This window comes from Equus asinus, chromosome 6, assembly GCF_041296235.1.
Source record: "Equus asinus isolate D_3611 breed Donkey chromosome 6, EquAss-T2T_v2, whole genome shotgun sequence".
Classification (NCBI taxonomy): Eukaryota; Metazoa; Chordata; class Mammalia; order Perissodactyla; family Equidae; genus Equus; species Equus asinus.
Window position 1 is genome coordinate 785677 of NC_091795.1, and position 144179 is coordinate 929855.

A 144179-nucleotide genomic window follows, 5' to 3' on the forward strand; every position below is an offset into this window, starting at 1 on the left:
ACACCAAAATCACCTGCGGGCTACGCCAGAACCACTTGGAGGACTCTCCGGGAAAACCTGCCGGGCATGCTGGAACCACCTCTCAGACGTGCCTGAACCACGTGGCGGACACTCCGGAAACGCATGTCGGGCCGGCCGGAACCACCTCTCAGACGTGCCAGAACCTCATGCCGGACACCCCAGAACCACCTGCTGGACAGACCGGAAACACCTGCCGGACACGCCGGAACCACATGTTCGACTCGCTGGAACCACATTCTGGACATGGCAAAATCACCTGCCGCCTATGCCAGAACCGCTTGGCGAACACTCCGGAATCACCTGTCAGGCATGCCGGAACCACCTCTCAGACATGCCAGAACCACATGCCAATGACACCGGAAGCACCTGCCGAGCATGGGGGAAGCACCTGCTCGACTCGCCAGAACCACCTGTCGGACACGCCAAAATCACCTGCCGGCTACGCCACAGCCAGTTGGTGAACACTCCGGAAACACCTGCCGGGCTGGCTGGAGCCACCTGCCAGTCACGCCAACATCACCTGCCAGCTACGCCAGAACCACTTGGCGGAGACTCCAGAAACACCTGTTGGGCCAGCCGGAACCACCTCTCAGACGTGCCAAAACCATGTGCCTGAGATGCTGGAACCACACCCCGAACAGACCGAAACCACCTGCCAGACCCAACTGAACCACCTGCCGAGCACGCAGGAACAACCTGCTCGACTCGCCGGAACCACCTGCCGGGCGCAGCGGAAGCACCTGCCGGGCGCGCCGGAGCCACCTGCTCGGCTCGCCGGAACAACCTGCCGGGCCCTAACCCTAACCCTAACCCTAACCCTATCCCCAAACCCTAACCCTAACCCTAACCCCTAACCCTAAGCCTAACCCTAAACCCTAACCCAACCGTAACCCTAACCCTAACCCTACCCCTAACCCTAACCCCTAACCCCAAACCCTAAACCCTAACCCTAACCGTAACCCTAACCCTATCCCTAACCCTAACCTGACGGACAGGCTGGAACCAGCTGCTCAACTCGCCGGAACCACCTGCCAGACATGCCAGAACCACCTGCCGAGCACGCCGGAGCCACCTGCTGGACTCACCAGAACCACCTGCCTGACAGGCCAAAATCAACAGCTGGCTATGAGAGAACCACCTGGCAGACAATCCGCAATAACCTGCCAGGCATGCAGGAACCACCTCTCAGACGTAAGAGAACCACGTGCCGGACACGCTGGAACCACGTCCTGGACAGACTGGAACCACCTGCCGGACATGCCTGGACCACCTGCCGAGCACGCCGGAACCACCTGCTCGACTCGCAGGACCCATGTGCCAGACACGCCAAAACGAACTGCCGGCTACACCAGAACCACTTACCGGACACTCCGGAATAACCTGCCCGGCATGCCAGAACCACCTCTCAGAAGTGCCAGAAGCACGTGCTGGACATGCCGGAACAACCTATCGGACAGAACGGAACAACCTGCCGGACACACCAAAATCACCTGCGGGCTACGCCAGAACCACTTGGAGGACTCTCCGGGAAAACCTGCCGGGCATGCTGGAACCACCTCTCAGACGTGCCTGAACCACGTGGCGGACACTCCGGAAACGCATGTCGGGCCGGCCGGAACCACCTCTCAGACGTGCCAGAACCTCATGCCGGACACCCCAGAACCACCTGCTGGACAGACCGGAAACACCTGCCGGACACGCCGGAACCACATGTTCGACTCGCTGGAACCACATTCTGGACATGGCAAAATCACCTGCCGCCTATGCCAGAACCGCTTGGCGAACACTCCGGAATCACCTGTCAGGCATGCCGGAACCACCTCTCAGACATGCCAGAACCACATGCCAATGACACCGGAAGCACCTGCCGAGCATGGGGGAAGCACCTGCTCGACTCGCCAGAACCACCTGTCGGACACGCCAAAATCACCTGCCGGCTACGCCACAGCCAGTTGGTGAACACTCCGGAAACACCTGCCGGGCTGGCTGGAGCCACCTGCCAGTCACGCCAACATCACCTGCCAGCTACGCCAGAACCACTTGGCGGAGACTCCAGAAACACCTGTTGGGCCAGCCGGAACCACCTCTCAGACGTGCCAAAACCATGTGCCTGAGATGCTGGAACCACACCCCGAACAGACCGAAACCACCTGCCAGACCCAACTGAACCACCTGCCGAGCACGCAGGAACAACCTGCTCGACTCGCCGGAACCACCTGCCGGGCGCAGCGGAAGCACCTGCCGGGCGCGCCGGAGCCACCTGCTCGGCTCGCCGGAACAACCTGCCGGGCCCTAACCCTAACCCTAACCCTAACCCTATCCCCAAACCCTAACCCTAACCCTAACCCCTAACCCTAAGCCTAACCCTAAACCCTAACCCAACCGTAACCCTAACCCTAACCCTACCCCTAACCCTAACCCCTAACCCCAAACCCTAAACCCTAACCCTAACCGTAACCCTAACCCTATCCCTAACCCTAACCTGACGGACAGGCTGGAACCAGCTGCTCAACTCGCCGGAACCACCTGCCAGACATGCCAGAACCACCTGCCGAGCACGCCGGAGCCACCTGCTGGACTCACCAGAACCACCTGCCTGACAGGCCAAAATCAACAGCTGGCTATGAGAGAACCACCTGGCAGACAATCCGCAATAACCTGCCAGGCATGCAGGAACCACCTCTCAGACGTAAGAGAACCACGTGCCGGACACGCTGGAACCACGTCCTGGACAGACTGGAACCACCTGCCGGACATGCCTGGACCACCTGCCGAGCACGCCGGAACCACCTGCTCGACTCGCAGGACCCATGTGCCAGACACGCCAAAACGAACTGCCGGCTACACCAGAACCACTTACCGGACACTCCGGAATAACCTGCCCGGCATGCCAGAACCACCTCTCAGAAGTGCCAGAAGCACGTGCTGGACATGCCGGAACAACCTATCGGACAGAACGGAACAACCTGCCGGACACACCAAAATCACCTGCGGGCTACGCCAGAACCACTTGGAGGACTCTCCGGGAAAACCTGCCGGGCATGCTGGAACCACCTCTCAGACGTGCCTGAACCACGTGGCGGACACTCCGGAAACGCATGTCGGGCCGGCCGGAACCACCTCTCAGACGTGCCAGAACCTCATGCCGGACACCCCAGAACCACCTGCTGGACAGACCGGAAACACCTGCCGGACACGCCGGAACCACATGTTCGACTCGCTGGAACCACATTCTGGACATGGCAAAATCACCTGCCGCCTATGCCAGAACCGCTTGGCGAACACTCCGGAATCACCTGTCAGGCATGCCGGAACCACCTCTCAGACATGCCAGAACCACATGCCAATGACACCGGAAGCACCTGCCGAGCATGAGGGAAGCACCTGCTCGACTCGCCAGAACCACCTCTCGGACACGCCAAAATCACCTGCCGGCTACGCCACAGCCAGTTGGTGAACACTCCGGAAACACCTGCCGGGCTGGCTGGAGCCACCTGCCAGTCACGCCAACATCACCTGCCAGCTACGCCAGAACCACTTGGCGGAGACTCCAGAAACACCTGTTGGGCCAGCCGGAACCACCTCTCAGACGTGCCAAAACCATGTGCCTGAGATGCTGGAACCACACCCCGAACAGACCGAAACCACCTGCCAGACCCAACTGAACCACCTACCGAGCACGCAGGAACAACCTGCTCGACTCGCCGGAACCACCTGCCGGGCGCAGCGGAAGCACCTGCCGAGCGCGCCGGAGCCACCTGCTCGGCTCGCCGGAACCACCTGCCGGGCGCAGCGGAAGCACCTGCCGGGCGCGCCGGAGCCACCTGCTCGGCTCGCCGGAACCACCTGCCGGGCCCTAACCCTAACCCTAACCCTAACCCTATCCCCAAACCCTAACCCTAACCCTAACCCCTAACCCTAAGCCTAACCCTAAACCCTAACCCAACCGTAACCCTAACCCTAACCCTACCCCTAACCCTAACCCCTAACCCCAAACCCTAAACCCTAACCCTAACCGTAACCCTAACCCTATCCCTAACCCTAACCTGACGGACAGGCTGGAACCAGCTGCTCAACTCGCCGGAACCACCTGCCAGACATGCCAGAACCACCTGCCGAGCACGCCGGAGCCACCTGCTGGACTCACCAGAACCACCTGCCTGACAGGCCAAAATCAACAGCTGGCTATGAGAGAACCACCTGGCAGACAATCCGCAATAACCTGCCAGGCATGCAGGAACCACCTCTCAGACGTAAGAGAACCACGTGCCGGACACGCTGGAACCACGTCCTGGACAGACTGGAACCACCTGCCGGACATGCCTGGACCACCTGCCGAGCACGCCGGAACCACCTGCTCGACTCGCAGGACCCATGTGCCAGACACGCCAAAACGAACTGCCGGCTACACCAGAACCACTTACCGGACACTCCGGAATAACCTGCCCGGCATGCCAGAACCACCTCTCAGAAGTGCCAGAAGCACGTGCTGGACATGCCGGAACAACCTATCGGACAGAACGGAACAACCTGCCGGACACACCAAAATCACCTGCGGGCTACGCCAGAACCACTTGGAGGACTCTCCGGGAAAACCTGCCGGGCATGCTGGAACCACCTCTCAGACGTGCCTGAACCACGTGGCGGACACTCCGGAAACGCATGTCGGGCCGGCCGGAACCACCTCTCAGACGTGCCAGAACCTCATGCCGGACACCCCAGAACCACCTGCTGGACAGACCGGAAACACCTGCCGGACACGCCGGAACCACATGTTCGACTCGCTGGAACCACATTCTGGACATGGCAAAATCACCTGCCGCCTATGCCAGAACCGCTTGGCGAACACTCCGGAATCACCTGTCAGGCATGCCGGAACCACCTCTCAGACATGCCAGAACCACATGCCAATGACACCGGAAGCACCTGCCGAGCATGAGGGAAGCACCTGCTCGACTCGCCAGAACCACCTGTCGGACACGCCAAAATCACCTGCCGGCTACGCCACAGCCAGTTGGTGAACACTCCGGAAACACCTGCCGGGCTGGCTGGAGCCACCTGCCAGTCACGCCAACATCACCTGCCAGCTACGCCAGAAGCACTTGGCGGAGACTCCAGAAACACCTGTTGGGCCAGCCGGAACCACCTCTCAGACGTGCCAAAACCATGTGCCTGAGATGCTGGAACCACACCCCGAACAGACCGAAACCACCTGCCAGACCCAACTGAACCACCTGCCGAGCACGCAGGAACAACCTGCTCGACTCGCCGGAACCACCTGCCGGGCGCAGCGGAAGCACCTGCCGAGCGCGCCGGAGCCACCTGCTCGCCTCGCCGGAACCACCTTCCGGGCGCAGCGGAAGCACCTGCCGGGCGCGCCGGAGCCACCTGCTCGGCTCGCCGGAACCACCTGCCGGGCCCTAACCCTAACCCTAACCCTAACCCTATCCCCAAACCCTAACCCTAACCCTAACCCCTAACCCTAAGCCTAACCCTAAACCCTAACCCAACCGTAACCCTAACCCTAACCCTACCCCTAACCCTAACCCCTAACCCCAAACCCTAAACCCTAACCCTAACCGTAACCCTAACCCTATCCCTAACCCTAACCTGACGGACAGGCTGGAACCAGCTGCTCAACTCGCCGGAACCACCTGCCAGACATGCCAGAACCACCTGCCGAGCACGCCGGAGCCACCTGCTGGACTCACCAGAACCACCTGCCTGACAGGCCAAAATCAACAGCTGGCTATGAGAGAACCACCTGGCAGACAATCCGCAATAACCTGCCAGGCATGCAGGAACCACCTCTCAGACGTAAGAGAACCACGTGCCGGACACGCTGGAACCACGTCCTGGACAGACTGGAACCACCTGCCGGACATGCCTGGACCACCTGCCGAGCACGCCGGAACCACCTGCTCGACTCGCAGGACCCATGTGCCAGACACGCCAAAACGAACTGCCGGCTACACCAGAACCACTTACCGGACACTCCGGAATAACCTGCCCGGCATGCCAGAACCACCTCTCAGAAGTGCCAGAAGCACGTGCTGGACATGCCGGAACAACCTATCGGACAGAACGGAACAACCTGCCGGACACACCAAAATCACCTGCGGGCTACGCCAGAACCACTTGGAGGACTCTCCGGGAAAACCTGCCGGGCATGCTGGAACCACCTCTCAGACGTGCCTGAACCACGTGGCGGACACTCCGGAAACGCATGTCGGGCCGGCCGGAACCACCTCTCAGACGTGCCAGAACCTCATGCCGGACACCCCAGAACCACCTGCTGGACAGACCGGAAACACCTGCCGGACACGCCGGAACCACATGTTCGACTCGCTGGAACCACATTCTGGACATGGCAAAATCACCTGCCGCCTATGCCAGAACCGCTTGGCGAACACTCCGGAATCACCTGTCAGGCATGCCGGAACCACCTCTCAGACATGCCAGAACCACATGCCAATGACACCGGAAGCACCTGCCGAGCATGGGGGAAGCACCTGCTCGACTCGCCAGAACCACCTGTCGGACACGCCAAAATCACCTGCCGGCTACGCCACAGCCAGTTGGTGAACACTCCGGAAACACCTGCCGGGCTGGCTGGAGCCACCTGCCAGTCACGCCAACATCACCTGCCAGCTACGCCAGAACCACTTGGCGGAGACTCCAGAAACACCTGTTGGGCCAGCCGGAACCACCTCTCAGACGTGCCAAAACCATGTGCCTGAGATGCTGGAACCACACCCCGAACAGACCGAAACCACCTGCCAGACCCAACTGAACCACCTGCCGAGCACGCAGGAACAACCTGCTCGACTCGCCGGAACCACCTGCCGGGCGCAGCGGAAGCACCTGCCGGGCGCGCCGGAGCCACCTGCTCGGCTCGCCGGAACCACCTGCCGGGCCCTAACCCTAACCCTAACCCTAACCCTATCCCCAAACCCTAACCCTAACCCTAACCCCTAACCCTAAGCCTAACCCTAAACCCTAACCCAACCGTAACCCTAACCCTAACCCTACCCCTAACCCTAACCCCTAACCCCAAACCCTAAACCCTAACCCTAACCGTAACCCTAACCCTATCCCTAACCCTAACCTGACGGACAGGCTGGAACCAGCTGCTCAACTCGCCGGAACCACCTGCCAGACATGCCAGAACCACCTGCCGAGCACGCCGGAGCCACCTGCTGGACTCACCAGAACCACCTGCCTGACAGGCCAAAATCAACAGCTGGCTATGAGAGAACCACCTGGCAGACAATCCGCAATAACCTGCCAGGCATGCAGGAACCACCTCTCAGACGTAAGAGAACCACGTGCCGGACACGCTGGAACCACGTCCTGGACAGACTGGAACCACCTGCCGGACATGCCTGGACCACCTGCCGAGCACGCCGGAACCACCTGCTCGACTCGCAGGACCCATGTGCCAGACACGCCAAAACGAACTGCCGGCTACACCAGAACCACTTACCGGACACTCCGGAATAACCTGCCCGGCATGCCAGAACCACCTCTCAGAAGTGCCAGAAGCACGTGCTGGACATGCCGGAACAACCTATCGGACAGAACGGAACAACCTGCCGGACACACCAAAATCACCTGCGGGCTACGCCAGAACCACTTGGAGGACTCTCCGGGAAAACCTGCCGGGCATGCTGGAACCACCTCTCAGACGTGCCTGAACCACGTGGCGGACACTCCGGAAACGCATGTCGGGCCGGCCGGAACCACCTCTCAGACGTGCCAGAACCTCATGCCGGACACCCCAGAACCACCTGCTGGACAGACCGGAAACACCTGCCGGACACGCCGGAACCACATGTTCGACTCGCTGGAACCACATTCTGGACATGGCAAAATCACCTGCCGCCTATGCCAGAACCGCTTGGCGAACACTCCGGAATCACCTGTCAGGCATGCCGGAACCACCTCTCAGACATGCCAGAACCACATGCCAATGACACCGGAAGCACCTGCCGAGCATGAGGGAAGCACCTGCTCGACTCGCCAGAACCACCTCTCGGACACGCCAAAATCACCTGCCGGCTACGCCACAGCCAGTTGGTGAACACTCCGGAAACACCTGCCGGGCTGGCTGGAGCCACCTGCCAGTCACGCCAACATCACCTGCCAGCTACGCCAGAACCACTTGGCGGAGACTCCAGAAACACCTGTTGGGCCAGCCGGAACCACCTCTCAGACGTGCCAAAACCATGTGCCTGAGATGCTGGAACCACACCCCGAACAGACCGAAACCACCTGCCAGACCCAACTGAACCACCTGCCGAGCACGCAGGAACAACCTGCTCGACTCGCCGGAACCACCTGCCGGGCGCAGCGGAAGCACCTGCCGAGCGCGCCGGAGCCACCTGCTCGCCTCGCCGGAACCACCTGCCGGGCGCAGCGGAAGCACCTGCCGGGCGCGCCGGAGCCACCTGCTCGGCTCGCCGGAACCACCTGCCGGGCCCTAACCCTAACCCTAACCCTAACCCTATCCCCAAACCCTAACCCTAACCCTAACCCCTAACCCTAAGCCTAACCCTAAACCCTAACCCAACCGTAACCCTAACCCTAACCCTACCCCTAACCCTAACCCCTAACCCCAAACCCTAAACCCTAACCCTAACCGTAACCCTAACCCTATCCCTAACCCTAACCTGACGGACAGGCTGGAACCAGCTGCTCAACTCGCCGGAACCACCTGCCAGACATGCCAGAACCACCTGCCGAGCACGCCGGAGCCACCTGCTGGACTCACCAGAACCACCTGCCTGACAGGCCAAAATCAACAGCTGGCTATGAGAGAACCACCTGGCAGACAATCCGCAATAACCTGCCAGGCATGCAGGAACCACCTCTCAGACGTAAGAGAACCACGTGCCGGACACGCTGGAACCACGTCCTGGACAGACTGGAACCACCTGCCGGACATGCCTGGACCACCTGCCGAGCACGCCGGAACCACCTGCTCGACTCGCAGGACCCATGTGCCAGACACGCCAAAACGAACTGCCGGCTACACCAGAACCACTTACCGGACACTCCGGAATAACCTGCCCGGCATGCCAGAACCACCTCTCAGAAGTGCCAGAAGCACGTGCTGGACATGCCGGAACAACCTATCGGACAGAACGGAACAACCTGCCGGACACACCAAAATCACCTGCGGGCTACGCCAGAACCACTTGGAGGACTCTCCGGGAAAACCTGCCGGGCATGCTGGAACCACCTCTCAGACGTGCCTGAACCACGTGGCGGACACTCCGGAAACGCATGTCGGGCCGGCCGGAACCACCTCTCAGACGTGCCAGAACCTCATGCCGGACACCCCAGAACCACCTGCTGGACAGACCGGAAACACCTGCCGGACACGCCGGAACCACATGTTCGACTCGCTGGAACCACATTCTGGACATGGCAAAATCACCTGCCGCCTATGCCAGAACCGCTTGGCGAACACTCCGGAATCACCTGTCAGGCATGCCGGAACCACCTCTCAGACATGCCAGAACCACATGCCAATGACACCGGAAGCACCTGCCGAGCATGAGGGAAGCACCTGCTCGACTCGCCAGAACCACCTGTCGGACACGCCAAAATCACCTGCCGGCTACGCCACAGCCAGTTGGTGAACACTCCGGAAACACCTGCCGGGCTGGCTGGAGCCACCTGCCAGTCACGCCAACATCACCTGCCAGCTACGCCAGAACCACTTGGCGGAGACTCCAGAAACACCTGTTGGGCCAGCCGGAACCACCTCTCAGACGTGCCAAAACCATGTGCCTGAGATGCTGGAACCACACCCCGAACAGACCGAAACCACCTGCCAGACCCAACTGAACCACCTGCCGAGCACGCAGGAACAACCTGCTCGACTCGCCGGAACCACCTGCCGGGCGCAGCGGAAGCACCTGCCGAGCGCGCCGGAGCCACCTGCTCGCCTCGCCGGAACCACCTGCCGGGCGCAGCGGAAGCACCTGCCGGGCGCGCCGGAGCCACCTGCTCGGCTCGCCGGAACCACCTGCCGGGCCCTAACCCTAACCCTAACCCTAACCCTATCCCCAAACCCTAACCCTAACCCTAACCCCTAACCCTAAGCCTAACCCTAAACCCTAACCCAACCGTAACCCTAACCCTAACCCTACCCCTAACCCTAACCCCTAACCCCAAACCCTAAACCCTAACCCTAACCGTAACCCTAACCCTATCCCTAACCCTAACCTGACGGACAGGCTGGAACCAGCTGCTCAACTCGCCGGAACCACCTGCCAGACATGCCAGAACCACCTGCCGAGCACGCCGGAGCCACCTGCTGGACTCACCAGAACCACCTGCCTGACAGGCCAAAATCAACAGCTGGCTATGAGAGAACCACCTGGCAGACAATCCGCAATAACCTGCCAGGCATGCAGGAACCACCTCTCAGACGTAAGAGAACCACGTGCCGGACACGCTGGAACCACGTCCTGGACAGACTGGAACCACCTGCCGGACATGCCTGGACCACCTGCCGAGCACGCCGGAACCACCTGCTCGACTCGCAGGACCCATGTGCCAGACACGCCAAAACGAACTGCCGGCTACACCAGAACCACTTACCGGACACTCCGGAATAACCTGCCCGGCATGCCAGAACCACCTCTCAGAAGTGCCAGAAGCACGTGCTGGACATGCCGGAACAACCTATCGGACAGAACGGAACAACCTGCCGGACACACCAAAATCACCTGCGGGCTACGCCAGAACCACTTGGAGGACTCTCCGGGAAAACCTGCCGGGCATGCTGGAACCACCTCTCAGACGTGCCTGAACCACGTGGCGGACACTCCGGAAACGCATGTCGGGCCGGCCGGAACCACCTCTCAGACGTGCCAGAACCTCATGCCGGACACCCCAGAACCACCTGCTGGACAGACCGGAAACACCTGCCGGACACGCCGGAACCACATGTTCGACTCGCTGGAACCACATTCTGGACATGGCAAAATCACCTGCCGCCTATGCCAGAACCGCTTGGCGAACACTCCGGAATCACCTGTCAGGCATGCCGGAACCACCTCTCAGACATGCCAGAACCACATGCCAATGACACCGGAAGCACCTGCCGAGCATGGGGGAAGCACCTGCTCGACTCGCCAGAACCACCTGTCGGACACGCCAAAATCACCTGCCGGCTACGCCACAGCCAGTTGGTGAACACTCCGGAAACACCTGCCGGGCTGGCTGGAGCCACCTGCCAGTCACGCCAACATCACCTGCCAGCTACGCCAGAACCACTTGGCGGAGACTCCAGAAACACCTGTTGGGCCAGCCGGAACCACCTCTCAGACGTGCCAAAACCATGTGCCTGAGATGCTGGAACCACACCCCGAACAGACCGAAACCACCTGCCAGACCCAACTGAACCACCTGCCGAGCACGCAGGAACAACCTGCTCGACTCGCCGGAACCACCTGCCGGGCGCAGCGGAAGCACCTGCCGAGCGCGCCGGAGCCACCTGCTCGCCTCGCCGGAACCACCTGCCGGGCGCAGCGGAAGCACCTGCCGGGCGCGCCGGAGCCACCTGCTCGGCTCGCCGGAACCACCTGCCGGGCCCTAACCCTAACCCTAACCCTAACCCTATCCCCAAACCCTAACCCTAACCCTAACCCCTAACCCTAAGCCTAACCCTAAACCCTAACCCAACCGTAACCCTAACCCTAACCCTACCCCTAACCCTAACCCCTAACCCCAAACCCTAAACCCTAACCCTAACCGTAACCCTAACCCTATCCCTAACCCTAACCTGACGGACAGGCTGGAACCAGCTGCTCAACTCGCCGGAACCACCTGCCAGACATGCCAGAACCACCTGCCGAGCACGCCGGAGCCACCTGCTGGACTCACCAGAACCACCTGCCTGACAGGCCAAAATCAACAGCTGGCTATGAGAGAACCACCTGGCAGACAATCCGCAATAACCTGCCAGGCATGCAGGAACCACCTCTCAGACGTAAGAGAACCACGTGCCGGACACGCTGGAACCACGTCCTGGACAGACTGGAACCACCTGCCGGACATGCCTGGACCACCTGCCGAGCACGCCGGAACCACCTGCTCGACTCGCAGGACCCATGTGCCAGACACGCCAAAACGAACTGCCGGCTACACCAGAACCACTTACCGGACACTCCGGAATAACCTGCCCGGCATGCCAGAACCACCTCTCAGAAGTGCCAGAAGCACGTGCTGGACATGCCGGAACAACCTATCGGACAGAACGGAACAACCTGCCGGACACACCAAAATCACCTGCGGGCTACGCCAGAACCACTTGGAGGACTCTCCGGGAAAACCTGCCGGGCATGCTGGAACCACCTCTCAGACGTGCCTGAACCACGTGGCGGACACTCCGGAAACGCATGTCGGGCCGGCCGGAACCACCTCTCAGACGTGCCAGAACCTCATGCCGGACACCCCAGAACCACCTGCTGGACAGACCGGAAACACCTGCCGGACACGCCGGAACCACATGTTCGACTCGCTGGAACCACATTCTGGACATGGCAAAATCACCTGCCGCCTATGCCAGAACCGCTTGGCGAACACTCCGGAATCACCTGTCAGGCATGCCGGAACCACCTCTCAGACATGCCAGAACCACATGCCAATGACACCGGAAGCACCTGCCGAGCATGGGGGAAGCACCTGCTCGACTCGCCAGAACCACCTGTCGGACACGCCAAAATCACCTGCCGGCTACGCCACAGCCAGTTGGTGAACACTCCGGAAACACCTGCCGGGCTGGCTGGAGCCACCTGCCAGTCACGCCAACATCACCTGCCAGCTACGCCAGAACCACTTGGCGGAGACTCCAGAAACACCTGTTGGGCCAGCCGGAACCACCTCTCAGACGTGCCAAAACCATGTGCCTGAGATGCTGGAACCACACCCCGAACAGACCGAAACCACCTGCCAGACCCAACTGAACCACCTGCCGAGCACGCAGGAACAACCTGCTCGACTCGCCGGAACCACCTGCCGGGCGCAGCGGAAGCACCTGCCGGGCGCGCCGGAGCCACCTGCTCGGCTCGCCGGAACCACCTGCCGGGCCCTAACCCTAACCCTAACCCTAACCCTATCCCCAAACCCTAACCCTAACCCTAACCCCTAACCCTAAGCCTAACCCTAAACCCTAACCCAACCGTAACCCTAACCCTAACCCTACCCCTAACCCTAACCCCTAACCCCAAACCCTAAACCCTAACCCTAACCGTAACCCTAACCCTATCCCTAACCCTAACCTGACGGACAGGCTGGAACCAGCTGCTCAACTCGCCGGAACCACCTGCCAGACATGCCAGAACCACCTGCCGAGCACGCCGGAGCCACCTGCTGGACTCACCAGAACCACCTGCCTGACAGGCCAAAATCAACAGCTGGCTATGAGAGAACCACCTGGCAGACAATCCGCAATAACCTGCCAGGCATGCAGGAACCACCTCTCAGACGTAAGAGAACCACGTGCCGGACACGCTGGAACCACGTCCTGGACAGACTGGAACCACCTGCCGGACATGCCTGGACCACCTGCCGAGCACGCCGGAACCACCTGCTCGACTCGCAGGACCCATGTGCCAGACACGCCAAAACGAACTGCCGGCTACACCAGAACCACTTACCGGACACTCCGGAATAACCTGCCCGGCATGCCAGAACCACCTCTCAGAAGTGCCAGAAGCACGTGCTGGACATGCCGGAACAACCTATCGGACAGAACGGAACAACCTGCCGGACACACCAAAATCACCTGCGGGCTACGCCAGAACCACTTGGAGGACTCTCCGGGAAAACCTGCCGGGCATGCTGGAACCACCTCTCAGACGTGCCTGAACCACGTGGCGGACACTCCGGAAACGCATGTCGGGCCGGCCGGAACCACCTCTCAGACGTGCCAGAACCTCATGCCGGACACCCCAGAACCACCTGCTGGACAGACCGGAAACACCTGCCGGACACGCCGGAACCACATGTTCGACTCGCTGGAACCACATTCTGGACATGGCAAAATCACCTGCCGCCTATGCCAGAACCGCTTGGCGAACACTCCGGAATCACCTGTCAGGCATGCCGGAACCACCTCTCAGACATGCCAGAACCACATGCCAATGACACCGGAAGCACCTGCCGAGCATGAGGGAAGCACCTGCTCGACTCGCCAGAACCACCTGTCGGACACGCCAAAATCACCTGCCGGCTACGCCACAGCCAGTTGGTGAACACTCCGGAAACACCTGCCGGGCTGGCTGGAGCCACCTGCCAGTCACGCCAACATCACCTGCCAGCTACGCCAGAACCACTTGGCGGAGACTCCAGAAACACCTGTTGGGCCAGCCGGAACCACCTCTCAGACGTGCCAAAACCATGTGCCTGAGATGCTGGAACCACACCCCGAACAGACCGAAACCACCTGCCAGACCCAACTGAACCACCTGCCGAGCACGCAGGAACAACCTGCTCGACTCGCCGGAACCACCTGCCGGGCGCAGCGGAAGCACCTGCCGAGCGCGCCGGAGCCACCTGCTCGCCTCGCCGGAACCACCTGCCGGGCGCAGCGGAAGCACCTGCCGGGCGCGCCGGAGCCACCTGCTCGGCTCGCCGGAACCACCTGCCGGGCCCTAACCCTAACCCTAACCCTAACCCTATCCCCAAACCCTAACCCTAACCCTAACCCCTAACCCTAAGCCTAACCCTAAACCCTAACCCAACCGTAACCCTAACCCTAACCCTACCCCTAACCCTAACCCCTAACCCCAAACCCTAAACCCTAACCCTAACCGTAACCCTAACCCTATCCCTAACCCTAACCTGACGGACAGGCTGGAACCAGCTGCTCAACTCGCCGGAACCACCTGCCAGACATGCCAGAACCACCTGCCGAGCACGCCGGAGCCACCTGCTGGACTCACCAGAACCACCTGCCTGACAGGCCAAAATCAACAGCTGGCTATGAGAGAACCACCTGGCAGACAATCCGCAATAACCTGCCAGGCATGCAGGAACCACCTCTCAGACGTAAGAGAACCACGTGCCGGACACGCTGGAACCACGTCCTGGACAGACTGGAACCACCTGCCGGACATGCCTGGACCACCTGCCGAGCACGCCGGAACCACCTGCTCGACTCGCAGGACCCATGTGCCAGACACGCCAAAACGAACTGCCGGCTACACCAGAACCACTTACCGGACACTCCGGAATAACCTGCCCGGCATGCCAGAACCACCTCTCAGAAGTGCCAGAAGCACGTGCTGGACATGCCGGAACAACCTATCGGACAGAACGGAACAACCTGCCGGACACACCAAAATCACCTGCGGGCTACGCCAGAACCACTTGGAGGACTCTCCGGGAAAACCTGCCGGGCATGCTGGAACCACCTCTCAGACGTGCCTGAACCACGTGGCGGACACTCCGGAAACGCATGTCGGGCCGGCCGGAACCACCTCTCAGACGTGCCAGAACCTCATGCCGGACACCCCAGAACCACCTGCTGGACAGACCGGAAACACCTGCCGGACACGCCGGAACCACATGTTCGACTCGCTGGAACCACATTCTGGACATGGCAAAATCACCTGCCGCCTATGCCAGAACCGCTTGGCGAACACTCCGGAATCACCTGTCAGGCATGCCGGAACCACCTCTCAGACATGCCAGAACCACATGCCAATGACACCGGAAGCACCTGCCGAGCATGAGGGAAGCACCTGCTCGACTCGCCAGAACCACCTCTCGGACACGCCAAAATCACCTGCCGGCTACGCCACAGCCAGTTGGTGAACACTCCGGAAACACCTGCCGGGCTGGCTGGAGCCACCTGCCAGTCACGCCAACATCACCTGCCAGCTACGCCAGAACCACTTGGCGGAGACTCCAGAAACACCTGTTGGGCCAGCCGGAACCACCTCTCAGACGTGCCAAAACCATGTGCCTGAGATGCTGGAACCACACCCCGAACAGACCGAAACCACCTGCCAGACCCAACTGAACCACCTGCCGAGCACGCAGGAACAACCTGCTCGACTCGCCGGAACCACCTGCCGGGCGCAGCGGAAGCACCTGCCGAGCGCGCCGGAGCCACCTGCTCGCCTCGCCGGAACCACCTGCCGGGCGCAGCGGAAGCACCTGCCGGGCGCGCCGGAGCCACCTGCTCGGCTCGCCGGAACCACCTGCCGGGCCCTAACCCTAACCCTAACCCTAACCCTATCCCCAAACCCTAACCCTAACCCTAACCCCTAACCCTAAGCCTAACCCTAAACCCTAACCCAACCGTAACCCTAACCCTAACCCTACCCCTAACCCTAACCCCTAACCCCAAACCCTAAACCCTAACCCTAACCGTAACCCTAACCCTATCCCTAACCCTAACCTGACGGACAGGCTGGAACCAGCTGCTCAACTCGCCGGAACCACCTGCCAGACATGCCAGAACCACCTGCCGAGCACGCCGGAGCCACCTGCTGGACTCACCAGAACCACCTGCCTGACAGGCCAAAATCAACAGCTGGCTATGAGAGAACCACCTGGCAGACAATCCGCAATAACCTGCCAGGCATGCAGGAACCACCTCTCAGACGTAAGAGAACCACGTGCCGGACACGCTGGAACCACGTCCTGGACAGACTGGAACCACCTGCCGGACATGCCTGGACCACCTGCCGAGCACGCCGGAACCACCTGCTCGACTCGCAGGACCCATGTGCCAGACACGCCAAAACGAACTGCCGGCTACACCAGAACCACTTACCGGACACTCCGGAATAACCTGCCCGGCATGCCAGAACCACCTCTCAGAAGTGCCAGAAGCACGTGCTGGACATGCCGGAACAACCTATCGGACAGAACGGAACAACCTGCCGGACACACCAAAATCACCTGCGGGCTACGCCAGAACCACTTGGAGGACTCTCCGGGAAAACCTGCCGGGCATGCTGGAACCACCTCTCAGACGTGCCTGAACCACGTGGCGGACACTCCGGAAACGCATGTCGGGCCGGCCGGAACCACCTCTCAGACGTGCCAGAACCTCATGCCGGACACCCCAGAACCACCTGCTGGACAGACCGGAAACACCTGCCGGACACGCCGGAACCACATGTTCGACTCGCTGGAACCACATTCTGGACATGGCAAAATCACCTGCCGCCTATGCCAGAACCGCTTGGCGAACACTCCGGAATCACCTGTCAGGCATGCCGGAACCACCTCTCAGACATGCCAGAACCACATGCCAATGACACCGGAAGCACCTGCCGAGCATGAGGGAAGCACCTGCTCGACTCGCCAGAACCACCTCTCGGACACGCCAAAATCACCTGCCGGCTACGCCACAGCCAGTTGGTGAACACTCCGGAAACACCTGCCGGGCTGGCTGGAGCCACCTGCCAGTCACGCCAACATCACCTGCCAGCTACGCCAGAACCACTTGGCGGAGACTCCAGAAACACCTGTTGGGCCAGCCGGAACCACCTCTCAGACGTGCCAAAACCATGTGCCTGAGATGCTGGAACCACACCCCGAACAGACCGAAACCACCTGCCAGACCCAACTGAACCACCTGCCGAGCACGCAGGAACAACCTGCTCGACTCGCCGGAACCACCTGCCGGGCGCAGCGGAAGCACCTGCCGGGCGCGCCGGAGCCACCTGCTCGGCTCGCCGGAACCACCTGCCGGGCCCTAACCCTAACCCTAACCCTAACCCTATCCCCAAACCCTAACCCTAACCCTAACCCCTAACCCTAAGCCTAACCCTAAACCCTAACCCAACCGTAACCCTAACCCTAACCCTACCCCTAACCCTAACCCCTAACCCCAAACCCTAAACCCTAACCCTAACCGTAACCCTAACCCTATCCCTAACCCTAACCTGACGGACAGGCTGGAACCAGCTGCTCAACTCGCCGGAACCACCTGCCAGACATGCCAGAACCACCTGCCGAGCACGCCGGAGCCACCTGCTGGACTCACCAGAACCACCTGCCTGACAGGCCAAAATCAACAGCTGGCTATGAGAGAACCACCTGGCAGACAATCCGCAATAACCTGCCAGGCATGCAGGAACCACCTCTCAGACGTAAGAGAACCACGTGCCGGACACGCTGGAACCACGTCCTGGACAGACTGGAACCACCTGCCGGACATGCCTGGACCACCTGCCGAGCACGCCGGAACCACCTGCTCGACTCGCAGGACCCATGTGCCAGACACGCCAAAACGAACTGCCGGCTACACCAGAACCACTTACCGGACACTCCGGAATAACCTGCCCGGCATGCCAGAACCACCTCTCAGAAGTGCCAGAAGCACGTGCTGGACATGCCGGAACAACCTATCGGACAGAACGGAACAACCTGCCGGACACACCAAAATCACCTGCGGGCTACGCCAGAACCACTTGGAGGACTCTCCGGGAAAACCTGCCGGGCATGCTGGAACCACCTCTCAGACGTGCCTGAACCACGTGGCGGACACTCCGGAAACGCATGTCGGGCCGGCCGGAACCACCTCTCAGACGTGCCAGAACCTCATGCCGGACACCCCAGAACCACCTGCTGGACAGACCGGAAACACCTGCCGGACACGCCGGAACCACATGTTCGACTCGCTGGAACCACATTCTGGACATGGCAAAATCACCTGCCGCCTATGCCAGAACCGCTTGGCGAACACTCCGGAATCACCTGTCAGGCATGCCGGAACCACCTCTCAGACATGCCAGAACCACATGCCAATGACACCGGAAGCACCTGCCGAGCATGAGGGAAGCACCTGCTCGACTCGCCAGAACCACCTCTCGGACACGCCAAAATCACCTGCCGGCTACGCCACAGCCAGTTGGTGAACACTCCGGAAACACCTGCCGGGCTGGCTGGAGCCACCTGCCAGTCACGCCAACATCACCTGCCAGCTACGCCAGAACCACTTGGCGGAGACTCCAGAAACACCTGTTGGGCCAGCCGGAACCACCTCTCAGACGTGCCAAAACCATGTGCCTGAGATGCTGGAACCACACCCCGAACAGACCGAAACCACCTGCCAGACCCAACTGAACCACCTGCCGAGCACGCAGGAACAACCTGCTCGACTCGCCGGAACCACCTGCCGGGCGCAGCGGAAGCACCTGCCGAGCGCGCCGGAGCCACCTGCTCGCCTCGCCGGAACCACCTGCCGGGCGCAGCGGAAGCACCTGCCGGGCGCGCCGGAGCCACCTGCTCGGCTCGCCGGAACCACCTGCCGGGCCCTAACCCTAACCCTAACCCTAACCCTATCCCCAAACCCTAACCCTAACCCTAACCCCTAACCCTAAGCCTAACCCTAAACCCTAACCCAACCGTAACCCTAACCCTAACCCTACCCCTAACCCTAACCCCTAACCCCAAACCCTAAACCCTAACCCTAACCGTAACCCTAACCCTATCCCTAACCCTAACCTGACGGACAGGCTGGAACCAGCTGCTCAACTCGCCGGAACCACCTGCCAGACATGCCAGAACCACCTGCCGAGCACGCCGGAGCCACCTGCTGGACTCACCAGAACCACCTGCCTGACAGGCCAAAATCAACAGCTGGCTATGAGAGAACCACCTGGCAGACAATCCGTAATAACCTGCCAGGCATGCAGGAGCCACCTCTCAGACGTAAGAGAACCACGTGCCGGACACGCTGGAACCACGTCCTGGACAGACTGGAACCACCTGCCGGACATGCCTGGACCACCTGCCGAGCACGCCGGAACCACCTGCTCGACTCGCAGGACCCATGTGCCAGACACGCCAAAACGAACTGCCGGCTACACCAGAACCACTTACCGGACACTCCGGAAGAACCTGCCCGGCATGCCAGAACCACCTCTCAGAAGTGCCAGAAGCACGTGCTGGACATGCCGGAACAACCTATCGGACAGAACGGAACAACCTGCCGGACACACCAAAATCACCTGCGGGCTACGCCAGAACCACTTGGAGGACTCTCCGGGAAAACCTGCCGGGCATGCTGGAACCACCTCTCAGACGTGCCTGAACCACGTGGCGGACACTCCGGAAACGCATGTCGGGCCGGCCGGAACCACCTCTCAGACGTGCCAGAACCTCATGCCGGACACCCCAGAACCACCTGCTGGACAGACCGGAAACACCTGCCGGACACGCCGGAACCACATGTTCGACTCGCTGGAACCACATTCTGGACATGGCAAAATCACCTGCCGCCTATGCCAGAACCGCTTGGCGAACACTCCGGAATCACCTGTCAGGCATGCCGGAACCACCTCTCAGACATGCCAGAACCACATGCCAATGACACCGGAAGCACCTGCCGAGCATGAGGGAAGCACCTGCTCGACTCGCCAGAACCACCTCTCGGACACGCCAAAATCACCTGCCGGCTACGCCACAGCCAGTTGGTGAACACTCCGGAAACACCTGCCGGGCTGGCTGGAGCCACCTGCCAGTCACGCCAACATCACCTGCCAGCTACGCCAGAACCACTTGGCGGAGACTCCAGAAACACCTGTTGGGCCAGCCGGAACCACCTCTCAGACGTGCCAAAACCATGTGCCTGAGATGCTGGAACCACACCCCGAACAGACCGAAACCACCTGCCAGACCCAACTGAACCACCTGCCGAGCACGCAGGAACAACCTGCTCGACTCGCCGGAACCACCTGCCGGGCGCAGCGGAAGCACCTGCCGGGCGCGCCGGAGCCACCTGCTCGGCTCGCCGGAACCACCTGCCGGGCCCTAACCCTAACCCTAACCCTAACCCTATCCCCAAACCCTAACCCTAACCCTAACCCCTAACCCTAAGCCTAACCCTAAACCCTAACCCAACCGTAACCCTAACCCTAACCCTACCCCTAACCCTAACCCCTAACCCCAAACCCTAAACCCTAACCCTAACCGTAACCCTAACCCTATCCCTAACCCTAACCTGACGGACAGGCTGGAACCAGCTGCTCAACTCGCCGGAACCACCTGCCAGACATGCCAGAACCACCTGCCGAGCACGCCGGAGCCACCTGCTGGACTCACCAGAACCACCTGCCTGACAGGCCAAAATCAACAGCTGGCTATGAGAGAACCACCTGGCAGACAATCCGCAATAACCTGCCAGGCATGCAGGAACCACCTCTCAGACGTAAGAGAACCACGTGCCGGACACGCTGGAACCACGTCCTGGACAGACTGGAACCACCTGCCGGACATGCCTGGACCACCTGCCGAGCACGCCGGAACCACCTGCTCGACTCGCAGGACCCATGTGCCAGACACGCCAAAACGAACTGCCGGCTACACCAGAACCACTTACCGGACACTCCGGAATAACCTGCCCGGCATGCCAGAACCACCTCTCAGAAGTGCCAGAAGCACGTGCTGGACATGCCGGAACAACCTATCGGACAGAACGGAACAACCTGCCGGACACACCAAAATCACCTGCGGGCTACGCCAGAACCACTTGGAGGACTCTCCGGGAAAACCTGCCGGGCATGCTGGAACCACCTCTCAGACGTGCCTGAACCACGTGGCGGACACTCCGGAAACGCATGTCGGGCCGGCCGGAACCACCTCTCAGACGTGCCAGAACCTCATGCCGGACACCCCAGAACCACCTGCTGGACAGACCGGAAACACCTGCCGGACACGCCGGAACCACATGTTCGACTCGCTGGAACCACATTCTGGACATGGCAAAATCACCTGCCGCCTATGCCAGAACCGCTTGGCGAACACTCCGGAATCACCTGTCAGGCATGCCGGAACCACCTCTCAGACATGCCAGAACCACATGCCAATGACACCGGAAGCACCTGCCGAGCATGGGGGAAGCACCTGCTCGACTCGCCAGAACCACCTGTCGGACACGCCAAAATCACCTGCCGGCTACGCCACAGCCAGTTGGTGAACACTCCGGAAACACCTGCCGGGCTGGCTGGAGCCACCTGCCAGTCACGCCAACATCACCTGCCAGCTACGCCAGAACCACTTGGCGGAGACTCCAGAAACACCTGTTGGGCCAGCCGGAACCACCTCTCAGACGTGCCAAAACCATGTGCCTGAGATGCTGGAACCACACCCCGAACAGACCGAAACCACCTGCCAGACCCAACTGAACCACCTGCCGAGCACGCAGGAACAACCTGCTCGACTCGCCGGAACCACCTGCCGGGCGCAGCGGAAGCACCTGCCGAGCGCGCCGGAGCCACCTGCTCGCCTCGCCGGAACCACCTGCCGGGCGCAGCGGAAGCACCTGCCGGGCGCGCCGGAGCCACCTGCTCGGCTCGCCGGAACCACCTGCCGGGCCCTAACCCTAACCCTAACCCTAACCCTATCCCCAAACCCTAACCCTAACCCTAACCCCTAACCCTAAGCCTAACCCTAAACCCTAACCCAACCGTAACCCTAACCCTAACCCTACCCCTAACCCTAACCCCTAACCCCAAACCCTAAACCCTAACCCTAACCGTAACCCTAACCCTATCCCTAACCCTAACCTGACGGACAGGCTGGAACCAGCTGCTCAACTCGCCGGAACCACCTGCCAGACATGCCAGAACCACCTGCCGAGCACGCCGGAGCCACCTGCTGGACTCACCAGAACCACCTGCCTGACAGGCCAAAATCAACAGCTGGCTATGAGAGAACCACCTGGCAGACAATCCGTAATAACCTGCCAGGCATGCAGGAGCCACCTCTCAGACGTAAGAGAACCACGTGCCGGACACGCTGGAACCACGTCCTGGACAGACTGGAACCACCTGCCGGACATGCCTGGACCACCTGCCGAGCACGCCGGAACCACCTGCTCGACTCGCAGGACCCATGTGCCAGACACGCCAAAACGAACTGCCGGCTACACCAGAACCACTTACCGGACACTCCGGAATAACCTGCCCGGCATGCCAGAACCACCTCTCAGAAGTGCCAGAAGCACGTGCTGGACATGCCGGAACAACCTATCGGACAGAACGGAACAACCTGCCGGACACACCAAAATCACCTGCGGGCTACGCCAGAACCACTTGGAGGACTCTCCGGGAAAACCTGCCGGGCATGCTGGAACCACCTCTCAGACGTGCCTGAACCACGTGGCGGACACTCCGGAAACGCATGTCGGGCCGGCCGGAACCACCTCTCAGACGTGCCAGAACCTCATGCCGGACACCCCAGAACCACCTGCTGGACAGACCGGAAACACCTGCCGGACACGCCGGAACCACATGTTCGACTCGCTGGAACCACATTCTGGACATGGCAAAATCACCTGCCGCCTATGCCAGAACCGCTTGGCGAACACTCCGGAATCACCTGTCAGGCATGCCGGAACCACCTCTCAGACATGCCAGAACCACATGCCAATGACACCGGAAGCACCTGCCGAGCATGAGGGAAGCACCTGCTCGACTCGCCAGAACCACCTCTCGGACACGCCAAAATCACCTGCCGGCTACGCCACAGCCAGTTGGTGAACACTCCGGAAACACCTGCCGGGCTGGCTGGAGCCACCTGCCAGTCACGCCAACATCACCTGCCAGCTACGCCAGAACCACTTGGCGGAGACTCCAGAAACACCTGTTGGGCCAGCCGGAACCACCTCTCAGACGTGCCAAAACCATGTGCCTGAGATGCTGGAACCACACCCCGAACAGACCGAAACCACCTGCCAGACCCAACTGAACCACCTGCCGAGCACGCAGGAACAACCTGCTCGACTCGCCGGAACCACCTGCCGGGCGCAGCGGAAGCACCTGCCGGGCGCGCCGGAGCCACCTGCTCGGCTCGCCGGAACCACCTGCCGGGCCCTAACCCTAACCCTAACCCTAACCCTATCCCCAAACCCTAACCCTAACCCTAACCCCTAACCCTAAGCCTAACCCTAAACCCTAACCCAACCGTAACCCTAACCCTAACCCTACCCCTAACCCTAACCCCTAACCCCAAACCCTAAACCCTAACCCTAACCGTAACCCTAACCCTATCCCTAACCCTAACCTGACGGACAGGCTGGAACCAGCTGCTCAACTCGCCGGAACCACCTGCCAGACATGCCAGAACCACCTGCCGAGCACGCCGGAGCCACCTGCTGGACTCACCAGAACCACCTGCCTGACAGGCCAAAATCAACAGCTGGCTATGAGAGAACCACCTGGCAGACAATCCGCAATAACCTGCCAGGCATGCAGGAACCACCTCTCAGACGTAAGAGAACCACGTGCCGGACACGCTGGAACCACGTCCTGGACAGACTGGAACCACCTGCCGGACATGCCTGGACCACCTGCCGAGCACGCCGGAACCACCTGCTCGACTCGCAGGACCCATGTGCCAGACACGCCAAAACGAACTGCCGGCTACACCAGAACCACTTACCGGACACTCCGGAATAACCTGCCCGGCATGCCAGAACCACCTCTCAGAAGTGCCAGAAGCACGTGCTGGACATGCCGGAACAACCTATCGGACAGAACGGAACAACCTGCCGGACACACCAAAATCACCTGCGGGCTACGCCAGAACCACTTGGAGGACTCTCCGGGAAAACCTGCCGGGCATGCTGGAACCACCTCTCAGACGTGCCTGAACCACGTGGCGGACACTCCGGAAACGCATGTCGGGCCGGCCGGAACCACCTCTCAGACGTGCCAGAACCTCATGCCGGACACCCCAGAACCACCTGCTGGACAGACCGGAAACACCTGCCGGACACGCCGGAACCACATGTTCGACTCGCTGGAACCACATTCTGGACATGGCAAAATCACCTGCCGCCTATGCCAGAACCGCTTGGCGAACACTCCGGAATCACCTGTCAGGCATGCCGGAACCACCTCTCAGACATGCCAGAACCACATGCCAATGACACCGGAAGCACCTGCCGAGCATGGGGGAAGCACCTGCTCGACTCGCCAGAACCACCTGTCGGACACGCCAAAATCACCTGCCGGCTACGCCACAGCCAGTTGGTGAACACTCCGGAAACACCTGCCGGGCTGGCTGGAGCCACCTGCCAGTCACGCCAACATCACCTGCCAGCTACGCCAGAACCACTTGGCGGAGACTCCAGAAACACCTGTTGGGCCAGCCGGAACCACCTCTCAGACGTGCCAAAACCATGTGCCTGAGATGCTGGAACCACACCCCGAACAGACCGAAACCACCTGCCAGACCCAACTGAACCACCTGCCGAGCACGCAGGAACAACCTGCTCGACTCGCCGGAACCACCTGCCGGGCGCAGCGGAAGCACCTGCCGGGCGCGCCGGAGCCACCTGCTCGGCTCGCCGGAACCACCTGCCGGGCCCTAACCCTAACCCTAACCCTAACCCTATCCCCAAACCCTAACCCTAACCCTAACCCCTAACCCTAAGCCTAACCCTAAACCCTAACCCAACCGTAACCCTAACCCTAACCCTACCCCTAACCCTAACCCCTAACCCCAAACCCTAAACCCTAACCCTAACCGTAACCCTAACCCTATCCCTAACCCTAACCTGACGGACAGGCTGGAACCAGCTGCTCAACTCGCCGGAACCACCTGCCAGACATGCCAGAACCACCTGCCGAGCACGCCGGAGCCACCTGCTGGACTCACCAGAACCACCTGCCTGACAGGCCAAAATCAACAGCTGGCTATGAGAGAACCACCTGGCAGACAATCCGCAATAACCTGCCAGGCATGCAGGAACCACCTCTCAGACGTAAGAGAACCACGTGCCGGACACGCTGGAACCACGTCCTGGACAGACTGGAACCACCTGCCGGACATGCCTGGACCACCTGCCGAGCACGCCGGAACCACCTGCTCGACTCGCAGGACCCATGTGCCAGACACGCCAAAACGAACTGCCGGCTACACCAGAACCACTTACCGGACACTCCGGAATAACCTGCCCGGCATGCCAGAACCACCTCTCAGAAGTGCCAGAAGCACGTGCTGGACATGCCGGAACAACCTATCGGACAGAACGGAACAACCTGCCGGACACACCAAAATCACCTGCGGGCTACGCCAGAACCACTTGGAGGACTCTCCGGGAAAACCTGCCGGGCATGCTGGAACCACCTCTCAGACGTGCCTGAACCACGTGGCGGACACTCCGGAAACGCATGTCGGGCCGGCCGGAACCACCTCTCAGACGTGCCAGAACCTCATGCCGGACACCCCAGAACCACCTGCTGGACAGACCGGAAACACCTGCCGGACACGCCGGAACCACATGTTCGACTCGCTGGAACCACATTCTGGACATGGCAAAATCACCTGCCGCCTATGCCAGAACCGCTTGGCGAACACTCCGGAATCACCTGTCAGGCATGCCGGAACCACCTCTCAGACATGCCAGAACCACATGCCAATGACACCGGAAGCACCTGCCGAGCATGGGGGAAGCACCTGCTCGACTCGCCAGAACCACCTGTCGGACACGCCAAAATCACCTGCCGGCTACGCCACAGCCAGTTGGTGAACACTCCGGAAACACCTGCCGGGCTGGCTGGAGCCACCTGCCAGTCACGCCAACATCACCTGCCAGCTACGCCAGAACCACTTGGCGGAGACTCCAGAAACACCTGTTGGGCCAGCCGGAACCACCTCTCAGACGTGCCAAAACCATGTGCCTGAGATGCTGGAACCACACCCCGAACAGACCGAAACCACCTGCCAGACCCAACTGAACCACCTGCCGAGCACGCAGGAACAACCTGCTCGACTCGCCGGAACCACCTGCCGGGCGCAGCGGAAGCACCTGCCGGGCGCGCCGGAGCCACCTGCTCGGCTCGCCGGAACCACCTGCCGGGCCCTAACCCTAACCCTAACCCTAACCCTATCCCCAAACCCTAACCCTAACCCTAACCCCTAACCCTAAGCCTAACCCTAAACCCTAACCCAACCGTAACCCTAACCCTAACCCTACCCCTAACCCTAACCCCTAACCCCAAACCCTAAACCCTAACCCTAACCGTAACCCTAACCCTATCCCTAACCCTAACCTGACGGACAGGCTGGAACCAGCTGCTCAACTCGCCGGAACCACCTGCCAGACATGCCAGAACCACCTGCCGAGCACGCCGGAGCCACCTGCTGGACTCACCAGAACCACCTGCCTGACAGGCCAAAATCAACAGCTGGCTATGAGAGAACCACCTGGCAGACAATCCGCAATAACCTGCCAGGCATGCAGGAACCACCTCTCAGACGTAAGAGAACCACGTGCCGGACACGCTGGAACCACGTCCTGGACAGACTGGAACCACCTGCCGGACATGCCTGGACCACCTGCCGAGCACGCCGGAACCACCTGCTCGACTCGCAGGACCCATGTGCCAGACACGCCAAAACGAACTGCCGGCTACACCAGAACCACTTACCGGACACTCCGGAATAACCTGCCCGGCATGCCAGAACCACCTCTCAGAAGTGCCAGAAGCACGTGCTGGACATGCCGGAACAACCTATCGGACAGAACGGAACAACCTGCCGGACACACCAAAATCACCTGCGGGCTACGCCAGAACCACTTGGAGGACTCTCCGGGAAAACCTGCCGGGCATGCTGGAACCACCTCTCAGACGTGCCTGAACCACGTGGCGGACACTCCGGAAACGCATGTCGGGCCGGCCGGAACCACCTCTCAGACGTGCCAGAACCTCATGCCGGACACCCCAGAACCACCTGCTGGACAGACCGGAAACACCTGCCGGACACGCCGGAACCACATGTTCGACTCGCTGGAACCACATTCTGGACATGGCAAAATCACCTGCCGCCTATGCCAGAACCGCTTGGCGAACACTCCGGAATCACCTGTCAGGCATGCCGGAACCACCTCTCAGACATGCCAGAACCACATGCCAATGACACCGGAAGCACCTGCCGAGCATGAGGGAAGCACCTGCTCGACTCGCCAGAACCACCTCTCGGACACGCCAAAATCACCTGCCGGCTACGCCACAGCCAGTTGGTGAACACTCCGGAAACACCTGCCGGGCTGGCTGGAGCCACCTGCCAGTCACGCCAACATCACCTGCCAGCTACGCCAGAACCACTTGGCGGAGACTCCAGAAACACCTGTTGGGCCAGCCGGAACCACCTCTCAGACGTGCCAAAACCATGTGCCTGAGATGCTGGAACCACACCCCGAACAGACCGAAACCACCTGCCAGACCCAACTGAACCACCTGCCGAGCACGCAGGAACAACCTGCTCGACTCGCCGGAACCACCTGCCGGGCGCAGCGGAAGCACCTGCCGAGCGCGCCGGAGCCACCTGCTCGCCTCGCCGGAACCACCTGCCGGGCGCAGCGGAAGCACCTGCCGGGCGCGCCGGAGCCACCTGCTCGGCTCGCCGGAACCACCTGCCGGGCCCTAACCCTAACCCTAACCCTAACCCTATCCCCAAACCCTAACCCTAACCCTAACCCCTAACCCTAAGCCTAACCCTAAACCCTAACCCAACCGTAACCCTAACCCTAACCCTACCCCTAACCCTAACCCCTAACCCCAAACCCTAAACCCTAACCCTAACCGTAACCCTAACCCTATCCCTAACCCTAACCTGACGGACAGGCTGGAACCAGCTGCTCAACTCGCCGGAACCACCTGCCAGACATGCCAGAACCACCTGCCGAGCACGCCGGAGCCACCTGCTGGACTCACCAGAACCACCTGCCTGACAGGCCAAAATCAACAGCTGGCTATGAGAGAACCACCTGGCAGACAATCCGCAATAACCTGCCAGGCATGCAGGAACCACCTCTCAGACGTAAGAGAACCACGTGCCGGACACGCTGGAACCACGTCCTGGACAGACTGGAACCACCTGCCGGACATGCCTGGACCACCTGCCGAGCACGCCGGAACCACCTGCTCGACTCGCAGGACCCATGTGCCAGACACGCCAAAACGAACTGCCGGCTACACCAGAACCACTTACCGGACACTCCGGAATAACCTGCCCGGCATGCCAGAACCACCTCTCAGAAGTGCCAGAAGCACGTGCTGGACATGCCGGAACAACCTATCGGACAGAACGGAACAACCTGCCGGACACACCAAAATCACCTGCGGGCTACGCCAGAACCACTTGGAGGACTCTCCGGGAAAACCTGCCGGGCATGCTGGAACCACCTCTCAGACGTGCCTGAACCACGTGGCGGACACTCCGGAAACGCATGTCGGGCCGGCCGGAACCACCTCTCAGACGTGCCAGAACCTCATGCCGGACACCCCAGAACCACCTGCTGGACAGACCGGAAACACCTGCCGGACACGCCGGAACCACATGTTCGACTCGCTGGAACCACATTCTGGACATGGCAAAATCACCTGCCGCCTATGCCAGAACCGCTTGGCGAACACTCCGGAATCACCTGTCAGGCATGCCGGAACCACCTCTCAGACATGCCAGAACCACATGCCAATGACACCGGAAGCACCTGCCGAGCATGAGGGAAGCACCTGCTCGACTCGCCAGAACCACCTCTCGGACACGCCAAAATCACCTGCCGGCTACGCCACAGCCAGTTGGTGAACACTCCGGAAACACCTGCCGGGCTGGCTGGAGCCACCTGCCAGTCACGCCAACATCACCTGCCAGCTACGCCAGAACCACTTGGCGGAGACTCCAGAAACACCTGTTGGGCCAGCCGGAACCACCTCTCAGACGTGCCAAAACCATGTGCCTGAGATGCTGGAACCACACCCCGAACAGACCGAAACCACCTGCCAGACCCAACTGAACCACCTGCCGAGCACGCAGGAACAACCTGCTCGACTCGCCGGAACCACCTGCCGGGCGCAGCGGAAGCACCTGCCGAGCGCGCCGGAGCCACCTGCTCGCCTCGCCGGAACCACCTGCCGGGCGCAGCGGAAGCACCTGCCGGGCGCGCCGGAGCCACCTGCTCGGCTCGCCGGAACCACCTGCCGGGCCCTAACCCTAACCCTAACCCTAACCCTATCCCCAAACCCTAACCCTAACCCTAACCCCTAACCCTAAGCCTAACCCTAAACCCTAACCCAACCGTAACCCTAACCCTAACCCTACCCCTAACCCTAACCCCTAACCCCAAACCCTAAACCCTAACCCTAACCGTAACCCTAACCCTATCCCTAACCCTAACCTGACGGACAGGCTGGAACCAGCTGCTCAACTCGCCGGAACCACCTGCCAGACATGCCAGAACCACCTGCCGAGCACGCCGGAGCCACCTGCTGGACTCACCAGAACCACCTGCCTGACAGGCCAAAATCAACAGCTGGCTATGAGAGAACCACCTGGCAGACAATCCGCAATAACCTGCCAGGCATGCAGGAACCACCTCTCAGACGTAAGAGAACCACGTGCCGGACACGCTGGAACCACGTCCTGGACAGACTGGAACCACCTGCCGGACATGCCTGGACCACCTGCCGAGCACGCCGGAACCACCTGCTCGACTCGCAGGACCCATGTGCCAGACACGCCAAAACGAACTGCCGGCTACACCAGAACCACTTACCGGACACTCCGGAATAACCTGCCCGGCATGCCAGAACCACCTCTCAGAAGTGCCAGAAGCACGTGCTGGACATGCCGGAACAACCTATCGGACAGAACGGAACAACCTGCCGGACACACCAAAATCACCTGCGGGCTACGCCAGAACCACTTGGAGGACTCTCCGGGAAAACCTGCCGGGCATGCTGGAACCACCTCTCAGACGTGCCTGAACCACGTGGCGGACACTCCGGAAACGCATGTCGGGCCGGCCGGAACCACCTCTCAGACGTGCCAGAACCTCATGCCGGACACCCCAGAACCACCTGCTGGACAGACCGGAAACACCTGCCGGACACGCCGGAACCACATGTTCGACTCGCTGGAACCACATTCTGGACATGGCAAAATCACCTGCCGCCTATGCCAGAACCGCTTGGCGAACACTCCGGAATCACCTGTCAGGCATGCCGGAACCACCTCTCAGACATGCCAGAACCACATGCCAATGACACCGGAAGCACCTGCCGAGCATGAGGGAAGCACCTGCTCGACTCGCCAGAACCACCTCTCGGACACGCCAAAATCACCTGCCGGCTACGCCACAGCCAGTTGGTGAACACTCCGGAAACACCTGCCGGGCTGGCTGGAGCCACCTGCCAGTCACGCCAACATCACCTGCCAGCTACGCCAGAACCACTTGGCGGAGACTCCAGAAACACCTGTTGGGCCAGCCGGAACCACCTCTCAGACGTGCCAAAACCATGTGCCTGAGATGCTGGAACCACACCCCGAACAGACCGAAACCACCTGCCAGACCCAACTGAACCACCTGCCGAGCACGCAGGAACAACCTGCTCGACTCGCCGGAACCACCTGCCGGGCGCAGCGGAAGCACCTGCCGAGCGCGCCGGAGCCACCTGCTCGCCTCGCCGGAACCACCTGCCGGGCGCAGCGGAAGCACCTGCCGGGCGCGCCGGAGCCACCTGCTCGGCTCGCCGGAACCACCTGCCGGGCCCTAACCCTAACCCTAACCCTAACCCTATCCCCAAACCCTAACCCTAACCCTAACCCCTAACCCTAAGCCTAACCCTAAACCCTAACCCAACCGTAACCCTAACCCTAACCCTACCCCTAACCCTAACCCCTAACCCCAAACCCTAAACCCTAACCCTAACCGTAACCCTAACCCTATCCCTAACCCTAACCTGACGGACAGGCTGGAACCAGCTGCTCAACTCGCCGGAACCACCTGCCAGACATGCCAGAACCACCTGCCGAGCACGCCGGAGCCACCTGCTGGACTCACCAGAACCACCTGCCTGACAGGCCAAAATCAACAGCTGGCTATGAGAGAACCACCTGGCAGACAATCCGCAATAACCTGCCAGGCATGCAGGAACCACCTCTCAGACGTAAGAGAACCACGTGCCGGACACGCTGGAACCACGTCCTGGACAGACTGGAACCACCTGCCGGACATGCCTGGACCACCTGCCGAGCACGCCGGAACCACCTGCTCGACTCGCAGGACCCATGTGCCAGACACGCCAAAACGAACTGCCGGCTACACCAGAACCACTTACCGGACACTCCGGAATAACCTGCCCGGCATGCCAGAACCACCTCTCAGAAGTGCCAGAAGCACGTGCTGGACATGCCGGAACAACCTATCGGACAGAACGGAACAACCTGCCGGACACACCAAAATCACCTGCGGGCTACGCCAGAACCACTTGGAGGACTCTCCGGGAAAACCTGCCGGGCATGCTGGAACCACCTCTCAGACGTGCCTGAACCACGTGGCGGACACTCCGGAAACGCATGTCGGGCCGGCCGGAACCACCTCTCAGACGTGCCAGAACCTCATGCCGGACACCCCAGAACCACCTGCTGGACAGACCGGAAACACCTGCCGGACACGCCGGAACCACATGTTCGACTCGCTGGAACCACATTCTGGACATGGCAAAATCACCTGCCGCCTATGCCAGAACCGCTTGGCGAACACTCCGGAATCACCTGTCAGGCATGCCGGAACCACCTCTCAGACATGCCAGAACCACATGCCAATGACACCGGAAGCACCTGCCGAGCATGAGGGAAGCACCTGCTCGACTCGCCAGAACCACCTCTCGGACACGCCAAAATCACCTGCCGGCTACGCCACAGCCAGTTGGTGAACACTCCGGAAACACCTGCCGGGCTGGCTGGAGCCACCTGCCAGTCACGCCAACATCACCTGCCAGCTACGCCAGAACCACTTGGCGGAGACTCCAGAAACACCTGTTGGGCCAGCCGGAACCACCTCTCAGACGTGCCAAAACCATGTGCCTGAGATGCTGGAACCACACCCCGAACAGACCGAAACCACCTGCCAGACCCAACTGAACCACCTGCCGAGCACGCAGGAACAACCTGCTCGACTCGCCGGAACCACCTGCCGGGCGCAGCGGAAGCACCTGCCGAGCGCGCCGGAGCCACCTGCTCGCCTCGCCGGAACCACCTGCCGGGCGCAGCGGAAGCACCTGCCGGGCGCGCCGGAGCCACCTGCTCGGCTCGCCGGAACCACCTGCCGGGCCCTAACCCTAACCCTAACCCTAACCCTATCCCCAAACCCTAACCCTAACCCTAACCCCTAACCCTAAGCCTAACCCTAAACCCTAACCCAACCGTAACCCTAACCCTAACCCTACCCCTAACCCTAACCCCTAACCCCAAACCCTAAACCCTAACCCTAACCGTAACCCTAACCCTATCCCTAACCCTAACCTGACGGACAGGCTGGAACCAGCTGCTCAACTCGCCGGAACCACCTGCCAGACATGCCAGAACCACCTGCCGAGCACGCCGGAGCCACCTGCTGGACTCACCAGAACCACCTGCCTGACAGGCCAAAATCAACAGCTGGCTATGAGAGAACCACCTGGCAGACAATCCGCAATAACCTGCCAGGCATGCAGGAACCACCTCTCAGACGTAAGAGAACCACGTGCCGGACACGCTGGAACCACGTCCTGGACAGACTGGAACCACCTGCCGGACATGCCTGGACCACCTGCCGAGCACGCCGGAACCACCTGCTCGACTCGCAGGACCCATGTGCCAGACACGCCAAAACGAACTGCCGGCTACACCAGAACCACTTACCGGACACTCCGGAATAACCTGCCCGGCATGCCAGAACCACCTCTCAGAAGTGCCAGAAGCACGTGCTGGACATGCCGGAACAACCTATCGGACAGAACGGAACAACCTGCCGGACACACCAAAATCACCTGCGGGCTACGCCAGAACCACTTGGAGGACTCTCCGGGAAAACCTGCCGGGCATGCTGGAACCACCTCTCAGACGTGCCTGAACCACGTGGCGGACACTCCGGAAACGCATGTCGGGCCGGCCGGAACCACCTCTCAGACGTGCCAGAACCTCATGCCGGACACCCCAGAACCACCTGCTGGACAGACCGGAAACACCTGCCGGACACGCCGGAACCACATGTTCGACTCGCTGGAACCACATTCTGGACATGGCAAAATCACCTGCCGCCTATGCCAGAACCGCTTGGCGAACACTCCGGAATCACCTGTCAGGCATGCCGGAACCACCTCTCAGACATGCCAGAACCACATGCCAATGACACCGGAAGCACCTGCCGAGCATGAGGGAAGCACCTGCTCGACTCGCCAGAACCACCTCTCGGACACGCCAAAATCACCTGCCGGCTACGCCACAGCCAGTTGGTGAACACTCCGGAAACACCTGCCGGGCTGGCTGGAGCCACCTGCCAGTCACGCCAACATCACCTGCCAGCTACGCCAGAACCACTTGGCGGAGACTCCAGAAACACCTGTTGGGCCAGCCGGAACCACCTCTCAGACGTGCCAAAACCATGTGCCTGAGATGCTGGAACCACACCCCGAACAGACCGAAACCACCTGCCAGACCCAACTGAACCACCTGCCGAGCACGCAGGAACAACCTGCTCGACTCGCCGGAACCACCTGCCGGGCGCAGCGGAAGCACCTGCCGAGCGCGCCGGAGCCACCTGCTCGCCTCGCCGGAACCACCTGCCGGGCGCAGCGGAAGCACCTGCCGGGCGCGCCGGAGCCACCTGCTCGGCTCGCCGGAACCACCTGCCGGGCCCTAACCCTAACCCTAACCCTAACCCTATCCCCAAACCCTAACCCTAACCCTAACCCCTAACCCTAAGCCTAACCCTAAACCCTAACCCAACCGTAACCCTAACCCTAACCCTACCCCTAACCCTAACCCCTAACCCCAAACCCTAAACCCTAACCCTAACCGTAACCCTAACCCTATCCCTAACCCTAACCTGACGGACAGGCTGGAACCAGCTGCTCAACTCGCCGGAACCACCTGCCAGACATGCCAGAACCACCTGCCGAGCACGCCGGAGCCACCTGCTGGACTCACCAGAACCACCTGCCTGACAGGCCAAAATCAACAGCTGGCTATGAGAGAACCACCTGGCAGACAATCCGTAATAACCTGCCAGGCATGCAGGAGCCACCTCTCAGACGTAAGAGAACCACGTGCCGGACACGCTGGAACCACGTCCTGGACAGACTGGAACCACCTGCCGGACATGCCTGGACCACCTGCCGAGCACGCCGGAACCACCTGCTCGACTCGCAGGACCCATGTGCCAGACACGCCAAAACGAACTGCCGGCTACACCAGAACCACTTACCGGACACTCCGGAATAACCTGCCCGGCATGCCAGAACCACCTCTCAGAAGTGCCAGAAGCACGTGCTGGACATGCCGGAACAACCTATCGGACAGAACGGAACAACCTGCCGGACACACCAAAATCACCTGCGGGCTACGCCAGAACCACTTGGAGGACTCTCCGGGAAAACCTGCCGGGCATGCTGGAACCACCTCTCAGACGTGCCTGAACCACGTGGCGGACACTCCGGAAACGCATGTCGGGCCGGCCGGAACCACCTCTCAGACGTGCCAGAACCTCATGCCGGACACCCCAGAACCACCTGCTGGACAGACCGGAAACACCTGCCGGACACGCCGGAACCACATGTTCGACTCGCTGGAACCACATTCTGGACATGGCAAAATCACCTGCCGCCTATGCCAGAACCGCTTGGCGAACACTCCGGAATCACCTGTCAGGCATGCCGGAACCACCTCTCAGACATGCCAGAACCACATGCCAATGACACCGGAAGCACCTGCCGAGCATGAGGGAAGCACCTGCTCGACTCGCCAGAACCACCTCTCGGACACGCCAAAATCACCTGCCGGCTACGCCACAGCCAGTTGGTGAACACTCCGGAAACACCTGCCGGGCTGGCTGGAGCCACCTGCCAGTCACGCCAACATCACCTGCCAGCTACGCCAGAACCACTTGGCGGAGACTCCAGAAACACCTGTTGGGCCAGCCGGAACCACCTCTCAGACGTGCCAAAACCATGTGCCTGAGATGCTGGAACCACACCCCGAACAGACCGAAACCACCTGCCAGACCCAACTGAACCACCTGCCGAGCACGCAGGAACAACCTGCTCGACTCGCCGGAACCACCTGCCGGGCGCAGCGGAAGCACCTGCCGAGCGCGCCGGAGCCACCTGCTCGCCTCGCCGGAACCACCTGCCGGGCGCAGCGGAAGCACCTGCCGGGCGCGCCGGAGCCACCTGCTCGGCTCGCCGGAACCACCTGCCGGGCCCTAACCCTAACCCTAACCCTAACCCTATCCCCAAACCCTAACCCTAACCCTAACCCCTAACCCTAAGCCTAACCCTAAACCCTAACCCAACCGTAACCCTAACCCTAACCCTACCCCTAACCCTAACCCCTAACCCCAAACCCTAAACCCTAACCCTAACCGTAACCCTAACCCTATCCCTAACCCTAACCTGACGGACAGGCTGGAACCCAGCTGCTCAACTCGCCGGAACCACCTGCCAGACATGCCAGAACCACCTGCCGAGCACGCCGGAGCCACCTGCTGGACTCACCAGAACCACCTGCCTGACAGGCCAAAATCAACAGCTGGCTATGAGAGAACCACCTGGCAGACAATCCGCAATAACCTGCCAGGCATGCAGGAACCACCTCTCAGACGTAAGAGAACCACGTGCCGGACACGCTGGAACCACGTCCTGGACAGACTGGAACCACCTGCCGGACATGCCTGGACCACCTGCCGAGCACGCCGGAACCACCTGCTCGACTCGCAGGACCCATGTGCCAGACACGCCAAAACGAACTGCCGGCTACACCAGAACCACTTACCGGACACTCCGGAATAACCTGCCCGGCATGCCAGAACCACCTCTCAGAAGTGCCAGAAGCACGTGCTGGACATGCCGGAACAACCTATCGGACAGAACGGAACAACCTGCCGGACACACCAAAATCACCTGCGGGCTACGCCAGAACCACTTGGAGGACTCTCCGGGAAAACCTGCCGGGCATGCTGGAACCACCTCTCAGACGTGCCTGAACCACGTGGCGGACACTCCGGAAACGCATGTCGGGCCGGCCGGAACCACCTCTCAGACGTGCCAGAACCTCATGCCGGACACCCCAGAACCACCTGCTGGACAGACCGGAAACACCTGCCGGACACGCCGGAACCACATGTTCGACTCGCTGGAACCACATTCTGGACATGGCAAAATCACCTGCCGCCTATGCCAGAACCGCTTGGCGAACACTCCGGAATCACCTGTCAGGCATGCCGGAACCACCTCTCAGACATGCCAGAACCACATGCCAATGACACCGGAAGCACCTGCCGAGCATGAGGGAAGCACCTGCTCGACTCGCCAGAACCACCTCTCGGACACGCCAAAATCACCTGCCGGCTACGCCACAGCCAGTTGGTGAACACTCCGGAAACACCTGCCGGGCTGGCTGGAGCCACCTGCCAGTCACGCCAACATCACCTGCCAGCTACGCCAGAACCACTTGGCGGAGACTCCAGAAACACCTGTTGGGCCAGCCGGAACCACCTCTCAGACGTGCCAAAACCATGTGCCTGAGATGCTGGAACCACACCCCGAACAGACCGAAACCACCTGCCAGACCCAACTGAACCACCTGCCGAGCACGCAGGAACAACCTGCTCGACTCGCCGGAACCACCTGCCGGGCGCAGCGGAAGCACCTGCCGGGCGCGCCGGAGCCACCTGCTCGGCTCGCCGGAACCACCTGCCGGGCCCTAACCCTAACCCTAACCCTAACCCTATCCCCAAACCCTAACCCTAACCCTAACCCCTAACCCTAAGCCTAACCCTAAACCCTAACCCAACCGTAACCCTAACCCTAACCCTACCCCTAACCCTAACCCCTAACCCCAAACCCTAAACCCTAACCCTAACCGTAACCCTAACCCTATCCCTAACCCTAACCTGACGGACAGGCTGGAACCAGCTGCTCAACTCGCCGGAACCACCTGCCAGACATGCCAGAACCACCTGCCGAGCACGCCGGAGCCACCTGCTGGACTCACCAGAACCACCTGCCTGACAGGCCAAAATCAACAGCTGGCTATGAGAGAACCACCTGGCAGACAATCCGCAATAACCTGCCAGGCATGCAGGAACCACCTCTCAGACGTAAGAGAACCACGTGCCGGACACGCTGGAACCACGTCCTGGACAGACTGGAACCACCTGCCGGACATGCCTGGACCACCTGCCGAGCACGCCGGAACCACCTGCTCGACTCGCAGGACCCATGTGCCAGACACGCCAAAACGAACTGCCGGCTACACCAGAACCACTTACCGGACACTCCGGAATAACCTGCCCGGCATGCCAGAACCACCTCTCAGAAGTGCCAGAAGCACGTGCTGGACATGCCGGAACAACCTATCGGACAGAACGGAACAACCTGCCGGACACACCAAAATCACCTGCGGGCTACGCCAGAACCACTTGGAGGACTCTCCGGGAAAACCTGCCGGGCATGCTGGAACCACCTCTCAGACGTGCCTGAACCACGTGGCGGACACTCCGGAAACGCATGTCGGGCCGGCCGGAACCACCTCTCAGACGTGCCAGAACCTCATGCCGGACACCCCAGAACCACCTGCTGGACAGACCGGAAACACCTGCCGGACACGCCGGAACCACATGTTCGACTCGCTGGAACCACATTCTGGACATGGCAAAATCACCTGCCGCCTATGCCAGAACCGCTTGGCGAACACTCCGGAATCACCTGTCAGGCATGCCGGAACCACCTCTCAGACATGCCAGAACCACATGCCAATGACACCGGAAGCACCTGCCGAGCATGAGGGAAGCACCTGCTCGACTCGCCAGAACCACCTGTCGGACACGCCAAAATCACCTGCCGGCTACGCCACAGCCAGTTGGTGAACACTCCGGAAACACCTGCCGGGCTGGCTGGAGCCACCTGCCAGTCACGCCAACATCACCTGCCAGCTACGCCAGAACCACTTGGCGGAGACTCCAGAAACACCTGTTGGGCCAGCCGGAACCACCTCTCAGACGTGCCAAAACCATGTGCCTGAGATGCTGGAACCACACCCCGAACAGACCGAAACCACCTGCCAGACCCAACTGAACCACCTGCCGAGCACGCAGGAACAACCTGCTCGACTCGCCGGAACCACCTGCCGGGCGCAGCGGAAGCACCTGCCGAGCGCGCCGGAGCCACCTGCTCGCCTCGCCGGAACCACCTGCCGGGCGCAGCGGAAGCACCTGCCGGGCGCGCCGGAGCCACCTGCTCGGCTCGCCGGAACCACCTGCCGGGCCCTAACCCTAACCCTAACCCTAACCCTATCCCCAAACCCTAACCCTAACCCTAACCCCTAACCCTAAGCCTAACCCTAAACCCTAACCCAACCGTAACCCTAACCCTAACCCTACCCCTAACCCTAACCCCTAACCCCAAACCCTAAACCCTAACCCTAACCGTAACCCTAACCCTATCCCTAACCCTAACCTGACGGACAGGCTGGAACCAGCTGCTCAACTCGCCGGAACCACCTGCCAGACATGCCAGAACCACCTGCCGAGCACGCCGGAGCCACCTGCTGGACTCACCAGAACCACCTGCCTGACAGGCCAAAATCAACAGCTGGCTATGAGAGAACCACCTGGCAGACAATCCGTAATAACCTGCCAGGCATGCAGGAACCACCTCTCAGACGTAAGAGAACCACGTGCCGGACACGCTGGAACCACGTCCTGGACAGACTGGAACCACCTGCCGGACATGCCTGGACCACCTGCCGAGCACGCCGGAACCACCTGCTCGACTCGCAGGACCCATGTGCCAGACACGCCAAAACGAACTGCCGGCTACACCAGAACCACTTACCGGACACTCCGGAATAACCTGCCCGGCATGCCAGAACCACCTCTCAGAAGTGCCAGAAGCACGTGCTGGACATGCCGGAACAACCTATCGGACAGAACGGAACAACCTGCCGGACACACCAAAATCACCTGCGGGCTACGCCAGAACCACTTGGAGGACTCTCCGGGAAAACCTGCCGGGCATGCTGGAACCACCTCTCAGACGTGCCTGAACCACGTGGCGGACACTCCGGAAACGCATGTCGGGCCGGCCGGAACCACCTCTCAGACGTGCCAGAACCTCATGCCGGACACCCCAGAACCATCTGCTGGACAGACCGGAAACACCTGCCGGACACGCCGGAACCACATGTTCGACTCGCTGGAACCACATTCTGGACATGGCAAAATCACCTGCCGCCTATGCCAGAACCGCTTGGCGAACACTCCGGAATCACCTGTCAGGCATGCCGGAACCACCTCTCAGACATGCCAGAACCACATGCCAATGACACCGGAAGCACCTGCCGAGCATGAGGGAAGCACCTGCTCGACTCGCCAGAACCACCTCTCGGACACGCCAAAATCACCTGCCGGCTACGCCACAGCCAGTTGGTGAACACTCCGGAAACACCTGCCGGGCTGGCTGGAGCCACCTGCCAGTCACGCCAACATCACCTGCCAGCTACGCCAGAACCACTTGGCGGAGACTCCAGAAACACCTGTTGGGCCAGCCGGAACCACCTCTCAGACGTGCCAAAACCATGTGCCTGAGATGCTGGAACCACACCCCGAACAGACCGAAACCACCTGCCAGACCCAACTGAACCACCTGCCGAGCACGCAGGAACAACCTGCTCGACTCGCCGGAACCACCTGCCGGGCGCAGCGGAAGCACCTGCCGGGCGCGCCGGAGCCACCTGCTCGGCTCGCCGGAACCACCTGCCGGGCCCTAACCCTAACCCTAACCCTAACCCTATCCCCAAACCCTAACCCTAACCCTAACCCCTAACCCTAAGCCTAACCCTAAACCCTAACCCAACCGTAACCCTAACCCTAACCCTACCCCTAACCCTAACCCCTAACCCCAAACCCTAAACCCTAACCCTAACCGTAACCCTAACCCTATCCCTAACCCTAACCTGACGGACAGGCTGGAACCAGCTGCTCAACTCGCCGGAACCACCTGCCAGACATGCCAGAACCACCTGCCGAGCACGCCGGAGCCACCTGCTGGACTCACCAGAACCACCTGCCTGACAGGCCAAAATCAACAGCTGGCTATGAGAGAACCACCTGGCAGACAATCCGCAATAACCTGCCAGGCATGCAGGAACCACCTCTCAGACGTAAGAGAACCACGTGCCGGACACGCTGGAACCACGTCCTGGACAGACTGGAACCACCTGCCGGACATGCCTGGACCACCTGCCGAGCACGCCGGAACCACCTGCTCGACTCGCAGGACCCATGTGCCAGACACGCCAAAACGAACTGCCGGCTACACCAGAACCACTTACCGGACACTCCGGAATAACCTGCCCGGCATGCCAGAACCACCTCTCAGAAGTGCCAGAAGCACGTGCTGGACATGCCGGAACAACCTATCGGACAGAACGGAACAACCTGCCGGACACACCAAAATCACCTGCGGGCTACGCCAGAACCACTTGGAGGACTCTCCGGGAAAACCTGCCGGGCATGCTGGAACCACCTCTCAGACGTGCCTGAACCACGTGGCGGACACTCCGGAAACGCATGTCGGGCCGGCCGGAACCACCTCTCAGACGTGCCAGAACCTCATGCCGGACACCCCAGAACCACCTGCTGGACAGACCGGAAACACCTGCCGGACACGCCGGAACCACATGTTCGACTCGCTGGAACCACATTCTGGACATGGCAAAATCACCTGCCGCCTATGCCAGAACCGCTTGGCGAACACTCCGGAATCACCTGTCAGGCATGCCGGAACCACCTCTCAGACATGCCAGAACCACATGCCAATGACACCGGAAGCACCTGCCGAGCATGAGGGAAGCACCTGCTCGACTCGCCAGAACCACCTCTCGGACACGCCAAAATCACCTGCCGGCTAGGCCACAGCCAGTTGGTGAACACTCCGGAAACACCTGCCGGGCTGGCTGGAGCCACCTGCCAGTCACGCCAACATCACCTGCCAGCTACGCCAGAACCACTTGGCGGAGACTCCAGAAACACCTGTTGGGCCAGCCGGAACCACCTCTCAGACGTGCCAAAACCATGTGCCTGAGATGCTGGAACCACACCCCGAACAGACCGAAACCACCTGCCAGACCCAACTGAACCACCTGCCGAGCACGCAGGAACAACCTGCTCGACTCGCCGGAACCACCTGCCGGGCGCAGCGGAAGCACCTGCCGGGCGCGCCGGAGCCACCTGCTCGGCTCGCCGGAACCACCTGCCGGGCCCTAACCCTAACCCTAACCCTAACCCTATCCCCAAACCCTAACCCTAACCCTAACCCCTAACCCTAAGCCTAACCCTAAACCCTAACCCAACCGTAACCCTAACCCTAACCCTACCCCTAACCCTAACCCCTAACCCCAAACCCTAAACCCTAACCCTAACCGTAACCCTAACCCTATCCCTAACCCTAACCTGACGGACAGGCTGGAACCAGCTGCTCAACTCGCCGGAACCACCTGCCAGACATGCCAGAACCACCTGCCGAGCACGCCGGAGCCACCTGCTGGACTCACCAGAACCACCTGCCTGACAGGCCAAAATCAACAGCTGGCTATGAGAGAACCACCTGGCAGACAATCCGCAATAACCTGCCAGGCATGCAGGAACCACCTCTCAGACGTAAGAGAACCACGTGCCGGACACGCTGGAACCACGTCCTGGACAGACTGGAACCACCTGCCGGACATGCCTGGACCACCTGCCGAGCACGCCGGAACCACCTGCTCGACTCGCAGGACCCATGTGCCAGACACGCCAAAACGAACTGCCGGCTACACCAGAACCACTTACCGGACACTCCGGAATAACCTGCCCGGCATGCCAGAACCACCTCTCAGAAGTGCCAGAAGCACGTGCTGGACATGCCGGAACAACCTATCGGACAGAACGGAACAACCTGCCGGACACACCAAAATCACCTGCGGGCTACGCCAGAACCACTTGGAGGACTCTCCGGGAAAACCTGCCGGGCATGCTGGAACCACCTCTCAGACGTGCCTGAACCACGTGGCGGACACTCCGGAAACGCATGTCGGGCCGGCCGGAACCACCTCTCAGACGTGCCAGAACCTCATGCCGGACACCCCAGAACCACCTGCTGGACAGACCGGAAACACCTGCCGGACACGCCGGAACCACATGTTCGACTCGCTGGAACCACATTCTGGACATGGCAAAATCACCTGCCGCCTATGCCAGAACCGCTTGGCGAACACTCCGGAATCACCTGTCAGGCATGCCGGAACCACCTCTCAGACATGCCAGAACCACATGCCAATGACACCGGAAGCACCTGCCGAGCATGAGGGAAGCACCTGCTCGACTCGCCAGAACCACCTGTCGGACACGCCAAAATCACCTGCCGGCTACGCCACAGCCAGTTGGTGAACACTCCGGAAACACCTGCCGGGCTGGCTGGAGCCACCTGCCAGTCACGCCAACATCACCTGCCAGCTACGCCAGAACCACTTGGCGGAGACTCCAGAAACACCTGTTGGGCCAGCCGGAACCACCTCTCAGACGTGCCAAAACCATGTGCCTGAGATGCTGGAACCACACCCCGAACAGACCGAAACCACCTGCCAGACCCAACTGAACCACCTGCCGAGCACGCAGGAACAACCTGCTCGACTCGCCGGAACCACCTGCCGGGCGCAGCAGAAGCACCTGCCGAGCGCGCCGGAGCCACCTGCTCGCCTCGCCGGAACCACCTGCCGGGCGCAGCGGAAGCGCCTGCCGGGCGCGCCGGAGCCACCTGCTCGGCTCGCCGGAACCACCTGCCGGGCCCTAACCCTAACCCTAACCCTAACCCTATCCCCAAACCCTAACCCTAACCCTAACCCCTAACCCTAAGCCTAACCCTAAACCCTAACCCAACCGTAACCCTAACCCTAACCCTACCCCTAACCCTAACCCCTAACCCCAAACCCTAAACCCTAACCCTAACCGTAACCCTAACCCTATCCCTAACCCTAACCTGACGGACAGGCTGGAACCAGCTGCTCAACTCGCCGGAACCACCTGCCAGACATGCCAGAACCACCTGCCGAGCACGCCGGAGCCACCTGCTGGACTCACCAGAACCACCTGCCTGACAGGCCAAAATCAACAGCTGGCTATGAGAGAACCACCTGGCAGACAATCCGCAATAACCTGCCAGGCATGCAGGAACCACCTCTCAGACGTAAGAGAACCACGTGCCGGACACGCTGGAACCACGTCCTGGACAGACTGGAACCACCTGCCGGACATGCCTGGACCACCTGCCGAGCACGCCGGAACCACCTGCTCGACTCGCAGGACCCATGTGCCAGACACGCCAAAACGAACTGCCGGCTACACCAGAACCACTTACCGGACACTCCGGAATAACCTGCCCGGCATGCCAGAACCACCTCTCAGAAGTGCCAGAAGCACGTGCTGGACATGCCGGAACAACCTATCGGACAGAACGGAACAACCTGCCGGACACACCAAAATCACCTGCGGGCTACGCCAGAACCACTTGGAGGACTCTCCGGGAAAACCTGCCGGGCATGCTGGAACCACCTCTCAGACGTGCCTGAACCACGTGGCGGACACTCCGGAAATGCATGTCGGGCCGGCCGGAACCACCTCTCAGACGTGCCAGAACCTCATGCCGGACACCCCAGAACCACCTGCTGGACAGACCGGAAACACCTGCCGGACACGCCGGAACCACATGTTCGACTCGCTGGAACCACATTCTGGACATGGCAAAATCACCTGCCGCCTATGCCAGAACCGCTTGGCGAACACTCCGGAATCACCTGTCAGGCATGCCGGAACCACCTCTCAGACATGCCAGAACCACATGCCAATGACACCGGAAGCACCTGCCGAGCATGAGGGAAGCACCTGCTCGACTCGCCAGAACCACCTGTCGGACACGCCAAAATCACCTGCCGGCTACGCCACAGCCAGTTGGTGAACACTCCGGAAACACCTGCCGGGCTGGCTGGAGCCACCTGCCAGTCACGCCAACATCACCTGCCAGCTACGCCAGAACCACTTGGCGGAGACTCCAGAAACACCTGTTGGGCCAGCCGGAACCACCTCTCAGACGTGCCAAAACCATGTGCCTGAGATGCTGGAACCACACCCCGAACAGACCGAAACCACCTGCCAGACCCAACTGAACCACCTGCCGAGCACGCAGGAACAACCTGCTCGACTCGCCGGAACCACCTGCCGGGCGCAGCGGAAGCACCTGCCGAGCGCGCCGGAGCCACCTGCTCGCCTCGCCGGAACCACCTGCCGGGCGCAGCGGAAGCACCTGCCGGGCGCGCCGGAGCCACCTGCTCGGCTCGCCGGAACCACCTGCCGGGCCCTAACCCTAACCCTAACCCTAACCCTATCCCCAAACCCTAACCCTAACCCTAACCCCTAACCCTAAGCCTAACCCTAAACCCTAACCCAACCGTAACCCTAACCCTAACCCTACCCCTAACCCTAACCCCTAACCCCAAACCCTAAACCCTAACCCTAACCGTAACCCTAACCCTATCCCTAACCCTAACCTGACGGACAGGCTGGAACCAGCTGCTCAACTCGCCGGAACCACCTGCCAGACATGCCAGAACCACCTGCCGAGCACGCCGGAGCCACCTGCTGGACTCACCAGAACCACCTGCCTGACAGGCCAAAATCAACAGCTGGCTATGAGAGAACCACCTGGCAGACAATCCGCAATAACCTGCCAGGCATGCAGGAACCACCTCTCAGACGTAAGAGAACCACGTGCCGGACACGCTGGAACCACGTCCTGGACAGACTGGAACCACCTGCCGGACATGCCTGGACCACCTGCCGAGCACGCCGGAACCACCTGCTCGACTCGCAGGACCCATGTGCCAGACACGCCAAAACGAACTGCCGGCTACACCAGAACCACTTACCGGACACTCCGGAATAACCTGCCCGGCATGCCAGAACCACCTCTCAGAAGTGCCAGAAGCACGTGCTGGACATGCCGGAACAACCTATCGGACAGAACGGAACAACCTGCCGGACACACCAAAATCACCTGCGGGCTACGCCAGAACCACTTGGAGGACTCTCCGGGAAAACCTGCCGGGCATGCTGGAACCACCTCTCAGACGTGCCTGAACCACGTGGCGGACACTCCGGAAACGCATGTCGGGCCGGCCGGAACCACCTCTCAGACGTGCCAGAACCTCATGCCGGACACCCCAGAACCACCTGCTGGACAGACCGGAAACACCTGCCGGACACGCCGGAACCACATGTTCGACTCGCTGGAACCACATTCTGGACATGGCAAAATCACCTGCCGCCTATGCCAGAACCGCTTGGCGAACACTCCGGAATCACCTGTCAGGCATGCCGGAACCACCTCTCAGACATGCCAGAACCACATGCCAATGACACCGGAAGCACCTGCCGAGCATGAGGGAAGCACCTGCTCGACTCGCCAGAACCACCTCTCGGACACGCCAAAATCACCTGCCGGCTACGCCACAGCCAGTTGGTGAACACTCCGGAAACACCTGCCGGGCTGGCTGGAGCCACCTGCCAGTCACGCCAACATCACCTGCCAGCTACGCCACTTGGCGGAGACTCCAGAAACACCTGTTGGGCCAGCCGGAACCACCTCTCAGACGTGCCAAAACCATGTGCCTGAGATGCTGGAACCACACCCCGAACAGACCGAAACCACCTGCCAGACCCAACTGAACCACCTGCCGAGCACGCAGGAACAACCTGCTCGACTCGCCGGAACCACCTGCCGGGCGCAGCGGAAGCACCTGCCGAGCGCGCCGGAGCCACCTGCTCGCCTCGCCGGAACCACCTGCCGGGCGCAGCGGAAGCACCTGCCGGGCGCGCCGGAGCCACCTGCTCGGCTCGCCGGAACCACCTGCCGGGCCCTAACCCTAACCCTAACCCTAACCCTATCCCCAAACCCTAACCCTAACCCTAACCCCTAACCCTAAGCCTAACCCTAAACCCTAACCCAACCGTAACCCTAACCCTAACCCTACCCCTAACCCTAACCCCTAACCCCAAACCCTAAACCCTAACCCTAACCGTAACCCTAACCCTATCCCTAACCCTAACCTGACGGACAGGCTGGAACCAGCTGCTCAACTCGCCGGAACCACCTGCCAGACATGCCAGAACCACCTGCCGAGCACGCCGGAGCCACCTGCTGGACTCACCAGAACCACCTGCCTGACAGGCCAAAATCAACAGCTGGCTATGAGAGAACCACCTGGCAGACAATCCGCAATAACCTGCCAGGCATGCAGGAACCACCTCTCAGACGTAAGAGAACCACGTGCCGGACACGCTGGAACCACGTCCTGGACAGACTGGAACCACCTGCCGGACATGCCTGGACCACCTGCCGAGCACGCCGGAACCACCTGCTCGACTCGCAGGACCCATGTGCCAGACACGCCAAAACGAACTGCCGGCTACACCAGAACCACTTACCGGACACTCCGGAATAACCTGCCCGGCATGCCAGAACCACCTCTCAGAAGTGCCAGAAGCACGTGCTGGACATGCCGGAACAACCTATCGGACAGAACGGAACAACCTGCCGGACACACCAAAATCACCTGCGGGCTACGCCAGAACCACTTGGAGGACTCTCCGGGAAAACCTGCCGGGCATGCTGGAACCACCTCTCAGACGTGCCTGAACCACGTGGCGGACACTCCGGAAACGCATGTCGGGCCGGCCGGAACCACCTCTCAGACGTGCCAGAACCTCATGCCGGACACCCCAGAACCACCTGCTGGACAGACCGGAAACACCTGCCGGACACGCCGGAACCACATGTTCGACTCGCTGGAACCACATTCTGGACATGGCAAAATCACCTGCCGCCTATGCCAGAACCGCTTGGCGAACACTCCGGAATCACCTGTCAGGCATGCCGGAACCACCTCTCAGACATGCCAGAACCACATGCCAATGACACCGGAAGCACCTGCCGAGCATGAGGGAAGCACCTGCTCGACTCGCCAGAACCACCTGTCGGACACGCCAAAATCACCTGCCGGCTACGCCACAGCCAGTTGGTGAACACTCCGGAAACACCTGCCGGGCTGGCTGGAGCCACCTGCCAGTCACGCCAACATCACCTGCCAGCTACGCCACTTGGCGGAGACTCCAGAAACACCTGTTGGGCCAGCCGGAACCACCTCTCAGACGTGCCAAAACCATGTGCCTGAGATGCTGGAACCACACCCCGAACAGACCGAAACCACCTGCCAGACCCAACTGAACCACCTGCCGAGCACGCAGGAACAACCTGCTCGACTCGCCGGAACCACCTGCCGGGCGCAGCGGAAGCACCTGCCGAGCGCGCCGGAGCCACCTGCTCGCCTCGCCGGAACCACCTGCCGGGCGCAGCGGAAGCACCTGCCGGGCGCGCCGGAGCCACCTGCTCGGCTCGCCGGAACCACCTGCCGGGCCCTAACCCTAACCCTAACCCTAACCCTATCCCCAAACCCTAACCCTAACCCTAACCCCTAACCCTAAGCCTAACCCTAAACCCTAACCCAACCGTAACCCTAACCCTAACCCTACCCCTAACCCTAACCCCTAACCCCAAACCCTAAACCCTAACCCTAACCGTAACCCTAACCCTATCCCTAACCCTAACCTGACGGACAGGCTGGAACCAGCTGCTCAACTCGCCGGAACCACCTGCCAGACATGCCAGAACCACCTGCCGAGCACGCCGGAGCCACCTGCTGGACTCACCAGAACCACCTGCCTGACAGGCCAAAATCAACAGCTGGCTATGAGAGAACCACCTGGCAGACAATCCGCAATAACCTGCCAGGCATGCAGGAACCACCTCTCAGACGTAAGAGAACCACGTGCCGGACACGCTGGAACCACGTCCTGGACAGACTGGAACCACCTGCCGGACATGCCTGGACCACCTGCCGAGCACGCCGGAACCACCTGCTCGACTCGCAGGACCCATGTGCCAGACACGCCAAAACGAACTGCCGGCTACACCAGAACCACTTACCGGACACTCCGGAATAACCTGCCCGGCATGCCAGAACCACCTCTCAGAAGTGCCAGAAGCACGTGCTGGACATGCCGGAACAACCTATCGGACAGAACGGAACAACCTGCCGGACACACCAAAATCACCTGCGGGCTACGCCAGAACCACTTGGAGGACTCTCCGGGAAAACCTGCCGGGCATGCTGGAACCACCTCTCAGACGTGCCTGAACCACGTGGCGGACACTCCGGAAACGCATGTCGGGCCGGCCGGAACCACCTCTCAGACGTGCCAGAACCTCATGCCGGACACCCCAGAACCACCTGCTGGACAGACCGGAAACACCTGCCGGACACGCCGGAACCACATGTTCGACTCGCTGGAACCACATTCTGGACATGGCAAAATCACCTGCCGCCTATGCCAGAACCGCTTGGCGAACACTCCGGAATCACCTGTCAGGCATGCCGGAACCACCTCTCAGACATGCCAGAACCACATGCCAATGACACCGGAAGCACCTGCCGAGCATGAGGGAAGCACCTGCTCGACTCGCCAGAACCACCTGTCGGACACGCCAAAATCACCTGCCGGCTACGCCACAGCCAGTTGGTGAACACTCCGGAAACACCTGCCGGGCTGGCTGGAGCCACCTGCCAGTCACGCCAACATCACCTGCCAGCTACGCCAGAACCACTTGGCGGAGACTCCAGAAACACCTGTTGGGCCAGCCGGAACCACCTCTCAGACGTGCCAAAACCATGTGCCTGAGATGCTGGAACCACACCCCGAACAGACCGAAACCACCTGCCAGACCCAACTGAACCACCTGCCGAGCACGCAGGAACAACCTGCTCGACTCGCCGGAACCACCTGCCGGGCGCAGCGGAAGCACCTGCCGAGCGCGCCGGAGCCACCTGCTCGCCTCGCCGGAACCACCTGCCGGGCGCAGCGGAAGCACCTGCCGGGCGCGCCGGAGCCACCTGCTCGGCTCGCCGGAACCACCTGCCGGGCCCTAACCCTAACCCTAACCCTAACCCTATCCCCAAACCCTAACCCTAACCCTAACCCCTAACCCTAAGCCTAACCCTAAACCCTAACCCAACCGTAACCCTAACCCTAACCCTACCCCTAACCCTAACCCCTAACCCCAAACCCTAAACCCTAACCCTAACCGTAACCCTAACCCTATCCCTAACCCTAACCTGACGGACAGGCTGGAACCCAGCTGCTCAACTCGCCGGAACCACCTGCCAGACATGCCAGAACCACCTGCCGAGCACGCCGGAGCCACCTGCTGGACTCACCAGAACCACCTGCCTGACAGGCCAAAATCAACAGCTGGCTATGAGAGAACCACCTGGCAGACAATCCGCAATAACCTGCCAGGCATGCAGGAACCACCTCTCAGACGTAAGAGAACCACGTGCCGGACACGCTGGAACCACGTCCTGGACAGACTGGAACCACCTGCCGGACATGCCTGGACCACCTGCCGAGCACGCCGGAACCACCTGCTCGACTCGCAGGACCCATGTGCCAGACACGCCAAAACGAACTGCCGGCTACACCAGAACCACTTACCGGACACTCCGGAATAACCTGCCCGGCATGCCAGAACCACCTCTCAGAAGTGCCAGAAGCACGTGCTGGACATGCCGGAACAACCTATCGGACAGAACGGAACAACCTGCCGGACACACCAAAATCACCTGCGGGCTACGCCAGAACCACTTGGAGGACTCTCCGGGAAAACCTGCCGGGCATGCTGGAACCACCTCTCAGACGTGCCTGAACCACGTGGCGGACACTCCGGAAACGCATGTCGGGCCGGCCGGAACCACCTCTCAGACGTGCCAGAACCTCATGCCGGACACCCCAGAACCACCTGCTGGACAGACCGGAAACACCTGCCGGACACGCCGGAACCACATGTTCGACTCGCTGGAACCACATTCTGGACATGGCAAAATCACCTGCCGCCTATGCCAGAACCGCTTGGCGAACACTCCGGAATCACCTGTCAGGCATGCCGGAACCACCTCTCAGACATGCCAGAACCACATGCCAATGACACCGGAAGCACCTGCCGAGCATGAGGGAAGCACCTGCTCGACTCGCCAGAACCACCTCTCGGACACGCCAAAATCACCTGCCGGCTACGCCACAGCCAGTTGGTGAACACTCCGGAAACACCTGCCGGGCTGGCTGGAGCCACCTGCCAGTCACGCCAACATCACCTGCCAGCTACGCCAGAACCACTTGGCGGAGACTCCAGAAACACCTGTTGGGCCAGCCGGAACCACCTCTCAGACGTGCCAAAACCATGTGCCTGAGATGCTGGAACCACACCCCGAACAGACCGAAACCACCTGCCAGACCCAACTGAACCACCTGCCGAGCACGCAGGAACAACCTGCTCGACTCGCCGGAACCACCTGCCGGGCGCAGCGGAAGCACCTGCCGAGCGCGCCGGAGCCACCTGCTCGCCTCGCCGGAACCACCTGCCGGGCGCAGCGGAAGCACCTGCCGGGCGCGCCGGAGCCACCTGCTCGGCTCGCCGGAACCACCTGCCGGGCCCTAACCCTAACCCTAACCCTAACCCTATCCCCAAACCCTAACCCTAACCCTAACCCCTAACCCTAAGCCTAACCCTAAACCCTAACCCAACCGTAACCCTAACCCTAACCCTACCCCTAACCCTAACCCCTAACCCCAAACCCTAAACCCTAACCCTAACCGTAACCCTAACCCTATCCCTAACCCTAACCTGACGGACAGGCTGGAACCCAGCTGCTCAACTCGCCGGAACCACCTGCCAGACATGCCAGAACCACCTGCCGAGCACGCCGGAGCCACCTGCTGGACTCACCAGAACCACCTGCCTGACAGGCCAAAATCAACAGCTGGCTATGAGAGAACCACCTGGCAGACAATCCGCAATAACCTGCCAGGCATGCAGGAACCACCTCTCAGACGTAAGAGAACCACGTGCCGGACACGCTGGAACCACGTCCTGGACAGACTGGAACCACCTGCCGGACATGCCTGGACCACCTGCCGAGCACGCCGGAACCACCTGCTCGACTCGCAGGACCCATGTGCCAGACACGCCAAAACGAACTGCCGGCTACACCAGAACCACTTACCGGACACTCCGGAATAACCTGCCCGGCATGCCAGAACCACCTCTCAGAAGTGCCAGAAGCACGTGCTGGACATGCCGGAACAACCTATCGGACAGAACGGAACAACCTGCCGGACACACCAAAATCACCTGCGGGCTACGCCAGAACCACTTGGAGGACTCTCCGGGAAAACCTGCCGGGCATGCTGGAACCACCTCTCAGACGTGCCTGAACCACGTGGCGGACACTCCGGAAACGCATGTCGGGCCGGCCGGAACCACCTCTCAGACGTGCCAGAACCTCATGCCGGACACGCCAGAACCACCTGCTGGACAGACCGGAAACACCTGCCGGACACGCCGGAACCACATGTTCGACTCGCTGGAACCACATTCTGGACATGGCAAAATCACCTGCCGCCTATGCCAGAACCGCTTGGCGAACACTCCGGAATCACCTGTCAGGCATGCCGGAACCACCTCTCAGACATGCCAGAACCACATGCCAATGACACCGGAAGCACCTGCCGAGCATGAGGGAAGCACCTGCTCGACTCGCCAGAACCACCTGTCGGACACGCCAAAATCACCTGCCGGCTACGCCACAGCCAGTTGGTGAACACTCCGGAAACACCTGCCGGGCTGGCTGGAGCCACCTGCCAGTCACGCCAACATCACCTGCCAGCTACGCCAGAACCACTTGGCGGAGACTCCAGAAACACCTGTTGGGCCAGCCGGAACCACCTCTCAGACGTGCCAAAACCATGTGCCTGAGATGCTGGAACCACACCCCGAACAGACCGAAACCACCTGCCAGACCCAACTGAACCACCTGCCGAGCACGCAGGAACAACCTGCTCGACTCGCCGGAACCACCTGCCGGGCGCAGCGGAAGCACCTGCCGAGCGCGCCGGAGCCACCTGCTCGCCTCGCCGGAACCACCTGCCGGGCGCAGCGGAAGCACCTGCCGGGCGCGCCGGAGCCACCTGCTCGGCTCGCCGGAACCACCTGCCGGGCCCTAACCCTAACCCTAACCCTAACCCTATCCCCAAACCCTAACCCTAACCCTAACCCCTAACCCTAAGCCTAACCCTAAACCCTAACCCAACCGTAACCCTAACCCTAACCCTACCCCTAACCCTAACCCCTAACCCCAAACCCTAAACCCTAACCCTAACCGTAACCCTAACCCTATCCCTAACCCTAACCTGACGGACAGGCTGGAACCAGCTGCTCAACTCGCCGGAACCACCTGCCAGACATGCCAGAACCACCTGCCGAGCACGCCGGAGCCACCTGCTGGACTCACCAGAACCACCTGCCTGACAGGCCAAAATCAACAGCTGGCTATGAGAGAACCACCTGGCAGACAATCCGCAATAACCTGCCAGGCATGCAGGAACCACCTCTCAGACGTAAGAGAACCACGTGCCGGACACGCTGGAACCACGTCCTGGACAGACTGGAACCACCTGCCGGACATGCCTGGACCACCTGCCGAGCACGCCGGGACCACCTGCTCGACTCGCAGGACCCATGTGCCAGACACGCCAAAACGAACTGCCGGCTACACCAGAACCACTTACCGGACACTCCGGAATAACCTGCCCGGCATGCCAGAACCACCTCTCAGAAGTGCCAGAAGCACGTGCTGGACATGCCGGAACAACCTATCGGACAGAACGGAACAACCTGCCGGACACACCAAAATCACCTGCGGGCTACGCCAGAACCACTTGGAGGACTCTCCGGGAAAACCTGCCGGGCATGCTGGAACCACCTCTCAGACGTGCCTGAACCACGTGGCGGACACTCCGGAAACGCATGTCGGGCCGGCCGGAACCACCTCTCAGACGTGCCAGAACCTCATGCCGGACACCCCAGAACCACCTGCTGGACAGACCGGAAACACCTGCCGGACACGCCGGAACCACATGTTCGACTCGCTGGAACCACATTCTGGACATGGCAAAATCACCTGCCGCCTATGCCAGAACCGCTTGGCGAACACTCCGGAATCACCTGTCAGGCATGCCGGAACCACCTCTCAGACATGCCAGAACCACATGCCAATGACACCGGAAGCACCTGCCGAGCATGAGGGAAGCACCTGCTCGACTCGCCAGAACCACCTCTCGGACACGCCAAAATCACCTGCCGGCTACGCCACAGCCAGTTGGTGAACACTCCGGAAACACCTGCCGGGCTGGCTGGAGCCACCTGCCAGTCACGCCAACATCACCTGCCAGCTACGCCAGAACCACTTGGCGGAGACTCCAGAAACACCTGTTGGGCCAGCCGGAACCACCTCTCAGACGTGCCAAAACCATGTGCCTGAGATGCTGGAACCACACCCCGAACAGACCGAAACCACCTGCCAGACCCAACTGAACCACCTGCCGAGCACGCAGGAACAACCTGCTCGACTCGCCGGAACCACCTGCCGGGCGCAGCGGAAGCACCTGCCGAGCGCGCCGGAGCCACCTGCTCGCCTCGCCGGAACCACCTGCCGGGCGCAGCGGAAGCACCTGCCGGGCGCGCCGGAGCCACCTGCTCGGCTCGCCGGAACCACCTGCCGGGCCCTAACCCTAACCCTAACCCTAACCCTATCCCCAAACCCTAACCCTAACCCTAACCCCTAACCCTAAGCCTAACCCTAAACCCTAACCCAACCGTAACCCTAACCCTAACCCTACCCCTAACCCTAACCCCTAACCCCAAACCCTAAACCCTAACCCTAACCGTAACCCTAACCCTATCCCTAACCCTAACCTGACGGACAGGCTGGAACCAGCTGCTCAACTCGCCGGAACCACCTGCCAGACATGCCAGAACCACCTGCCGAGCACGCCGGAGCCACCTGCTGGACTCACCAGAACCACCTGCCTGACAGGCCAAAATCAACAGCTGGCTATGAGAGAACCACCTGGCAGACAATCCGCAATAACCTGCCAGGCATGCAGGAACCACCTCTCAGACGTAAGAGAACCACGTGCCGGACACGCTGGAACCACGTCCTGGACAGACTGGAACCACCTGCCGGACATGCCTGGACCACCTGCCGAGCACGCCGGAACCACCTGCTCGACTCGCAGGACCCATGTGCCAGACACGCCAAAACGAACTGCCGGCTACACCAGAACCACTTACCGGACACTCCGGAATAACCTGCCCGGCATGCCAGAACCACCTCTCAGAAGTGCCAGAAGCACGTGCTGGACATGCCGGAACAACCTATCGGACAGAACGGAACAACCTGCCGGACACACCAAAATCACCTGCGGGCTACGCCAGAACCACTTGGAGGACTCTCCGGGAAAACCTGCCGGGCATGCTGGAACCACCTCTCAGACGTGCCTGAACCACGTGGCGGACACTCCGGAAACGCATGTCGGGCCGGCCGGAACCACCTCTCAGACGTGCCAGAACCTCATGCCGGACACCCCAGAACCACCTGCTGGACAGACCGGAAACACCTGCCGGACACGCCGGAACCACATGTTCGACTCGCTGGAACCACATTCTGGACATGGCAAAATCACCTGCCGCCTATGCCAGAACCGCTTGGCGAACACTCCGGAATCACCTGTCAGGCATGCCGGAACCACCTCTCAGACATGCCAGAACCACATGCCAATGACACCGGAAGCACCTGCCGAGCATGCGGGAAGCACCTGCTCGACTCGCCAGAACCACCTGTCGGACACGCCAAAATCACCTGCCGGCTACGCCACAGCCAGTTGGTGAACACTCCGGAAACACCTGCCGGGCTGGCTGGAGCCACCTGCCAGTCACGCCAACATCACCTGCCAGCTACGCCAGAACCACTTGGCGGAGACTCCAGAAACACCTGTTGGGCCAGCCGGAACCACCTCTCAGACGTGCCAAAACCATGTGCCTGAGATGCTGGAACCACACCCCGAACAGACCGAAACCACCTGCCAGGCCCAACTGAACCACCTGCCGAGCACGCAGGAGCAACCTGCTCGACTCGCCGGAACCACCTGCCGGGCGCAGCGGAAGCACCTGCCGAGCGCGCCGGAGCCACCTGCTCGCCTCGCCGGAACCACCTGCCGGGCGCAGCGGAAGCACCTGCCGGGCGCGCCGGAGCCACCTGCTCGGCTCGCCGGAACCACCTGCCGGGCCCTAACCCTAACCCTAACCCTAACCCTATCCCCAAACCCTAACCCTAACCCTAACCCCTAACCCTAAGCCTAACCCTAAACCCTAACCCAACCGTAACCCTAACCCTAACCCTACCCCTAACCCTAACCCCTAACCCCAAACCCTAAACCCTAACCCTAACCGTAACCCTAACCCTATCCCTAACCCTAACCTGACGGACAGGCTGGAACCAGCTGCTCAACTCGCCGGAACCACCTGCCAGACATGCCAGAACCACCTGCCGAGCACGCCGGAGCCACCTGCTGGACTCACCAGAACCACCTGCCTGACAGGCCAAAATCAACAGCTGGCTATGAGAGAACCACCTGGCAGACAATCCGCAATAACCTGCCAGGCATGCAGGAACCACCTCTCAGACGTAAGAGAACCACGTGCCGGACACGCTGGAACCACGTCCTGGACAGACTGGAACCACCTGCCGGACATGCCTGGACCACCTGCCGAGCACGCCGGAACCACCTGCTCGACTCGCAGGACCCATGTGCCAGACACGCCAAAACGAACTGCCGGCTACACCAGAACCACTTACCGGACACTCCGGAATAACCTGCCCGGCATGCCAGAACCACCTCTCAGAAGTGCCAGAAGCACGTGCTGGACATGCCGGAACAACCTATCGGACAGAACGGAACAACCTGCCGGACACACCAAAATCACCTGCGGGCTACGCCAGAACCACTTGGAGGACTCTCCGGGAAAACCTGCCGGGCATGCTGGAACCACCTCTCAGACGTGCCTGAACCACGTGGCGGACACTCCGGAAACGCATGTCGGGCCGGCCGGAACCACCTCTCAGACGTGCCAGAACCTCATGCCGGACACCCCAGAACCACCTGCTGGACAGACCGGAAACACCTGCCGGACACGCCGGAACCACATGTTCGACTCGCTGGAACCACATTCTGGACATGGCAAAATCACCTGCCGCCTATGCCAGAACCGCTTGGCGAACACTCCGGAATCACCTGTCAGGCATGCCGGAACCACCTCTCAGACATGCCAGAACCACATGCCAATGACACCGGAAGCACCTGCCGAGCATGAGGGAAGCACCTGCTCGACTCGCCAGAACCACCTCTCGGACACGCCAAAATCACCTGCCGGCTACGCCACAGCCAGTTGGTGAACACTCCGGAAACACCTGCCGGGCTGGCTGGAGCCACCTGCCAGTCACGCCAACATCACCTGCCAGCTACGGCAGAACCACTTGGCGGAGACTCCAGAAACACCTGTTGGGCCAGCCGGAACCACCTCTCAGACGTGCCAAAACCATGTGCCTGAGATGCTGGAACCACACCCCGAACAGACCGAAACCACCTGCCAGACCCAACTGAACCACCTGCCGAGCACGCAGGAACAACCTGCTCGACTCGCCGGAACCACCTGCCGGGCGCAGCGGAAGCACCTGCCGAGCGCGCCGGAGCCACCTGCTCGCCTCGCCGGAACCACCTGCCGGGCGCAGCGGAAGCACCTGCCGGGCGCGCCGGAGCCACCTGCTCGGCTCGCCGGAACCACCTGCCGGGCCCTAACCCTAACCCTAACCCTAACCCTATCCCCAAACCCTAACCCTAACCCTAACCCCTAACCCTAAGCCTAACCCTAAACCCTAACCCAACCGTAACCCTAACCCTAACCCTACCCCTAACCCTAACCCCTAACCCCAAACCCTAAACCCTAACCCTAACCGTAACCCTAACCCTATCCCTAACCCTAACCTGACGGACAGGCTGGAACCAGCTGCTCAACTCGCCGGAACCACCTGCCAGACATGCCAGAACCACCTGCCGAGCACGCCGGAGCCACCTGCTGGACTCACCAGAACCACCTGCCTGACAGGCCAAAATCAACAGCTGGCTATGAGAGAACCACCTGGCAGACAATCCGCAATAACCTGCCAGGCATGCAGGAACCACCTCTCAGACGTAAGAGAACCACGTGCCGGACACGCTGGAACCACGTCCTGGACAGACTGGAACCACCTGCCGGACATGCCTGGACCACCTGCCGAGCACGCCGGAACCACCTGCTCGACTCGCAGGACCCATGTGCCAGACACGCCAAAACGAACTGCCGGCTACACCAGAACCACTTACCGGACACTCCGGAATAACCTGCCCGGCATGCCAGAACCACCTCTCAGAAGTGCCAGAAGCACGTGCTGGACATGCCGGAACAACCTATCGGACAGAACGGAACAACCTGCCGGACACACCAAAATCACCTGCGGGCTACGCCAGAACCACTTGGAGGACTCTCCGGGAAAACCTGCCGGGCATGCTGGAACCACCTCTCAGACGTGCCTGAACCACGTGGCGGACACTCCGGAAACGCATGTCGGGCCGGCCGGAACCACCTCTCAGACGTGCCAGAACCTCATGCCGGACACCCCAGAACCACCTGCTGGACAGACCGGAAACACCTGCCGGACACGCCGGAACCACATGTTCGACTCGCTGGAACCACATTCTGGACATGGCAAAATCACCTGCCGCCTATGCCAGAACCGCTTGGCGAACACTCCGGAATCACCTGTCAGGCATGCCGGAACCACCTCTCAGACATGCCAGAACCACATGCCAATGACACCGGAAGCACCTGCCGAGCATGAGGGAAGCACCTGCTCGACTCGCCAGAACCACCTCTCGGACACGCCAAAATCACCTGCCGGCTACGCCACAGCCAGTTGGTGAACACTCCGGAAACACCTGCCGGGCTGGCTGGAGCCACCTGCCAGTCACGCCAACATCACCTGCCAGCTACGCCAGAACCACTTGGCGGAGACTCCAGAAACACCTGTTGGGCCAGCCGGAACCACCTCTCAGACGTGCCAAAACCATGTGCCTGAGATGCTGGAACCACACCCCGAACAGACCGAAACCACCTGCCAGACCCAACTGAACCACCTGCCGAGCACGCAGGAACAACCTGCTCGACTCGCCGGAACCACCTGCCGGGCGCAGCGGAAGCACCTGCCGAGCGCGCCGGAGCCACCTGCTCGCCTCGCCGGAACCACCTGCCGGGCGCAGCGGAAGCACCTGCCGGGCGCGCCGGAGCCACCTGCTCGGCTCGCCGGAACCACCTGCCGGGCCCTAACCCTAACCCTAACCCTAACCCTATCCCCAAACCCTAACCCTAACCCTAACCCCTAACCCTAAGCCTAACCCTAAACCCTAACCCAACCGTAACCCTAACCCTAACCCTACCCCTAACCCTAACCCCTAACCCCAAACCCTAAACCCTAACCCTAACCGTAACCCTAACCCTATCCCTAACCCTAACCTGACGGACAGGCTGGAACCCAGCTGCTCAACTCGCCGGAACCACCTGCCAGACATGCCAGAACCACCTGCCGAGCACGCCGGAGCCACCTGCTGGACTCACCAGAACCACCTGCCTGACAGGCCAAAATCAACAGCTGGCTATGAGAGAACCACCTGGCAGACAATCCGCAATAACCTGCCAGGCATGCAGGAACCACCTCTCAGACGTAAGAGAACCACGTGCCGGACACGCTGGAACCACGTCCTGGACAGACTGGAACCACCTGCCGGACATGCCTGGACCACCTGCCGAGCACGCCGGAACCACCTGCTCGACTCGCAGGACCCATGTGCCAGACACGCCAAAACGAACTGCCGGCTACACCAGAACCACTTACCGGACACTCCAGAATAACCTGCCCGGCATGCCAGAACCACCTCTCAGAAGTGCCAGAAGCACGTGCTGGACATGCCGGAACAACCTATCGGACAGAACGGAACAACCTGCCGGACACACCAAAATCACCTGCGGGCTACGCCAGAACCACTTGGAGGACTCTCCGGGAAAACCTGCCGGGCATGCTGGAACCACCTCTCAGACGTGCCTGAACCACGTGGCGGACACTCCGGAAACGCATGTCGGGCCGGCCGGAACCACCTCTCAGACGTGCCAGAACCTCATGCTGGACACGCCAGAACCACCTGCTGGACAGACCGGAAACACCTGCCGGACACGCCGGAACCACATGTTCGACTCGCTGGAACCACATTCTGGACATGGCAAAATCACCTGCCGCCTATGCCAGAACCGCTTGGCGAACACTCCGGAATCACCTGTCAGGCATGCCGGAACCACCTCTCAGACATGCCAGAACCACATGCCAATGACACCGGAAGCACCTGCCGAGCATGAGGGAAGCACCTGCTCGACTCGCCAGAACCACCTCTCGGACACGCCAAAATCACCTGCCGGCTACGCCACAGCCAGTTGGTGAACACTCCGGAAACACCTGCCGGGCTGGCTGGAGCCACCTGCCAGTCACGCCAACATCACCTGCCAGCTACGCCAGAACCACTTGGCGGAGACTCCAGAAACACCTGTTGGGCCAGCCGGAACCACCTCTCAGACGTGCCAAAACCATGTGCCTGAGATGCTGGAACCACACCCCGAACAGACCGAAACCACCTGCCAGACCCAACTGAACCACCTGCCGAGCACGCAGGAACAACCTGCTCGACTCGCCGGAACCACCTGCCGGGCGCAGCGGAAGCACCTGCCGAGCGCGCCGGAGCCACCTGCTCGCCTCGCCGGAACCACCTGCCGGGCGCAGCGGAAGCACCTGCCGGGCGCGCCGGAGCCACCTGCTCGGCTCGCCGGAACCACCTGCCGGGCCCTAACCCTAACCCTAACCCTAACCCTATCCCCAAACCCTAACCCTAACCCTAACCCCTAACCCTAAGCCTAACCCTAAACCCTAACCCAACCGTAACCCTAACCCTAACCCTACCCCTAACCCTAACCCCTAACCCCAAACCCTAAACCCTAACCCTAACCGTAACCCTAACCCTATCCCTAACCCTAACCTGACGGACAGGCTGGAACCCAGCTGCTCAACTCGCCGGAACCACCTGCCAGACATGCCAGAACCACCTGCCGAGCACGCCGGAGCCACCTGCTGGACTCACCAGAACCACCTGCCTGACAGGCCAAAATCAACAGCTGGCTATGAGAGAACCACCTGGCAGACAATCCGCAATAACCTGCCAGGCATGCAGGAACCACCTCTCAGACGTAAGAGAACCACGTGCCGGACACGCTGGAACCACGTCCTGGACAGACTGGAACCACCTGCCGGACATGCCTGGACCACCTGCCGAGCACGCCGGAACCACCTGCTCGACTCGCAGGACCCATGTGCCAGACACGCCAAAACGAACTGCCGGCTACACCAGAACCACTTACCGGACACTCCGGAATAACCTGCCCGGCATGCCAGAACCACCTCTCAGAAGTGCCAGAAGCACGTGCTGGACATGCCGGAACAACCTATCGGACAGAACGGAACAACCTGCCGGACACACCAAAATCACCTGCGGGCTACGCCAGAACCACTTGGAGGACTCTCCGGGAAAACCTGCCGGGCATGCTGGAACCACCTCTCAGACGTGCCTGAACCACGTGGCGGACACTCCGGAAACGCATGTCGGGCCGGCCGGAACCACCTCTCAGACGTGCCAGAACCTCATGCCGGACACGCCAGAACCACCTGCTGGACAGACCGGAAACACCTGCCGGACACGCCGGAACCACATGTTCGACTCGCTGGAACCACATTCTGGACATGGCAAAATCACCTGCCGCCTATGCCAGAACCGCTTGGCGAACACTCCGGAATCACCTGTCAGGCATGCCGGAACCACCTCTCAGACATGCCAGAACCACATGCCAATGACACCGGAAGCACCTGCCGAGCATGAGGGAAGCACCTGCTCGACTCGCCAGAACCACCTGTCGGACACGCCAAAATCACCTGCCGGCTACGCCACAGCCAGTTGGTGAACACTCCGGAAACACCTGCCGGGCTGGCTGGAGCCACCTGCCAGTCACGCCAACATCACCTGCCAGCTACGCCAGAACCACTTGGCGGAGACTCCAGAAACACCTGTTGGGCCAGCCGGAACCACCTCTCAGACGTGCCAAAACCATGTGCCTGAGATGCTGGAACCACACCCCGAACAGACCGAAACCACCTGCCAGACCCAACTGAACCACCTGCCGAGCACGCAGGAACAACCTGCTCGACTCGCCGGAACCACCTGCCGGGCGCAGCGGAAGCACCTGCCGAGCGCGCCGGAGCCACCTGCTCGCCTCGCCGGAACCACCTGCCGGGCGCAGCGGAAGCACCTGCCGGGCGCGCCGGAGCCACCTGCTCGGCTCGCCGGAACCACCTGCCGGGCCCTAACCCTAACCCTAACCCTAACCCTATCCCCAAACCCTAACCCTAACCCTAACCCCTAACCCTAAGCCTAACCCTAAACCCTAACCCAACCGTAACCCTAACCCTAACCCTACCCCTAACCCTAACCCCTAACCCCAAACCCTAAACCCTAACCCTAACCGTAACCCTAACCCTATCCCTAACCCTAACCTGACGGACAGGCTGGAACCAGCTGCTCAACTCGCCGGAACCACCTGCCAGACATGCCAGAACCACCTGCCGAGCACGCCGGAGCCACCTGTTGGACTCACCAGAACCACCTGCCTGACAGGCCAAAATCAACAGCTGGCTATGAGAGAACCACCTGGCAGACAATCCGCAATAACCTGCCAGGCATGCAGGAACCACCTCTCAGACGTAAGAGAACCACGTGCCGGACACGCTGGAACCACGTCCTGGACAGACTGGAACCACCTGCCGGACATGCCTGGACCACCTGCCGAGCACGCCGGGACCACCTGCTCGACTCGCAGGACCCATGTGCCAGACACGCCAAAACGAACTGCCGGCTACACCAGAACCACTTACCGGACACTCCGGAATAACCTGCCCGGCATGCCAGAACCACCTCTCAGAAGTGCCAGAAGCACGTGCTGGACATGCCGGAACAACCTATCGGACAGAACGGAACAACCTGCCGGACACACCAAAATCACCTGCGGGCTACGCCAGAACCACTTGGAGGACTCTCCGGGAAAACCTGCCGGGCATGCTGGAACCACCTCTCAGACGTGCCTGAACCACGTGGCGGACACTCCGGAAACGCATGTCGGGCCGGCCGGAACCACCTCTCAGACGTGCCAGAACCTCATGCCGGACACCCCAGAACCACCTGCTGGACAGACCGGAAACACCTGCCGGACACGCCGGAACCACATGTTCGACTCGCTGGAACCACATTCTGGACATGGCAAAATCACCTGCCGCCTATGCCAGAACCGCTTGGCGAACACTCCGGAATCACCTGTCAGGCATGCCGGAACCACCTCTCAGACATGCCAGAACCACATGCCAATGACACCGGAAGCACCTGCCGAGCATGAGGGAAGCACCTGCTCGACTCGCCAGAACCACCTCTCGGACACGCCAAAATCACCTGCCGGCTACGCCACAGCCAGTTGGTGAACACTCCGGAAACACCTGCCGGGCTGGCTGGAGCCACCTGCCAGTCACGCCAACATCACCTGCCAGCTACGCCAGAACCACTTGGCGGAGACTCCAGAAACACCTGTTGGGCCAGCCGGAACCACCTCTCAGACGTGCCAAAACCATGTGCCTGAGATGCTGGAACCACACCCCGAACAGACCGAAACCACCTGCCAGACCCAACTGAACCACCTGCCGAGCACGCAGGAACAACCTGCTCGACTCGCCGGAACCACCTGCCGGGCGCAGCGGAAGCACCTGCCGAGCGCGCCGGAGCCACCTGCTCGCCTCGCCGGAACCACCTGCCGGGCGCAGCGGAAGCACCTGCCGGGCGCGCCGGAGCCACCTGCTCGGCTCGCCGGAACCACCTGCCGGGCCCTAACCCTAACCCTAACCCTAACCCTATCCCCAAACCCTAACCCTAACCCTAACCCCTAACCCTAAGCCTAACCCTAAACCCTAACCCAACCGTAACCCTAACCCTAACCCTACCCCTAACCCTAACCCCTAACCCCAAACCCTAAACCCTAACCCTAACCGTAACCCTAACCCTATCCCTAACCCTAACCTGACGGACAGGCTGGAACCAGCTGCTCAACTCGCCGGAACCACCTGCCAGACATGCCAGAACCACCTGCCGAGCACGCCGGAGCCACCTGCTGGACTCACCAGAACCACCTGCCTGACAGGCCAAAATCAACAGCTGGCTATGAGAGAACCACCTGGCAGACAATCCGCAATAACCTGCCAGGCATGCAGGAACCACCTCTCAGACGTAAGAGAACCACGTGCCGGACACGCTGGAACCACGTCCTGGACAGACTGGAACCACCTGCCGGACATGCCTGGACCACCTGCCGAGCACGCCGGAACCACCTGCTCGACTCGCAGGACCCATGTGCCAGACACGCCAAAACGAACTGCCGGCTACACCAGAACCACTTACCGGACACTCCGGAATAACCTGCCCGGCATGCCAGAACCACCTCTCAGAAGTGCCAGAAGCACGTGCTGGACATGCCGGAACAACCTATCGGACAGAACGGAACAACCTGCCGGACACACCAAAATCACCTGCGGGCTACGCCAGAACCACTTGGAGGACTCTCCGGGAAAACCTGCCGGGCATGCTGGAACCACCTCTCAGACGTGCCTGAACCACGTGGCGGACACTCCGGAAACGCATGTCGGGCCGGCCGGAACCACCTCTCAGACGTGCCAGAACCTCATGCCGGACACGCCAGAACCACCTGCTGGACAGACCGGAAACACCTGCCGGACACGCCGGAACCACATGTTCGACTCGCTGGAACCACATTCTGGACATGGCAAAATCACCTGCCGCCTATGCCAGAACCGCTTGGCGAACACTCCGGAATCACCTGTCAGGCATGCCGGAACCACCTCTCAGACATGCCAGAACCACATGCCAATGACACCGGAAGCACCTGCCGAGCATGCCGGAAGCACCTGCTCGACTCGCCAGAACCACCTGTCGGACACGCCAAAATCACCTGCCGGCTACGCCACAGCCAGTTGGTGAACACTCCGGAAACACCTGCCGGGCTGGCTGGAGCCACCTGCCAGTCACGCCAACATCACCTGCCAGCTACGCCAGAACCACTTGGCGGAGACTCCAGAAACACCTGTTGGGCCAGCCGGAACCACCTCTCAGACGTGCCAAAACCATGTGCCTGAGATGCTGGAACCACACCCCGAACAGACCGAAACCACCTGCCAGGCCCAACTGAACCACCTGCCGAGCACGCAGGAACAACCTGCTCGACTCGCCGGAACCACCTGCCGGGCGCAGCGGAAGCACCTGCCGAGCGCGCCGGAGCCACCTGCTCGCCTCGCCGGAACCACCTGCCGGGCGCAGCGGAAGCACCTGCCGGGCGCGCCGGAGCCACCTGCTCGGCTCGCCGGAACCACCTGCCGGGCCCTAACCCTAACCCTAACCCTAACCCTATCCCCAAACCCTAACCCTAACCCTAACCCCTAACCCTAAGCCTAACCCTAAACCCTAACCCAACCGTAACCCTAACCCTAACCCTACCCCTAACCCTAACCCCTAACCCCAAACCCTAAACCCTAACCCTAACCGTAACCCTAACCCTATCCCTAACCCTAACCTGACGGACAGGCTGGAACCAGCTGCTCAACTCGCCGGAACCACCTGCCAGACATGCCAGAACCACCTGCCGAGCACGCCGGAGCCACCTGTTGGACTCACCAGAACCACCTGCCTGACAGGCCAAAATCAACAGCTGGCTATGAGAGAACCACCTGGCAGACAATCCGCAATAACCTGCCAGGCATGCAGGAACCACCTCTCAGACGTAAGAGAACCACGTGCCGGACACGCTGGAACCACGTCCTGGACAGACTGGAACCACCTGCCGGACATGCCTGGACCACCTGCCGAGCACGCCGGGACCACCTGCTCGACTCGCAGGACCCATGTGCCAGACACGCCAAAACGAACTGCCGGCTACACCAGAACCACTTACCGGACACTCCGGAATAACCTGCCCGGCATGCCAGAACCACCTCTCAGAAGTGCCAGAAGCACGTGCTGGACATGCCGGAACAACCTATCGGACAGAACGGAACAACCTGCCGGACACACCAAAATCACCTGCGGGCTACGCCAGAACCACTTGGAGGACTCTCCGGGAAAACCTGCCGGGCATGCTGGAACCACCTCTCAGACGTGCCTGAACCACGTGGCGGACACTCCGGAAACGCATGTCGGGCCGGCCGGAACCACCTCTCAGACGTGCCAGAACCTCATGCCGGACACCCCAGAACCACCTGCTGGACAGACCGGAAACACCTGCCGGACACGCCGGAACCACATGTTCGACTCGCTGGAACCACATTCTGGACATGGCAAAATCACCTGCCGCCTATGCCAGAACCGCTTGGCGAACACTCCGGAATCACCTGTCAGGCATGCCGGAACCACCTCTCAGACATGCCAGAACCACATGCCAATGACACCGGAAGCACCTGCCGAGCATGAGGGAAGCACCTGCTCGACTCGCCAGAACCACCTCTCGGACACGCCAAAATCACCTGCCGGCTACGCCACAGCCAGTTGGTGAACACTCCGGAAACACCTGCCGGGCTGGCTGGAGCCACCTGCCAGTCACGCCAACATCACCTGCCAGCTACGCCAGAACCACTTGGCGGAGACTCCAGAAACACCTGTTGGGCCAGCCGGAACCACCTCTCAGACGTGCCAAAACCATGTGCCTGAGATGCTGGAACCACACCCCGAACAGACCGAAACCACCTGCCAGACCCAACTGAACCACCTGCCGAGCACGCAGGAACAACCTGCTCGACTCGCCGGAACCACCTGCCGGGCGCAGCGGAAGCACCTGCCGAGCGCGCCGGAGCCACCTGCTCGCCTCGCCGGAACCACCTGCCGGGCGCAGCGGAAGCACCTGCCGGGCGCGCCGGAGCCACCTGCTCGGCTCGCCGGAACCACCTGCCGGGCCCTAACCCTAACCCTAACCCTAACCCTATCCCCAAACCCTAACCCTAACCCTAACCCCTAACCCTAAGCCTAACCCTAAACCCTAACCCAACCGTAACCCTAACCCTAACCCTACCCCTAACCCTAACCCCTAACCCCAAACCCTAAACCCTAACCCTAACCGTAACCCTAACCCTATCCCTAACCCTAACCTGACGGACAGGCTGGAACCAGCTGCTCAACTCGCCGGAACCACCTGCCAGACATGCCAGAACCACCTGCCGAGCACGCCGGAGCCACCTGCTGGACTCACCAGAACCACCTGCCTGACAGGCCAAAATCAACAGCTGGCTATGAGAGAACCACCTGGCAGACAATCCGCAATAACCTGCCAGGCATGCAGGAACCACCTCTCAGACGTAAGAGAACCACGTGCCGGACACGCTGGAACCACGTCCTGGACAGACTGGAACCACCTGCCGGACATGCCTGGACCACCTGCCGAGCACGCCGGAACCACCTGCTCGACTCGCAGGACCCATGTGCCAGACACGCCAAAACGAACTGCCGGCTACACCAGAACCACTTACCGGACACTCCGGAATAACCTGCCCGGCATGCCAGAACCACCTCTCAGAAGTGCCAGAAGCACGTGCTGGACATGCCGGAACAACCTATGGGACAGAACGGAACAACCTGCCGGACACACCAAAATCACCTGCGGGCTACGCCAGAACCACTTGGAGGACTCTCCGGGAAAACCTGCCGGGCATGCTGGAACCACCTCTCAGACGTGCCTGAACCACGTGGCGGACACTCCGGAAACGCATGTCGGGCCGGCCGGAACCACCTCTCAGACGTGCCAGAACCTCATGCCGGACACGCCAGAACCACCTGCTGGACAGACCGGAAACACCTGCCGGACACGCCGGAACCACATGTTCGACTCGCTGGAACCACATTCTGGACATGGCAAAATCACCTGCCGCCTATGCCAGAACCGCTTGGCGAACACTCCGGAATCACCTGTCAGGCATGCCGGAACCACCTCTCAGACATGCCAGAACCACATGCCAATGACACCGGAAGCACCTGCCGAGCATGCCGGAAGCACCTGCTCGACTCGCCAGAACCACCTGTCGGACACGCCAAAATCACCTGCCGGCTACGCCACAGCCAGTTGGTGAACACTCCGGAAACACCTGCCGGGCTGGCTGGAGCCACCTGCCAGTCACGCCAACATCACCTGCCAGCTACGCCAGAACCACTTGGCGGAGACTCCAGAAACACCTGTTGGGCCAGCCGGAACCACCTCTCAGACGTGCCAAAACCATGTGCCTGAGATGCTGGAACCACACCCCGAACAGACCGAAACCACCTGCCAGGCCCAACTGAACCACCTGCCGAGCACGCAGGAACAACCTGCTCGACTCGCCGGAACCACCTGCCGGGCGCAGCGGAAGCACCTGCCGAGCGCGCCGGAGCCACCTGCTCGCCTCGCCGGAACCACCTGCCGGGCGCAGCGGAAGCACCTGCCGGGCGCGCCGGAGCCACCTGCTCGGCTCGCCGGAACCACCTGCCGGGCCCTAACCCTAACCCTAACCCTAACCCTATCCCCAAACCCTAACCCTAACCCTAACCCCTAACCCTAAGCCTAACCCTAAACCCTAACCCAACCGTAACCCTAACCCTAACCCTACCCCTAACCCTAACCCCTAACCCCAAACCCTAAACCCTAACCCTAACCGTAACCCTAACCCTATCCCTAACCCTAACCTGACGGACAGGCTGGAACCAGCTGCTCAACTCGCCGGAACCACCTGCCAGACATGCCAGAACCACCTGCCGAGCACGCCGGAGCCACCTGCTGGACTCACCAGAACCACCTGCCTGACAGGCCAAAATCAACAGCTGGCTATGAGAGAACCACCTGGCAGACAATCCGCAATAACCTGCCAGGCATGCAGGAACCACCTCTCAGACGTAAGAGAACCACGTGCCGGACACGCTGGAACCACGTCCTGGACAGACTGGAACCACCTGCCGGACATGCCTGGACCACCTGCCGAGCACGCCGGAACCACCTGCTCGACTCGCAGGACCCATGTGCCAGACACGCCAAAACGAACTGCCGGCTACACCAGAACCACTTACCGGACACTCCGGAATAACCTGCCCGGCATGCCAGAACCACCTCTCAGAAGTGCCAGAAGCACGTGCTGGACATGCCGGAACAACCTATCGGACAGAACGGAACAACCTGCCGGACACACCAAAATCACCTGCGGGCTACGCCAGAACCACTTGGAGGACTCTCCGGGAAAACCTGCCGGGCATGCTGGAACCACCTCTCAGACGTGCCTGAACCACGTGGCGGACACTCCGGAAACGCATGTCGGGCCGGCCGGAACCACCTCTCAGACGTGCCAGAACCTCATGCCGGACACCCCAGAACCACCTGCTGGACAGACCGGAAACACCTGCCGGACACGCCGGAACCACATGTTCGACTCGCTGGAACCACATTCTGGACATGGCAAAATCACCTGCCGCCTATGCCAGAACCGCTTGGCGAACACTCCGGAATCACCTGTCAGGCATGCCGGAACCACCTCTCAGACATGCCAGAACCACATGCCAATGACACCGGAAGCACCTGCCGAGCATGCCGGAAGCACCTGCTCGACTCGCCAGAACCACCTGTCGGACACGCCAAAATCACCTGCCGGCTACGCCACAGCCAGTTGGTGAACACTCCGGAAACACCTGCCGGGCTGGCTGGAGCCACCTGCCAGTCACGCCAACATCACCTGCCAGCTACGCCAGAACCACTTGGCGGAGACTCCAGAAACACCTGTTGGGCCAGCCGGAACCACCTCTCAGACGTGCCAAAACCATGTGCCTGAGATGCTGGAACCACACCCCGAACAGACCGAAACCACCTGCCAGACCCAACTGAACCACCTGCCGAGCACGCAGGAACAACCTGCTCGACTCGCCGGAACCACCTGCCGGGCGCAGCGGAAGCACCTGCCGAGCGCGCCGGAGCCACCTGCTCGCCTCGCCGGAACCACCTGCCGGGCGCAGCGGAAGCACCTGCCGGGCGCGCCGGAGCCACCTGCTCGGCTCGCCGGAACCACCTGCCGGGCCCTAACCCTAACCCTAACCCTAACCCTATCCCCAAACCCTAACCCTAACCCTAACCCCTAACCCTAAGCCTAACCCTAAACCCTAACCCAACCGTAACCCTAACCCTAACCCTACCCCTAACCCTAACCCCTAACCCCAAACCCTAAACCCTAACCCTAACCGTAACCCTAACCCTATCCCTAACCCTAACCTGACGGACAGGCTGGAACCAGCTGCTCAACTCGCCGGAACCACCTGCCAGACATGCCAGAACCACCTGCCGAGCACGCCGGAGCCACCTGCTGGACTCACCAGAACCACCTGCCTGACAGGCCAAAATCAACAGCTGGCTATGAGAGAACCACCTGGCAGACAATCCGCAATAACCTGCCAGGCATGCAGGAACCACCTCTCAGACGTAAGAGAACCACGTGCCGGACACGCTGGAACCACGTCCTGGACAGACTGGAACCACCTGCCGGACATGCCTGGACCACCTGCCGAGCACGCCGGAACCACCTGCTCGACTCGCAGGACCCATGTGCCAGACACGCCAAAACGAACTGCCGGCTACACCAGAACCACTTACCGGACACTCCGGAATAACCTGCCCGGCATGCCAGAACCACCTCTCAGAAGTGCCAGAAGCACGTGCTGGACATGCCGGAACAACCTATCGGACAGAACGGAACAACCTGCCGGACACACCAAAATCACCTGCGGGCTACGCCAGAACCACTTGGAGGACTCTCCGGGAAAACCTGCCGGGCATGCTGGAACCACCTCTCAGACGTGCCTGAACCACGTGGCGGACACTCCGGAAACGCATGTCGGGCCGGCCGGAACCACCTCTCAGACGTGCCAGAACCTCATGCCGGACACGCCAGAACCACCTGCTGGACAGACCGGAAACACCTGCCGGACACGCCGGAACCACATGTTCGACTCGCTGGAACCACATTCTGGACATGGCAAAATCACCTGCCGCCTATGCCAGAACCGCTTGGCGAACACTCCGGAATCACCTGTCAGGCATGCCGGAACCACCTCTCAGACATGCCAGAACCACATGCCAATGACACCGGAAGCACCTGCCGAGCATGAGGGAAGCACCTGCTCGACTCGCCAGAACCACCTGTCGGACACGCCAAAATCACCTGCCGGCTACGCCACAGCCAGTTGGTGAACACTCCGGAAACACCTGCCGGGCTGGCTGGAGCCACCTGCCAGTCACGCCAACATCACCTGCCAGCTACGCCAGAACCACTTGGCGGAGACTCCAGAAACACCTGTTGGGCCAGCCGGAACCACCTCTCAGACGTGCCAAAACCATGTGCCTGAGATGCTGGAACCACACCCCGAACAGACCGAAACCACCTGCCAGACCCAACTGAACCACCTGCCGAGCACGCAGGAACAACCTGCTCGACTCGCCGGAACCACCTGCCGGGCGCAGCGGAAGCACCTGCCGAGCGCGCCGGAGCCACCTGCTCGCCTCGCCGGAACCACCTGCCGGGCGCAGCGGAAGCACCTGCCGGGCGCGCCGGAGCCACCTGCTCGGCTCGCCGGAACCACCTGCCGGGCCCTAACCCTAACCCTAACCCTAACCCTATCCCCAAACCCTAACCCTAACCCTAACCCCTAACCCTAAGCCTAACCCTAAACCCTAACCCAACCGTAACCCTAACCCTAACCCTACCCCTAACCCTAACCCCTAACCCCAAACCCTAAACCCTAACCCTAACCGTAACCCTAACCCTATCCCTAACCCTAACCTGACGGACAGGCTGGAACCAGCTGCTCAACTCGCCGGAACCACCTGCCAGACATGCCAGAACCACCTGCCGAGCACGCCGGAGCCACCTGCTGGACTCACCAGAACCACCTGCCTGACAGGCCAAAATCAACAGCTGGCTATGAGAGAACCACCTGGCAGACAATCCGCAATAACCTGCCAGGCATGCAGGAACCACCTCTCAGACGTAAGAGAACCACGTGCCGGACACGCTGGAACCACGTCCTGGACAGACTGGAACCACCTGCCGGACATGCCTGGACCACCTGCCGAGCACGCCGGGACCACCTGCTCGACTCGCAGGACCCATGTGCCAGACACGCCAAAACGAACTGCCGGCTACACCAGAACCACTTACCGGACACTCCGGAATAACCTGCCCGGCATGCCAGAACCACCTCTCAGAAGTGCCAGAAGCACGTGCTGGACATGCCGGAACAACCTATCGGACAGAACGGAACAACCTGCCGGACACACCAAAATCACCTGCGGGCTACGCCAGAACCACTTGGAGGACTCTCCGGGAAAACCTGCCGGGCATGCTGGAACCACCTCTCAGACGTGCCTGAACCACGTGGCGGACACTCCGGAAACGCATGTCGGGCCGGCCGGAACCACCTCTCAGACGTGCCAGAACCTCATGCCGGACACCCCAGAACCACCTGCTGGACAGACCGGAAACACCTGCCGGACACGCCGGAACCACATGTTCGACTCGCTGGAACCACATTCTGGACATGGCAAAATCACCTGCCGCCTATGCCAGAACCGCTTGGCGAACACTCCGGAATCACCTGTCAGGCATGCCGGAACCACCTCTCAGACATGCCAGAACCACATGCCAATGACACGGGAAGCACCTGCCGAGCATGAGGGAAGCACCTGCTCGACTCGCCAGAACCACCTCTCGGACACGCCAAAATCACCTGCCGGCTACGCCACAGCCAGTTGGTGAACACTCCGGAAACACCTGCCGGGCTGGCTGGAGCCACCTGCCAGTCACGCCAACATCACCTGCCAGCTACGCCAGAACCACTTGGCGGAGACTCCAGAAACACCTGTTGGGCCAGCCGGAACCACCTCTCAGACGTGCCAAAACCATGTGCCTGAGATGCTGGAACCACACCCCGAACAGACCGAAACCACCTGCCAGACCCAACTGAACCACCTGCCGAGCACGCAGGAACAACCTGCTCGACTCGCCGGAACCACCTGCCGGGCGCAGCGGAAGCACCTGCCGAGCGCGCCGGAGCCACCTGCTCGCCTCGCCGGAACCACCTGCCGGGCGCAGCGGAAGCACCTGCCGGGCGCGCCGGAGCCACCTGCTCGGCTCGCCGGAACCACCTGCCGGGCCCTAACCCTAACCCTAACCCTAACCCTATCCCCAAACCCTAACCCTAACCCTAACCCCTAACCCTAAGCCTAACCCTAAACCCTAACCCAACCGTAACCCTAACCCTAACCCTACCCCTAACCCTAACCCCTAACCCCAAACCCTAAACCCTAACCCTAACCGTAACCCTAACCCTATCCCTAACCCTAACCTGACGGACAGGCTGGAACCAGCTGCTCAACTCGCCGGAACCACCTGCCAGACATGCCAGAACCACCTGCCGAGCACGCCGGAGCCACCTGCTGGACTCACCAGAACCACCTGCCTGACAGGCCAAAATCAACAGCTGGCTATGAGAGAACCACCTGGCAGACAATCCGCAATAACCTGCCAGGCATGCAGGAACCACCTCTCAGACGTAAGAGAACCACGTGCCGGACACGCTGGAACCACGTCCTGGACAGACTGGAACCACCTGCCGGACATGCCTGGACCACCTGCCGAGCACGCCGGAACCACCTGCTCGACTCGCAGGACCCATGTGCCAGACACGCCAAAACGAACTGCCGGCTACACCAGAACCACTTACCGGACACTCCGGAATAACCTGCCCGGCATGCCAGAACCACCTCTCAGAAGTGCCAGAAGCACGTGCTGGACATGCCGGAACAACCTATCGGACAGAACGGAACAACCTGCCGGACACACCAAAATCACCTGCGGGCTACGCCAGAACCACTTGGAGGACTCTCCGGGAAAACCTGCCGGGCATGCTGGAACCACCTCTCAGACGTGCCTGAACCACGTGGCGGACACTCCGGAAACGCATGTCGGGCCGGCCGGAACCACCTCTCAGACGTGCCAGAACCTCATGCCGGACACCCCAGAACCACCTGCTGGACAGACCGGAAACACCTGCCGGACACGCCGGAACCACATGTTCGACTCGCTGGAACCACATTCTGGACATGGCAAAATCACCTGCCGCCTATGCCAGAACCGCTTGGCGAACACTCCGGAATCACCTGTCAGGCATGCCGGAACCACCTCTCAGACATGCCAGAACCACATGCCAGTGACACCGGAAGCACCTGCCGAGCATGCCGGAAGCACCTGCTCGACTCGCCAGAACCACCTGTCGGACACGCCAAAATCACCTGCCGGCTACGCCACAGCCAGTTGGTGAACACTCCGGAAACACCTGCCGGGCTGGCTGGAGCCACCTGCCAGTCACGCCAACATCACCTGCCAGCTACGCCAGAACCACTTGGCGGAGACTCCAGAAACACCTGTTGGGCCAGCCGGAACCACCTCTCAGACGTGCCAAAACCATGTGCCTGAGATGCTGGAACCACACCCCGAACAGACCGAAACCACCTGCCAGGCCCAACTGAACCACCTGCCGAGCACGCAGGAACAACCTGCTCGACTCGCCGGAACCACCTGCCGGGCGCAGCGGAAGCACCTGCCGAGCGCGCCGGAGCCACCTGCTCGCCTCGCCGGAACCACCTGCCGGGCGCAGCGGAAGCACCTGCCGGGCGCGCCGGAGCCACCTGCTCGGCTCGCCGGAACCACCTGCCGGGCCCTAACCCTAACCCTAACCCTAACCCTATCCCCAAACCCTAACCCTAACCCTAACCCCTAACCCTAAGCCTAACCCTAAACCCTAACCCAACCGTAACCCTAACCCTAACCCTACCCCTAACCCTAACCCCTAACCCCAAACCCTAAACCCTAACCCTAACCGTAACCCTAACCCTATCCCTAACCCTAACCTGACGGACAGGCTGGAACCAGCTGCTCAACTCGCCGGAACCACCTGCCAGACATGCCAGAACCACCTGCCGAGCACGCCGGAGCCACCTGCTGGACTCACCAGAACCACCTGCCTGACAGGCCAAAATCAACAGCTGGCTATGAGAGAACCACCTGGCAGACAATCCGCAATAACCTGCCAGGCATGCAGGAACCACCTCTCAGACGTAAGAGAACCACGTGCCGGACACGCTGGAACCACGTCCTGGACAGACTGGAACCACCTGCCGGACATGCCTGGACCACCTGCCGAGCACGCCGGAACCACCTGCTCGACTCGCAGGACCCATGTGCCAGACACGCCAAAACGAACTGCCGGCTACACCAGAACCACTTACCGGACACTCCGGAATAACCTGCCCGGCATGCCAGAACCACCTCTCAGAAGTGCCAGAAGCACGTGCTGGACATGCCGGAACAACCTATCGGACAGAACGGAACAACCTGCCGGACACACCAAAATCACCTGCGGGCTACGCCAGAACCACTTGGAGGACTCTCCGGGAAAACCTGCCGGGCATGCTGGAACCACCTCTCAGACGTGCCTGAACCACGTGGCGGACACTCCGGAAACGCATGTCGGGCCGGCCGGAACCACCTCTCAGACGTGCCAGAACCTCATGCCGGACACCCCAGAACCACCTGCTGGACAGACCGGAAACACCTGCCGGACACGCCGGAACCACATGTTCGACTCGCTGGAACCACATTCTGGACATGGCAAAATCACCTGCCGCCTATGCCAGAACCGCTTGGCGAACACTCCGGAATCACCTGTCAGGCATGCCGGAACCACCTCTCAGACATGCCAGAACCACATGCCAGTGACACCGGAAGCACCTGCCGAGCATGCCGGAAGCACCTGCTCGACTCGCCAGAACCACCTGTCGGACACGCCAAAATCACCTGCCGGCTACGCCACAGCCAGTTGGTGAACACTCCGGAAACACCTGCCGGGCTGGCTGGAGCCACCTGCCAGTCACGCCAACATCACCTGCCAGCTACGCCAGAACCACTTGGCGGAGACTCCAGAAACACCTGTTGGGCCAGCCGGAACCACCTCTCAGACGTGCCAAAACCATGTGCCTGAGATGCTGGAACCACACCCCGAACAGACCGAAACCACCTGCCAGACCCAACTGAACCACCTGCCGAGCACGCAGGAACAACCTGCTCGACTCGCCGGAACCACCTGCCGGGCGCAGCGGAAGCACCTGCCGAGCGCGCCGGAGCCACCTGCTCGCCTCGCCGGAACCACCTGCCGGGCGCAGCGGAAGCACCTGCCGGGCGCGCCGGAGCCACCTGCTCGGCTCGCCGGAACCACCTGCCGGGCCCTAACCCTAACCCTAACCCTAACCCTATCCCCAAACCCTAACCCTAACCCTAACCCCTAACCCTAAGCCTAACCCTAAACCCTAACCCAACCGTAACCCTAACCCTAACCCTACCCCTAACCCTAACCCCTAACCCCAAACCCTAAACCCTAACCCTAACCGTAACCCTAACCCTATCCCTAACCCTAACCTGACGGACAGGCTGGAACCAGCTGCTCAACTCGCCGGAACCACCTGCCAGACATGCCAGAACCACCTGCCGAGCACGCCGGAGCCACCTGCTGGACTCACCAGAACCACCTGCCTGACAGGCCAAAATCAACAGCTGGCTATGAGAGAACCACCTGGCAGACAATCCGCAATAACCTGCCAGGCATGCAGGAACCACCTCTCAGACGTAAGAGAACCACGTGCCGGACACGCTGGAACCACGTCCTGGACAGACTGGAACCACCTGCCGGACATGCCTGGACCACCTGCCGAGCACGCCGGAACCACCTGCTCGACTCGCAGGACCCATGTGCCAGACACGCCAAAACGAACTGCCGGCTACACCAGAACCACTTACCGGACACTCCGGAATAACCTGCCCGGCATGCCAGAACCACCTCTCAGAAGTGCCAGAAGCACGTGCTGGACATGCCGGAACAACCTATCGGACAGAACGGAACAACCTGCCGGACACACCAAAATCACCTGCGGGCTACGCCAGAACCACTTGGAGGACTCTCCGGGAAAACCTGCCGGGCATGCTGGAACCACCTCTCAGACGTGCCTGAACCACGTGGCGGACACTCCGGAAACGCATGTCGGGCCGGCCGGAACCACCTCTCAGACGTGCCAGAACCTCATGCCGGACACCCCAGAACCACCTGCTGGACAGACCGGAAACACCTGCCGGACACGCCGGAACCACATGTTCGACTCGCTGGAACCACATTCTGGACATGGCAAAATCACCTGCCGCCTATGCCAGAACCGCTTGGCGAACACTCCGGAATCACCTGTCAGGCATGCCGGAACCACCTCTCAGACATGCCAGAACCACATGCCAATGACACCGGAAGCACCTGCCGAGCATGAGGGAAGCACCTGCTCGACTCGCCAGAACCACCTCTCGGACACGCCAAAATCACCTGCCGGCTACGCCACAGCCAGTTGGTGAACACTCCGGAAACACCTGCCGGGCTGGCTGGAGCCACCTGCCAGTCACGCCAACATCACCTGCCAGCTACGCCAGAACCACTTGGCGGAGACTCCAGAAACACCTGTTGGGCCAGCCGGAACCACCTCTCAGACGTGCCAAAACCATGTGCCTGAGATGCTGGAACCACACCCCGAACAGACCGAAACCACCTGCCAGACCCAACTGAACCACCTGCCGAGCACGCAGGAACAACCTGCTCGACTCGCCGGAACCACCTGCCGGGCGCAGCGGAAGCACCTGCCGAGCGCGCCGGAGCCACCTGCTCGCCTCGCCGGAACCACCTGCCGGGCGCAGCGGAAGCACCTGCCGGGCGCGCCGGAGCCACCTGCTCGGCTCGCCGGAACCACCTGCCGGGCCCTAACCCTAACCCTAACCCTAACCCTATCCCCAAACCCTAACCCTAACCCTAACCCCTAACCCTAAGCCTAACCCTAAACCCTAACCCAACCGTAACCCTAACCCTAACCCTACCCCTAACCCTAACCCCTAACCCCAAACCCTAAACCCTAACCCTAACCGTAACCCTAACCCTATCCCTAACCCTAACCTGACGGACAGGCTGGAACCAGCTGCTCAACTCGCCGGAACCACCTGCCAGACATGCCAGAACCACCTGCCGAGCACGCCGGAGCCACCTGCTGGACTCACCAGAACCACCTGCCTGACAGGCCAAAATCAACAGCTGGCTATGAGAGAACCACCTGGCAGACAATCCGCAATAACCTGCCAGGCATGCAGGAACCACCTCTCAGACGTAAGAGAACCACGTGCCGGACACGCTGGAACCACGTCCTGGACAGACTGGAACCACCTGCCGGACATGCCTGGACCACCTGCCGAGCACGCCGGAACCACCTGCTCGACTCGCAGGACCCATGTGCCAGACACGCCAAAACGAACTGCCGGCTACACCAGAACCACTTACCGGACACTCCGGAATAACCTGCCCGGCATGCCAGAACCACCTCTCAGAAGTGCCAGAAGCACGTGCTGGACATGCCGGAACAACCTATCGGACAGAACGGAACAACCTGCCGGACACACCAAAATCACCTGCGGGCTACGCCAGAACCACTTGGAGGACTCTCCGGGAAAACCTGCCGGGCATGCTGGAACCACCTCTCAGACGTGCCTGAACCACGTGGCGGACACTCCGGAAACGCATGTCGGGCCGGCCGGAACCACCTCTCAGACGTGCCAGAACCTCATGCCGGACACCCCAGAACCACCTGCTGGACAGACCGGAAACACCTGCCGGACACGCCGGAACCACATGTTCGACTCGCTGGAACCACATTCTGGACATGGCAAAATCACCTGCCGCCTATGCCAGAACCGCTTGGCGAACACTCCGGAATCACCTGTCAGGCATGCCGGAACCACCTCTCAGACATGCCAGAACCACATGCCAATGACACCGGAAGCACCTGCCGAGCATGAGGGAAGCACCTGCTCGACTCGCCAGAACCACCTCTCGGACACGCCAAAATCACCTGCCGGCTACGCCACAGCCAGTTGGTGAACACTCCGGAAACACCTGCCGGGCTGGCTGGAGCCACCTGCCAGTCACGCCAACATCACCTGCCAGCTACGCCAGAACCACTTGGCGGAGACTCCAGAAACACCTGTTGGGCCAGCCGGAACCACCTCTCAGACGTGCCAAAACCATGTGCCTGAGATGCTGGAACCACACCCCGAACAGACCGAAACCACCTGCCAGACCCAACTGAACCACCTGCCGAGCACGCAGGAACAACCTGCTCGACTCGCCGGAACCACCTGCCGGGCGCAGCGGAAGCACCTGCCGAGCGCGCCGGAACCACCTGCTCGCCTCGCCGGAACCACCTGCCGGGCGCAGCGGAAGCACCTGCCGAGCGCGCCGGAGCCACCTGCTCGCCTCGCCGGAACCACCTGCCGGGCCCTAACCCTAACCCTAACCCTAACCCTATCCCCAAACCCTAACCCTAACCCTAACCCCTAACCCTAAGCCTAACCCTAAACCCTAACCCAACCGTAACCCTAACCCTAACCCTACCCCTAACCCTAACCCCTAACCCCAAACCCTAAACCCTAACCCTAACCGTAACCCTAACCCTATCCCTAACCCTAACCTGACGGACAGGCTGGAACCAGCTGCTCAACTCGCCGGAACCACCTGCCAGACATGCCAGAACCACCTGCCGAGCACGCCGGAGCCACCTGCTGGACTCACCAGAACCACCTGCCTGACAGGCCAAAATCAACAGCTGGCTATGAGAGAACCACCTGGCAGACAATCCGCAATAACCTGCCAGGCATGCAGGAACCACCTCTCAGACGTAAGAGAACCACGTGCCGGACACGCTGGAACCACGTCCTGGACAGACTGGAACCACCTGCCGGACATGCCTGGACCACCTGCCGAGCACGCCGGAACCACCTGCTCGACTCGCAGGACCCATGTGCCAGACACGCCAAAACGAACTGCCGGCTACACCAGAACCACTTACCGGACACTCCGGAATAACCTGCCCGGCATGCCAGAACCACCTCTCAGAAGTGCCAGAAGCACGTGCTGGACATGCCGGAACAACCTATCGGACAGAACGGAACAACCTGCCGGACACACCAAAATCACCTGCGGGCTACGCCAGAACCACTTGGAGGACTCTCCGGGAAAACCTGCCGGGCATGCTGGAACCACCTCTCAGACGTGCCTGAACCACGTGGCGGACACTCCGGAAACGCATGTCGGGCCGGCCGGAACCACCTCTCAGACGTGCCAGAACCTCATGCCGGACACCCCAGAACCACCTGCTGGACAGACCGGAAACACCTGCCGGACACGCCGGAACCACATGTTCGACTCGCTGGAACCACATTCTGGACATGGCAAAATCACCTGCCGCCTATGCCAGAACCGCTTGGCGAACACTCCGGAATCACCTGTCAGGCATGCCGGAACCACCTCTCAGACATGCCAGAACCACATGCCAATGACACCGGAAGCACCTGCCGAGCATGAGGGAAGCACCTGCTCGACTCGCCAGAACCACCTCTCGGACACGCCAAAATCACCTGCCGGCTACGCCACAGCCAGTTGGTGAACACTCCGGAAACACCTGCCGGGCTGGCTGGAGCCACCTGCCAGTCACGCCAACATCACCTGCCAGCTACGCCAGAACCACTTGGCGGAGACTCCAGAAACACCTGTTGGGCCAGCCGGAACCACCTCTCAGACGTGCCAAAACCATGTGCCTGAGATGCTGGAACCACACCCCGAACAGACCGAAACCACCTGCCAGACCCAACTGAACCACCTGCCGAGCACGCAGGAACAACCTGCTCGACTCGCCGGAACCACCTGCCGGGCGCAGCGGAAGCACCTGCCGAGCGCGCCGGAGCCACCTGCTCGCCTCGCCGGAACCACCTGCCGGGCGCAGCGGAAGCACCTGCCGGGCGCGCCGGAGCCACCTGCTCGGCTCGCCGGAACCACCTGCCGGGCCCTAACCCTAACCCTAACCCTAACCCTATCCCCAAACCCTAACCCTAACCCTAACCCCTAACCCTAAGCCTAACCCTAAACCCTAACCCAACCGTAACCCTAACCCTAACCCTACCCCTAACCCTAACCCCTAACCCCAAACCCTAAACCCTAACCCTAACCGTAACCCTAACCCTATCCCTAACCCTAACCTGACGGACAGGCTGGAACCAGCTGCTCAACTCGCCGGAACCACCTGCCAGACATGCCAGAACCACCTGCCGAGCACGCCGGAGCCACCTGCTGGACTCACCAGAACCACCTGCCTGACAGGCCAAAATCAACAGCTGGCTATGAGAGAACCACCTGGCAGACAATCCGCAATAACCTGCCAGGCATGCAGGAACCACCTCTCAGACGTAAGAGAACCACGTGCCGGACACGCTGGAACCACGTCCTGGACAGACTGGAACCACCTGCCGGACATGCCTGGACCACCTGCCGAGCACGCCGGAACCACCTGCTCGACTCGCAGGACCCATGTGCCAGACACGCCAAAACGAACTGCCGGCTACACCAGAACCACTTACCGGACACTCCGGAATAACCTGCCCGGCATGCCAGAACCACCTCTCAGAAGTGCCAGAAGCACGTGCTGGACATGCCGGAACAACCTATCGGACAGAACGGAACAACCTGCCGGACACACCAAAATCACCTGCGGGCTACGCCAGAACCACTTGGAGGACTCTCCGGGAAAACCTGCCGGGCATGCTGGAACCACCTCTCAGACGTGCCTGAACCACGTGGCGGACACTCCGGAAACGCATGTCGGGCCGGCCGGAACCACCTCTCAGACGTGCCAGAACCTCATGCCGGACACCCCAGAACCACCTGCTGGACAGACCGGAAACACCTGCCGGACACGCCGGAACCACATGTTCGACTCGCTGGAACCACATTCTGGACATGGCAAAATCACCTGCCGCCTATGCCAGAACCGCTTGGCGAACACTCCGGAATCACCTGTCAGGCATGCCGGAACCACCTCTCAGACATGCCAGAACCACATGCCAATGACACCGGAAGCACCTGCCGAGCATGCCGGAAGCACCTGCTCGACTCGCCAGAACCACCTGTCGGACACGCCAAAATCACCTGCCGGCTACGCCACAGCCAGTTGGTGAACACTCCGGAAACACCTGCCGGGCTGGCTGGAGCCACCTGCCAGTCACGCCAACATCACCTGCCAGCTACGCCAGAACCACTTGGCGGAGACTCCAGAAACACCTGTTGGGCCAGCCGGAACCACCTCTCAGACGTGCCAAAACCATGTGCCTGAGATGCTGGAACCACACCCCGAACAGACCGAAACCACCTGCCAGGCCCAACTGAACCACCTGCCGAGCACGCAGGAACAACCTGCTCGACTCGCCGGAACCACCTGCCGGGCGCAGCGGAAGCACCTGCCGAGCGCGCCGGAGCCACCTGCTCGCCTCGCCGGAACCACCTGCCGGGCGCAGCGGAAGCACCTGCCGGGCGCGCCGGAGCCACCTGCTCGGCTCGCCGGAACCACCTGCCGGGCCCTAACCCTAACCCTAACCCTAACCCTATCCCCAAACCCTAACCCTAACCCTAACCCCTAACCCTAAGCCTAACCCTAAACCCTAACCCAACCGTAACCCTAACCCTAACCCTACCCCTAACCCTAACCCCTAACCCCAAACCCTAAACCCTAACCCTAACCGTAACCCTAACCCTATCCCTAACCCTAACCTGACGGACAGGCTGGAACCAGCTGCTCAACTCGCCGGAACCACCTGCCAGACATGCCAGAACCACCTGCCGAGCACGCCGGAGCCACCTGCTGGACTCACCAGAACCACCTGCCTGACAGGCCAAAATCAACAGCTGGCTATGAGAGAACCACCTGGCAGACAATCCGCAATAACCTGCCAGGCATGCAGGAACCACCTCTCAGACGTAAGAGAACCACGTGCCGGACACGCTGGAACCACGTCCTGGACAGACTGGAACCACCTGCCGGACATGCCTGGACCACCTGCCGAGCACGCCGGAACCACCTGCTCGACTCGCAGGACCCATGTGCCAGACACGCCAAAACGAACTGCCGGCTACACCAGAACCACTTACCGGACACTCCGGAATAACCTGCCCGGCATGCCAGAACCACCTCTCAGAAGTGCCAGAAGCACGTGCTGGACATGCCGGAACAACCTATCGGACAGAACGGAACAACCTGCCGGACACACCAAAATCACCTGCGGGCTACGCCAGAACCACTTGGAGGACTCTCCGGGAAAACCTGCCGGGCATGCTGGAACCACCTCTCAGACGTGCCTGAACCACGTGGCGGACACTCCGGAAACGCATGTCGGGCCGGCCGGAACCACCTCTCAGACGTGCCAGAACCTCATGCCGGACACGCCAGAACCACCTGCTGGACAGACCGGAAACACCTGCCGGACACGCCGGAACCACATGTTCGACTCGCTGGAACCACATTCTGGACATGGCAAAATCACCTGCCGCCTATGCCAGAACCGCTTGGCGAACACTCCGGAATCACCTGTCAGGCATGCCGGAACCACCTCTCAGACATGCCAGAACCACATGCCAATGACACCGGAAGCACCTGCCGAGCATGAGGGAAGCACCTGCTCGACTCGCCAGAACCACCTCTCGGACACGCCAAAATCACCTGCCGGCTACGCCACAGCCAGTTGGTGAACACTCCGGAAACACCTGCCGGGCTGGCTGGAGCCACCTGCCAGTCACGCCAACATCACCTGCCAGCTACGCCAGAACCACTTGGCGGAGACTCCAGAAACACCTGTTGGGCCAGCCGGAACCACCTCTCAGACGTGCCAAAACCATGTGCCTGAGATGCTGGAACCACACCCCGAACAGACCGAAACCACCTGCCAGACCCAACTGAACCACCTGCCGAGCACGCAGGAACAACCTGCTCGCCTCGCCGGAACCACCTGCCGGGCGCAGCGGAAGCACCTGCCGGGCGCGCCGGAGCCACCTGCTCGGCTCGCCGGAACCACCTGCCGGGCCCTAACCCTAACCCTAACCCTAACCCTATCCCCAAACCCTAACCCTAACCCTAACCCCTAACCCTAAGCCTAACCCTAAACCCTAACCCAACCGTAACCCTAACCCTAACCCTACCCCTAACCCTAACCCCTAACCCCAAACCCTAAACCCTAACCCTAACCGTAACCCTAACCCTATCCCTAACCCTAACCTGACGGACAGGCTGGAACCAGCTGCTCAACTCGCCGGAACCACCTGCCAGACATGCCAGAACCACCTGCCGAGCACGCCGGAGCCACCTGCTGGACTCACCAGAACCACCTGCCTGACAGGCCAAAATCAACAGCTGGCTATGAGAGAACCACCTGGCAGACAATCCGCAATAACCTGCCAGGCATGCAGGAACCACCTCTCAGACGTAAGAGAACCACGTGCCGGACACGCTGGAACCACGTCCTGGACAGACTGGAACCACCTGCCGGACATGCCTGGACCACCTGCCGAGCACGCCGGAACCACCTGCTCGACTCGCAGGACCCATGTGCCAGACACGCCAAAACGAACTGCCGGCTACACCAGAACCACTTACCGGACACTCCGGAATAACCTGCCCGGCATGCCAGAACCACCTCTCAGAAGTGCCAGAAGCACGTGCTGGACATGCCGGAACAACCTATCGGACAGAACGGAACAACCTGCCGGACACACCAAAATCACCTGCGGGCTACGCCAGAACCACTTGGAGGACTCTCCGGGAAAACCTGCCGGGCATGCTGGAACCACCTCTCAGACGTGCCTGAACCACGTGGCGGACACTCCGGAAACGCATGTCGGGCCGGCCGGAACCACCTCTCAGACGTGCCAGAACCTCATGCCGGACACCCCAGAACCACCTGCTGGACAGACCGGAAACACCTGCCGGACACGCCGGAACCACATGTTCGACTCGCTGGAACCACATTCTGGACATGGCAAAATCACCTGCCGCCTATGCCAGAACCGCTTGGCGAACACTCCGGAATCACCTGTCAGGCATGCCGGAACCACCTCTCAGACATGCCAGAACCACATGCCAATGACACCGGAAGCACCTGCCGAGCATGAGGGAAGCACCTGCTCGACTCGCCAGAACCACCTCTCGGACACGCCAAAATCACCTGCCGGCTACGCCACAGCCAGTTGGTGAACACTCCGGAAACACCTGCCGGGCTGGCTGGAGCCACCTGCCAGTCACGCCAACATCACCTGCCAGCTACGCCAGAACCACTTGGCGGAGACTCCAGAAACACCTGTTGGGCCAGCCGGAACCACCTCTCAGACGTGCCAAAACCATGTGCCTGAGATGCTGGAACCACACCCCGAACAGACCGAAACCACCTGCCAGACCCAACTGAACCACCTGCCGAGCACGCAGGAACAACCTGCTCGCCTCGCCGGAACCACCTGCCGGGCGCAGCGGAAGCACCTGCCGGGCGCGCCGGAGCCACCTGCTCGCCTCGCCGGAACCACCTGCCGGGCGCAGCGGAAGCACCTGCCGGGCGCGCCGGAGCCACCTGCTCGGCTCGCCGGAACCACCTGCCGGGCCCTAACCCTAACCCTAACCCTAACCCTATCCCCAAACCCTAACCCTAACCCTAACCCCTAACCCTAAGCCTAACCCTAAACCCTAACCCAACCGTAACCCTAACCCTAACCCTACCCCTAACCCTAACCCCTAACCCCAAACCCTAAACCCTAACCCTAACCGTAACCCTAACCCTATCCCTAACCCTAACCTGACGGACAGGCTGGAACCAGCTGCTCAACTCGCCGGAACCACCTGCCAGACATGCCAGAACCACCTGCCGAGCACGCCGGAGCCACCTGCTGGACTCACCAGAACCACCTGCCTGACAGGCCAAAATCAACAGCTGGCTATGAGAGAACCACCTGGCAGACAATCCGCAATAACCTGCCAGGCATGCAGGAACCACCTCTCAGACGTAAGAGAACCACGTGCCGGACACGCTGGAACCACGTCCTGGACAGACTGGAACCACCTGCCGGACATGCCTGGACCACCTGCCGAGCACGCCGGAACCACCTGCTCGACTCGCAGGACCCATGTGCCAGACACGCCAAAACGAACTGCCGGCTACACCAGAACCACTTACCGGACACTCCGGAATAACCTGCCCGGCATGCCAGAACCACCTCTCAGAAGTGCCAGAAGCACGTGCTGGACATGCCGGAACAACCTATCGGACAGAACGGAACAACCTGCCGGACACACCAAAATCACCTGCGGGCTACGCCAGAACCACTTGGAGGACTCTCCGGGAAAACCTGCCGGGCATGCTGGAACCACCTCTCAGACGTGCCTGAACCACGTGGCGGACACTCCGGAAACGCATGTCGGGCCGGCCGGAACCACCTCTCAGACGTGCCAGAACCTCATGCCGGACACCCCAGAACCACCTGCTGGACAGACCGGAAACACCTGCCGGACACGCCGGAACCACATGTTCGACTCGCTGGAACCACATTCTGGACATGGCAAAATCACCTGCCGCCTATGCCAGAACCGCTTGGCGAACACTCCGGAATCACCTGTCAGGCATGCCGGAACCACCTCTCAGACATGCCAGAACCACATGCCAATGACACCGGAAGCACCTGCCGAGCATGCCGGAAGCACCTGCTCGACTCGCCAGAACCACCTGTCGGACACGCCAAAATCACCTGCCGGCTACGCCACAGCCAGTTGGTGAACACTCCGGAAACACCTGCCGGGCTGGCTGGAGCCACCTGCCAGTCACGCCAACATCACCTGCCAGCTACGCCAGAACCACTTGGCGGAGACTCCAGAAACACCTGTTGGGCCAGCCGGAACCACCTCTCAGACGTGCCAAAACCATGTGCCTGAGATGCTGGAACCACACCCCGAACAGACCGAAACCACCTGCCAGACCCAACTGAACCACCTGCCGAGCACGCAGGAACAACCTGCTCGACTCGCCGGAACCACCTGCCGGGCGCAGCGGAAGCACCTGCCGAGCGCGCCGGAGCCACCTGCTCGCCTCGCCGGAACCACCTGCCGGGCGCAGCGGAAGCACCTGCCGGGCGCGCCGGAGCCACCTGCTCGGCTCGCCGGAACCACCTGCCGGGCCCTAACCCTAACCCTAACCCTAACCCTATCCCCAAACCCTAACCCTAACCCTAACCCCTAACCCTAAGCCTAACCCTAAACCCTAACCCAACCGTAACCCTAACCCTAACCCTACCCCTAACCCTAACCCCTAACCCCAAACCCTAAACCCTAACCCTAACCGTAACCCTAACCCTATCCCTAACCCTAACCTGACGGACAGGCTGGAACCAGCTGCTCAACTCGCCGGAACCACCTGCCAGACATGCCAGAACCACCTGCCGAGCACGCCGGAGCCACCTGCTGGACTCACCAGAACCACCTGCCTGACAGGCCAAAATCAACAGCTGGCTATGAGAGAACCACCTGGCAGACAATCCGCAATAACCTGCCAGGCATGCAGGAACCACCTCTCAGACGTAAGAGAACCACGTGCCGGACACGCTGGAACCACGTCCTGGACAGACTGGAACCACCTGCCGGACATGCCTGGACCACCTGCCGAGCACGCCGGAACCACCTGCTCGACTCGCAGGACCCATGTGCCAGACACGCCAAAACGAACTGCCGGCTACACCAGAACCACTTACCGGACACTCCGGAATAACCTGCCCGGCATGCCAGAACCACCTCTCAGAAGTGCCAGAAGCACGTGCTGGACATGCCGGAACAACCTATCGGACAGAACGGAACAACCTGCCGGACACACCAAAATCACCTGCGGGCTACGCCAGAACCACTTGGAGGACTCTCCGGGAAAACCTGCCGGGCATGCTGGAACCACCTCTCAGACGTGCCTGAACCACGTGGCGGACACTCCGGAAACGCATGTCGGGCCGGCCGGAACCACCTCTCAGACGTGCCAGAACCTCATGCCGGACACCCCAGAACCACCTGCTGGACAGACCGGAAACACCTGCCGGACACGCCGGAACCACATGTTCGACTCGCTGGAACCACATTCTGGACATGGCAAAATCACCTGCCGCCTATGCCAGAACCGCTTGGCGAACACTCCGGAATCACCTGTCAGGCATGCCGGAACCACCTCTCAGACCTGCCAGAACCACATGCCAATGACACCGGAAGCACCTGCCGAGCATGCCGGAAGCACCTGCTCGACTCGCCAGAACCACCTGTCGGACACGCCAAAATCACCTGCCGGCTACGCCACAGCCAGTTGGTGAACACTCCGGAAACACCTGCCGGGCTGGCTGGAGCCACCTGCCAGTCACGCCAACATCACCTGCCAGCTACGCCAGAACCACTTGGCGGAGACTCCAGAAACACCTGTTGGGCCAGCCGGAACCACCTCTCAGACGTGCCAAAACCATGTGCCTGAGATGCTGGAACCACACCCCGAACAGACCGAAACCACCTGCCAGACCCAACTGAACCACCTGCCGAGCACGCAGGAACAACCTGCTCGCCTCGCCGGAACCACCTGCCGGGCGCAGCGGAAGCACCTGCCGGGCGCGCCGGAGCCACCTGCTCGGCTCGCCGGAACCACCTGCCGGGCCCTAACCCTAACCCTAACCCTAACCCTATCCCCAAACCCTAACCCTAACCCTAACCCCTAACCCTAAGCCTAACCCTAAACCCTAACCCAACCGTAACCCTAACCCTAACCCTACCCCTAACCCTAACCCCTAACCCCAAACCCTAAACCCTAACCCTAACCGTAACCCTAACCCTATCCCTAACCCTAACCTGACGGACAGGCTGGAACCAGCTGCTCAACTCGCCGGAACCACCTGCCAGACATGCCAGAACCACCTGCCGAGCACGCCGGAGCCACCTGCTGGACTCACCAGAACCACCTGCCTGACAGGCCAAAATCAACAGCTGGCTATGAGAGAACCACCTGGCAGACAATCCGCAATAACCTGCCAGGCATGCAGGAACCACCTCTCAGACGTAAGAGAACCACGTGCCGGACACGCTGGAACCACGTCCTGGACAGACTGGAACCACCTGCCGGACATGCCTGGACCACCTGCCGAGCACGCCGGAACCACCTGCTCGACTCGCAGGACCCATGTGCCAGACACGCCAAAACGAACTGCCGGCTACACCAGAACCACTTACCGGACACTCCGGAATAACCTGCCCGGCATGCCAGAACCACCTCTCAGAAGTGCCAGAAGCACGTGCTGGACATGCCGGAACAACCTATCGGACAGAACGGAACAACCTGCCGGACACACCAAAATCACCTGCGGGCTACGCCAGAACCACTTGGAGGACTCTCCGGGAAAACCTGCCGGGCATGCTGGAACCACCTCTCAGACGTGCCTGAACCACGTGGCGGACACTCCGGAAACGCATGTCGGGCCGGCCGGAACCACCTCTCAGACGTGCCAGAACCTCATGCCGGACACCCCAGAACCACCTGCTGGACAGACCGGAAACACCTGCCGGACACGCCGGAACCACATGTTCGACTCGCTGGAACCACATTCTGGACATGGCAAAATCACCTGCCGCCTATGCCAGAACCGCTTGGCGAACACTCCGGAATCACCTGTCAGGCATGCCGGAACCACCTCTCAGACATGCCAGAACCACATGCCAATGACACCGGAAGCACCTGCCGAGCATGCCGGAAGCACCTGCTCGACTCGCCAGAACCACCTCTCGGACACGCCAAAATCACCTGCCGGCTACGCCACAGCCAGTTGGTGAACACTCCGGAAACACCTGCCGGGCTGGCTGGAGCCACCTGCCAGTCACGCCAACATCACCTGCCAGCTACGCCAGAACCACTTGGCGGAGACTCCAGAAACACCTGTTGGGCCAGCCGGAACCACCTCTCAGACGTGCCAAAACCATGTGCCTGAGATGCTGGAACCACACCCCGAACAGACCGAAACCACCTGACAGGCCCAACTGAACCACCTGCCGAGCACGCAGGAACAACCTGCTCGACTCGCCGGAACCACCTGCCGGGCGCAGCGGAAGCACCTGCCGAGCGCGCCGGAGCCACCTGCTCGCCTCGCCGGAACCACCTGCCGGGCGCAGCGGAAGCACCTGCCGGGCGCGCCGGAGCCACCTGCTCGGCTCGCCGGAACCACCTGCCGGGCCCTAACCCTAACCCTAACCCTAACCCTATCCCCAAACCCTAACCCTAACCCTAACCCCTAACCCTAAGCCTAACCCTAAACCCTAACCCAACCGTAACCCTAACCCTAACCCTACCCCTAACCCTAACCCCTAACCCCAAACCCTAAACCCTAACCCTAACCGTAACCCTAACCCTATCCCTAACCCTAACCTGACGGACAGGCTGGAACCAGCTGCTCAACTCGCCGGAACCACCTGCCAGACATGCCAGAACCACCTGCCGAGCACGCCGGAGCCACCTGCTGGACTCACCAGAACCACCTGCCTGACAGGCCAAAATCAACAGCTGGCTATGAGAGAACCACCTGGCAGACAATCCGCAATAACCTGCCAGGCATGCAGGAACCACCTCTCAGACGTAAGAGAACCACGTGCCGGACACGCTGGAACCACGTCCTGGACAGACTGGAACCACCTGCCGGACATGCCTGGACCACCTGCCGAGCACGCCGGAACCACCTGCTCGACTCGCAGGACCCATGTGCCAGACACGCCAAAACGAACTGCCGGCTACACCAGAACCACTTACCGGACACTCCGGAATAACCTGCCCGGCATGCCAGAACCACCTCTCAGAAGTGCCAGAAGCACGTGCTGGACATGCCGGAACAACCTATCGGACAGAACGGAACAACCTGCCGGACACACCAAAATCACCTGCGGGCTACGCCAGAACCACTTGGAGGACTCTCCGGGAAAACCTGCCGGGCATGCTGGAACCACCTCTCAGACGTGCCTGAACCACGTGGCGGACACTCCGGAAACGCATGTCGGGCCGGCCGGAACCACCTCTCAGACGTGCCAGAACCTCATGCCGGACACGCCAGAACCACCTGCTGGACAGACCGGAAACACCTGCCGGACACGCCGGAACCACATGTTCGACTCGCTGGAACCACATTCTGGACATGGCAAAATCACCTGCCGCCTATGCCAGAACCGCTTGGCGAACACTCCGGAATCACCTGTCAGGCATGCCGGAACCACCTCTCAGACATGCCAGAACCACATGCCAATGACACCGGAAGCACCTGCCGAGCATGAGGGAAGCACCTGCTCGACTCGCCAGAACCACCTCTCGGACACGCCAAAATCACCTGCCGGCTACGCCACAGCCAGTTGGTGAACACTCCGGAAACACCTGCCGGGCTGGCTGGAGCCACCTGCCAGTCACGCCAACATCACCTGCCAGCTACGCCAGAACCACTTGGCGGAGACTCCAGAAACACCTGTTGGGCCAGCCGGAACCACCTCTCAGACGTGCCAAAACCATGTGCCTGAGATGCTGGAACCACACCCCGAACAGACCGAAACCACCTGCCAGACCCAACTGAACCACCTGCCGAGCACGCAGGAACAACCTGCTCGACTCGCCGGAACCACCTGCCGGGCGCAGCGGAAGCACCTGCCGAGCGCGCCGGAGCCACCTGCTCGCCTCGCCGGAACCACCTGCCGGGCGCAGCGGAAGCACCTGCCGGGCGCGCCGGAGCCACCTGCTCGGCTCGCCGGAACCACCTGCCGGGCCCTAACCCTAACCCTAACCCTAACCCTATCCCCAAACCCTAACCCTAACCCTAACCCCTAACCCTAAGCCTAACCCTAAACCCTAACCCAACCGTAACCCTAACCCTAACCCTACCCCTAACCCTAACCCCTAACCCCAAACCCTAAACCCTAACCCTAACCGTAACCCTAACCCTATCCCTAACCCTAACCTGACGGACAGGCTGGAACCAGCTGCTCAACTCGCCGGAACCACCTGCCAGACATGCCAGAACCACCTGCCGAGCACGCCGGAGCCACCTGCTGGACTCACCAGAACCACCTGCCTGACAGGCCAAAATCAACAGCTGGCTATGAGAGAACCACCTGGCAGACAATCCGCAATAACCTGCCAGGCATGCAGGAACCACCTCTCAGACGTAAGAGAACCACGTGCCGGACACGCTGGAACCACGTCCTGGACAGACTGGAACCACCTGCCGGACATGCCTGGACCACCTGCCGAGCACGCCGGAACCACCTGCTCGACTCGCAGGACCCATGTGCCAGACACGCCAAAACGAACTGCCGGCTACACCAGAACCACTTACCGGACACTCCGGAATAACCTGCCCGGCATGCCAGAACCACCTCTCAGAAGTGCCAGAAGCACGTGCTGGACATGCCGGAACAACCTATCGGACAGAACGGAACAACCTGCCGGACACACCAAAATCACCTGCGGGCTACGCCAGAACCACTTGGAGGACTCTCCGGGAAAACCTGCCGGGCATGCTGGAACCACCTCTCAGACGTGCCTGAACCACGTGGCGGACACTCCGGAAACGCATGTCGGGCCGGCCGGAACCACCTCTCAGACGTGCCAGAACCTCATGCCGGACACGCCAGAACCACCTGATGGACAGACCGGAAACACCTGCCGGACACGCCGGAACCACATGTTCGACTCGCTGGAACCACATTCTGGACATGGCAAAATCACCTGCCGCCTATGCCAGAACCGCTTGGCGAACACTCCGGAATCACCTGTCAGGCATGCCGGAACCACCTCTCAGACATGCCAGAACCACATGCCAATGACACCGGAAGCACCTGCCGAGCATGAGGGAAGCACCTGCTCGACTCGCCAGAACCACCTCTCGGACACGCCAAAATCACCTGCCGGCTACGCCACAGCCAGTTGGTGAACACTCCGGAAACACCTGCCGGGCTGGCTGGAGCCACCTGCCAGTCACGCCAACATCACCTGCCAGCTACGCCAGAACCACTTGGCGGAGACTCCAGAAACACCTGTTGGGCCAGCCGGAACCACCTCTCAGACGTGCCAAAACCATGTGCCTGAGATGCTGGAACCACACCCCGAACAGACCGAAACCACCTGCCAGACCCAACTGAACCACCTGCCGAGCACGCAGGAACAACCTGCTCGACTCGCCGGAACCACCTGCCGGGCGCAGCGGAAGCACCTGCCGGGCGCGCCGGAGCCACCTGCTCGGCTCGCCGGAACCACCTGCCGGGCCCTAACCCTAACCCTAACCCTAACCCTATCCCCAAACCCTAACCCTAACCCTAACCCCTAACCCTAAGCCTAACCCTAAACCCTAACCCAACCGTAACCCTAACCCTAACCCTACCCCTAACCCTAACCCCTAACCCCAAACCCTAAACCCTAACCCTAACCGTAACCCTAACCCTATCCCTAACCCTAACCTGACGGACAGGCTGGAACCAGCTGCTCAACTCGCCGGAACCACCTGCCAGACATGCCAGAACCACCTGCCGAGCACGCCGGAGCCACCTGCTGGACTCACCAGAACCACCTGCCTGACAGGCCAAAATCAACAGCTGGCTATGAGAGAACCACCTGGCAGACAATCCGCAATAACCTGCCAGGCATGCAGGAACCACCTCTCAGACGTAAGAGAACCACGTGCCGGACACGCTGGAACCACGTCCTGGACAGACTGGAACCACCTGCCGGACATGCCTGGACCACCTGCCGAGCACGCCGGAACCACCTGCTCGACTCGCAGGACCCATGTGCCAGACACGCCAAAACGAACTGCCGGCTACACCAGAACCACTTACCGGACACTCCGGAATAACCTGCCCGGCATGCCAGAACCACCTCTCAGAAGTGCCAGAAGCACGTGCTGGACATGCCGGAACAACCTATCGGACAGAACGGAACAACCTGCCGGACACACCAAAATCACCTGCGGGCTACGCCAGAACCACTTGGAGGACTCTCCGGGAAAACCTGCCGGGCATGCTGGAACCACCTCTCAGACGTGCCTGAACCACGTGGCGGACACTCCGGAAACGCATGTCGGGCCGGCCGGAACCACCTCTCAGACGTGCCAGAACCTCATGCCGGACACCCCAGAACCACCTGCTGGACAGACCGGAAACACCTGCCGGACACGCCGGAACCACATGTTCGACTCGCTGGAACCACATTCTGGACATGGCAAAATCACCTGCCGCCTATGCCAGAACCGCTTGGCGAACACTCCGGAATCACCTGTCAGGCATGCCGGAACCACCTCTCAGACATGCCAGAACCACATGCCAATGACACCGGAAGCACCTGCCGAGCATGCCGGAAGCACCTGCTCGACTCGCCAGAACCACCTGTCGGACACGCCAAAATCACCTGCCGGCTACGCCACAGCCAGTTGGTGAACACTCCGGAAACACCTGCCGGGCTGGCTGGAGCCACCTGCCAGTCACGCCAACATCACCTGCCAGCTACGCCAGAACCACTTGGCGGAGACTCCAGAAACACCTGTTGGGCCAGCCGGAACCACCTCTCAGACGTGCCAAAACCATGTGCCTGAGATGCTGGAACCACACCCCGAACAGACCGAAACCACCTGCCAGACCCAACTGAACCACCTGCCGAGCACGCAGGAACAACCTGCTCGACTCGCCGGAACCACCTGCCGGGCGCAGCGGAAGCACCTGCCGAGCGCGCCGGAGCCACCTGCTCGCCTCGCCGGAACCACCTGCCGGGCGCAGCGGAAGCACCTGCCGGGCGCGCCGGAGCCACCTGCTCGGCTCGCCGGAACCACCTGCCGGGCCCTAACCCTAACCCTAACCCTAACCCTATCCCCAAACCCTAACCCTAACCCTAACCCCTAACCCTAAGCCTAACCCTAAACCCTAACCCAACCGTAACCCTAACCCTAACCCTACCCCTAACCCTAACCCCTAACCCCAAACCCTAAACCCTAACCCTAACCGTAACCCTAACCCTATCCCTAACCCTAACCTGACGGACAGGCTGGAACCAGCTGCTCAACTCGCCGGAACCACCTGCCAGACATGCCAGAACCACCTGCCGAGCACGCCGGAGCCACCTGCTGGACTCACCAGAACCACCTGCCTGACAGGCCAAAATCAACAGCTGGCTATGAGAGAACCACCTGGCAGACAATCCGCAATAACCTGCCAGGCATGCAGGAACCACCTCTCAGACGTAAGAGAACCACGTGCCGGACACGCTGGAACCACGTCCTGGACAGACTGGAACCACCTGCCGGACATGCCTGGACCACCTGCCGAGCACGCCGGAACCACCTGCTCGACTCGCAGGACCCATGTGCCAGACACGCCAAAACGAACTGCCGGCTACACCAGAACCACTTACCGGACACTCCGGAATAACCTGCCCGGCATGCCAGAACCACCTCTCAGAAGTGCCAGAAGCACGTGCTGGACATGCCGGAACAACCTATCGGACAGAACGGAACAACCTGCCGGACACACCAAAATCACCTGCGGGCTACGCCAGAACCACTTGGAGGACTCTCCGGGAAAACCTGCCGGGCATGCTGGAACCACCTCTCAGACGTGCCTGAACCACGTGGCGGACACTCCGGAAACGCATGTCGGGCCGGCCGGAACCACCTCTCAGACGTGCCAGAACCTCATGCCGGACACCCCAGAACCACCTGCTGGACAGACCGGAAACACCTGCCGGACACGCCGGAACCACATGTTCGACTCGCTGGAACCACATTCTGGACATGGCAAAATCACCTGCCGCCTATGCCAGAACCGCTTGGCGAACACTCCGGAATCACCTGTCAGGCATGCCGGAACCACCTCTCAGACATGCCAGAACCACATGCCAATGACACCGGAAGCACCTGCCGAGCATGCCGGAAGCACCTGCTCGACTCGCCAGAACCACCTCTCGGACACGCCAAAATCACCTGCCGGCTACGCCACAGCCAGTTGGTGAACACTCCGGAAACACCTGCCGGGCTGGCTGGAGCCACCTGCCAGTCACGCCAACATCACCTGCCAGCTACGCCAGAACCACTTGGCGGAGACTCCAGAAACACCTGTTGGGCCAGCCGGAACCACCTCTCAGACGTGCCAAAACCATGTGCCTGAGATGCTGGAACCACACCCCGAACAGACCGAAACCACCTGCCAGGCCCAACTGAACCACCTGCCGAGCACGCAGGAACAACCTGCTCGACTCGCCGGAACCACCTGCCGGGCGCAGCGGAAGCACCTGCCGAGCGCGCCGGAGCCACCTGCTCGCCTCGCCGGAACCACCTGCCGGGCGCAGCGGAAGCACCTGCCGGGCGCGCCGGAGCCACCTGCTCGGCTCGCCGGAACCACCTGCCGGGCCCTAACCCTAACCCTAACCCTAACCCTATCCCCAAACCCTAACCCTAACCCTAACCCCTAACCCTAAGCCTAACCCTAAACCCTAACCCAACCGTAACCCTAACCCTAACCCTACCCCTAACCCTAACCCCTAACCCCAAACCCTAAACCCTAACCCTAACCGTAACCCTAACCCTATCCCTAACCCTAACCTGATGGACAGGCTGGAACCAGCTGCTCAACTCGCCGGAACCACCTGCCAGACATGCCAGAACCACCTGCCGAGCACGCCGGAGCCACCTGCTGGACTCACCAGAACCACCTGCCTGACAGGCCAAAATCAACAGCTGGCTATGAGAGAACCACCTGGCAGACAATCCGCAATAACCTGCCAGGCATGCAGTAACCACCTCTCAGACGTAAGAGAACCACGTGCCGGACACGCTGGAACCACGTCCTAGACAGACTGGAACCACCTGCCGGACATGCCTGGACCACCTGCCGAGCACGCCGGAACCACCTGCTCGACTCGCAGGACCCATGTGCCAGACACGCCAAAACGAACTGCCGGCTACACCAGAACCACTTACCGGACACTCCGGAATAACCTGCCCGGCATGCCAGAACCACCTCTCAGAAGTGCCAGAAGCACGTGCTGGACATGCCGGAACAACCTATCGGACAGAACGGAACAACCTGCCGGACACACCAAAATCACCTGCGGGCTACGCCAGAACCACTTGGAGGACTCTCCGGGAAAACCTGCCGGGCATGCTGGAACCACCTCTCAGACGTGCCTGAACCACGTGGCGGACACTCCGGAAACGCATGTCGGGCCGGCCGGAACCACCTCTCAGACGTGCCAGAACCTCATGCCGGACACGCCAGAACCACCTGCTGGACAGACCGGAAACACCTGCCGGACACGCCGGAACCACATGTTCGACTCGCTGGAACCACATTCTGGACATGGCAAAATCACCTGCCGCCTATGCCAGAACCGCTTGGCGAACACTCCGGAATCACCTGTCAGGCATGCCGGAACCACCTCTCAGACATGCCAGAACCACATGCCAATGACACCGGAAGCACCTGCCGAGCATGAGGGAAGCACCTGCTCGACTCGCCAGAACCACCTCTCGGACACGCCAAAATCACCTGCCGGCTACGCCACAGCCAGTTGGTGAACACTCCGGAAACACCTGCCGGGCTGGCTGGAGCCACCTGCCAGTCACGCCAACATCACCTGCCAGCTACGCCAGAACCACTTGGCGGAGACTCCAGAAACACCTGTTGGGCCAGCCGGAACCACCTCTCAGACGTGCCAAAACCATGTGCCTGAGATGCTGGAACCACACCCCGAACAGACCGAAACCACCTGCCAGACCCAACTGAACCACCTGCCGAGCACGCAGGAACAACCTGCTCGACTCGCCGGAACCACCTGCCGGGCGCAGCGGAAGCACCTGCCGAGCGCGCCGGAGCCACCTGCTCGCCTCGCCGGAACCACCTGCCGGGCGCAGCGGAAGCACCTGCCGGGCGCGCCGGAGCCACCTGCTCGGCTCGCCGGAACCACCTGCCGGGCCCTAACCCTAACCCTAACCCTAACCCTATCCCCAAACCCTAACCCTAACCCTAACCCCTAACCCTAAGCCTAACCCTAAACCCTAACCCAACCGTAACCCTAACCCTAACCCTACCCCTAACCCTAACCCCTAACCCCAAACCCTAAACCCTAACCCTAACCGTAACCCTAACCCTATCCCTAACCCTAACCTGACGGACAGGCTGGAACCAGCTGCTCAACTCGCCGGAACCACCTGCCAGACATGCCAGAACCACCTGCCGAGCACGCCGGAGCCACCTGCTGGACTCACCAGAACCACCTGCCTGACAGGCCAAAATCAACAGCTGGCTATGAGAGAACCACCTGGCAGACAATCCGCAATAACCTGCCAGGCATGCAGGAACCACCTCTCAGACGTAAGAGAACCACGTGCCGGACACGCTGGAACCACGTCCTGGACAGACTGGAACCACCTGCCGGACATGCCTGGACCACCTGCCGAGCACGCCGGAACCACCTGCTCGACTCGCAGGACCCATGTGCCAGACACGCCAAAACGAACTGCCGGCTACACCAGAACCACTTACCGGACACTCCGGAATAACCTGCCCGGCATGCCAGAACCACCTCTCAGAAGTGCCAGAAGCACGTGCTGGACATGCCGGAACAACCTATCGGACAGAACGGAACAACCTGCCGGACACACCAAAATCACCTGCGGGCTACGCCAGAACCACTTGGAGGACTCTCCGGGAAAACCTGCCGGGCATGCTGGAACCACCTCTCAGACGTGCCTGAACCACGTGGCGGACACTCCGGAAACGCATGTCGGGCCGGCCGGAACCACCTCTCAGACGTGCCAGAACCTCATGCCGGACACCCCAGAACCACCTGCTGGACAGACCGGAAACACCTGCCGGACACGCCGGAACCACATGTTCGACTCGCTGGAACCACATTCTGGACATGGCAAAATCACCTGCCGCCTATGCCAGAACCGCTTGGCGAACACTCCGGAATCACCTGTCAGGCATGCCGGAACCACCTCTCCGACATGCCAGAACCACATGCCAATGACACCGGAAGCACCTGCCGAGCATGCCGGAAGCACCTGCTCGACTCGCCAGAACCACCTCTCGGACACGCCAAAATCACCTGCCGGCTACGCCACAGCCAGTTGGTGAACACTCCGGAAACACCTGCCGGGCTGGCTGGAGCCACCTGCCAGTCACGCCAACATCACCTGCCAGCTACGCCAGAACCACTTGGCGGAGACTCCAGAAACACCTGTTGGGCCAGCCGGAACCACCTCTCAGACGTGCCAAAACCATGTGCCTGAGATGCTGGAACCACACCCCGAACAGACCGAAACCACCTGCCAGACCCAACTGAACCACCTGCCGAGCACGCAGGAACAACCTGCTCGACTCGCCGGAACCACCTGCCGGGCGCAGCGGAAGCACCTGCCGAGCGCGCCGGAGCCACCTGCTCGCCTCGCCGGAACCACCTGCCGGGCGCAGCGGAAGCACCTGCCGGGCGCGCCGGAGCCACCTGCTCGGCTCGCCGGAACCACCTGCCGGGCCCTAACCCTAACCCTAACCCTAACCCTATCCCCAAACCCTAACCCTAACCCTAACCCCTAACCCTAAGCCTAACCCTAAACCCTAACCCAACCGTAACCCTAACCCTAACCCTACCCCTAACCCTAACCCCTAACCCCAAACCCTAAACCCTAACCCTAACCGTAACCCTAACCCTATCCCTAACCCTAACCTGACGGACAGGCTGGAACCAGCTGCTCAACTCGCCGGAACCACCTGCCAGACATGCCAGAACCACCTGCCGAGCACGCCGGAGCCACCTGCTGGACTCACCAGAACCACCTGCCTGACAGGCCAAAATCAACAGCTGGCTATGAGAGAACCACCTGGCAGACAATCCGCAATAACCTGCCAGGCATGCAGGAACCACCTCTCAGACGTAAGAGAACCACGTGCCGGACACGCTGGAACCACGTCCTGGACAGACTGGAACCACCTGCCGGACATGCCTGGACCACCTGCCGAGCACGCCGGAACCACCTGCTCGACTCGCAGGACCCATGTGCCAGACACGCCAAAACGAACTGCCGGCTACACCAGAACCACTTACCGGACACTCCGGAATAACCTGCCCGGCATGCCAGAACCACCTCTCAGAAGTGCCAGAAGCACGTGCTGGACATGCCGGAACAACCTATCGGACAGAACGGAACAACCTGCCGGACACACCAAAATCACCTGCGGGCTACGCCAGAACCACTTGGAGGACTCTCCGGGAAAACCTGCCGGGCATGCTGGAACCACCTCTCAGACGTGCCTGAACCACGTGGCGGACACTCCGGAAACGCATGTCGGGCCGGCCGGAACCACCTCTCAGACGTGCCAGAACCTCATGCCGGACACCCCAGAACCACCTGCTGGACAGACCGGAAACACCTGCCGGACACGCCGGAACCACATGTTCGACTCGCTGGAACCACATTCTGGACATGGCAAAATCACCTGCCGCCTATGCCAGAACCGCTTGGCGAACACTCCGGAATCACCTGTCAGGCATGCCGGAACCACCTCTCAGACATGCCAGAACCACATGCCAATGACACCGGAAGCACCTGCCGAGCATGCCGGAAGCACCTGCTCGACTCGCCAGAACCACCTCTCGGACACGCCAAAATCACCTGCCGGCTACGCCACAGCCAGTTGGTGAACACTCCGGAAACACCTGCCGGGCTGGCTGGAGCCACCTGCCAGTCACGCCAACATCACCTGCCAGCTACGCCAGAACCACTTGGCGGAGACTCCAGAAACACCTGTTGGGCCAGCCGGAACCACCTCTCAGACGTGCCAAAACCATGTGCCTGAGATGCTGGAACCACACCCCGAACAGACCGAAACCACCTGCCAGGCCCAACTGAACCACCTGCCGAGCACGCAGGAACAACCTGCTCGACTCGCCGGAACCACCTGCCGGGCGCAGCGGAAGCACCTGCCGAGCGCGCCGGAGCCACCTGCTCGCCTCGCCGGAACCACCTGCCGGGCGCAGCGGAAGCACCTGCCGGGCGCGCCGGAGCCACCTGCTCGGCTCGCCGGAACCACCTGCCGGGCCCTAACCCTAACCCTAACCCTAACCCTATCCCCAAACCCTAACCCTAACCCTAACCCCTAACCCTAAGCCTAACCCTAAACCCTAACCCAACCGTAACCCTAACCCTAACCCTACCCCTAACCCTAACCCCTAACCCCAAACCCTAAACCCTAACCCTAACCGTAACCCTAACCCTATCCCTAACCCTAACCTGACGGACAGGCTGGAACCAGCTGCTCAACTCGCCGGAACCACCTGCCAGACATGCCAGAACCACCTGCCGAGCACGCCGGAGCCACCTGCTGGACTCACCAGAACCACCTGCCTGACAGGCCAAAATCAACAGCTGGCTATGAGAGAACCACCTGGCAGACAATCCGCAATAACCTGCCAGGCATGCAGGAACCACCTCTCAGACGTAAGAGAACCACGTGCCGGACACGCTGGAACCACGTCCTAGACAGACTGGAACCACCTGCCGGACATGCCTGGACCACCTGCCGAGCACGCCGGAACCACCTGCTCGACTCGCAGGACCCATGTGCCAGACACGCCAAAACGAACTGCCGGCTACACCAGAACCACTTACCGGACACTCCGGAATAACCTGCCCGGCATGCCAGAACCACCTCTCAGAAGTGCCAGAAGCACGTGCTGGACATGCCGGAACAACCTATCGGACAGAACGGAACAACCTGCCGGACACACCAAAATCACCTGCGGGCTACGCCAGAACCACTTGGAGGACTCTCCGGGAAAACCTGCCGGGCATGCTGGAACCACCTCTCAGACGTGCCTGAACCACGTGGCGGACACTCCGGAAACGCATGTCGGGCCGGCCGGAACCACCTCTCAGACGTGCCAGAACCTCATGCCGGACACGCCAGAACCACCTGCTGGACAGACCGGAAACACCTGCCGGACACGCCGGAACCACATGTTCGACTCGCTGGAACCACATTCTGGACATGGCAAAATCACCTGCCGCCTATGCCAGAACCGCTTGGCGAACACTCCGGAATCACCTGTCAGGCATGCCGGAACCACCTCTCAGACATGCCAGAACCACATGCCAATGACACCGGAAGCACCTGCCGAGCATGAGGGAAGCACCTGCTCGACTCGCCAGAACCACCTCTCGGACACGCCAAAATCACCTGCCGGCTACGCCACAGCCAGTTGGTGAACACTCCGGAAACACCTGCCGGGCTGGCTGGAGCCACCTGCCAGTCACGCCAACATCACCTGCCAGCTACGCCAGAACCACTTGGCGGAGACTCCAGAAACACCTGTTGGGCCAGCCGGAACCACCTCTCAGACGTGCCAAAACCATGTGCCTGAGATGCTGGAACCACACCCCGAACAGACCGAAACCACCTGCCAGACCCAACTGAACCACCTGCCGAGCACGCAGGAACAACCTGCTCGACTCGCCGGAACCACCTGCCGGGCGCAGCGGAAGCACCTGCCGAGCACGCCGGAGCCACCTGCTCGCCTCGCCGGAACCACCTGCCGGGCGCAGCGGAAGCACCTGCCGGGCGCGCCGGAGCCACCTGCTCGGCTCGCCGGAACCACCTGCCGGGCCCTAACCCTAACCCTAACCCTAACCCTATCCCCAAACCCTAACCCTAACCCTAACCCCTAACCCTAAGCCTAACCCTAAACCCTAACCCAACCGTAACCCTAACCCTAACCCTACCCCTAACCCTAACCCCTAACCCCAAACCCTAAACCCTAACCCTAACCGTAACCCTAACCCTATCCCTAACCCTAACCTGACGGACAGGCTGGAACCAGCTGCTCAACTCGCCGGAACCACCTGCCAGACATGCCAGAACCACCTGCCGAGCACGCCGGAGCCACCTGCTGGACTCACCAGAACCACCTGCCTGACAGGCCAAAATCAACAGCTGGCTATGAGAGAACCACCTGGCAGACAATCCGCAATAACCTGCCAGGCATGCAGGAACCACCTCTCAGACGTAAGAGAACCACGTGCCGGACACGCTGGAACCACGTCCTGGACAGACTGGAACCACCTGCCGGACATGCCTGGACCACCTGCCGAGCACGCCGGAACCACCTGCTCGACTCGCAGGACCCATGTGCCAGACACGCCAAAACGAACTGCCGGCTACACCAGAACCACTTACCGGACACTCCGGAATAACCTGCCCGGCATGCCAGAACCACCTCTCAGAAGTGCCAGAAGCACGTGCTGGACATGCCGGAACAACCTATCGGACAGAACGGAACAACCTGCCGGACACACCAAAATCACCTGCGGGCTACGCCAGAACCACTTGGAGGACTCTCCGGGAAAACCTGCCGGGCATGCTGGAACCACCTCTCAGACGTGCCTGAACCACGTGGCGGACACTCCGGAAACGCATGTCGGGCCGGCCGGAACCACCTCTCAGACGTGCCAGAACCTCATGCCGGACACGCCAGAACCACCTGCTGGACAGACCGGAAACACCTGCCGGACACGCCGGAACCACATGTTCGACTCGCTGGAACCACATTCTGGACATGGCAAAATCACCTGCCGCCTATGCCAGAACCGCTTGGCGAACACTCCGGAATCACCTGTCAGGCATGCCGGAACCACCTCTCAGACATGCCAGAACCACATGCCAATGACACCGGAAGCACCTGCCGAGCATGCCGGAAGCACCTGCTCGACTCGCCAGAACCACCTGTCGGACACGCCAAAATCACCTGCCGGCTACGCCACAGCCAGTTGGTGAACACTCCGGAAACACCTGCCGGGCTGGCTGGAGCCACCTGCCAGTCACGCCAACATCACCTGCCAGCTACGCCAGAACCACTTGGCGGAGACTCCAGAAACACCTGTTGGGCCAGCCGGAACCACCTCTCAGACGTGCCAAAACCATGTGCCTGAGATGCTGGAACCACACCCCGAACAGACCGAAACCACCTGCCAGACCCAACTGAACCACCTGCCGAGCACGCAGGAACAACCTGCTCGACTCGCCGGAACCACCTGCCGGGCGCAGCGGAAGCACCTGCCGAGCGCGCCGGAGCCACCTGCTCGCCTCGCCGGAACCACCTGCCGGGCGCAGCGGAAGCACCTGCCGGGCGCGCCGGAGCCACCTGCTCGGCTCGCCGGAACCACCTGCCGGGCCCTAACCCTAACCCTAACCCTAACCCTATCCCCAAACCCTAACCCTAACCCTAACCCCTAACCCTAAGCCTAACCCTAAACCCTAACCCAACCGTAACCCTAACCCTAACCCTACCCCTAACCCTAACCCCTAACCCCAAACCCTAAACCCTAACCCTAACCGTAACCCTAACCCTATCCCTAACCCTAACCTGACGGACAGGCTGGAACCAGCTGCTCAACTCGCCGGAACCACCTGCCAGACATGCCAGAACCACCTGCCGAGCACGCCGGAGCCACCTGCTGGACTCACCAGAACCACCTGCCTGACAGGCCAAAATCAACAGCTGGCTATGAGAGAACCACCTGGCAGACAATCCGCAATAACCTGCCAGGCATGCAGGAACCACCTCTCAGACGTAAGAGAACCACGTGCCGGACACGCTGGAACCACGTCCTGGACAGACTGGAACCACCTGCCGGACATGCCTGGACCACCTGCCGAGCACGCCGGAACCACCTGCTCGACTCGCAGGACCCATGTGCCAGACACGCCAAAACGAACTGCCGGCTACACCAGAACCACTTACCGGACACTCCGGAATAACCTGCCCGGCATGCCAGAACCACCTCTCAGAAGTGCCAGAAGCACGTGCTGGACATGCCGGAACAACCTATCGGACAGAACGGAACAACCTGCCGGACACACCAAAATCACCTGCGGGCTACGCCAGAACCACTTGGAGGACTCTCCGGGAAAACCTGCCGGGCATGCTGGAACCACCTCTCAGACGTGCCTGAACCACGTGGCGGACACTCCGGAAACGCATGTCGGGCCGGCCGGAACCACCTCTCAGACGTGCCAGAACCTCATGCCGGACACCCCAGAACCACCTGCTGGACAGACCGGAAACACCTGCCGGACACGCCGGAACCACATGTTCGACTCGCTGGAACCACATTCTGGACATGGCAAAATCACCTGCCGCCTATGCCAGAACCGCTTGGCGAACACTCCGGAATCACCTGTCAGGCATGCCGGAACCACCTCTCAGACATGCCAGAACCACATGCCAATGACACCGGAAGCACCTGCCGAGCATGCCGGAAGCACCTGCTCGACTCGCCAGAACCACCTCTCGGACACGCCAAAATCACCTGCCGGCTACGCCACAGCCAGTTGGTGAACACTCCGGAAACACCTGCCGGGCTGGCTGGAGCCACCTGCCAGTCACGCCAACATCACCTGCCAGCTACGCCAGAACCACTTGGCGGAGACTCCAGAAACACCTGTTGGGCCAGCCGGAACCACCTCTCAGACGTGCCAAAACCATGTGCCTGAGATGCTGGAACCACACCCCGAACAGACCGAAACCACCTGCCAGGCCCAACTGAACCACCTGCCGAGCACGCAGGAACAACCTGCTCGACTCGCCGGAACCACCTGCCGGGCGCAGCGGAAGCACCTGCCGAGCGCGCCGGAGCCACCTGCTCGCCTCGCCGGAACCACCTGCCGGGCGCAGCGGAAGCACCTGCCGGGCGCGCCGGAGCCACCTGCTCGGCTCGCCGGAACCACCTGCCGGGCCCTAACCCTAACCCTAACCCTAACCCTATCCCCAAACCCTAACCCTAACCCTAACCCCTAACCCTAAGCCTAACCCTAAACCCTAACCCAACCGTAACCCTAACCCTAACCCTAACCCTACCCCTAACCCTAACCCCTAACCCCAAACCCTAAACCCTAACCCTAACCGTAACCCTAACCCTATCCCTAACCCTAACCTGACGGACAGGCTGGAACCAGCTGCTCAACTCGCCGGAACCACCTGCCAGACATGCCAGAACCACCTGCCGAGCACGCCGGAGCCACCTGCTGGACTCACCAGAACCACCTGCCTGACAGGCCAAAATCAACAGCTGGCTATGAGAGAACCACCTGGCAGACAATCCGCAATAACCTGCCAGGCATGCAGGACCCACCTCTCAGACGTAAGAGAACCACGTGCCGGACACGCTGGAACCACGTCCTGGACAGACTGGAACCACCTGCCGGACATGCCTGGACCACCTGCCGAGCACGCCGGAACCACCTGCTCGACTCGCAGGACCCATGTGCCAGACACGCCAAAACGAACTGCCGGCTACACCAGAACCACTTACCGGACACTCCGGAATAACCTGCCCGGCATGCCAGAACCACCTCTCAGAAGTGCCAGAAGCACGTGCTGGACATGCCGGAACAACCTATCGGACAGAACGGAACAACCTGCCGGACACACCAAAATCACCTGCGGGCTACGCCAGAACCACTTGGAGGACTCTCCGGGAAAACCTGCCGGGCATGCTGGAACCACCTCTCAGACGTGCCTGAACCACGTGGCGGACACTCCGGAAACGCATGTCGGGCCGGCCGGAACCACCTCTCAGACGTGCCAGAACCTCATGCCGGACACGCCAGAACCACCTGCTGGACAGACCGGAAACACCTGCCGGACACGCCGGAACCACATGTTCGACTCGCTGGAACCACATTCTGGACATGGCAAAATCACCTGCCGCCTATGCCAGAACCGCTTGGCGAACACTCCGGAATCACCTGTCAGGCATGCCGGAACCACCTCTCAGACATGCCAGAACCACATGCCAATGACACCGGAAGCACCTGCCGAGCATGAGGGAAGCACCTGCTCGACTCGCCAGAACCACCTCTCGGACACGCCAAAATCACCTGCCGGCTACGCCACAGCCAGTTGGTGAACACTCCGGAAACACCTGCCGGGCTGGCTGGAGCCACCTGCCAGTCACGCCAACATCACCTGCCAGCTACGCCAGAACCACTTGGCGGAGACTCCAGAAACACCTGTTGGGCCAGCCGGAACCACCTCTCAGACGTGCCAAAACCATGTGCCTGAGATGCTGGAACCACACCCCGAACAGACCGAAACCACCTGCCAGGCCCAACTGAACCACCTGCCGAGCACGCAGGAACAACCTGCTCGACTCGCCGGAACCACCTGCCGGGCGCAGCGGAAGCACCTGCCGAGCGCGCCGGAGCCACCTGCTCGCCTCGCCGGAACCACCTGCCGGGCGCAGCGGAAGCACCTGCCGGGCGCGCCGGAGCCACCTGCTCGGCTCGCCGGAACCACCTGCCGGGCCCTAACCCTAACCCTAACCCTAACCCTATCCCCAAACCCTAACCCTAACCCTAACCCCTAACCCTAAGCCTAACCCTAAACCCTAACCCAACCGTAACCCTAACCCTAACCCTAACCCTACCCCTAACCCTAACCCCTAACCCCAAACCCTAAACCCTAACCCTAACCGTAACCCTAACCCTATCCCTAACCCTAACCTGACGGACAGGCTGGAACCAGCTGCTCAACTCGCCGGAACCACCTGCCAGACATGCCAGAACCACCTGCCGAGCACGCCGGAGCCACCTGCTGGACTCACCAGAACCACCTGCCTGACAGGCCAAAATCAACAGCTGGCTATGAGAGAACCACCTGGCAGACAATCCGCAATAACCTGCCAGGCATGCAGGACCCACCTCTCAGACGTAAGAGAACCACGTGCCGGACACGCTGGAACCACGTCCTGGACAGACTGGAACCACCTGCCGGACATGCCTGGACCACCTGCCGAGCACGCCGGAACCACCTGCTCGACTCGCAGGACCCATGTGCCAGACACGCCAAAACGAACTGCCGGCTACACCAGAACCACTTACCGGACACTCCGGAATAACCTGCCCGGCATGCCAGAACCACCTCTCAGAAGTGCCAGAAGCACGTGCTGGACATGCCGGAACAACCTATCGGACAGAACGGAACAACCTGCCGGACACACCAAAATCACCTGCGGGCTACGCCAGAACCACTTGGAGGACTCTCCGGGAAAACCTGCCGGGCATGCTGGAACCACCTCTCAGACGTGCCTGAACCACGTGGCGGACACTCCGGAAACGCATGTCGGGCCGGCCGGAACCACCTCTCAGACGTGCCAGAACCTCATGCCGGACACGCCAGAACCACCTGCTGGACAGACCGGAAACACCTGCCGGACACGCCGGAACCACATGTTCGACTCGCTGGAACCACATTCTGGACATGGCAAAATCACCTGCCGCCTATGCCAGAACCGCTTGGCGAACACTCCGGAATCACCTGTCAGGCATGCCGGAACCACCTCTCAGACATGCCAGAACCACATGCCAATGACACCGGAAGCACCTGCCGAGCATGCCGGAAGCACCTGCTCGACTCGCCAGAACCACCTCTCGGACACGCCAAAATCACCTGCCGGCTACGCCACAGCCAGTTGGTGAACACTCCGGAAACACCTGCCGGGCTGGCTGGAGCCACCTGCCAGTCACGCCAACATCACCTGCCAGCTACGCCAGAACCACTTGGCGGAGACTCCAGAAACACCTGTTGGGCCAGCCGGAACCACCTCTCAGACGTGCCAAAACCATGTGCCTGAGATGCTGGAACCACACCCCGAACAGACCGAAACCACCTGCCAGACCCAACTGAACCACCTGCCGAGCACGCAGGAACAACCTGCTCGACTCGCCGGAACCACCTGCCGGGCGCAGCGGAAGCACCTGCCGAGCGCGCCGGAGCCACCTGCTCGCCTCGCCGGAACCACCTGCCGGGCGCAGCGGAAGCACCTGCCGGGCGCGCCGGAGCCACCTGCTCGGCTCGCCGGAACCACCTGCCGGGCCCTAACCCTAACCCTAACCCTAACCCTATCCCCAAACCCTAACCCTAACCCTAACCCCTAACCCTAAGCCTAACCCTAAACCCTAACCCAACCGTAACCCTAACCCTAACCCTACCCCTAACCCTAACCCCTAACCCCAAACCCTAAACCCTAACCCTAACCGTAACCCTAACCCTATCCCTAACCCTAACCTGACGGACAGGCTGGAACCAGCTGCTCAACTCGCCGGAACCACCTGCCAGACATGCCAGAACCACCTGCCGAGCACGCCGGAGCCACCTGCTGGACTCACCAGAACCACCTGCCTGACAGGCCAAAATCAACAGCTGGCTATGAGAGAACCACCTGGCAGACAATCCGCAATAACCTGCCAGGCATGCAGGAACCACCTCTCAGACGTAAGAGAACCACGTGCCGGACACGCTGGAACCACGTCCTGGACAGACTGGAACCACCTGCCGGACATGCCTGGACCACCTGCCGAGCACGCCGGAACCACCTGCTCGACTCGCAGGACCCATGTGCCAGACACGCCAAAACGAACTGCCGGCTACACCAGAACCACTTACCGGACACTCCGGAATAACCTGCCCGGCATGCCAGAACCACCTCTCAGAAGTGCCAGAAGCACGTGCTGGACATGCCGGAACAACCTATCGGACAGAACGGAACAACCTGCCGGACACACCAAAATCACCTGCGGGCTACGCCAGAACCACTTGGAGGACTCTCCGGGAAAACCTGCCGGGCATGCTGGAACCACCTCTCAGACGTGCCTGAACCACGTGGCGGACACTCCGGAAACGCATGTCGGGCCGGCCGGAACCACCTCTCAGACGTGCCAGAACCTCATGCCGGACACGCCAGAACCACCTGCTGGACAGACCGGAAACACCTGCCGGACACGCCGGAACCACATGTTCGACTCGCTGGAACCACATTCTGGACATGGCAAAATCACCTGCCGCCTATGCCAGAACCGCTTGGCGAACACTCCGGAATCACCTGTCAGGCATGCCGGAACCACCTCTCAGACATGCCAGAACCACATGCCAATGACACCGGAAGCACCTGCCGAGCATGCCGGAAGCACCTGCTCGACTCGCCAGAACCACCTCTCGGACACGCCAAAATCACCTGCCGGCTACGCCACAGCCAGTTGGTGAACACTCCGGAAACACCTGCCGGGCTGGCTGGAGCCACCTGCCAGTCACGCCAACATCACCTGCCAGCTACGCCAGAACCACTTGGCGGAGACTCCAGAAACACCTGTTGGGCCAGCCGGAACCACCTCTCAGACGTGCCAAAACCATGTGCCTGAGATGCTGGAACCACACCCCGAACAGACCGAAACCACCTGCCAGACCCAACTGAACCACCTGCCGAGCACGCAGGAACAACCTGCTCGACTCGCCGGAACCACCTGCCGGGCGCAGCGGAAGCACCTGCCGAGCGCGCCGGAGCCACCTGCTCGCCTCGCCGGAACCACCTGCCGGGCGCAGCGGAAGCACCTGCCGGGCGCGCCGGAGCCACCTGCTCGGCTCGCCGGAACCACCTGCCGGGCCCTAACCCTAACCCTAACCCTAACCCTATCCCCAAACCCTAACCCTAACCCTAACCCCTAACCCTAAGCCTAACCCTAAACCCTAACCCAACCGTAACCCTAACCCTAACCCTACCCCTAACCCTAACCCCTAACCCCAAACCCTAAACCCTAACCCTAACCGTAACCCTAACCCTATCCCTAACCCTAACCTGACGGACAGGCTGGAACCAGCTGCTCAACTCGCCGGAACCACCTGCCAGACATGCCAGAACCACCTGCCGAGCACGCCGGAGCCACCTGCTGGACTCACCAGAACCACCTGCCTGACAGGCCAAAATCAACAGCTGGCTATGAGAGAACCACCTGGCAGACAATCCGCAATAACCTGCCAGGCATGCAGGAACCACCTCTCAGACGTAAGAGAACCACGTGCCGGACACGCTGGAACCACGTCCTGGACAGACTGGAACCACCTGCCGGACATGCCTGGACCACCTGCCGAGCACGCCGGAACCACCTGCTCGACTCGCAGGACCCATGTGCCAGACACGCCAAAACGAACTGCCGGCTACACCAGAACCACTTACCGGACACTCCGGAATAACCTGCCCGGCATGCCAGAACCACCTCTCAGAAGTGCCAGAAGCACGTGCTGGACATGCCGGAACAACCTATCGGACAGAACGGAACAACCTGCCGGACACACCAAAATCACCTGCGGGCTACGCCAGAACCACTTGGAGGACTCTCCGGGAAAACCTGCCGGGCATGCTGGAACCACCTCTCAGACGTGCCTGAACCACGTGGCGGACACTCCGGAAACGCATGTCGGGCCGGCCGGAACCACCTCTCAGACGTGCCAGAACCTCATGCCGGACACCCCAGAACCACCTGCTGGACAGACCGGAAACACCTGCCGGACACGCCGGAACCACATGTTCGACTCGCTGGAACCACATTCTGGACATGGCAAAATCACCTGCCGCCTATGCCAGAACCGCTTGGCGAACACTCCGGAATCACCTGTCAGGCATGCCGGAACCACCTCTCAGACATGCCAGAACCACATGCCAATGACACCGGAAGCACCTGCCGAGCATGCCGGAAGCACCTGCTCGACTCGCCAGAACCACCTGTCGGACACGCCAAAATCACCTGCCGGCTACGCCACAGCCAGTTGGTGAACACTCCGGAAACACCTGCCGGGCTGGCTGGAGCCACCTGCCAGTCACGCCAACATCACCTGCCAGCTACGCCAGAACCACTTGGCGGAGACTCCAGAAACACCTGTTGGGCCAGCCGGAACCACCTCTCAGACGTGCCAAAACCATGTGCCTGAGATGCTGGAACCACACCCCGAACAGACCGAAACCACCTGCCAGACCCAACTGAACCACCTGCCGAGCACGCAGGAACAACCTGCTCGACTCGCCGGAACCACCTGCCGGGCGCAGCGGAAGCACCTGCCGAGCGCGCCGGAGCCACCTGCTCGCCTCGCCGGAACCACCTGCCGGGCGCAGCGGAAGCACCTGCCGGGCGCGCCGGAGCCACCTGCTCGGCTCGCCGGAACCACCTGCCGGGCCCTAACCCTAACCCTAACCCTATCCCCAAACCCTAACCCTAACCCTAACCCCTAACCCTAAGCCTAACCCTAAACCCTAACCCAACCGTAACCCTAACCCTAACCCTACCCCTAACCCTAACCCCTAACCCCAAACCCTAAACCCTAACCCTAACCGTAACCCTAACCCTATCCCTAACCCTAACCTGACGGACAGGCTGGAACCAGCTGCTCAACTCGCCGGAACCACCTGCCAGACATGCCAGAACCACCTGCCGAGCACGCCGGAGCCACCTGCTGGACTCACCAGAACCACCTGCCTGACAGGCCAAAATCAACAGCTGGCTATGAGAGAACCACCTGGCAGACAATCCGCAATAACCTGCCAGGCATGCAGGAACCACCTCTCAGACGTAAGAGAACCACGTGCCGGACACGCTGGAACCACGTCCTGGACAGACTGGAACCACCTGCCGGACATGCCTGGACCACCTGCCGAGCACGCCGGAACCACCTGCTCGACTCGCAGGACCCATGTGCCAGACACGCCAAAACGAACTGCCGGCTACACCAGAACCACTTACCGGACACTCCGGAATAACCTGCCCGGCATGCCAGAACCACCTCTCAGAAGTGCCAGAAGCACGTGCTGGACATGCCGGAACAACCTATCGGACAGAACGGAACAACCTGCCGGACACACCAAAATCACCTGCGGGCTACGCCAGAACCACTTGGAGGACTCTCCGGGAAAACCTGCCGGGCATGCTGGAACCACCTCTCAGACGTGCCTGAACCACGTGGCGGACACTCCGGAAACGCATGTCGGGCCGGCCGGAACCACCTCTCAGACGTGCCAGAACCTCATGCCGGACACCCCAGAACCACCTGCTGGACAGACCGGAAACACCTGCCGGACACGCCGGAACCACATGTTCGACTCGCTGGAACCACATTCTGGACATGGCAAAATCACCTGCCGCCTATGCCAGAACCGCTTGGCGAACACTCCGGAATCACCTGTCAGGCATGCCGGAACCACCTCTCAGACATGCCAGAACCACATGCCAATGACACCGGAAGCACCTGCCGAGCATGCCGGAAGCACCTGCTCGACTCGCCAGAACCACCTGTCGGACACGCCAAAATCACCTGCCGGCTACGCCACAGCCAGTTGGTGAACACTCCGGAAACACCTGCCGGGCTGGCTGGAGCCACCTGCCAGTCACGCCAACATCACCTGCCAGCTACGCCAGAACCACTTGGCGGAGACTCCAGAAACACCTGTTGGGCCAGCCGGAACCACCTCTCAGACGTGCCAAAACCATGTGCCTGAGATGCTGGAACCACACCCCGAACAGACCAAAACCACCTGCCAGACCCAACTGAACCACCTGCCGAGCACGCAGGAACAACCTGCTCGACTCGCCGGAACCACCTGCCGGGCGCAGCGGAAGCACCTGCCGAGCGCGCCGGAGCCACCTGCTCGCCTCGCCGGAACCACCTGCCGGGCGCAGCGGAAGCACCTGCCGGGCGCGCCGGAGCCACCTGCTCGGCTCGCCGGAACCACCTGCCGGGCCCTAACCCTAACCCTAACCCTAACCCTATCCCCAAACCCTAACCCTAACCCTAACCCCTAACCCTAAGCCTAACCCTAAACCCTAACCCAACCGTAACCCTAACCCTAACCCTACCCCTAACCCTAACCCCTAACCCCTAACCCCAAACCCTAAACCCTAACCCTAACCGTAACCCTAACCCTATCCCTAACCCTAACCTGACGGACAGGCTGGAACCAGCTGCTCAACTCGCCGGAACCACCTGCCAGACATGCCAGAACCACCTGCCGAGCACGCCGGAGCCACCTGCTGGACTCACCAGAACCACCTGCCTGACAGGCCAAAATCAACAGCTGGCTATGAGAGAACCACCTGGCAGACAATCCGCAATAACCTGCCAGGCATGCAGGAACCACCTCTCAGACGTAAGAGAACCACGTGCCGGACACGCTGGAACCACGTCCTGGACAGACTGGAACCACCTGCCGGACATGCCTGGACCACCTGCCGAGCACGCCGGAACCACCTGCTCGACTCGCAGGACCCATGTGCCAGACACGCCAAAACGAACTGCCGGCTACACCAGAACCACTTACCGGACACTCCGGAATAACCTGCCCGGCATGCCAGAACCACCTCTCAGAAGTGCCAGAAGCACGTGCTGGACATGCCGGAACAACCTATCGGACAGAACGGAACAACCTGCCGGACACACCAAAATCACCTGCGGGCTACGCCAGAACCACTTGGAGGACTCTCCGGGAAAACCTGCCGGGCATGCTGGAACCACCTCTCAGACGTGCCTGAACCACGTGGCGGACACTCCGGAAACGCATGTCGGGCCGGCCGGAACCACCTCTCAGACGTGCCAGAACCTCATGCCGGACACCCCAGAACCACCTGCTGGACAGACCGGAAACACCTGCCGGACACGCCGGAACCACATGTTCGACTCGCTGGAACCACATTCTGGACATGGCAAAATCACCTGCCGCCTATGCCAGAACCGCTTGGCGAACACTCCAGAATCACCTGTCAGGCATGCCGGAACCACCTCTCAGACATGCCAGAACCACATGCCAATGACACCGGAAGCACCTGCCGAGCATGCCGGAAGCACCTGCTCGACTCGCCAGAACCACCTGTCGGACACGCCAAAATCACCTGCCGGCTACGCCACAGCCAGTTGGTGAACACTCCGGAAACACCTGCCGGGCTGGCTGGAGCCACCTGCCAGTCACGCCAACATCACCTGCCAGCTACGCCAGAACCACTTGGCGGAGACTCCAGAAACACCTGTTGGGCCAGCCGGAACCACCTCTCAGACGTGCCAAAACCATGTGCCTGAGATGCTGGAACCACACCCCGAACAGACCGAAACCACCTGCCAGGCCCAACTGAACCACCTGCCGAGCACGCAGGAACAACCTGCTCGACTCGCCGGAACCACCTGCCGGGCGCAGCGGAAGCACCTGCCGAGCGCGCCGGAGCCACCTGCTCGCCTCGCCGGAACCACCTGCCGGGCGCAGCGGAAGCACCTGCCGGGCGCGCCGGAGCCACCTGCTCGGCTCGCCGGAACCACCTGCCGGGCCCTAACCCTAACCCTAACCCTAACCCTATCCCCAAACCCTAACCCTAACCCTAACCCCTAACCCTAAGCCTAACCCTAAACCCTAACCCAACCGTAACCCTAACCCTAACCCTACCCCTAACCCTAACCCCTAACCCCAAACCCTAAACCCTAACCCTAACCGTAACCCTAACCCTATCCCTAACCCTAACCTGACGGACAGGCTGGAACCAGCTGCTCAACTCGCCGGAACCACCTGCCAGACATGCCAGAACCACCTGCCGAGCACGCCGGAGCCACCTGCTGGACTCACCAGAACCACCTGCCTGACAGGCCAAAATCAACAGCTGGCTATGAGAGAACCACCTGGCAGACAATCCGCAATAACCTGCCAGGCATGCAGGAACCACCTCTCAGACGTAAGAGAACCACGTGCCGGACACGCTGGAACCACGTCCTGGACAGACTGGAACCACCTGCCGGACATGCCTGGACCACCTGCCGAGCACGCCGGAACCACCTGCTCGACTCGCAGGACCCATGTGCCAGACACGCCAAAACGAACTGCCGGCTACACCAGAACCACTTACCGGACACTCCGGAATAACCTGCCCGGCATGCCAGAACCACCTCTCAGAAGTGCCAGAAGCACGTGCTGGACATGCCGGAACAACCTATCGGACAGAACGGAACAACCTGCCGGACACACCAAAATCACCTGCGGGCTACGCCAGAACCACTTGGAGGACTCTCCGGGAAAACCTGCCGGGCATGCTGGAACCACCTCTCAGACGTGCCTGAACCACGTGGCGGACACTCCGGAAACGCATGTCGGGCCGGCCGGAACCACCTCTCAGACGTGCCAGAACCTCATGCCGGACACCCCAGAACCACCTGCTGGACAGACCGGAAACACCTGCCGGACACGCCGGAACCACATGTTCGACTCGCTGGAACCACATTCTGGACATGGCAAAATCACCTGCCGCCTATGCCAGAACCGCTTGGCGAACACTCCGGAATCACCTGTCAGGCATGCCGGAACCACCTCTCAGACATGCCAGAACCACATGCCAATGACACCGGAAGCACCTGCCGAGCATGCCGGAAGCACCTGCTCGACTCGCCAGAACCACCTGTCGGACACGCCAAAATCACCTGCCGGCTACGCCACAGCCAGTTGGTGAACACTCCGGAAACACCTGCCGGGCTGGCTGGAGCCACCTGCCAGTCACGCCAACATCACCTGCCAGCTACGCCAGAACCACTTGGCGGAGACTCCAGAAACACCTGTTGGGCCAGCCGGAACCACCTCTCAGACGTGCCAAAACCATGTGCCTGAGATGCTGGAACCACACCCCGAACAGACCAAAACCACCTGCCAGACCCAACTGAACCACCTGCCGAGCACGCAGGAACAACCTGCTCGACTCGCCGGAACCACCTGCCGGGCGCAGCGGAAGCACCTGCCGAGCGCGCCGGAGCCACCTGCTCGCCTCGCCGGAACCACCTGCCGGGCGCAGCGGAAGCACCTGCCGGGCGCGCCGGAGCCACCTGCTCGGCTCGCCGGAACCACCTGCCGGGCCCTAACCCTAACCCTAACCCTAACCCTATCCCCAAACCCTAACCCTAACCCTAACCCCTAACCCTAAGCCTAACCCTAAACCCTAACCCAACCGTAACCCTAACCCTAACCCTACCCCTAACCCTAACCCCTAACCCCTAACCCCAAACCCTAAACCCTAACCCTAACCGTAACCCTAACCCTATCCCTAACCCTAACCTGACGGACAGGCTGGAACCAGCTGCTCAACTCGCCGGAACCACCTGCCAGACATGCCAGAACCACCTGCCGAGCACGCCGGAGCCACCTGCTGGACTCACCAGAACCACCTGCCTGACAGGCCAAAATCAACAGCTGGCTATGAGAGAACCACCTGGCAGACAATCCGCAATAACCTGCCAGGCATGCAGGAACCACCTCTCAGACGTAAGAGAACCACGTGCCGGACACGCTGGAACCACGTCCTGGACAGACTGGAACCACCTGCCGGACATGCCTGGACCACCTGCCGAGCACGCCGGAACCACCTGCTCGACTCGCAGGACCCATGTGCCAGACACGCCAAAACGAACTGCCGGCTACACCAGAACCACTTACCGGACACTCCGGAATAACCTGCCCGGCATGCCAGAACCACCTCTCAGAAGTGCCAGAAGCACGTGCTGGACATGCCGGAACAACCTATCGGACAGAACGGAACAACCTGCCGGACACACCAAAATCACCTGCGGGCTACGCCAGAACCACTTGGAGGACTCTCCGGGAAAACCTGCCGGGCATGCTGGAACCACCTCTCAGACGTGCCTGAACCACGTGGCGGACACTCCGGAAACGCATGTCGGGCCGGCCGGAACCACCTCTCAGACGTGCCAGAACCTCATGCCGGACACCCCAGAACCACCTGCTGGACAGACCGGAAACACCTGCCGGACACGCCGGAACCACATGTTCGACTCGCTGGAACCACATTCTGGACATGGCAAAATCACCTGCCGCCTATGCCAGAACCGCTTGGCGAACACTCCAGAATCACCTGTCAGGCATGCCGGAACCACCTCTCAGACATGCCAGAACCACATGCCAATGACACCGGAAGCACCTGCCGAGCATGCCGGAAGCACCTGCTCGACTCGCCAGAACCACCTGTCGGACACGCCAAAATCACCTGCCGGCTACGCCACAGCCAGTTGGTGAACACTCCGGAAACACCTGCCGGGCTGGCTGGAGCCACCTGCCAGTCACGCCAACATCACCTGCCAGCTACGCCAGAACCACTTGGCGGAGACTCCAGAAACACCTGTTGGGCCAGCCGGAACCACCTCTCAGACGTGCCAAAACCATGTGCCTGAGATGCTGGAACCACACCCCGAACAGACCGAAACCACCTGCCAGGCCCAACTGAACCACCTGCCGAGCACGCAGGAACAACCTGCTCGACTCGCCGGAACCACCTGCCGGGCGCAGCGGAAGCACCTGCCGAGCGCGCCGGAGCCACCTGCTCGCCTCGCCGGAACCACCTGCCGGGCGCAGCGGAAGCACCTGCCGGGCGCGCCGGAGCCACCTGCTCGGCTCGCCGGAACCACCTGCCGGGCCCTAACCCTAACCCTAACCCTAACCCTATCCCCAAACCCTAACCCTAACCCTAACCCCTAACCCTAAGCCTAACCCTAAACCCTAACCCAACCGTAACCCTAACCCTAACCCTACCCCTAACCCTAACCCCTAACCCCAAACCCTAAACCCTAACCCTAACCGTAACCCTAACCCTATCCCTAACCCTAACCTGACGGACAGGCTGGAACCAGCTGCTCAACTCGCCGGAACCACCTGCCAGACATGCCAGAACCACCTGCCGAGCACGCCGGAGCCACCTGCTGGACTCACCAGAACCACCTGCCTGACAGGCCAAAATCAACAGCTGGCTATGAGAGAACCACCTGGCAGACAATCCGCAATAACCTGCCAGGCATGCAGGAACCACCTCTCAGACGTAAGAGAACCACGTGCCGGACACGCTGGAACCACGTCCTGGACAGACTGGAACCACCTGCCGGACATGCCTGGACCACCTGCCGAGCACGCCGGAACCACCTGCTCGACTCGCAGGACCCATGTGCCAGACACGCCAAAACGAACTGCCGGCTACACCAGAACCACTTACCGGACACTCCGGAATAACCTGCCCGGCATGCCAGAACCACCTCTCAGAAGTGCCAGAAGCACGTGCTGGACATGCCGGAACAACCTATCGGACAGAACGGAACAACCTGCCGGACACACCAAAATCACCTGCGGGCTACGCCAGAACCACTTGGAGGACTCTCCGGGAAAACCTGCCGGGCATGCTGGAACCACCTCTCAGACGTGCCTGAACCACGTGGCGGACACTCCGGAAACGCATGTCGGGCCGGCCGGAACCACCTCTCAGACGTGCCAGAACCTCATGCCGGACACCCCAGAACCACCTGCTGGACAGACCGGAAACACCTGCCGGACACGCCGGAACCACATGTTCGACTCGCTGGAACCACATTCTGGACATGGCAAAATCACCTGCCGCCTATGCCAGAACCGCTTGGCGAACACTCCGGAATCACCTGTCAGGCATGCCGGAACCACCTCTCAGACATGCCAGAACCACATGCCAATGACACCGGAAGCACCTGCCGAGCATGAGGGAAGCACCTGCTCGACTCGCCAGAACCACCTCTCGGACACGCCAAAATCACCTGCCGGCTACGCCACAGCCAGTTGGTGAACACTCCGGAAACACCTGCCGGGCTGGCTGGAGCCACCTGCCAGTCACGCCAACATCACCTGCCAGCTACGCCAGAACCACTTGGCGGAGACTCCAGAAACACCTGTTGGGCCAGCCGGAACCACCTCTCAGACGTGCCAAAACCATGTGCCTGAGATGCTGGAACCACACCCCGAACAGACCGAAACCACCTGCCAGACCCAACTGAACCACCTGCCGAGCACGCAGGAACAACCTGCTCGACTCGCCGGAACCACCTGCCGGGCGCAGCGGAAGCACCTGCCGGGCGCGCCGGAGCCACCTGCTCGGCTCGCCGGAACCACCTGCCGGGCCCTAACCCTAACCCTAACCCTAACCCTATCCCCAAACCCTAACCCTAACCCTAACCCCTAACCCTAAGCCTAACCCTAAACCCTAACCCAACCGTAACCCTAACCCTAACCCTACCCCTAACCCTAACCCCTAACCCCAAACCCTAAACCCTAACCCTAACCGTAACCCTAACCCTATCCCTAACCCTAACCTGACGGACAGGCTGGAACCAGCTGCTCAACTCGCCGGAACCACCTGCCAGACATGCCAGAACCACCTGCCGAGCACGCCGGAGCCACCTGCTGGACTCACCAGAACCACCTGCCTGACAGGCCAAAATCAACAGCTGGCTATGAGAGAACCACCTGGCAGACAATCCGCAATAACCTGCCAGGCATGCAGGAACCACCTCTCAGACGTAAGAGAACCACGTGCCGGACACGCTGGAACCACGTCCTGGACAGACTGGAACCACCTGCCGGACATGCCTGGACCACCTGCCGAGCACGCCGGAACCACCTGCTCGACTCGCAGGACCCATGTGCCAGACACGCCAAAACGAACTGCCGGCTACACCAGAACCACTTACCGGACACTCCGGAATAACCTGCCCGGCATGCCAGAACCACCTCTCAGAAGTGCCAGAAGCACGTGCTGGACATGCCGGAACAACCTATCGGACAGAACGGAACAACCTGCCGGACACACCAAAATCACCTGCGGGCTACGCCAGAACCACTTGGAGGACTCTCCGGGAAAACCTGCCGGGCATGCTGGAACCACCTCTCAGACGTGCCTGAACCACGTGGCGGACACTCCGGAAACGCATGTCGGGCCGGCCGGAACCACCTCTCAGACGTGCCAGAACCTCATGCCGGACACCCCAGAACCACCTGCTGGACAGACCGGAAACACCTGCCGGACACGCCGGAACCACATGTTCGACTCGCTGGAACCACATTCTGGACATGGCAAAATCACCTGCCGCCTATGCCAGAACCGCTTGGCGAACACTCCGGAATCACCTGTCAGGCATGCCGGAACCACCTCTCAGACATGCCAGAACCACATGCCAATGACACCGGAAGCACCTGCCGAGCATGCCGGAAGCACCTGCTCGACTCGCCAGAACCACCTGTCGGACACGCCAAAATCACCTGCCGGCTACGCCACAGCCAGTTGGTGAACACTCCGGAAACACCTGCCGGGCTGGCTGGAGCCACCTGCCAGTCACGCCAACATCACCTGCCAGCTACGCCAGAACCACTTGGCGGAGACTCCAGAAACACCTGTTGGGCCAGCCGGAACCACCTCTCAGACGTGCCAAAACCATGTGCCTGAGATGCTGGAACCACACCCCGAACAGACCGAAACCACCTGCCAGACCCAACTGAACCACCTGCCGAGCACGCAGGAACAACCTGCTCGACTCGCCGGAACCACCTGCCGGGCGCAGCGGAAGCACCTGCCGAGCGCGCCGGAGCCACCTGCTCGCCTCGCCGGAACCACCTGCCGGGCGCAGCGGAAGCACCTGCCGGGCGCGCCGGAGCCACCTGCTCGGCTCGCCGGAACCACCTGCCGGGCCCTAACCCTAACCCTAACCCTAACCCTATCCCCAAACCCTAACCCTAACCCTAACCCCTAACCCTAAGCCTAACCCTAAACCCTAACCCAACCGTAACCCTAACCCTAACCCTACCCCTAACCCTAACCCCTAACCCCAAACCCTAAACCCTAACCCTAACCGTAACCCTAACCCTATCCCTAACCCTAACCTGACGGACAGGCTGGAACCAGCTGCTCAACTCGCCGGAACCACCTGCCAGACATGCCAGAACCACCTGCCGAGCACGCCGGAGCCACCTGCTGGACTCACCAGAACCACCTGCCTGACAGGCCAAAATCAACAGCTGGCTATGAGAGAACCACCTGGCAGACAATCCGCAATAACCTGCCAGGCATGCAGGAACCACCTCTCAGACGTAAGAGAACCACGTGCCGGACACGCTGGAACCACGTCCTGGACAGACTGGAACCACCTGCCGGACATGCCTGGACCACCTGCCGAGCACGCCGGAACCACCTGCTCGACTCGCAGGACCCATGTGCCAGACACGCCAAAACGAACTGCCGGCTACACCAGAACCACTTACCGGACACTCCGGAATAACCTGCCCGGCATGCCAGAACCACCTCTCAGAAGTGCCAGAAGCACGTGCTGGACATGCCGGAACAACCTATCGGACAGAACGGAACAACCTGCCGGACACACCAAAATCACCTGCGGGCTACGCCAGAACCACTTGGAGGACTCTCCGGGAAAACCTGCCGGGCATGCTGGAACCACCTCTCAGACGTGCCTGAACCACGTGGCGGACACTCCGGAAACGCATGTCGGGCCGGCCGGAACCACCTCTCAGACGTGCCAGAACCTCATGCCGGACACCCCAGAACCACCTGCTGGACAGACCGGAAACACCTGCCGGACACGCCGGAACCACATGTTCGACTCGCTGGAACCACATTCTGGACATGGCAAAATCACCTGCCGCCTATGCCAGAACCGCTTGGCGAACACTCCGGAATCACCTGTCAGGCATGCCGGAACCACCTCTCAGACATGCCAGAACCACATGCCAATGACACCGGAAGCACCTGCCGAGCATGCGGGAAGCACCTGCTCGACTCGCCAGAACCACCTGTCGGACACGCCAAAATCACCTGCCGGCTACGCCACAGCCAGTTGGTGAACACTCCGGAAACACCTGCCGGGCTGGCTGGAGCCACCTGCCAGTCACGCCAACATCACCTGCCAGCTACGCCAGAACCACTTGGCGGAGACTCCAGAAACACCTGTTGGGCCAGCCGGAACCACCTCTCAGACGTGCCAAAACCATGTGCCTGAGATGCTGGAACCACACCCCGAACAGACCGAAACCACCTGCCAGACCCAACTGAACCACCTGCCGAGCACGCAGGAACAACCTGCTCGACTCGCCGGAACCACCTGCCGGGCGCAGCGGAAGCACCTGCCGAGCGCGCCGGAGCCACCTGCTCGCCTCGCCGGAACCACCTGCCGGGCGCAGCGGAAGCACCTGCCGGGCGCGCCGGAGCCACCTGCTCGGCTCGCCGGAACCACCTGCCGGGCCCTAACCCTAACCCTAACCCTAACCCTATCCCCAAACCCTAACCCTAACCCTAACCCCTAACCCTAACCCCTAACCCCAAACCCTAAACCCTAACCCTAACCGTAACCCTAACCCTATCCCTAACCCTAACCTGACGGACAGGCTGGAACCAGCTGCTCAACTCGCCGGAACCACCTGCCAGACATGCCAGAACCACCTGCCGAGCACGCCGGAGCCACCTGCTGGACTCACCAGAACCACCTGCCTGACAGGCCAAAATCAACAGCTGGCTATGAGAGAACCACCTGGCAGACAATCCGCAATAACCTGCCAGGCATGCAGGAACCACCTCTCAGACGTAAGAGAACCACGTGCCGGACACGCTGGAACCACGTCCTGGACAGACTGGAACCACCTGCCGGACATGCCTGGACCACCTGCCGAGCACGCCGGAACCACCTGCTCGACTCGCAGGACCCATGTGCCAGACACGCCAAAACGAACTGCCGGCTACACCAGAACCACTTACCGGACACTCCGGAATAACCTGCCCGGCATGCCAGAACCACCTCTCAGAAGTGCCAGAAGCACGTGCTGGACATGCCGGAACAACCTATCGGACAGAACGGAACAACCTGCCGGACACACCAAAATCACCTGCGGGCTACGCCAGAACCACTTGGAGGACTCTCCGGGAAAACCTGCCGGGCATGCTGGAACCACCTCTCAGACGTGCCTGAACCACGTGGCGGACACTCCGGAAACGCATGTCGGGCCGGCCGGAACCACCTCTCAGACGTGCCAGAACCTCATGCCGGACACCCCAGAACCACCTGCTGGACAGACCGGAAACACCTGCCGGACACGCCGGAACCACATGTTCGACTCGCTGGAACCACATTCTGGACATGGCAAAATCACCTGCCGCCTATGCCAGAACCGCTTGGCGAACACTCCGGAATCACCTGTCAGGCATGCCGGAACCACCTCTCAGACATGCCAGAACCACATGCCAATGACACCGGAAGCACCTGCCGAGCATGCGGGAAGCACCTGCTCGACTCGCCAGAACCACCTCTCGGACACGCCAAAATCACCTGCCGGCTACGCCACAGCCAGTTGGTGAACACTCCGGAAACACCTGCCGGGCTGGCTGGAGCCACCTGCCAGTCACGCCAACATCACCTGCCAGCTACGCCAGAACCACTTGGCGGAGACTCCAGAAACACCTGTTGGGCCAGCCGGAACCACCTCTCAGACGTGCCAAAACCATGTGCCTGAGATGCTGGAACCACACCCCGAACAGACCGAAACCACCTGCCAGACCCAACTGAACCACCTGCCGAGCACGCAGGAACAACCTGCTCGACTCGCCGGAACCACCTGCCGGGCGCAGCGGAAGCACCTGCCGGGCGCGCCGGAGCCACCTGCTCGGCTCGCCGGAACCACCTGCCGGGCCCTAACCCTAACCCTAACCCTAACCCTATCCCCAAACCCTAACCCTAACCCTAACCCCTAACCCTAAGCCTAACCCTAAACCCTAACCCAACCGTAACCCTAACCCTAACCCTACCCCTAACCCTAACCCCTAACCCCAAACCCTAAACCCTAACCCTAACCGTAACCCTAACCCTATCCCTAACCCTAACCTGACGGACAGGCTGGAACCAGCTGCTCAACTCGCCGGAACCACCTGCCAGACATGCCAGAACCACCTGCCGAGCACGCCGGAGCCACCTGCTGGACTCACCAGAACCACCTGCCTGACAGGCCAAAATCAACAGCTGGCTATGAGAGAACCACCTGGCAGACAATCCGCAATAACCTGCCAGGCATGCAGGAACCACCTCTCAGACGTAAGAGAACCACGTGCCGGACACGCTGGAACCACGTCCTGGACAGACTGGAACCACCTGCCGGACATGCCTGGACCACCTGCCGAGCACGCCGGAACCACCTGCTCGACTCGCAGGACCCATGTGCCAGACACGCCAAAACGAACTGCCGGCTACACCAGAACCACTTACCGGACACTCCAGAATAACCTGCCCGGCATGCCAGAACCACCTCTCAGAAGTGCCAGAAGCACGTGCTGGACATGCCGGAACAACCTATCGGACAGAACGGAACAACCTGCCGGACACACCAAAATCACCTGCGGGCTACGCCAGAACCACTTGGAGGACTCTCCGGGAAAACCTGCCGGGCATGCTGGAACCACCTCTCAGACGTGCCTGAACCACGTGGCGGACACTCCGGAAACGCATGTCGGGCCGGCCGGAACCACCTCTCAGACGTGCCAGAACCTCATGCCGGACACCCCAGAACCACCTGCTGGACAGACCGGAAACACCTGCCGGACACGCCGGAACCACATGTTCGACTCGCTGGAACCACATTCTGGACATGGCAAAATCACCTGCCGCCTATGCCAGAACCGCTTGGCGAACACTCCGGAATCACCTGTCAGGCATGCCGGAACCACCTCTCAGACATGCCAGAACCACATGCCAATGACACCGGAAGCACCTGCCGAGCATGCGGGAAGCACCTGCTCGACTCGCCAGAACCACCTCTCGGACACGCCAAAATCACCTGCCGGCTACGCCACAGCCAGTTGGTGAACACTCCGGAAACACCTGCCGGGCTGGCTGGAGCCACCTGCCAGTCACGCCAACATCACCTGCCAGCTACGCCAGAACCACTTGGCGGAGACTCCAGAAACACCTGTTGGGCCAGCCGGAACCACCTCTCAGACGTGCCAAAACCATGTGCCTGAGATGCTGGAACCACACCCCGAACAGACCGAAACCACCTGCCAGACCCAACTGAACCACCTGCCGAGCACGCAGGAACAACCTGCTCGACTCGCCGGAACCACCTGCCGGGCGCAGCGGAAGCACCTGCCGAGCGCGCCGGAGCCACCTGCTCGCCTCGCCGGAACCACCTGCCGGGCGCAGCGGAAGCACCTGCCGGGCGCGCCGGAGCCACCTGCTCGGCTCGCCGGAACCACCTGCCGGGCCCTAACCCTAACCCTAACCCTAACCCTATCCCCAAACCCTAACCCTAACCCTAACCCCTAACCCTAAGCCTAACCCTAAACCCTAACCCAACCGTAACCCTAACCCTAACCCTACCCCTAACCCTAACCCCTAACCCCAAACCCTAAACCCTAACCCTAACCGTAACCCTAACCCTATCCCTAACCCTAACCTGACGGACAGGCTGGAACCAGCTGCTCAACTCGCCGGAACCACCTGCCAGACATGCCAGAACCACCTGCCGAGCACGCCGGAGCCACCTGCTGGACTCACCAGAACCACCTGCCTGACAGGCCAAAATCAACAGCTGGCTATGAGAGAACCACCTGGCAGACAATCCGCAATAACCTGCCAGGCATGCAGGACCCACCTCTCAGACGTAAGAGAACCACGTGCCGGACACGCTGGAACCACGTCCTGGACAGACTGGAACCACCTGCCGGACATGCCTGGACCACCTGCCGAGCACGCCGGAACCACCTGCTCGACTCGCAGGACCCATGTGCCAGACACGCCAAAACGAACTGCCGGCTACACCAGAACCACTTACCGGACACTCCGGAATAACCTGCCCGGCATGCCAGAACCACCTCTCAGAAGTGCCAGAAGCACGTGCTGGACATGCCGGAACAACCTATCGGACAGAACGGAACAACCTGCCGGACACACCAAAATCACCTGCGGGCTACGCCAGAACCACTTGGAGGACTCTCCGGGAAAACCTGCCGGGCATGCTGGAACCACCTCTCAGACGTGCCTGAACCACGTGGCGGACACTCCGGAAACGCATGTCGGGCCGGCCGGAACCACCTCTCAGACGTGCCAGAACCTCATGCCGGACACCCCAGAACCACCTGCTGGACAGACCGGAAACACCTGCCGGACACGCCGGAACCACATGTTCGACTCGCTGGAACCACATTCTGGACATGGCAAAATCACCTGCCGCCTATGCCAGAACCGCTTGGCGAACACTCCGGAATCACCTGTCAGGCATGCCGGAACCACCTCTCAGACATGCCAGAACCACATGCCAATGACACCGGAAGCACCTGCCGAGCATGCCGGAAGCACCTGCTCGACTCGCCAGAACCACCTCTCGGACACGCCAAAATCACCTGCCGGCTACGCCACAGCCAGTTGGTGAACACTCCGGAAACACCTGCCGGGCTGGCTGGAGCCACCTGCCAGTCACGCCAACATCACCTGCCAGCTACGCCAGAACCACTTGGCGGAGACTCCAGAAACACCTGTTGGGCCAGCCGGAACCACCTCTCAGACGTGCCAAAACCATGTGCCTGAGATGCTGGAACCACACCCCGAACAGACCGAAACCACCTGCCAGACCAAACTGAACCACCTGCCGAGCACGCAGGAACAACCTGCTCGACTCGCCGGAACCACCTGCCGGGCGCAGCGGAAGCACCTGCCGGGCGCGCCGGAGCCACCTGCTCGGCTCGCCGGAACCACCTGCCGGGCCCTAACCCTAACCCTAACCCTAACCCTATCCCCAAACCCTAACCCTAACCCTAACCCCTAACCCTAAGCCTAACCCTAAACCCTAACCCAACCGTAACCCTAACCCTAACCCTACCCCTAACCCTAACCCCTAACCCCAAACCCTAAACCCTAACCCTAACCGTAACCCTAACCCTATCCCTAACCCTAACCTGACGGACAGGCTGGAACCAGCTGCTCAACTCGCCGGAACCACCTGCCAGACATGCCAGAACCACCTGCCGAGCACGCCGGAGCCACCTGCTGGACTCACCAGAACCACCTGCCTGACAGGCCAAAATCAACAGCTGGCTATGAGAGAACCACCTGGCAGACAATCCGCAATAACCTGCCAGGCATGCAGGAACCACCTCTCAGACGTAAGAGAACCACGTGCCGGACACGCTGGAACCACGTCCTGGACAGACTGGAACCACCTGCCGGACATGCCTGGACCACCTGCCGAGCACGCCGGGACCACCTGCTCGACTCGCAGGACCCATGTGCCAGACACGCCAAAACGAACTGCCGGCTACACCAGAACCACTTACCGGACACTCCGGAATAACCTGCCCGGCATGCCAGAACCACCTCTCAGAAGTGCCAGAAGCACGTGCTGGACATGCCGGAACAACCTATCGGACAGAACGGAACAACCTGCCGGACACACCAAAATCACCTGCGGGCTACGCCAGAACCACTTGGAGGACTCTCCGGGAAAACCTGCCGGGCATGCTGGAACCACCTCTCAGACGTGCCTGAACCACGTGGCGGACACTCCGGAAACGCATGTCGGGCCGGCCGGAACCACCTCTCAGACGTGCCAGAACCTCATGCCGGACACCCCAGAACCACCTGCTGGACAGACCGGAAACACCTGCCGGACACGCCGGAACCACATGTTCGACTCGCTGGAACCACATTCTGGACATGGCAAAATCACCTGCCGCCTATGCCAGAACCGCTTGGCGAACACTCCGGAATCACCTGTCAGGCATGCCGGAACCACCTCTCAGACATGCCAGAACCACATGCCAATGACACCGGAAGCACCTGCCGAGCATGGGGGAAGCACCTGCTCGACTCGCCAGAACCACCTCTCGGACACGCCAAAATCACCTGCCGGCTACGCCACAGCCAGTTGGTGAACACTCCGGAAACACCTGCCGGGCTGGCTGGAGCCACCTGCCAGTCACGCCAACATCACCTGCCAGCTACGCCAGAACCACTTGGCGGAGACTCCAGAAACACCTGTTGGGCCAGCCGGAACCACCTCTCAGACGTGCCAAAACCATGTGCCTGAGATGCTGGAACCACACCCCGAACAGACCGAAACCACCTGCCAGACCCAACTGAACCACCTGCCGAGCACGCAGGAACAACCTGCTCGACTCGCCGGAACCACCTGCCGGGCGCAGCGGAAGCACCTGCCGAGCGCGCCGGAGCCACCTGCTCGCCTCGGCGGAACCACCTGCCGGGCGCAGCGGAAGCACCTGCCGGGCGCGCCGGAGCCACCTGCTCGGCTCGCCGGAACCACCTGCCGGGCCCTAACCCTAACCCTAACCCTAACCCTATCCCCAAACCCTAACCCTAACCCTAACCCCTAACCCTAAGCCTAACCCTAAACCCTAACCCAACCGTAACCCTAACCCTAACCCTACCCCTAACCCTAACCCCTAACCCCAAACCCTAAACCCTAACCCTAACCGTAACCCTAACCCTATCCCTAACCCTAACCTGACGGACAGGCTGGAACCAGCTGCTCAACTCGCCGGAACCACCTGCCAGACATGCCAGAACCACCTGCCGAGCACGCCGGAGCCACCTGCTGGACTCACCAGAACCACCTGCCTGACAGGCCAAAATCAACAGCTGGCTATGAGAGAACCACCTGGCAGACAATCCGCAATAACCTGCCAGGCATGCAGGAACCACCTCTCAGACGTAAGAGAACCACGTGCCGGACACGCTGGAACCACGTCCTGGACAGACTGGAACCACCTGCCGGACATGCCTGGACCACCTGCCGAGCACGCCGGGACCACCTGCTCGACTCGCAGGACCCATGTGCCAGACACGCCAAAACGAACTGCCGGCTACACCAGAACCACTTACCGGACACTCCGGAATAACCTGCCCGGCATGCCAGAACCACCTCTCAGAAGTGCCAGAAGCACGTGCTGGACATGCCGGAACAACCTATCGGACAGAACGGAACAACCTGCCGGACACACCAAAATCACCTGCGGGCTACGCCAGAACCACTTGGAGGACTCTCCGGGAAAACCTGCCGGGCATGCTGGAACCACCTCTCAGACGTGCCTGAACCACGTGGCGGACACTCCGGAAACGCATGTCGGGCCGGCCGGAACCACCTCTCAGACGTGCCAGAACCTCATGCCGGACACCCCAGAACCACCTGCTGGACAGACCGGAAACACCTGCCGGACACGCCGGAACCACATGTTCGACTCGCTGGAACCACATTCTGGACATGGCAAAATCACCTGCCGCCTATGCCAGAACCGCTTGGCGAACACTCCGGAATCACCTGTCAGGCATGCCGGAACCACCTCTCAGACATGCCAGAACCACATGCCAATGACACCGGAAGCACCTGCCGAGCATGGGGGAAGCACCTGCTCGACTCGCCAGAACCACCTCTCGGACACGCCAAAATCACCTGCCGGCTACGCCACAGCCAGTTGGTGAACACTCCGGAAACACCTGCCGGGCTGGCTGGAGCCACCTGCCAGTCACGCCAACATCACCTGCCAGCTACGCCAGAACCACTTGGCGGAGACTCCAGAAACACCTGTTGGGCCAGCCGGAACCACCTCTCAGACGTGCCAAAACCATGTGCCTGAGATGCTGGAACCACACCCCGAACAGACCGAAACCACCTGCCAGACCCAACTGAACCACCTGCCGAGCACGCAGGAACAACCTGCTCGCCTCGCCGGAACCACCTGCCGGGCGCAGCGGAAGCACCTGCCGAGCGCGCCGGAGCCACCTGCTCGCCTCGCCGGAACCACCTGCCGGGCGCAGCGGAAGCACCTGCCGGGCGCGCCGGAGTCACCTGCTCGGCTCGCCGGAACCACCTGCCGGGCCCTAACCCTAACCCTAACCCTAACCCTATCCCCAAACCCTAACCCTAACCCTAACCCCTAACCCTAAGCCTAACCCTAAACCCTAACCCAACCGTAACCCTAACCCTAACCCTACCCCTAACCCTAACCCCTAACCCCAAACCCTAAACCCTAACCCTAACCGTAACCCTAACCCTATCCCTAACCCTAACCTGACGGACAGGCTGGAACCAGCTGCTCAACTCGCCGGAACCACCTGCCAGACATGCCAGAACCACCTGCCGAGCACGCCGGAGCCACCTGCTGGACTCACCAGAACCACCTGCCTGACAGGCCAAAATCAACAGCTGGCTATGAGAGAACCACCTGGCAGACAATCCGCAATAACCTGCCAGGCATGCAGGAACCACCTCTCAGACGTAAGAGAACCACGTGCCGGACACGCTGGAACCACGTCCTGGACAGACTGGAACCACCTGCCGGACATGCCTGGACCACCTGCCGAGCACGCCGGGACCACCTGCTCGACTCGCAGGACCCATGTGCCAGACACGCCAAAACGAACTGCCGGCTACACCAGAACCACTTACCGGACACTCCGGAATAACCTGCCCGGCATGCCAGAACCACCTCTCAGAAGTGCCAGAAGCACGTGCTGGACATGCCGGAACAACCTATCGGACAGAACGGAACAACCTGCCGGACACACCAAAATCACCTGCGGGCTACGCCAGAACCACTTGGAGGACTCTCCGGGAAAACCTGCCGGGCATGCTGGAACCACCTCTCAGACGTGCCTGAACCACGTGGCGGACACTCCGGAAACGCATGTCGGGCCGGCCGGAACCACCTCTCAGACGTGCCAGAACCTCATGCCGGACACCCCAGAACCACCTGCTGGACAGACCGGAAACACCTGCCGGACACGCCGGAACCACATGTTCGACTCGCTGGAACCACATTCTGGACATGGCAAAATCACCTGCCGCCTATGCCAGAACCGCTTGGCGAACACTCCGGAATCACCTGTCAGGCATGCCGGAACCACCTCTCAGACATGCCAGAACCACATGCCAATGACACCGGAAGCACCTGCCGAGCATGGGGGAAGCACCTGCTCGACTCGCCAGAACCACCTCTCGGACACGCCAAAATCACCTGCCGGCTACGCCACAGCCAGTTGGTGAACACTCCGGAAACACCTGCCGGGCTGGCTGGAGCCACCTGCCAGTCACGCCAACATCACCTGCCAGCTACGCCAGAACCACTTGGCGGAGACTCCAGAAACACCTGTTGGGCCAGCCGGAACCACCTCTCAGACGTGCCAAAACCATGTGCCTGAGATGCTGGAACCACACCCCGAACAGACCGAAACCACCTGCCAGACCCAACTGAACCACCTGCCGAGCACGCAGGAACAACCTGCTCGACTCGCCGGAACCACCTGCCGGGCGCAGCGGAAGCACCTGCCGAGCGCGCCGGAGCCACCTGCTCGCCTCGCCGGAACCACCTGCCGGGCGCAGCGGAAGCACCTGCCGGGCGCGCCGGAGCCACCTGCTCGGCTCGCCGGAACCACCTGCCGGGCCCTAACCCTAACCCTAACCCTAACCCTATCCCCAAACCCTAACCCTAACCCTAACCCCTAACCCTAAGCCTAACCCTAAACCCTAACCCAACCGTAACCCTAACCCTAACCCTACCCCTAACCCTAACCCCTAACCCCAAACCCTAAACCCTAACCCTAACCGTAACCCTAACCCTATCCCTAACCCTAACCTGACGGACAGGCTGGAACCAGCTGCTCAACTCGCCGGAACCACCTGCCAGACATGCCAGAACCACCTGCCGAGCACGCCGGAGCCACCTGCTGGACTCACCAGAACCACCTGCCTGACAGGCCAAAATCAACAGCTGGCTATGAGAGAACCACCTGGCAGACAATCCGCAATAACCTGCCAGGCATGCAGGAACCACCTCTCAGACGTAAGAGAACCACGTGCCGGACACGCTGGAACCACGTCCTGGACAGACTGGAACCACCTGCCGGACATGCCTGGACCACCTGCCGAGCACGCCGGAACCACCTGCTCGACTCGCAGGACCCATGTGCCAGACACGCCAAAACGAACTGCCGGCTACACCAGAACCACTTACCGGACACTCCGGAATAACCTGCCCGGCATGCCAGAACCACCTCTCAGAAGTGCCAGAAGCACGTGCTGGACATGCCGGAACAACCTATCGGACAGAACGGAACAACCTGCCGGACACACCAAAATCACCTGCGGGCTACGCCAGAACCACTTGGAGGACTCTCCGGGAAAACCTGCCGGGCATGCTGGAACCACCTCTCAGACGTGCCTGAACCACGTGGCGGACACTCCGGAAACGCATGTCGGGCCGGCCGGAACCACCTCTCAGACGTGCCAGAACCTCATGCCGGACACCCCAGAACCACCTGCTGGACAGACCGGAAACACCTGCCGGACACGCCGGAACCACATGTTCGACTCGCTGGAACCACATTCTGGACATGGCAAAATCACCTGCCGCCTATGCCAGAACCGCTTGGCGAACACTCCGGAATCACCTGTCAGGCATGCCGGAACCACCTCTCAGACATGCCAGAACCACATGCCAATGACACCGGAAGCACCTGCCGAGCATGGGGGAAGCACCTGCTCGACTCGCCAGAACCACCTCTCGGACACGCCAAAATCACCTGCCGGCTACGCCACAGCCAGTTGGTGAACACTCCGGAAACACCTGCCGGGCTGGCTGGAGCCACCTGCCAGTCACGCCAACATCACCTGCCAGCTACGCCAGAACCACTTGGCGGAGACTCCAGAAACACCTGTTGGGCCAGCCGGAACCACCTCTCAGACGTGCCAAAACCATGTGCCTGAGATGCTGGAACCACACCCCGAACAGACCGAAACCACCTGCCAGACCCAACTGAACCACCTGCCGAGCACGCAGGAACAACCTGCTCGACTCGCCGGAACCACCTGCCGGGCGCAGCGGAAGCACCTGCCGAGCGCGCCGGAGCCACCTGCTCGCCTCGCCGGAACCACCTGCCGGGCGCAGCGGAAGCACCTGCCGGGCGCGCCGGAGCCACCTGCTCGGCTCGCCGGAACCACCTGCCGGGCCCTAACCCTAACCCTAACCCTAACCCTATCCCCAAACCCTAACCCTAACCCTAACCCCTAACCCTAAGCCTAACCCTAAACCCTAACCCAACCGTAACCCTAACCCTAACCCTACCCCTAACCCTAACCCCTAACCCCAAACCCTAAACCCTAACCCTAACCGTAACCCTAACCCTATCCCTAACCCTAACCTGACGGACAGGCTGGAACCAGCTGCTCAACTCGCCGGAACCACCTGCCAGACATGCCAGAACCACCTGCCGAGCACGCCGGAGCCACCTGCTGGACTCACCAGAACCACCTGCCTGACAGGCCAAAATCAACAGCTGGCTATGAGAGAACCACCTGGCAGACAATCCGCAATAACCTGCCAGGCATGCAGGAACCACCTCTCAGACGTAAGAGAACCACGTGCCGGACACGCTGGAACCACGTCCTGGACAGACTGGAACCACCTGCCGGACATGCCTGGACCACCTGCCGAGCACGCCGGGACCACCTGCTCGACTCGCAGGACCCATGTGCCAGACACGCCAAAACGAACTGCCGGCTACACCAGAACCACTTACCGGACACTCCGGAATAACCTGCCCGGCATGCCAGAACCACCTCTCAGAAGTGCCAGAAGCACGTGCTGGACATGCCGGAACAACCTATCGGACAGAACGGAACAACCTGCCGGACACACCAAAATCACCTGCGGGCTACGCCAGAACCACTTGGAGGACTCTCCGGGAAAACCTGCCGGGCATGCTGGAACCACCTCTCAGACGTGCCTGAACCACGTGGCGGACACTCCGGAAACGCATGTCGGGCCGGCCGGAACCACCTCTCAGACGTGCCAGAACCTCATGCCGGACACCCCAGAACCACCTGCTGGACAGACCGGAAACACCTGCCGGACACGCCGGAACCACATGTTCGACTCGCTGGAACCACATTCTGGACATGGCAAAATCACCTGCCGCCTATGCCAGAACCGCTTGGCGAACACTCCGGAATCACCTGTCAGGCATGCCGGAACCACCTCTCAGACATGCCAGAACCACATGCCAATGACACCGGAAGCACCTGCCGAGCATGGGGGAAGCACCTGCTCGACTCGCCAGAACCACCTCTCGGACACGCCAAAATCACCTGCCGGCTACGCCACAGCCAGTTGGTGAACACTCCGGAAACACCTGCCGGGCTGGCTGGAGCCACCTGCCAGTCACGCCAACATCACCTGCCAGCTACGCCAGAACCACTTGGCGGAGACTCCAGAAACACCTGTTGGGCCAGCCGGAACCACCTCTCAGACGTGCCAAAACCATGTGCCTGAGATGCTGGAACCACACCCCGAACAGACCGAAACCACCTGCCAGACCCAACTGAACCACCTGCCGAGCACGCAGGAACAACCTGCTCGACTCGCCGGAACCACCTGCCGGGCGCAGCGGAAGCACCTGCCGAGCGCGCCGGAGCCACCTGCTCGCCTCGCCGGAACCACCTGCCGGGCGCAGCGGAAGCACCTGCCGGGCGCGCCGGAGCCACCTGCTCGGCTCGCCGGAACCACCTGCCGGGCCCTAACCCTAACCCTAACCCTAACCCTATCCCCAAACCCTAACCCTAACCCTAACCCCTAACCCTAAGCCTAACCCTAAACCCTAACCCAACCGTAACCCTAACCCTAACCCTACCCCTAACCCTAACCCCTAACCCCAAACCCTAAACCCTAACCCTAACCGTAACCCTAACCCTATCCCTAACCCTAACCTGACGGACAGGCTGGAACCAGCTGCTCAACTCGCCGGAACCACCTGCCAGACATGCCAGAACCACCTGCCGAGCACGCCGGAGCCACCTGCTGGACTCACCAGAACCACCTGCCTGACAGGCCAAAATCAACAGCTGGCTATGAGAGAACCACCTGGCAGACAATCCGCAATAACCTGCCAGGCATGCAGGAACCACCTCTCAGACGTAAGAGAACCACGTGCCGGACACGCTGGAACCACGTCCTGGACAGACTGGAACCACCTGCCGGACATGCCTGGACCACCTGCCGAGCACGCCGGGACCACCTGCTCGACTCGCAGGACCCATGTGCCAGACACGCCAAAACGAACTGCCGGCTACACCAGAACCACTTACCGGACACTCCGGAATAACCTGCCCGGCATGCCAGAACCACCTCTCAGAAGTGCCAGAAGCACGTGCTGGACATGCCGGAACAACCTATCGGACAGAACGGAACAACCTGCCGGACACACCAAAATCACCTGCGGGCTACGCCAGAACCACTTGGAGGACTCTCCGGGAAAACCTGCCGGGCATGCTGGAACCACCTCTCAGACGTGCCTGAACCACGTGGCGGACACTCCGGAAACGCATGTCGGGCCGGCCGGAACCACCTCTCAGACGTGCCAGAACCTCATGCCGGACACCCCAGAACCACCTGCTGGACAGACCGGAAACACCTGCCGGACACGCCGGAACCACATGTTCGACTCGCTGGAACCACATTCTGGACATGGCAAAATCACCTGCCGCCTATGCCAGAACCGCTTGGCGAACACTCCGGAATCACCTGTCAGGCATGCCGGAACCACCTCTCAGACATGCCAGAACCACATGCCAATGACACCGGAAGCACCTGCCGAGCATGGGGGAAGCACCTGCTCGACTCGCCAGAACCACCTCTCGGACACGCCAAAATCACCTGCCGGCTACGCCACAGCCAGTTGGTGAACACTCCGGAAACACCTGCCGGGCTGGCTGGAGCCACCTGCCAGTCACGCCAACATCACCTGCCAGCTACGCCAGAACCACTTGGCGGAGACTCCAGAAACACCTGTTGGGCCAGCCGGAACCACCTCTCAGACGTGCCAAAACCATGTGCCTGAGATGCTGGAACCACACCCCGAACAGACCGAAACCACCTGCCAGACCCAACTGAACCACCTGCCGAGCACGCAGGAACAACCTGCTCGACTCGCCGGAACCACCTGCCGGGCGCAGCGGAAGCACCTGCCGAGCGCGCCGGAGCCACCTGCTCGCCTCGCCGGAACCACCTGCCGGGCGCAGCGGAAGCACCTGCCGGGCGCGCCGGAGCCACCTGCTCGGCTCGCCGGAACCACCTGCCGGGCCCTAACCCTAACCCTAACCCTAACCCTATCCCCAAACCCTAACCCTAACCCTAACCCCTAACCCTAAGCCTAACCCTAAACCCTAACCCAACCGTAACCCTAACCCTAACCCTACCCCTAACCCTAACCCCTAACCCCAAACCCTAAACCCTAACCCTAACCGTAACCCTAACCCTATCCCTAACCCTAACCTGACGGACAGGCTGGAACCAGCTGCTCAACTCGCCGGAACCACCTGCCAGACATGCCAGAACCACCTGCCGAGCACGCCGGAGCCACCTGCTGGACTCACCAGAACCACCTGCCTGACAGGCCAAAATCAACAGCTGGCTATGAGAGAACCACCTGGCAGACAATCCGCAATAACCTGCCAGGCATGCAGGAACCACCTCTCAGACGTAAGAGAACCACGTGCCGGACACGCTGGAACCACGTCCTGGACAGACTGGAACCACCTGCCGGACATGCCTGGACCACCTGCCGAGCACGCCGGGACCACCTGCTCGACTCGCAGGACCCATGTGCCAGACACGCCAAAACGAACTGCCGGCTACACCAGAACCACTTACCGGACACTCCGGAATAACCTGCCCGGCATGCCAGAACCACCTCTCAGAAGTGCCAGAAGCACGTGCTGGACATGCCGGAACAACCTATCGGACAGAACGGAACAACCTGCCGGACACACCAAAATCACCTGCGGGCTACGCCAGAACCACTTGGAGGACTCTCCGGGAAAACCTGCCGGGCATGCTGGAACCACCTCTCAGACGTGCCTGAACCACGTGGCGGACACTCCGGAAACGCATGTCGGGCCGGCCGGAACCACCTCTCAGACGTGCCAGAACCTCATGCCGGACACCCCAGAACCACCTGCTGGACAGACCGGAAACACCTGCCGGACACGCCGGAACCACATGTTCGACTCGCTGGAACCACATTCTGGACATGGCAAAATCACCTGCCGCCTATGCCAGAACCGCTTGGCGAACACTCCGGAATCACCTGTCAGGCATGCCGGAACCACCTCTCAGACATGCCAGAACCACATGCCAATGACACCGGAAGCACCTGCCGAGCATGGGGGAAGCACCTGCTCGACTCGCCAGAACCACCTCTCGGACACGCCAAAATCACCTGCCGGCTACGCCACAGCCAGTTGGTGAACACTCCGGAAACACCTGCCGGGCTGGCTGGAGCCACCTGCCAGTCACGCCAACATCACCTGCCAGCTACGCCAGAACCACTTGGCGGAGACTCCAGAAACACCTGTTGGGCCAGCCGGAACCACCTCTCAGACGTGCCAAAACCATGTGCCTGAGATGCTGGAACCACACCCCGAACAGACCGAAACCACCTGCCAGACCCAACTGAACCACCTGCCGAGCACGCAGGAACAACCTGCTCGACTCGCCGGAACCACCTGCCGGGCGCAGCGGAAGCACCTGCCGAGCGCGCCGGAGCCACCTGCTCGCCTCGCCGGAACCACCTGCCGGGCGCAGCGGAAGCACCTGCCGGGCGCGCCGGAGCCACCTGCTCGGCTCGCCGGAACCACCTGCCGGGCCCTAACCCTAACCCTAACCCTAACCCTATCCCCAAACCCTAACCCTAACCCTAACCCCTAACCCTAAGCCTAACCCTAAACCCTAACCCAACCGTAACCCTAACCCTAACCCTACCCCTAACCCTAACCCCTAACCCCAAACCCTAAACCCTAACCCTAACCGTAACCCTAACCCTATCCCTAACCCTAACCTGACGGACAGGCTGGAACCAGCTGCTCAACTCGCCGGAACCACCTGCCAGACATGCCAGAACCACCTGCCGAGCACGCCGGAGCCACCTGCTGGACTCACCAGAACCACCTGCCTGACAGGCCAAAATCAACAGCTGGCTATGAGAGAACCACCTGGCAGACAATCCGCAATAACCTGCCAGGCATGCAGGAACCACCTCTCAGACGTAAGAGAACCACGTGCCGGACACGCTGGAACCACGTCCTGGACAGACTGGAACCACCTGCCGGACATGCCTGGACCACCTGCCGAGCACGCCGGGACCACCTGCTCGACTCGCAGGACCCATGTGCCAGACACGCCAAAACGAACTGCCGGCTACACCAGAACCACTTACCGGACACTCCGGAATAACCTGCCCGGCATGCCAGAACCACCTCTCAGAAGTGCCAGAAGCACGTGCTGGACATGCCGGAACAACCTATCGGACAGAACGGAACAACCTGCCGGACACACCAAAATCACCTGCGGGCTACGCCAGAACCACTTGGAGGACTCTCCGGGAAAACCTGCCGGGCATGCTGGAACCACCTCTCAGACGTGCCTGAACCACGTGGCGGACACTCCGGAAACGCATGTCGGGCCGGCCGGAACCACCTCTCAGACGTGCCAGAACCTCATGCCGGACACCCCAGAACCACCTGCTGGACAGACCGGAAACACCTGCCGGACACGCCGGAACCACATGTTCGACTCGCTGGAACCACATTCTGGACATGGCAAAATCACCTGCCGCCTATGCCAGAACCGCTTGGCGAACACTCCGGAATCACCTGTCAGGCATGCCGGAACCACCTCTCAGACATGCCAGAACCACATGCCAATGACACCGGAAGCACCTGCCGAGCATGGGGGAAGCACCTGCTCGACTCGCCAGAACCACCTCTCGGACACGCCAAAATCACCTGCCGGCTACGCCACAGCCAGTTGGTGAACACTCCGGAAACACCTGCCGGGCTGGCTGGAGCCACCTGCCAGTCACGCCAACATCACCTGCCAGCTACGCCAGAACCACTTGGCGGAGACTCCAGAAACACCTGTTGGGCCAGCCGGAACCACCTCTCAGACGTGCCAAAACCATGTGCCTGAGATGCTGGAACCACACCCCGAACAGACCGAAACCACCTGCCAGACCCAACTGAACCACCTGCCGAGCACGCAGGAACAACCTGCTCGACTCGCCGGAACCACCTGCCGGGCGCAGCGGAAGCACCTGCCGAGCGCGCCGGAGCCACCTGCTCGCCTCGCCGGAACCACCTGCCGGGCGCAGCGGAAGCACCTGCCGGGCGCGCCGGAGCCACCTGCTCGGCTCGCCGGAACCACCTGCCGGGCCCTAACCCTAACCCTAACCCTAACCCTATCCCCAAACCCTAACCCTAACCCTAACCCCTAACCCTAAGCCTAACCCTAAACCCTAACCCAACCGTAACCCTAACCCTAACCCTACCCCTAACCCTAACCCCTAACCCCAAACCCTAAACCCTAACCCTAACCGTAACCCTAACCCTATCCCTAACCCTAACCTGACGGACAGGCTGGAACCAGCTGCTCAACTCGCCGGAACCACCTGCCAGACATGCCAGAACCACCTGCCGAGCACGCCGGAGCCACCTGCTGGACTCACCAGAACCACCTGCCTGACAGGCCAAAATCAACAGCTGGCTATGAGAGAACCACCTGGCAGACAATCCGCAATAACCTGCCAGGCATGCAGGAACCACCTCTCAGACGTAAGAGAACCACGTGCCGGACACGCTGGAACCACGTCCTGGACAGACTGGAACCACCTGCCGGACATGCCTGGACCACCTGCCGAGCACGCCGGGACCACCTGCTCGACTCGCAGGACCCATGTGCCAGACACGCCAAAACGAACTGCCGGCTACACCAGAACCACTTACCGGACACTCCGGAATAACCTGCCCGGCATGCCAGAACCACCTCTCAGAAGTGCCAGAAGCACGTGCTGGACATGCCGGAACAACCTATCGGACAGAACGGAACAACCTGCCGGACACACCAAAATCACCTGCGGGCTACGCCAGAACCACTTGGAGGACTCTCCGGGAAAACCTGCCGGGCATGCTGGAACCACCTCTCAGACGTGCCTGAACCACGTGGCGGACACTCCGGAAACGCATGTCGGGCCGGCCGGAACCACCTCTCAGACGTGCCAGAACCTCATGCCGGACACCCCAGAACCACCTGCTGGACAGACCGGAAACACCTGCCGGACACGCCGGAACCACATGTTCGACTCGCTGGAACCACATTCTGGACATGGCAAAATCACCTGCCGCCTATGCCAGAACCGCTTGGCGAACACTCCGGAATCACCTGTCAGGCATGCCGGAACCACCTCTCAGACATGCCAGAACCACATGCCAATGACACCGGAAGCACCTGCCGAGCATGGGGGAAGCACCTGCTCGACTCGCCAGAACCACCTCTCGGACACGCCAAAATCACCTGCCGGCTACGCCACAGCCAGTTGGTGAACACTCCGGAAACACCTGCCGGGCTGGCTGGAGCCACCTGCCAGTCACGCCAACATCACCTGCCAGCTACGCCAGAACCACTTGGCGGAGACTCCAGAAACACCTGTTGGGCCAGCCGGAACCACCTCTCAGACGTGCCAAAACCATGTGCCTGAGATGCTGGAACCACACCCCGAACAGACCGAAACCACCTGCCAGACCCAACTGAACCACCTGCCGAGCACGCAGGAACAACCTGCTCGACTCGCCGGAACCACCTGCCGGGCGCAGCGGAAGCACCTGCCGAGCGCGCCGGAGCCACCTGCTCGCCTCGCCGGAACCACCTGCCGGGCGCAGCGGAAGCACCTGCCGGGCGCGCCGGAGCCACCTGCTCGGCTCGCCGGAACCACCTGCCGGGCCCTAACCCTAACCCTAACCCTAACCCTATCCCCAAACCCTAACCCTAACCCTAACCCCTAACCCTAAGCCTAACCCTAAACCCTAACCCAACCGTAACCCTAACCCTAACCCTACCCCTAACCCTAACCCCTAACCCCAAACCCTAAACCCTAACCCTAACCGTAACCCTAACCCTATCCCTAACCCTAACCTGACGGACAGGCTGGAACCAGCTGCTCAACTCGCCGGAACCACCTGCCAGACATGCCAGAACCACCTGCCGAGCACGCCGGAGCCACCTGCTGGACTCACCAGAACCACCTGCCTGACAGGCCAAAATCAACAGCTGGCTATGAGAGAACCACCTGGCAGACAATCCGCAATAACCTGCCAGGCATGCAGGACCCACCTCTCAGACGTAAGAGAACCACGTGCCGGACACGCTGGAACCACGTCCTGGACAGACTGGAACCACCTGCCGGACATGCCTGGACCACCTGCCGAGCACGCCGGGACCACCTGCTCGACTCGCAGGACCCATGTGCCAGACACGCCAAAACGAACTGCCGGCTACACCAGAACCACTTACCGGACACTCCGGAATAACCTGCCCGGCATGCCAGAACCACCTCTCAGAAGTGCCAGAAGCACGTGCTGGACATGCCGGAACAACCTATCGGACAGAACGGAACAACCTGCCGGACACACCAAAATCACCTGCGGGCTACGCCAGAACCACTTGGAGGACTCTCCGGGAAAACCTGCCGGGCATGCTGGAACCACCTCTCAGACGTGCCTGAACCACGTGGCGGACACTCCGGAAACGCATGTCGGGCCGGCCGGAACCACCTCTCAGACGTGCCAGAACCTCATGCCGGACACCCCAGAACCACCTGCTGGACAGACCGGAAACACCTGCCGGACACGCCGGAACCACATGTTCGACTCGCTGGAACCACATTCTGGACATGGCAAAATCACCTGCCGCCTATGCCAGAACCGCTTGGCGAACACTCCGGAATCACCTGTCAGGCATGCCGGAACCACCTCTCAGACATGCCAGAACCACATGCCAATGACACCGGAAGCACCTGCCGAGCATGGGGGAAGCACCTGCTCGACTCGCCAGAACCACCTGTCGGACACGCCAAAATCACCTGCCGGCTACGCCACAGCCAGTTGGTGAACACTCCGGAAACACCTGCCGGGCTGGCTGGAGCCACCTGCCAGTCACGCCAACATCACCTGCCAGCTACGCCAGAACCACTTGGCGGAGACTCCAGAAACACCTGTTGGGCCAGCCGGAACCACCTCTCAGACGTGCCAAAACCATGTGCCTGAGATGCTGGAACCACACCCCGAACAGACCGAAACCACCTGCCAGACCCAACTGAACCACCTGCCGAGCACGCAGGAACAACCTGCTCGACTCGCCGGAACCACCTGCCGGGCGCAGCGGAAGCACCTGCCGAGCGCGCCGGAGCCACCTGCTCGCCTCGCCGGAACCACCTGCCGGGCGCAGCGGAAGCACCTGCCGGGCGCGCCGGAGCCACCTGCTCGGCTCGCCGGAACCACCTGCCGGGCCCTAACCCTAACCCTAACCCTAACCCTATCCCCAAACCCTAACCCTAACCCTAACCCCTAACCCTAAGCCTAACCCTAAACCCTAACCCAACCGTAACCCTAACCCTAACCCTACCCCTAACCCTAACCCCTAACCCCAAACCCTAAACCCTAACCCTAACCGTAACCCTAACCCTATCCCTAACCCTAACCTGACGGACAGGCTGGAACCAGCTGCTCAACTCGCCGGAACCACCTGCCAGACATGCCAGAACCACCTGCCGAGCACGCCGGAGCCACCTGCTGGACTCACCAGAACCACCTGCCTGACAGGCCAAAATCAACAGCTGGCTATGAGAGAACCACCTGGCAGACAATCCGCAATAACCTGCCAGGCATGCAGGAACCACCTCTCAGACGTAAGAGAACCACGTGCCGGACACGCTGGAACCACGTCCTGGACAGACTGGAACCACCTGCCGGACATGCCTGGACCACCTGCCGAGCACGCCGGGACCACCTGCTCGACTCGCAGGACCCATGTGCCAGACACGCCAAAACGAACTGCCGGCTACACCAGAACCACTTACCGGACACTCCGGAATAACCTGCCCGGCATGCCAGAACCACCTCTCAGAAGTGCCAGAAGCACGTGCTGGACATGCCG